The sequence below is a fragment of the Leptodactylus fuscus genome, chromosome 2 (genome assembly GCF_031893055.1).
Source record: "Leptodactylus fuscus isolate aLepFus1 chromosome 2, aLepFus1.hap2, whole genome shotgun sequence".
NCBI lineage: Eukaryota > Metazoa > Chordata > Amphibia > Anura > Leptodactylidae > Leptodactylus > Leptodactylus fuscus.
Genome location: NC_134266.1, coordinates 26,848,640 through 26,992,818, shown reverse-complemented (window position 1 = coordinate 26,992,818; position 144,179 = coordinate 26,848,640). Strand labels below are relative to the sequence as shown.

The following is a 144,179-nucleotide window of genomic DNA, read 5'->3' as shown; positions in this document are numbered from 1 at the left end:
GATATTCAGGTCTGGGGACTGGGATGGCCATTCCAGAACATTGTAATTGTTCCTCTGCATGAATGCCTGAGTCGATATGGAGCGGTGTTTTGGATCATTGTCTTGCTGAAATATCCATCCCCGGCGTAACTTCAACTTCGTCACTGATTCTTGAACATTATTCTCAAGAATCTGCTGATACTGAGTGGAATCCATGCGACTCTCAACTTTAACAAGATTCCCGATGCCGGCATTGGCCACACAGCCCCAAAGCATGATGGAACCTCCACCAAATTTTACAGTGGGTAGCATGTGTTTTTCTTGGAATGCTGTTTCTTTTTGGACGCCATGCATAACGCCTTTTTTTATAACCAAACAACTCAATCTTTGTTTCCAAAATGAAGCTGCCTTGTCCAAATGTGCTTTTTCATACCTCAGGCAACTCTATTTGTGGCGTACGTGCAGAAACGGCTTCTTTCTCATCCCTCTCCCATACAGCTTCTATTTGTGCAAAGTGCGCTGTATAGTTGACCGATGCACAGTGACACCATCTGCAGCAAGATGATGCTGCAGCTCTTTGGAGGTGGTCTGTGGATTGTCCTTGACTGTTCTCACCATTCTTCTTCTCTGCCTTTCTGATATTTTTCTTGGCCTGCCACTTCTGGGCTTAACAAGAACTGTCCCTGTGGTCTTCCATTTCCTTACTATGTTCCTCACAGTGGAAACTGACAGGTTAAATCTCTGAGACAGCTTTTTGTATCCTTCCGCTGAACAACTATGTTGAACAATCTTTGTTTTCAGATCATTTGAGAGTTGTTTTGAGTAGCCCATGATGCCACTCTTCAGAGGAGATTCAAATAGGAGATCAACTTGCAATTGGCCACCTTAAATACCTTTTCTTATGATTGGATACATCTGGCTATGAAGTTCAAAGCTCACTGAGGTTACAAAACCAATTTTGTGCTTCAGTAAGTCAGTAAAAAGTAGTTAGGGGAATTCAAATCAATAAAATGATAAGGGTGCCCATACTTTTGCACCGGTCAAATTTTGGTTTAATGCATATTGCACATTTTCTGTTAGTACAATAAACCTCATTTCAATCCTGAAATATTACTGTGTCCATCAGTTATTAGATATATCAAACTGAAATGGCTGTTGCAAACACCAAAATATTTAGAACAAAAAATGATTAAGATTAATAGGGGTGCCCAAACTTTTTCATAGGACTGTATATCTGTCTAGACACACACATACACACAAGTGAGAACGTAATGGACATCGTTGACCAGCGTGCTGTTCCAAGTAATAAAATGGAAAAAAGAGGGTAGCTGTTGGGGAGCATTTATTTAAATAAAAAAAACTTCCTCCAATTATTACCCTGATACCCACCGTCTCCAGGAGTGCCGGGAAGAGCTGGGTTTGGTCCAGTAACTGACCATCTATTGATGACCAGGTACTGAGGTGGCTGCAGGCTGTTGTTATTAGGCTGGGAAAGACCAAAAACCATGGACTTTCCTACCCTGGTAATGCCAGGCTGCTGCTGCTGCTTTATCAGAGCTGGCTGGTTATGGAAAATAGGGGGGACCCCAGGTCTTTTAATTATAAAAAAAAAAAGTATATATATATTTTTTTATTTTAAATTGCTAGTAAAGAACAGTGTATAGTATATTTGTAATTTTCATATAAAAATGGATAAAACAAAAAAGATGGATTCTGCCAGAAAATTATTTTTCTTAAAACTTAAGTTTGTTAATAAACTTTTAAAAATTAACATTTTTTTTTTTTATCATTAAGAATTTTTATTGAAAAAAATGTTATGTGCAAAACATAAATAATATATATACATATATATTTTTTAAACACACTGGGGAGTCAACAACTGAAGGGGTGACACAGCCGTCACAAGTTGTAAGTACACAAAATCGATTTGACTTGGGGCATTGTGCTTGTCTAATTCTATATATGTTGTCTAGTATTATTGGGAGTCAATAATTATGTATTTACATGTCCTTTTTTTTTGTTTTTTTAATTGTTTCTTGTGTTAAGTTTTAAAATAGGTGATTTAATTTTTGAAATGCGCAAGTCTTATTAAAGTAACAAAATAATTTTATTTTTTTTTAGCCTGCATCCCAAGCAACTCGGGGTCAGGGTCGTTCATCACGTGGTCCTCAGGGGAGGAGAAGACTGTATAATTAACAAAATTATATGAATTTTAAGACTGTCTGGAAAATCATGCACCAAATTTGAACTATGAGTAGGGTTAGTGATTTGATTACTTATTCAAGTAACATGTCTGATTATTAATTATTTTTTTTTTAATTTTAATTACAGGAGTTGGACTCCAACTCCTTGCCAGTTTGGATCAGGAGCAGTTTATAACCACCATTGACAGTGAGCTCCTGATCCAGCTGGTGGAGGAACAACTCACCCTCTGGGACCATGCGAACCACCCGTACAAGGACCACGTGGCGTACACTAGGATGTGGGAGGAAATTACAGCCCACGTCATCTCTTCCTGGGGGGAATTTACGCCTGAACAGAAGGCAACGGCTGGTGAGTATTTAAAAAGAGTGCTATGAAGCTTATGTGATCTACAATTTCATGATTTTCCTCTTAAACTATTTAACAAATTGCTGCCCAAGTCTAGCACTGGTTCTTGAAGTAAAAGATGAGGAAAGACATCTACCTCCTTTGTGTTGTTTTCCACCCTGGGCTATGGGAGAGTAAGTATTTACACTGCGTACCTTATAGACTGCGTGGTTCAATACCATAACATAATTACCCCTTCCTTAATAATAAATAAAGACCAAGACAACAGGATTACCTTTTGTGTGGGTAAACGTCGGCCACAACTTGTTTATTAATATTTATGAAAACCGTAATTATGAAAAACAGCAGTTACATTGGTAACCATTGCCATGGCAACAATGTAATACATTAACATAAACAAACAATATCATATCTTATAGGATAACCCAGGCCCCATCCAGCAGGGGGCAGACGATTCCCCGTCTACCCTACTTCCTGTGAAGCACCGCCACAGAGGAGCCCGAGGGCATTACACTGGGCACCGACCCCCACCCAAAATGAAAAGCACTTGTTCAATTCCATCCTGAATACCGGATAGAAATATGTCCAGACCTATGTCGTTCAAATGAACGCCATCCGGCCTGAGCAATCTGCTATTGTCGCCCTCCAACTGCCGGTGATGGAAGACCACACCACCTCGGGACCTAACAAAACAGGCCATACTGCGTTCCACAGTCTCCGCATCCCTTGCCCTGTGTCACCTGGACCTAGGTATTATCTCCGACCACACTAAAATCATTTCAGGGAAAAATCCAGGGATATGTTCCAGATCTGACCGCATAACGGCCAATTGCTCCGGACGAAACAGGGGTCATTACCCCCCCGCATGTATAACAAGTATAACCGGACCCTCCGCATGACAACTGAGATCTACCACTTCAGACAGGATCTGAGACCATCGCAGGCCGCGCACACCCCGCCAATAAACCTGAATGTGATGAAAACCCAGACTGCTGCTCCCCGGTCTGCCCTCAAGGCCGCCCAGTAAACATAGGAATGTCCCAACACAAAAACCACAGGATCCCGTCGGTCTGGAAGAGAGGAAAACAAACAAATTACAGAACCAACTCAGGCCTAATATAGCAAGCATAACAACCAGATTTCCATCTACTGATCCGCATCACATCCACCTCCGATAAACCCGCATGCGCCGCCTCCGTAGCCGCCCCTATACGAAAACAGTGTGTCCCAAACTCCGCAACAGGCAGACCAATGAAAACCAAACCCCTCCTCAACAGAGACTCAAATTGAAAACGCGAGAAAGGGGAACTATCGGGGCGGGCCAGGAAAGTCACCGCAGCAGGTCTAATTGCCAAAAATTCAGAAACCAAGTGAACCGGGCAAACAGGACCTGGGACCACAACTGATCAGTCTTGGACCCACACCCTAATAGAATCCCCGGACAACAGTACATCCCCGTCTAAAAGCCCACCCACTCTAGCCCGTGACGGCGATACAAGCTCGCCAACCCGCAAAGCACCGAAAAAGGCCAGGCAACAAGCCGTGGCAAACAAAATTGACTCAAAAGGGGACTTACAAAACAAGGAGGAGGACGCCACCAACCTGGTCAGGGCGGCATAAGTAATGGGACGCCTACGATCTTTGCTAACTGACTCCCTCCGCCACCCCTTAAGGGCCTGACGAACACAAAAAGAGCTAGTTACATCCTCCAAACCCGCTAGCTTTAAGAAAAACCAAATCCCTGCCATGCGATGCTGAGCGACGCCAGCCGAAACCCCTGAGTTACGGAGGCTCAAAAGATAATCAATAGTAACTTGCAAGAGAAAACTACTGTCCCCCCAATGAAAATCTCCCACAACCAAGGAACACCATTCACGCCAAGCCTTACCATATACTTTCCAGGTCAGCAGGACGACGGAAGCTTGATAAAGAGGCATCAGACGGTCCCCACCAAATCCCACAAGTGGGGTGGGCAAGGAGCACCCTCCAAGGTAGCCCCCGGCAGAAACTCCTGGAACTCCTGCCAATGAAAACGCGACAAGGCATCAGCAACACCATTTTCGACACCTGGAATGTGATGAGCCCGGAACCAAATATTAAACTCCAGGCACTTCAGAACCAGATGCTGAAGCAAAGCTAATAAGGGAAGAGGAAGTCAAACGATTAATACAACGGACAGATTATCAGACCAAAAACGGACACGGCGGTCTTATAGCTGTGGGCCCCACACTTCAATAGCCATGACGATGTGAAAAAGTTCGAGAAGCAGAAGATTACAACACAAACCCGCATCGCACCAACTGACCGGCCACGGTTCGGCGCACCACTGAGTACCCAGGACAGCCCCAAAACCCACGCTCCCAGCCGCGTCAGTAAATAGGGAAACGTCAAAATTCGACACTTCCTCCGCCTGCCAACAAGTCCTGCCGTTATAATCCCACAAAAAAGACAACCAAATAGCAAGTTCCGCTTTCAGGGGCTTAGTAACGCAGATCCTGTGGGAGGGTACTGAAAAACCCCGAGAGGCTAGCGATAAACTCCGTGAAAAAAAACCCTCTCCATGGGCATAACCCTACAAGCGAAAACTAAAAGACCTAGCAACGACTGAATCTGCCGCAACGTGACCTTTCACACAGCCAGAAAACCCAGGATCATGTCTTTTAGCTTGTCCAATTTCTCCTCCAGCAAGCGGAAGACCATGTCAACGGTATCGAACTCAATACCCAGGAAGGACAAGCGCGTACATGGGCCCTCGGTCTTTTCGGCCGACAAGGGAACCCCAAAACGTTCCATGAGAGAACGGAAAGTGTCGAGGAGGTGCTCGCAGAGCCCACCGCCCAGAGGAGCCACAAAAAGGAAATCGTCCAGGTAATGGGTTACAGAGGAAGACCCGGACTCGACACAAACCGTCCACTGAAGGAAAGTGCTGAACATTTTGAAGTAATGACACGAAATAGAACAGCCCATCGGTAAGCAAATATCATAGAAAGTATACACAACTAAATATAGGGCAAAAATTGGCAAAGCAATATAAATAGAACACTATGCTAAAAAAGCGCACTGCCACAGAAAATGTTTAGCAAAAAATATATAAAGCTTTATTTAAATACATTTTAAAACATATATAAGACAGAAATAATGAATGGGGTGATACAACCAAACAGAACAATGAAGGCCCAAGATGGAATACTAATGGTTGATGATGAATAAATGACACTTACATTACATATATATAAGGATATGTGAAACATCCATAGTTTCTAAAGTGCATATATAACATATAGTTTTTTAAGGTGCAAATATTCTGTGAAATAACATGATACCAAGTGGTAAATTACCTATGGGTGGACCTTCATGTAGTGAACGCGCCCCGACGCGCGTTTCGCCACTACCGTGGCTTCGTCAGGGGGAAAAAAAAAAAAAGATGATGTGGCCTTGAGGTTTGTATGGAGAATATATAGGGTCATACTTAATGAGCAAATTGAAGCAGCTGATAGTATTGGAAAAAGCTGGTGAAGACATGTGAAGTGTTGTAGCTAAGTTTACTGAAACACAGGCCTGGGTTGTTGTATCAAGCATATATGTATACAAATACTAAAAAAACGCTAAATGTGAATAGGTACGAAGAATCGAAGTGCACATATGGCAATAATAAAGTGATGTAGCTAAGATTACTGAAACACAGGCCTATATTATTGTGTTTCAAGCATATATGTATATATACATATAGTACTAGAGAAAATGCTAAGTGTGAATAGGTGCAAAGAATCAAAGTGCACGCTTTACTTTGTGACTTTTTGCTCCCAGTTATAGTATAATTGTTCTATGTGCATCTTGATCCTTTGTACTTATTCACATCTAGTTTTTTCTGGTATGTGTGTGTGTGTATATATGCATATATATGTGCTTGATATACGACAATACAGGCTTATGTTTCAGTAAGTTCAGCTACATCACTTTATTGTTTTTTGTACCTATTCACACTTGGCGTTTTTTCTAGTACTGTATGTGTGTGTATATGTATATGTGTATGTGTGTGTATATATATGTGTATATGTATGTATATATATATATATATATATATATATATATATATATATATATGTGTGCTTGAGACACGATAATATAGGACTGTGTTCCAGTAAGCTTAGCTACATCACTTTATTATAGCTCTGTGCACCTTGACTCTTTGTACCTATTCACACTTAGTGTTTTTCTAGTACTTGTATACATATATACCTGAGATACAACAATCCAGGCTTATGTTTCAGCAAGCTCAGCTACATCACTTTATCATTACTCTATGTGCACTTTGATTCTTTGCACCTATTCACACTTAGCATTTTCTCTAGTACTATATGTATATATACATATATGCTTGAAACACAATAATATAGGCCTGTGTTTCAGTAATCTTAGCTACATCACTTTATTATTGCCATATGTGCACTTCGATTCTTCGTACCTATTCACATTTAGCGTTTTTTTAGTATTTGTATACATATATGCTTGATACAACAACCCAGGCCTGTGTTTCAGTAAACTTAGCTACAACACTTCACATGTCTTCACCAGCTTTTTCCAATACTATCAGCTGCTTCAATTTGCTCATTAAGTATGACCCTATATATTCTCCATACAAACCTCAAGGCCACATCATCTTTTTTTTTCCCCCTGACGAAGCCACGGTAGTGGCAAAACGCGTGTCGGGGCACGTTCACTACATGAAGGTCCACCCATAGGTAATTTACCACTTGGTATCATGTTATTTCACAGAATATTTGCACCTTAAAAAACTATATGTTATATATGCACTTTAGAAACTATGGATGTTTCACATATCCTTATATATATGTAATGTAAGTGTCATTTATTCATCATCAACCATTAGTATTCCATCTTGGGCCTTCATTGTTCTGTTTGGTTGTATCACCCCATTCATTATTTCTGTCTTATATATGTTTTAAAATGTATTTAAATAAAGCTTTATATTTTTTGCTAAACATTTTCTGTGGCAAATATCATAGAAATACTTCCCGTCCACAACGCAACCCAGCAAATGATGGCAGAGGAATAGGGCAGGACGGCGCTCACAGGTCCAATAGATTTTATTAATAAGAAGAATTGCACTGATGCAATAGCAAATGATGGCAGTCTGGGTGAACAGGTAATAGGCAGAAAGCCGACTCAATATCAGACTTCACCATGAGGGCACCCCGACCAGCGCAGCAAACTAAATCCACCGCGCGGTCGAAGGACACGTAAGAAACTGAGGACTCTTCTTTGGGAATGCCATCATTAACTGAATCGCCTTTGGGGAAGGAAAGATGTTGTATGAGCCTGTACTTACCAGGTTCCTTTTTGGGGACAACCCCCAAAGGGGAAACTCTCAAGTTCCTAAAAGGAGGAGACTCAAAAGGCCCTTCCATACGACCTAAAACCACCTCCTTAAAAACTTTTTCCCTAAGGACTTCCGGGTTATCCCTAGCGGACTTCAGGTTGCTAGACATGACAGGGAATTTGGATGAACAAAATGGAATGGAAAAACCGAAACGTAGATGCGAGGCGATCCCCGCACGGCCACCGCACTCGAGAATGGAGCCCCAGGCGCGGTGGCCGGGGACTGAAAGGGCACAGCAGATCTCTGCGCCATCAGTCGAATCCAAACATCCGTTGCCTGAACGGCCCAACCCAAACTGGGCTGCAGGGACAAGCGACACCGGAAGTCTTCATCATAACGCCACCAGGCGCTACCACCATGAGACTTGTAGGCACAATAAATAGAATCCATATATATAAAAAGCTCAGCGCAGCGTTCAGGGTGTCGCTGTCCCATAATACAGCCCAGCACATGAAAAGCCTGAATCCAGTTATTTATCGTTTTGGCTACACGAGAGCGTCTATCTACAAAATGATCAGTAACTACCTGCCTCTTCTTATCAACCATATGCTGATCGACAGGCAGGAGAGACCAAATATCAATATACTGGTTGTTATAAATCAAACCGCAGAAAAAGGAATCCTTATACAGACTGGCAGCAGGAGGGGACTCACACATCCCTTGACCCTGCTCACATTGAGAAACCAAGGCCTTTAAGGCCAGAAGCAAATCACCCTTCCCCCCAAGCCCCGGCAACAGCAGACTCACCACTCGGAGGCACAGCAGGAGGTTCGACTGGCGCAACCGGACGTGGTGCCGTGCTGGCCCCACGTGAAGACCGCTCCAGCGGTAAAGCAGGTCCCTGCCTCTTCCTGTGACGACGAGCTGTCCTAACCAACTCGCGGGGGCTCGAGGAAACATCACTGGATGAAGAAGGGGACCGACGTCTCAGACGGCTGCTGCTCTTAGGGGATCTAGATCGCTTGCGACCGCTGCTCCGTTTCTTTGCCACACGCCTACAGCGGCTGCGCCGGGAACGGTCAGGGGACGAGCTGGAAATGTCAGAGGATAAGGAAGATCTATCCCTTCTGCGGGACCTGCGCACTGGAGGACCAGCCACAGGGAGGCGCTCCCACAGCTGCTGTGAGGCTAGGGCGGGCACAGAAGGAGAAGGCTGAGGGGAGACAGGCCTGCACCGCACGGGTATCACCAGTTACAGGCCCCGCAGCGACAACAGGCCTGCTATCCCGTGGGGGGGGGTCGGAATCACATCCTGGGTGTCCGGGCGGGTCAGTGAGGGAGCTGGCTGGGCAGGCACGGACTCTCTAGAGCCCATAATGGCGGAGGGTGGCATGGATGTGGAGGAGTGGAGTCCCAAAATGGCCGCCGCTACCGTCGGGCCGGAAGGGTCGTGGTCAACAAACGCACCTCCTGCGAGGGGGGTAGACACTAGGGCTCAGGCGCTCCGGAGGCCTGGAGTGCCTGGCCGTCCGACGCTGAGCAGCGGTGCTCGTCGCCGCTAAAGGGGCTGAGTCTTCCCTTGCGCCGGCAACCAGCCGGGCAAGGAAAGATTCCCCTTCAGTCCTAAAGCCCTCCCAAAGGGCTTCCAGCAGACTGCCTTCATCATGCCTACCTCGGGCCGCCATGGGTGCAGGACGAGCCACACAGCAGCAGAGGGGGAGCCGGAGGCAGAGCACACCACAGGACAGACATAGAGAGACGACCACAGAAGGGGGGCAGCACACAGGTGAGTACACATAACACCCACCACACAGTCTAAGCATTGCTCCTGCCGTCCGCATCCCATCAGCCAAAACTATTTATTATTATTTATTTATATAGCACCATTAATTCCATGGTGCCTTACATTTGGGGGTTACATACAATACACAAAATATACAGGTAGATATAATACTAACAGTGACCGACTGGCACAGTGGGGTAGAGGGCCCTGCCCACGAGGGCTTACAATCTGTGAGGGAAGGGGGGTAGAGACAGAAGGAGAGGGGGAGACTGTACAGATGGCAGTGTGGTATGTAATAGATTGTTACATTTTGTGCCATTGTACCTCTATATATTAAACAGCATGTTAAGCTTCAGCAAGCTACATTCCCCCTCACATCTTTAAACTCTTCTAAACAAATTTTTAAGTAAACTTCTGAGTACATTTAATCATAACTGAGAAACCCCACAACACTCCGATACTATCTGTCTAAATATTTGTTGTGGATCTAAGATAAAAGATTTTACTATTTCTCAGTGCAGAGGGGACAGTAAAGCTTTTTTCTTGACACTAGTTTGTCGTCTCTCTTTAGGTTGACACACATGAAGTGAACCCATGATTTACACTTCGAACACTCCACCATACGGCCATCTGCTGTATAAATGTGGCAAATGCAGTAAGTTGTAAGAGTGAGTGGTTTTTGGAAGATTTTCTTAGACCGCTTAATTTCATGAGGAAATATTTCTAAATGTCCCTTATCTAGGCCCGACAGCAGATGACGGCACATGTCAGATTGGACAAACTGGACAGTCTTTAAATCCAGACCTTCTGCTAGAGTAATTGCATTTGCTATTGATAAAAGGCCACAGTCATTTGGGCCTTTTTGTTTTTGGCAGCATATAAACTTGACTATAAGTGTCTGATTTGCACCTTCAAAAAGATGTTTGTACAGTTTTATAAGTTGTTTTTTAAGTGTGTCAGAAATAGAAGAAAAACGCATAGAGTCAAAACCAGTCACTGTATTATTAATATATCCAGACACTACCCAATGTGCGCCAACTTGGTGGACCTGGATGATCCGGCTGTCAGTTACAGTTGGATTGTTAGAATGGGCCAAGTGGACAGTGTCAATCAATCCGGAAATAGAAGGGTTCTCTTTCTTAATAAAGTGCTGGAAAACATTAATGACATTATCATCCAGCCACTCATTGCCATCAATTAAAGCTCAATCTTTAAACTTGAGCTTGATATGATCTAATGTCTGCCGCTCCTGCTCAAGGTCTTCTCCTGGCAATACCGGTGTGCTTTCCTGTTCTTCTAAATCAGTTGTTTCCCATACATCAACTTCTGCAGTCCGGCTCTGTATCCCACTCTTTGAGCATCCGTTTGTTTAGGTTTGCCATATTTTTTTTCAGGAAGTTCTTGTATAGCTTTTGAAACGGTCATTTTTGGTGAAGGTAGTGGAGCTAAGCCACCATCTTGTGGAATTTGTTCCCTGACTAATATATTCAAGTTAGTGATTTTGATTATCAAGTTCTGAAGAAAATCTTCTTTATCTAAAAGATAAGCAGAGTCTATTAATCTTTCTAAGCCTTTGATGCACTGATGAGTCAAGTTGGTGAGGCGATACCTCCTACGAGGAGGTAGTTCTTGGATGGTTGGAATAGTCTGATCTTGGGCAATACTCCCTTGCTGCCTAATCTCATCTTTTTGGGAACCTTGGTCAACCTTTGTTTTCTTTGAGTCTTTGAAACATTCAGTGTCAAGGGAAAAAATTGGGTTTCGGGAATGTGTTGGCTTGAGATTGTCCCACCTCCATTTTTCCACACGAAAAACTAAACACATGTTTACAGGGTAGCAAAAGATTTTCCCGTCACCCCATGTGCATGTCGGTCCCTGCTTTCCCTCTCTGACGCACTTTTCACTTCAAAAAGGCCTTTACCCGAGCCGATGCATTTTATATGGGATGAATCAAGGCCACTTTAGTATCTTACTATCACGTGATGTGAACTGATCAGAAATGGCGGATCTTCTACATTATATTACCTATAATATTCTGAGCTTCTCAAATTCATCTGCACATATCTGTGAATATAACATCTTAAAATTAGAATACACTTACACCATTCATATTTGACATTTTCAGAAGTCTTTTTGCCCTTTTTTGTTTAAAAAAAACCATTACATTTTTTTCAAATATTTAGCTAAATGGCCCAGATTGCTTTTATTAAAGTCTTAGAAAAACTGAATTTAAACTGGAAAAAAAAATTACAATTTCAAGTACACGTGACCGTTTCTTGAAAAGAGAAAAAAAAAATCATGATGAATATCATCTTGCCGTGTCTCCAAAATAAACTACCAATTTTGCCATAAATTCACTTGAGTTAATAAGGCTGCTTTCACACCATGTTTTGGTAACTCAGGCAGACATTCAGTTTTTAATAAAGACAAAAAACAAAACAAAAAAAGAAACATTTTGAAGTCTGTAATGGAGCTCAGCCAAAAATGTATTCAGTTCATCAGTTTTCATTGATTAGATATTTGTGCCAAGTATATTATTGTAAACCTAAAAAAAAAAAAAAAGGGAGGCACATCATAATAATAATAATAATATATTTTATTTATATAGCGCCAACATATTCCGCAGCGCTGTACAATTTGTAGGGTTGAAAGACAGACAGATACATAACAAAGAACGTCATTTCACACAATGGGACTGAGGGCCCTGCTCGCAAGAGCTTACAATCTATGAGGTAGAGGGGGTGACACAAGAGGTAGCAGGGGCGGCATTGCTTATACAGAGGTCAGACAATGTTGTAATAGAGGTGACTGTCATTACACAAACATAAAACTGTATGAGCCGTCACCAGTCGTGTCCTGTAACATGTGAATGGAGCTTGAACAGATAAAGTTAGCCTGAATAGACATCATATCATGTAGGGTAATGTGGGAGCAGGGACAGAGGAGGGTTAGACAGTGGCGGATCCAGGGTTTGCGGGGCCCTGGGCAATTGACTTTGGCGGGGCCCTACGCGCATCGCGCCGCAGCAAATTAGGCCCCGCCCACTTTTATGTTGACTCCGCCCATTCTCATTCATTTTTCATGTGATTCCACACAGTATAATCCTCCAACAGTCACCCATAAATTATATGTCCCCCCCTCCATCTCTCCCCATTTTCATATACACCCTTCATCTACCCCTAGTTTCATGTCCCCCCTCTCTATCTCTGTCCCCAGTTTCATGCCATTCTCCCCCTTTATCTGCCCACAGTTTCATGTCCCCCCCCGTCTCTGCCCCAGTGTCATGCCGTTCTCCCCCTTTCATCTGCCCCAGTGTCATGCTGTTCTCCCCCCTCTATCTGCCCCAGTGTCATGCTGTTCTCCCCCCCGCTATCTGCCCCAGTGTCATGCCGTTCTCCCTCCGTTCATCTGCCCCAGCGTCATACTGTTCTCACACACACTCACCTTCCCTCGTTCCCCCGCAGCTCTCTCCCTCATACACATATTGTAGGCACGATGTGACATCATCACATCGCGACTACAAATGCCGGAGCTCAGCGTTAAAACAGGAGCTGAGCTGTGACACCTCCTGCTTTAAATGCCTATGTATTCAGTCGGGACATGCTGACCCAGGGCCGGCTCCAGGTTTTTATGGGCCCTTGGGCGACAGAGCCTCAGTGGGTCCCCTTGTAAAGGAGGCGGGGGAGTTGAGACACTGTGCGTCGCAGATGAAGCGAGTGACGTCATGCAGGAGTGTGGCGTCACCAACGCCATACCTCCTAGAGTAGAAAGAGGGGTAAAATGTGCGGCGCGCTCTGCGTGCCGCGACAAATTTGGCTCCACCCACTTTTATGTTGATTCCACCCATTCTCATTCATTTATCATGTGCTCCCACACAGTATGATCCTCCTACAGTCACCTGTAAATTATATGCCCCCCCCTCCATCTCTCCCCCAGTTTCATATACACCCTTCCTCTGTCCCCAGTTTCATGTCCCCCCCCTCCATCTCTGTCCCCAGTTTCATCACGTTCTCACCCTTCATCTGCCCACAGTTTAATGTCCCCCATCTCTGCCCCAGTGTCATGCTGTTCCCCCCTCCCCTTCATTTGCCCCCCAGTTTCATTGGGCCCCCTCCATCTCTGTCCCCAGTTTCATGCCGTTCTCTCCCCACCCCCTTCATCTTCCCCAGTGTCATGCCGTTCCCCCCTCCCCTTCATTTGCCCCCCAATTTCATGGGCCCCCTTCATTATGTTCCACCTTAATATTTAATACAAAACAAACACTTACACTCACCTTCTATCACTCACCTTCCATCGTTCCCCCGACGCTCCTCTCTCCTCTCTCTCACTCCAGTCATATACGCGATTAAAGCAGGAGCTGTGACCTCAGCTCCTGCTTAGCTACGGCCTGGCTTGCGTGTGTAGGCGCGATGTGATGACGTCATCGCGCCTACACACGCAAGCCAGGCCGGAGCTTTAAAGCAGGAGCTGAGGTTACAGCTCCTGCTTTAATCGCGTACAGTGGTGTAACTAGGAATGGCGGGGCTCCGTGGCGAACTTTTGACATGGGGCCCCCCCCCTTCCTGACCGACACCGAAGATCTCGACCGACTACCCCCCCCCCCGCCGCATTCCTGCACGCTCAATTATGTCCCATATTGGCTCCTGCACATAGTATTATACCCCATTGTGGCCCCTGCACACAATATTACACCCCATTGTGGCCCCTGCACACGGGATTATGCCCGATAATGAACACCCACAAACAATTATTATACTCTGGGGTATTTTCAGACCCCAGAGTATAATAATCGGAGACCGAGGGGAGATACACACATAAAAAAAAAAGTTACTTACCTGTCTCCGGCTCCGCTGAAGTCTTTGGTGGTGTTGGCCATCTTTAATAACACACTGATGTCACATGACATTTCATACCCTTCCTCCATCTGCCCCCAGTTTCATGCACCCCTCATCTCTACCCACATTTTCATGTCCTCTCCTCCATCTCTGCCCCTAGGTTACTGTTGCTCCTCACCACACATATACACACACTCACACACACTTACACACACATATACACACACTCACACACACTTACACACACATATACACACACTCACACACACTTACACACAGACAGACACTCTCCATCCTGCATCTCCCTCCCCCTCCCCTTCATTACCTCGCAGCAGATCTCTCCTTCTCTTTCCAGGACTGTACGGGCTATAGACACGCCCACCCAGTCATGTGACGGATGACATCACACAAGGTCCTTTCAGCTTTCCCCCGCTCTTAGCACAGTTAAAACAGTTTGTCTGTGATAACAGCGGGGGTAGCAGAGGTAGCTGTCGCCGGGCCCCTTATGTCACGGTGACAGGCAAGTGCCGGGGGGCCCCCAGAGGCTCTGTGGGCCCCGGCACTTGCCCGACTGCCGAGCTGACCGGGTCCATTTTGTTAGGGCCGGGCCGCGGGGCGGTTGCCCGGCTCGCCCGGCCCTGGATCCGCCCCTGGGGTTAGATTTTGGGGATTCTAATTATAGTACGGAAGGGTTTACATTAGGAATTGTGATAGGCCTGTCTGATAAGATGTGTCTTTAGTTTGCGTTTGAAACTGTAGAAATTGGGAGTTAATCTGATTGTCCGGGGTAGAGCATTCCAGAGAAGTGGTGCAGCTCGGGAGAAGTCTTGTATACGAGCGTGGGAGGTTCTGATAATAGAGGATGTAAGTGTTAGGTCACTGAGTGAACGGAGAGCACGGGTTGGGCGGTAGACGGAGATGAGGGAGGAAATGTAGGGAGGTGCAGCATTATGGAGAGCCTTGTGGAGGAGGGGGATAACTTTATATTTTATTCTATAATGAATAGGCAGCCAATGTAGCGACTGGCACAGACCAGAGGCATCGCTGTAGTGTCTAGCCTGATAGATGAGCCTGGCCGCTGCATTCAGAATAGATTGTAAAGGGGAGAGTTTAGTGAGGGAAAGGCCGATTAGTAAGGAGTTACAGTAGTCAAGGCCAGAATGAATCAGAGAGACAATAAGTGTCTTTAGTGTATCTCTGGTAAGGAAAGGGTGTATTCTGGAAATGTTTTTGAGGTGGAGGTGACATGAACGTGCGAGTGATTCAATATGAGGGGTCCATCCATTACTGTCTGCTCACTTGCAAGTGGGATAAACACCACATAATTCCCCATGTTATTCTGATGGCCATAGGCTCAGCATATATACCTTCCCCGTCTTATATTCTGACGCTCCTATTGTATCAGCTTATACTAGTCATCTGCATTATTTCAGATATGTATATTCTGTATATTATAAAAAGCACCAACTAAGTATCAATGTATAAATAACACAAAAAAATTCTTTTGATTTTAAATCTAAATTTATTGTTACAAAAATGTTTTTAATTGTAAAAATTATTGGTATCAGGAAAACAAACACATAAAAACATTTAAAAACACACAACAAGAGTGGAGGTCGCACTGGACTGAGCAGCTCCAGCAGGTGTATAATCTGCTAGTGGTGTGGGGGATGAGAACAGCCACAATAAAGGTGTGTATAGAGAGGCCCAGTATTTTGTATATATAAATGTAAATAGGCTCCTATTGCCCACAATATCACAAGATTAGGGCACTTAATTGAAAAATATCTGTAGCATTGCAAAGATCATACCCCCATCACCACTATATAGTAAAAGCATATCAGGTAACAGAACCAATGTAAAGTTACACACACATGCCAATATTACATAAGCCAACCTACATAGGACAAAATGTGAAGCATATATATAAACCACTGCTCACCAGCTGCGACCTCCACTCTGAGCCCCGACGGACCGTTTCGCCCCTGCTTCTTCAGGGGGCCTGAATATATATATATATATATATATATATATATATATATATATATATATATGTATATGTATATTATAGCCTGCACGATGAAATGCCCAATCGGAATAGTTATCGGAGGCTTAATTGGCAGATATGTGGTGTTTTCCTTGTTGCGGGTGATTGGCGTTTGGCCACACATGCCTGTATAGCTGGAATACATCTATACTATGCAGTAAGACACAGGCGAAGCGGCTACGGGATAGTCTGAGAGCCGGCAGTAATTCTATGCATGTGTGGGGCAGGGTCTAATGCGGTGCCTTGATTGGAGCCAACTGGAGAGATAGGAGGAGCTTGGCCTTTAAAGGGATTCTACCATTAAAGCAACTTTTTTTCTAATTACTACGTCGGAATAGCCTTAAGAAAGGCTATTCGTCTCCTACCTTTAGATGTGGTCTCCATCGCACTGTTCCTTAGAAATACCGGTACTTACCGGTATGCTAATGAGGTCTTGGCAGCAATGGAGGCATCCTTCTTCTTCATCTGCCTCCTCCCATTGTCTGTCGTCTTCTTCCTTCGTCATGTCTGACGCCTGCGCAGTCAGAAACGCGTAGGAAAGTCATTTCTGACCCAAGTAAGGGGTTCATGAAGCACTGAGTCTTGTTGGTTTGGCGTTAGGCCAGTGACCTCAGGATAAGTGTTTTTGTGAAATCCCTGGTGTTAATCTTGGAGGTTAGTCATTACAATACTTACTTCCCCAGATTGAGCTATGACATGTCTTTTTGGTTAAGGGAGGTAGAGGCCAGTTTTCAGAGGGAACCTTGTTTAGTTCAAGGGTGATAGTGAATATACTCTGGGCTCTCTAATACTCCCTGATCTGGAGTCAATTACCTTACCCCTTATCTTGAGAAGTGTGGTTTAAGGCAAGTGCAGGATGGGAAGGAGACAGTGATTACCTTTGCCAGCCCGTCTTTGAAGGGAGCTGAGAGAAATGACCAGAATTACATTTCCTTCAAGCTGTTGTTCCTCTCCCTGGTGTGGGCTGTTATTGAGAAGTTCAAGGACTGTCTGGCAACTACTCCCTTTGAAGTCTACACAGACAACAACCCACGACCCGCTCTTGAGCAAAGATGAGCATCACATCTGGCCAACTACATCTTCATGGTCAAGTACAAGCCCGGCAAAGCCAACATTGGAACTGATGCCTTGTTCTGGCCACCAACAGAGACCAGACCTTGGGAGGATGCTGATGTGTGGGAAGAGATGGAGATGCCAGCCTTCTATGCCCCGTATGCCAAGCAAGCAGTTCACACCTTTAAAGGCCCATCCCCCTCTGCTACTCCTACACAGTCACTGGTGAAGTCAACTCCTGAGACAAAATTGTAGGTCCAATTGCAATCTGAAAGTAAAGTTCTGCATGAGATACAAGACTTTCTAAGCCAAGGGATGATGCCAACCGGACTCTGTGGAGTTCGTGCCAACCCAGAACTGTGTAAGCTGTGGAGGCAGAGGAGGAAGCTGTTCCTAAGAGGAGGATTTGTTTACAGACTATCCACTGATCCTGACTCTAACACCGTCCTTCATCAGATTATCGTACTTCGGTGCAATGTGGGCACAGTCTTGGAGGCCAACCGTGACAAGTATGGACACTTCGGGGTTCAGAAAACAGAGGCTACCATCATTGGTTCTACTGGGTTGATCTGAGGGAGGATGTCGATAAGTGGTGCAGAGAGTGTACTGCCTGTACCCTTACCAGAGGGGAGAAAGCTGACCAGAAGGCTCCACTACATCCCATTGAGAGTCATCACCCTGTGGAGATTGTGGCTCTGGACCACCTGAAGATAAAACCCAGCCACTCTGGATACACCTACGTCTTGACTATAATTGACCACTATACCAAGTTCACAGTGGCTGACCTCATACATGATCTATCAGCTAAGACAACTGCTAAGAACTTCTGGAAGCCTCTTTCCCTAAGGCTGTCCTGAGAAGATCCTCACAGACTGGGGTTCAGCCTTTAAGTATCAGCTATTCCTGGAACACTGCACCCTGTATGACTGCAAGAAGCTGCACATACTTACCACCCACAGGGCAATGGTCTTTGTGAGAAGATGAATCAGACTCTTCTTGGGCTTCTCAGGACTTTGTCACCCTCCAGCCGAGCAGATTGGCCATTGCAGTTACCTGAGCTACCAGTAGAACAACCAGAAGAAGCCGCAGTTGGTCCACAGGAATCACTTGAAGGTGTGTCTGCAGGTGGACCCTACACCCTGTGCTGTCTCCTTCACCTGAGGGTAGTTTGGATGAGGAGGTCCTCATTTCAGAGATAGGTCAAAGAAGTTCGTTAAGAATCACCCCTTAAATTTACTTAAAATAGTGTATATCATTGTCAGGGCTCCTGGGAACCTTCCATTACCTCTTTTAGGCCTCCTCACAGAGACAATGAGATGAGGCAGCCAGGGTCAGGCCTCAGCGGTGACATGGGCATCTTGATTGTCACGACAGTTGGCTTTCCCATGTTACAACTGATGGTCGGACGCTGCGAAGAGGCATAAAACAGTGTATTGCGCACCATATTATGTGAATCTATGGGATCATCGCACATGGTAAGTCCAGAAATTGGAGGTTTTCTATTTCCTAGAAATGTATTTCTATGTTCATGTGCAAATACACACTTGTGTATTCTGTTACGATGCAATAGTCTAGTTTGATTAAACACAAACCCACTGTCCAGTATGCATATGGAGTAATGTTACAAAGGTTTGTTGTTATCCTATATTTCTATGCATAAGTTATGGAATATTGATCCTAATAATAAGAAGGGGATGTGTTTTCGTTGTTGGATATAACGCAGACAAGTGAGAACATAGTTCAAGTTAAATGTCTAGTGAGTAGAAAAATCAAAGTAATGTTAAAACAAAGTGATAATAGGAATATGATTTGTAAATGTTTGAGGGAAACAAAGGGAAATAGAGTTGTAGGTTTGTATTACTTGTCTCCATTTATGTAAAGGATATTTTCACCTGTTTTCAACATCACCTGTATGTGCAATCTGTTAATGAATTCAAACTGTGATTGGGAGGAAGTGAAAGAAGAGTATTTAAGGGAACTGAAATCACCATAATGGATGCCTTTTAAAAGGGACTCATTGTTCCGAAACGCGTTGGAGTTTTTTTAGGGTTTTTTTTGTTTAATTTGGTTTGTTTATTTGTTTAATGGATTTATATTAAAAGTTATATTTTATATTCGTCTTCGGAAGAGTAGCCGGTGTTTTTTTGGTATTTTGCAAATTGTATAAAAGAGGTAAGGGGAAATAAGAATGTATGAAATACCTCAGCCTCCATCTATTATACTCTGACTCATCTGACCTGAGTCTCCATTTATTCGGTTTTGTATAAAACCAAACATTTTTAAATATAAAGGCTGAACCCAGTTCACTACTTGTCAGGTCGCCCATCTCGGCTCCTCATAGAATTAAATGTAAAGACTGATATAGAGACTTGTATATATCTCCTGCTTCAGAGACTAATGTCACATGTGCTGCAGTCATAATAGTGCTATTAGTATTAGAAACACCGATAGGAGCTCATGTATGAAAGCTTATACAGCCATAGGTCAGACCGCCCAGCAAGACCCTGCACAGCAACTGGTGATAAACACTCAGGTACCTTTAACATTTTATTAATATAGGTCATCGATCAGCCCCTTTAATTGACTGTTTATAACTATTTTACATGGCGTTTATTATATGAGATATTTTGTTCCATCTCCATATATTTGGTGGTTGTAATAAATAATAAGTTCTGTATACGGGATTTTTATTTTTGCCAAATCCAACACGTTTATTTGTTATTTAGGCACAGCACAGGATGCTTTCTTCTGGCACTGGTCTATGGCTGGTGTGAGATGGCACAGGACTTCCAGTAGTCAGTGGCCGATACCATCAGGCACAGGACACTGCCTTCCAGAAGCCCATAGCCGGTAGGAGAAGCCACAAGACTAGAGATGAGCGAACACTAAAATGTTCGAGGTTCGAAATTCGATTCGAACAGCCGCTCAATGTTCGTGTGTTCGAATGGGTTTCGAACCCCATTATAGTCTATGGGGAACAGATACTCGTTAAGGGGGAAACCCAAATCCGTGTCTGGAGGGTCACCAAGTCCACTATGACACCCCAGGAAATGATGCCAACACCTCTGGAATGACACTGGGACAGCAGGGGAAGCATGTCTGGGGGCATCTAACACACCAAAGACCCTCTATTACCCCAACATCACAGCCTAACAACTACACACTTTACACACTCAATACCACCTCTCTGACAGTAGGAAAACACCTTGAAACATGTGTATTTGGCACTTGCAGTGAGGAGAGCTTGTCACCAGCAGTGAATTTGGCCCTTGTAGTAAGTTGAGGTTGGCACCAACATTTGTTTTGAAAATCAGGGTGGATTGAGCCTCTAACCAGCAGAGTTTGGGCAAATTCATGGTGGAGGGAGCCTCTAAACACCCCAGTTTGGGCAAATTCATGGTGGAGGGAGCCTCTAAAAACCCCAGTTTGGACCAATTCATGGTGGAGGGAGCCTCTAACCAGCCCAGTGTGGGCAAATTCATGGTGGAGGGAGCCTCTAAAAAACCCAGTTTGGACCAATTCATGGTGGAGGGAGCCTCTAACCAGCCCAGTTTGGGCAAATTCATGGTGGAGGGAGCCTCTAAAAAACCCAGTTTGGACCAATTCATGGTGGAGGGAGCCTCTAACCAGCCCAGTTTGGGCAAATTCATGGTGGAGGGAGCCTCTAAAAAAACCAGTTTGGACCAATTCATGGTGGAGGGAGCCTCTAACCAGCCCAGTTTGGGCAAATTCATGGTGGAGGGAGCCTCTAAACAGCCCAGTTTGGGCAAATTCATGGTGGAGGGAGCCTCTAAACAGCCCAGTTTGGGCAAATTCATGGTGGAGGGAGCCTCTAACCAGCCCAGTTTGGACCAATTAATGGTGGAGGGAGCCTCTAACCAGCCCAGTTTGGGCAAATTCATGGTGGAGGGAGCCTCTAAACAGCCCAGTTTGGACCAATTCATGGTGGAGGGAGCCTCTAAAAAACCCAGTTTGGACCAATTCATGGTGGAGGGAGCCTCTAAACATCCCAGTTTGGGCAAATTCATGTTGGAGGGAGCCTCTAACCAGCCCAGTTTGGACCAATTCATGGTGGAGGGAGCCTCTAACCAGCCCAGTTTGGGCAAATTCATGGTGGAGGGAGCCTCTAAACAGCCCAGTTTGGACCAATTCATGGTGGAGGGAGCCTCTAAAAAACCCAGTTTGGACCAATTCATGGTGGAGGGAGCCTCTAAACAGCCCAGTTTGGGCAAATTCATGGTGGAGGGAGCCTCTAACCAGCCCAGTTTGGACCAATTAATGGTGGAGGGAGCCTCTAAACAGCCAAGTTTTGGGAAATTCATGGTGGAGGGAGCCTCTAACCAGCCCAGTTTGGACCAATTCATGGTGGAGGGAGCCTCTAAACAGCCCAGTTTGGGCAAATTCATGGTGGAGGGAGCCTCTAAAAAACCCAGTTTGGACCAATTCATGGTGGAGGGAGCCTCTAACCAGCCCAGTTTGGACCAATTAATGGTGGAGGGAGCCTCTAAACAGCCAAGTTTGGACCAATTCATGGTGGAGGGAGCCTCTAAAAACCCCAGTTTGGACCAATTCATGGTGGAGGGAGCCTCTAACCAGCCCAGTTTGGGCAAATTCATGGTGGAGGGAGCCTCTAAACAGCCCAGTTTGGGCAAATTCATGGTGGAGGGAGCCTCTAACCAGCCCAGTTTGGACCAATTAATGGTGGAGGGAGCCACTAAACAGCCCAGTTTGGACCAATTCATGGTGGAGGGAGCCTCTAAAAACCCCAGTTTGGACCAATTCATGGTGGAGGGAGCCTCTAAAAAACCCAGTTTGGACCAATTCATGGTGGAGGGAGCCTCTAACCAGCCCAGTTTGGACCAATTAATGGTGGAGGGAGCCTCTAAACAGCCAAGTTTGGACCAATTCATGGTGGAGGGAGCCTCTAAAAACCCCAGTTTGGACCAATTCATGGTGGAGGGAGCCTCTAACCAGCCCAGTTTGGGCAAATTCATGGTGGAGGGAGCCTCTAAACAGCCCAGTTTGGGCAAATTCATGGTGGAGGGAGCCTCTAACCAGCCCAGTTTGGACCAATTAATGGTGGAGGGAGCCGCTAAACAGCCCAGTTTGGACCAATTCATGGTGGAGGGAGCCTCTAAAAACCCCAGTTTGGACCAATTCATGGTGGAGGGAGCCTCTAAAAAACCCAGTTTGGACCAATTCATGGTGGAGGGAGCCTCTAACCAGCCCAGTTTGGACCAATTAATGGTGGAGGGAGCCTCTAAACAGCCAAGTTTGGACCAATTCATGGTGGAGGGAGCCTCTAAAAACCCCAGTTTGGACCAATTCATGGTGGAGGGAGCCTCTAACCAGCCCAGTTTGGGCAAATTCATGGTGGAGGGAGCCTCTAAACAGCCCAGTTTGGGCAAATTCATGGTGGAGGGAGCCTCTAACCAGCCCAGTTTGGACCAATTAATGGTGGAGGGAGCCGCTAAACAGCCCAGTTTGGACCAATTCATGGTGGAGGGAGCCTCTAAAAAACCCAGTTTGGACCAATTCATGGTGGAGGGAGCCTCTAAACAGCCCAGTTTGGGCAAATTCATGGTGGAGGGAGCCTCTAACCAGCCCAGTTTGGACCAATTCATGGTGGAGGGAGCCTCTAACCAGCCCAGTTTGGGCAAATTCATGGTGGAGGGAGCCTCTAAACAGCCCAGTTTGGACCAATTCATGGTGGAGGGAGCCTCTAAAAAACCCAGTTTGGACCAATTCATGGTGGAGGGAGCCTCTAAACAGCCCAGTTTGGGCAAATTCATGGTGGAGGGAGCCTCTAACCAGCCCAGTTTGGACCAATTAATGGTGGAGGGAGCCTCTAAACAGCCAAGTTTTGGGAAATTCATGGTGGAGGGAGCCTCTAACCTGCCCAGTTTGGACCAATTCATGGTGGAGGGAGCCTCTAAACAGCCCAGTTTGGGCAAATTCATGGTGGAGGGAGCCTCTAAAAAACCCAGTTTGGACCAATTCATGGTGGAGGGAGCCTCTAACCAGCCCAGTTTGGACCAATTAATGGTGGAGGGAGCCTCTAAACAGCCAAGTTTGGACCAATTCATGGTGGAGGGAGCCTCTAAAAACCCCAGTTTGGACCAATTCATGGTGGAGGGAGCCTCTAACCAGCCCAGTTTGGGCAAATTCATGGTGGAGGGAGCCTCTAACCAGCCCAGTTTGGACCAATTAATGGTGGAGGGAGCCGCTAAACAGCCCAGTTTGGACCAATTCATGGTGGAGGGAGCCTCTAAAAACCCTAGTTTGGACCAATTCATGGTGGAGGGAGCCTCTAAACAGCCCAGTTTGGGCAAATTCATGGTGGAGGGAGCCTCTAACCAGCAGAGTTGGGGGAAATCAGGGTGGAGGGAGCCTCTAACCAGCAGAGTTGGGGGAAATCAGGGTGGAGGGAGCCTAGTATTAGCAGAATTGTGCAACGCTTATGGTGGATGAGTATGAGGATGCGGAGGAATTGGAGAGGTTGAGTACAGACATGGAGTTTCATGTTGGGGTGCTTTACACAGGTGGGCACAAAAATGACGGCTCTACCCAGCGGTGGTTCATTTTTATCAAAGTGAGCCGGTCGGCACTCTCAGCTGACAGACGGGTGCGCTTGTCAGTGATGATGCCACCGGCTGCACTGAACACCCTCTCAGATAGGACGCTGGCGGCAGGACAGGACAGCACCTCCAAGGCATATAGGGCAAGTTCAAGCCACAGGTCCAACTTCGACACCCAATACGTGTAGGGCGCAGAGGGATCGGAGAGGACAGGGCTGTGGTCGGAAAGGTATTCCCGCAACATGCGCCTATACTTCTCACGCCTGGTGACACTAGGACCCTCCGTGGCGGCACTTTGGCGAGGGGGTGCCATCAAGGTGTCCCAGACCTTAGACAGTGTGCCCCTCGTTTGTGTGGACCGGTGAGAACTTGGTTGCCTACTGGAGGAACTGCCCTCCCTGCCGCCAACGTCACATGCTGGAAACATCTCCATCATATTCTGCACCAATTGCCTGTGGCAAGCATTGATGCGATTGGCCCTCCCCTCTACCGGAATAAAAGACGAGATGTTGTTTTTATACCGGGGGTCAAGGATAGCAAAGATCCAGTACTGGTTGTCCTCCATGATTTTGACAATACGCTTGTCGGTTGTAAAGCACCCCAACATGAACTCAGCCATGTCTGCCACAGTGTTAGTTGGCATGACTCCTCTGGCCCCACCGGAAAGTTCAGTCTCCATTTCCTCCTCATCCTCCATGTCTACCCATCCGCGCTGCAACAATGGGACGATTCGAAGTTGCCCGGAAGCCTCCTGTATCACCATCACATCATCGGACAACTCTTCTTCCTCCTCCTCCTCCTCCTCCTCCATTAAACGCAGTGAAGCGGACAGATGTGTGGACCTACTCTCCAGCTGTGACGGATCGGATGCTATCCCTAACTCCTCTGTGTGATCTGAGTTATCCCTGATGTCAATCAGGGATTCTCTCAGAACACACAAGAGCGGGATTGTAAGGCTCACCATCGCATCCTCAGAGCTCACCCTCCTTGTGGACTCCTCAAAGACCCGTAGGATGTCACAAAGGTCTCTCATCCATGGCCACTCATGGATGTGAAACTGAGGCAGCTGACTTTGTGGCACCCTAGGGTTTTGTAGCTGGTATTCCATCAAAGGTCTCTGCTGCTCAACCACTCTATTCAACATCTGAAACGTTGAGTTCCAGCGTGTGGGGACGTCGCACAAAAGCCGGTGTTGTGGCACATGCAGGCGTTGCTGGAGAGATTTTAAGCTAGCAGCGGCTACTGTCGACTTGCGAAAGTGGGCGCACATGCGCCGCACTTTCACCAGTAGCTCTGGAACATTGGGGTAGCTCTTTAGGAAACGTTGCACCACTAGGTTGAAGACGTGGGCCAGGCATGGAACATGTTGGAGTCCGGCAAGCTCCAGAGCTGCTACCAGGTTCTGGCCGTTATCACAAACGACCATGCCTGGGCCCAGGTGCAGCGGCTCAAACCATATTGCCGTCTCATCGAGGAGAGCATCCCTCACCTCGGAGGCAGTGTGCTGTCTGTCCCCCAAGCTGATCAGCTTCAGCACAGCCTGCTGACGTCTACCAACGCCAGTGCTGCAACGTTTCCAACTCGTAGCTGGGGTCAATCTAACAGCGGAGGAGGAGGCGGTGGCGGAGGAGGAGGCGGTGGCGGAGGAGGAGGCGGTAGAGGAGGAGGAGGAGGGGGGTGTTCTTCTCGTGTCCCTGCCAGGAATGTTAGGCGGGGAGACGAGGTACACCGGGCCAGTTTGGGAAGCAGTCCCAGCCTCAACTACATTCACCCAGTGTGCCGTCAGTGAAATGTAGCGTCCCTGTCCGCATGCACTTGTCCACGCGTCGGTGGTCAAGTGGACCTTTGTGCAAAGCGCGGAACTAAGGGCCCGCCTGATGTTGAGTGACACGTGCTGGTGCAAGGCGGGGACGGCACACCGGGAGAAGTAGTGACGGCTAGGGACGGCATAGCGAGGTGCCGCAGTTGCCATCAGGTCCAGGAAGGCGGGAGTTTCAACAAGCCGGAACGCCAACCTCTCCTGGGCCAGCAGTTTAGCGATGTTGGCGTTCAAGGCTTGCGCGTGTGGGTGGTTAGCAGTGTATTTCTGCCGCCGCTCCAATGTCTGAGAGATGGTGGGTTGTTGTAAAGAAACGCCTGATGGTGCCTTTGATGGTGCAGGAGAAGGAGATAAGACAGGACCAGGGGAGGATGAGGTAGAAGTCAACAAAGTGGCGGAGGCAGATGAAGTGGTGTCCTGGCTCGTCCTCTGGAGTGCATCGCCAGCACAGTCAGCAGTGGCAGTGGCAGAGGCAGAGACAGTGGCAGAGGCAGTGGCAGTGGCGTGAACGGCAGGCGGCCTTTGTCCTGCCGTTGCTGCCTGCCACTGATTCCAGTGCTTGGATTCCAAATGACGGCGCATTGAAGTGGTGGACAGGTTGCTCTTCTCAGAGCCCCTAATCAATTTCGAGAGGCAAATTGTGCAGACAACACTATATCTGTCCTCGGCGCATTCCTTGAAAAAACTCCACACCTTCGAGAAACGTGCCCTCGAGGTGGGAGTTTTTCGGGGCTGGGTACGAACTGGAACATCTTGGGAGATTCCGGGTGTGGCCTGGCTTCGCCTAAGCTGCTGACCTCTGCCTCTGCCTCTAGCTACCCTTTTTGGTGCTGCACCTGCCTCAACATCCACACTACTTTCCCCGCTTGACATCCCCCCTGTCCAGGTCGGGTCAGTGTCCTCATCATCCACCACTTCCTCTTCCAACTCCTGTCTCATCTCCTCCTCCCGCACAATGTGCCGGTCAACTGGATGCCCTGACGGCAACTGCGTCACATCATCGTCGATGAGGGTGGGTTGCTGGTCATCCACCACCAAATCGAACGGAGATGGAGGAGACTCTAGTGTTTGAGCATCTGGACACAGATGCTCCTCTGTTAGGTTCGTGGAATCGTGACGTGGAGAGGCAGGTTGAGGGACAATGAAAGGAGCGGAGAACAGCTCTGGGGAGCAGGGACAGTTTGGGTTATTGTTCTGTAAAGCTTCGGAATTTTGGGAGGAAGGAAGACAAGACTGTTGGGTAATAGGAGGAGAGGAGGCAGAGTCTGACTGGCTGCTGGACAATGTGCTGTAAGCGTTCTCTGACAGCCATTGCAAGACCTGTTCCTGGTTCTCGGGCCTACTAAGGTTTGTACCCTGCAGTTTAGTTAATGTGGCAAGCAACCCTGGCACTGTGGAGTGGCGCAATGCTTGCTGCCCCACAGGAGTAGGCACGGGACGCCCTGTGGCTTCACTGCTACCTTGCTCCCCAGAACCATTCCCCCGACCTCGCCCACGGCCTCGTCCACATCCCTTTCCGGGAGCCTTGCGCATTTTGAATTCCTAGTTAGAAATTGGCACTGTATACCAGTAGTAAAAATTGTGGGTGCACGTAACCCCAATATATTCTTTGAATTACCAGTCAGAAACTGGCACTATATGGCAGTAGCAAGAAATGAGGGTATTTGTATTCCCAATATATTCTTTGAATTCCCAGTCAGACAATGGCACTGTATACCAGTAGTAAAAATTGTGGGTGCACGTAACCCCAATATATTCTTTGAATTACCAGTCAGAAACTGGCACTATATGGCAGTAGCAAGAAATGAGGGTATTTGTATTCCCAATATATTCTTTGAATTCCCAGTCAGACAATGGCACTGTATACCAGTAGTAAAAATTGTGGGTGCACGTAACCCCAATATATTCTTTGAATTCCCAGTCAGACACTGGCACTATATGGCAGTAACAAGAAATGAGGGTATTTGTATTCCCAATATATTCTTTGAATTCCCAGTCAGACAATGGCACTGTATACCAGTTGTAAAAATTGTGGGTGCACGTAACCACAATATATTCTTTGAATTACCAGTCAGAAACTGGCACTATATGGCAGTAGCAAGAAATGAGGGTATTTATAACCCCAATATATTCTTTGAATTCCCAGTCAGACAATGGCACTGTATACCAGTAGTAAAAATTGTGGGTGCACGTAACCCCAATATATTCTTTGAATTCCCAGTCAGACACTGGCACTATATGGCAGTAGCAAGAAATGAGGGTATTTATAACCCCAATATATTCTTTGAATTCCCAGTCAGACAATGGCACTGTATACCAGTAGTAAAAATTGTGGGTGCACGTAACCCCAATATATTCTTTGAATTCCCAGTCAGACACTGGCACTATATGGCAGTAGCAAGAAATGAGGGTATTTGTATTCCCAATATATTCTTTGAATTCCCAGTCAGACAATGGCACTGTATACCAGTAGTAAAAATTGTGGGTGCCCGTAACCCCAATATATTCTTTGAATTACCAGTCAGACACTGGCACTATATGGCAGTAGCAAGAAATGAGGGTATTTGTATTCCCAATATATTCTTTGAATTCCCAGTCAGACAATGGCACTGTATACCAGTAGTAAAAATTGTGGGTGCACGTAACCCCAATATATTCTTTGAATTCCCAGTCAGACACTGGCACTATATGGCAGTAGCAAGAAATGAGGGTATTTATAACCCCAATATATTCTTTGAATTCCCAGTCAGACAATGGCACTGTATACCAGTAGTAAAAATTGTGGGTGCACGTAACCACAATATATTCTTTGAATTACCAGTCAGAAACTGGCACTATATGGCAGTAGCAAGAAATGAGGGTATTTATAACCCCAATATATTCTTTGAATTCCCAGTCAGACAATGGCACTGTATACCAGTAGTAAAAATTGTGGGTGCACGTAACCCCAATATATTCTTTGAATTCCCAGTCAGACACTGGCACTATATGGCAGTAGCAAGAAATGAGGGTATTTGTATTCCCAATATATTCTTTGAATTCCCAGTCAGACAATGGCACTGTATACCAGTAGTAAAAATTGTGGGTGCACGTAACCCCAATATATTCTTTGAATTCCCAGTCAGACACTGGCACTATATGGCAGTAGCAAGAAATGAGGGTATTTGTATTCCCAATATATTCTTTGAATTCCCAGTCAGACAATGGCACTGTATACCAGTAGTAAAAATTGTGGGTGCACGTAACCCCAATATATTCTTTGAATTACCAGTCAGAAACTGGCACTATATGGCAGTAGCAAGAAATGAGGGTATTTATAACCCCAATATATTCTTTGAATTCCCAGTCAGACAATGGCACTGTATACCAGTAGTAAAAATTGTGGGTGTATATAGCCCCAATTCTATTGCTAGGGGACTTGCAGGGTATTTCTGGGGTGAAGGTGGGGGGGCACACCGTTGGAACGGGTATCGGGGTATATATCGGGTATACGGGAATACACTGACAGTGTATTCCATTCAGGATTCTGGGAAAGCTGGGTTGCGGCGATTGAGCCCGTCAGTGCCACGTTACACTGACAAGCTTCTCCCTGGAATTTAGCTCTTACAAGAGCTGTTGGTTGTCTTCTCCTTCCTATCCTAGCCTGTCCCTGCCTACCCAGAATCTAAGCCCTAGCTAGCTGGACGGAAACCTCCGTCCCCGGTGAATTGCAAGCTCAGAATGACGCGAACCTGGGCGGCGCTGTTCTTTTAAATTAGAGGTCACATGTTTTCGGCAGCCAATGGGTTTTGCCTACTTTTCTCAACGTCACCGGTGTCGTAGTTCCTGTCCCACCTACCCTGCGCTGTTATTGGAGCAAAAAAGGCGCCAGGGAAGGTGGGAGGGGAATCGAGTAATGGCGCACTTTACCACGCGGTGTTCGATTCGATTCGAACATGCCGAACAGCCTAATATCCGATCGAACATGAGTTCGATAGAACACTGTTCGCTCATCTCTACACAAGACGCTAACCTCTCGAAGTCCACATCCACAGCTGCTTCAGTCTTTGTCCAGTAGTATTTCTTATTGGCACCATATTGTAAATGACATGTCCAAATGGTTACATAGCAAGTATGGGTGAAATAAGGATTTCATTTTCAACCTAATAATGACTTGCTATGGTTATCCAGAGGAAGGCGAAAAAACCCCTGAGGAACAAGTATTGGTTTGTCCTCAGTTTAGGGGGAAAAAAATTCCTTTCTGACCCCAAATATGGCGATCGGAATGAATCCCTGGATAGTCGGTGCTGGAATCTACATGGACATTCAGTGCAGGTTTGGCAGGTTTAATGCACGAAGGAGAAGGTCTGCAACACTCTTCTTTAGGTAAAACTTAAATGCTTTAATCCAGAGGTTCTCAAACTTATTTTGTCTACCGCCCACTTCGAGAATTAATTATTTTCTAGCGCCCCCCCAAATTTTTTCACTTTACTACATCTTAAGAATCACAATCGCAGTCATTATGTTAATAATTAAATTATGTGTGTCATGTGAAAATAAGACTTTCTGATGAGGGTAATGTAAAACACCATTTTGTAATATTAGGAAAACTTTTATTCATGTTATTAAAACAAACATTTCATTTTTAATTTTAAAACTCATCTAATGTGAAGGATGAATTTGATGATTTTTAACAAGTTTGTTAATATCAGGCTCGAATTTACTCAAAAACAGCCGTAAGTCACCGCGTTCGGTAATCTGCAACCGATTTCTCTTTTTAGTTAGCAACGTTGCCACAGTCCACGTTCACACAAATACGATGATGGGAATGCTATCAAAAATCGTTGAACGATGGACCACAATCCAGGGTACAATTGCGGGATTGGCTTTTGTAGCCAAAATTCTTGGTATCCATTTTTGAACTTTATTTTTATTTCCTCGTTCGTTATCAGTTCTATGAGTTCTTCTTCCAGCTGGGGTAATCCTGCTGTGTTGATATTTGAAAAAGGATCCAACACCCAGTCCGGTATTTCCAATTTTAAAATGTGCTGGAATGATCTGCCTTCTAAGCTGCCTAAAAATCTTCTTTCTTCCTGTTTGCTCGCATCAATTAGCCCCGCCCCCAAATTAGCGTGTAGCTCCGCCCACCAAATAGCGTGATCCTATGGGATGACTGAAGGGCCTGTGATGTCATCAAAAGGTCCTGTAGACTTGGATTTACCTTGTACGGAGTTTCCTAAAGGACCTGGCTCCTCTGCCCACTAGCAGCCTGCTCTATATAATAAAGCTTTATCCTAGTGAACAGAGAGACCGGGTCCTTTAGCCCAGTAGGATTTCGACTGCTTTATATAAGAAAGCAGCACTTATTCCACACACACACACACACCCCACACCCCCTCTATCTCACAGCAGGGAGCTAGGTGATGTGTATGTGATGTGTATGTGTGGTGCAGACACAGGCTGGCTCCGTACACTCAGACCCCACACAGCAGGGAGCTACGTCATGTGGCTCCCTCAGCAATGAGCAGGGGGCCAGGTGCTAGTGTCCATAATGAATTGAATAAAGTAAGATAGTGGACAAACAAAGCAGTTTTGCTGAAGCAGTGTATTTAGGAAAAGTCTTAAATCCACATTAACCAGCAGTATAGATAGAATGATTGTTATGATACCACCCCTTTAAATTAGCCATCGCCCCCCCTAAACTGCTTCAACGCCCCACCAATCTTCTCTGTGCCCTTTACTGCCCCCCTATAGGCCTCCAGCGCCCACAAGGGGGCGTTATCGCCCACTTTGAGAAAGACTGCTTTAACCCATCGTTTAAAACCAGAAAGTAGACACACAGCAGTGATAACAGAAAAACATAAAGGTGCGTTAAAAAGGTTTAATGCACATCAGTGGAGAAAGGATTGTCCTAGATTCTGCGAAGAAAGACTTATCGGCCGATTACTCCTATAAGAAGACAAATACACATGTGTAAGAAGCGGCTCATAACATACATACATATATACTATACAACTGTGGGGTGGCGGATATAAAAATAATGATAATGTATATAGTGCGTGTTCCCAGAAAAGAAGGAGATTCTTTGTAATCTCATTGCACCTTTTTACTCTTTTAACACAGATGCAGCCAATTTTAGGACGTGTCAGCACCTCTATGTGGTATAATGTACAGGGACCGTCCACACTCCTATATAGTATACTATAGAGCTGGGCTCAGTAACCTCTGGGCTTGTGAAGATGGGAAGTATAGTTTCACAACAGCTGGATGCTCAAAGGTTTCTGATCCCAGCTATGGAGGACCTATCAGATCCCTGCTATGGAGGACCTATCAGATCCCAGCTATAGAGGACCTATCAGATCCCTGCTATGGAGAACCTATCAGATCCCTGCTATGGAGGACCTATCAGATCCCAGCTATAGAGGACCTATCAGATCCCTGCTATGGAGGATCTATCAGATCCCTGCTATGGAGGACCTATCAGATCCCAGCTATAGAGGACCTATCCGATCCCTGCTATAGAGGACCTATCAGATCCCTGCTATGGAGGACCTATCAAATCCCTGCTATAGAGGACCTATCAGATCCCTGCTAAAGAGGACCTATCAGATCCCTGCGATAGAGAACCTATCAGATCCCTGCTATAGAGGACCTATCAGATCTCTGCGATAGAGGACCTATCAGATCCCTGCTATAGAGGACCTATCAGATCCCTGCTATAGAGGACCTATCAGCTGTCCGGTGTGGTGTAGTACAGAGGGCCTTCCAGCTCTCCAGTATTGTGCAGTTGTCCAATGTGTGTCCTCCTGAAGTATATATCCCCCCAGTATAGACCTACATACAGGTCAATGGTTGTGATAAATAGACTCACCAGCTCGATGTCTTTTGCAGGAATACATTGCAGTGATTTCCTTTATCTTACCCCGGAGTCTTATTAGGGGTTTTCAGGGTCCTGGGCTGGTTCTCTCAGGCTGATGGAGACACCTTCTCGGGACAACCTTAAAGATAAATGCTGAGAGGAAAAAAAGAAAATATTTCACATCAGAAACGCTCTTATGAATATAGATCTAATTTATACGTGAAGTGGGCATTTCTGTTTTAGGGAGAAATTGTCATCTTCTACATATGTGGAGCACATGAGACACGTCACACATCTACTCACCTGGAAATCTGTATAATTGGTCAGTTGTTGAATTACGAGGCAGAACATCTGAACCCACTCGACCACCATGCCTGCATCAGAGATGACCTACAGAAGAGAAGGAGAGAATAGCAGATATTAGTGCCCGGATTTACTCACCATTGTCTGCTGTGGATTGAGATAGAAGGAAATCTTATCCACCAAGAGATTCCATTTTACTGTTAAGGGGATCCTATCATTGGGAAACCCTATTTTCACAGGCTATTCTTCTCCTGCCTTTATTTTTCTGCTCTACGCTGTCGTTTTGGAGACTTTTCTTATTTCTTCTTTATTCAAACGAGTCTTCAGAAAGCACTGAGGGCGTCCCCTGTTCCTTAAGGCACACGCTCTTCCGAAGATCCAGCGTCGCTTCTCCGCAGCATTAGCACCTGCCGATTCTGTGTTCAGGATTCAAATTCCGCACATGCTCAGTCAGCTCTGCCATTTCACATTGGACAGAGGCAACTGAGCATGTGCAGGATTTGAATCGGCGGGTGCTGATGATGCGGAGAGGCATCAGCACAAGAAGAGAGAGGCGGCGCTGGATATTCGGAGGAGCGTGTGCCTTGAGCAGAGGGGACACCCCAGCACTTTCTGAGCACAGGAGGAACGCCATCTGTGCTTTCTGAAGACTCATTTGTATAAAGAAAAAATAAGAAAATTATCCAAAACGGCGGCGCGGAGCAGAAAAATAAAGGTAGGAGAAGAATAGTCTTTCTAATCAGTGGCAATTCAGACCCAAGAGTATAATAATCAGAGAACCAGGGGAAGAAAAACATAAAAAAGACTCTGTTACTCACCTATCTCCCGGCTCCTACACTGTCAGCCTCCGAAGTAGTCCATCTTCAATGACGTCAGACGTCACATGACCCAGGACACAGGCCGGGGTCATGAGACGTCAGATGACTAGGCCGAAGCCTGCCCGGATCGTGGAGAGGTAAGTAACAGTGCTTTTTATGTTTCTTACCTCTCCCAGGCCGTCAATCATTATACTCGGGGGTCCGAAAAGACCCCCGAGTATAATGATAGCAACGGTAGCGGCTGTAACCAGGCCCCTAATGTCCCGGGCCCTGTGGCAGCTGCCTCTGCTGCTACGGCAGTAGTTACACCACCGTTTCTAAAGGTTATTCCGATGTGCGGTTAGTGAAAATAGGGTTTCCCAATGATAGAATCCCCTTAAACATGATGTATATGGATAATACAAGATGGTGGAAAGTGAAATAAACTCACCTGCTTATGGTTGTCAGGGATTAGATGGAGGTAAAAACTGGACATGACTCCACTGACTGGAAGGACAAGTTAAGGAAAAGTAACAGAATTCTAATATTATAGTATTTCCTATATTCACTGCCTAAATTGGGAAAAAAATTTAGGGGGAACTCTGGAATAATTATATACAAAAACCGGGGACGTCACCAAGTAGGCCTGAAGCCTTCTGGAGCCAGAAGAAGTAAGTAACAGTGATTTTATGTTCCCTCACCTCTCCTAGCCCTACGATCCTTATACTATTGAGGGCTGAAAAGACCCCGGGTACAATGATAGTGGTATTTGTGTGGTTCCTTATACTGTTCCGGTATAAACTGGGCGTTCGGGACCAATTTACGCACTGCCTATATTGTTATATCAGATCTATGCTACAATAGAATCACAAGGGAGGACTTTACAGTTGGGGAATAAGCTTCAAATACCAGCCAGAATCCCCTCCCCCATTGTTTACAAAGCAGGAAGGAATGGCGGACACAGCGCCACACCTCCCATGAGGCGACCTGAAGCGACCGCTTCAGGCGGCGCTTTGCCAGGGCCTCGGGGAGGGCGGCATTTTTGCTGACCTAAGCCAGTCCAGGACAAGCTGTGAACCCATGGTTCCCCCCTGGGCGGACACCTCTTATTTTTTAAGGTCACTGATAAAAGAAACGCTTTGCTTGATGTTTTGCGGATTCTGCAGCTGATCCAGACACAAGAACCCACAGAACAAAACTACTGCTGTTTAGCCCCTTTGTTTCTGAGGCTAAACTCTGAGCAAAGCTGTGGCAGAAATCCGAAGCTCTGCCACCGGTTATACAGCGCTGGAATTTGGGGAGGAATCTAAGGCAGAAGACCACCTCAAGTTCCTCTCCAAATTCTGTCATGTGAATAAGGCCATAATCTCCTCCCCTCAGTATCACTTACTACCAGTTATATATAAAAGGATACAGAATAGCATTAGTACAGATGTCACCAAGGTCAGAGCCAGTCTAATATGGCACATTCGCCGACTGCTGAAGGACCTCTTATACAGGAGAATCGCTTGACATAAGTTGAAAATGTCAGCACATCCAAAACCGAGTCCTGAGCCAATATCGTGAGCTGTAAGGTTGACATTCACCTAGAATGGAAATACAGATATATGTTATCAATGAGGCTGACAAGGGTTAATTATGATTTGTATTTATAGACACCAGGGGGCGCCACTGTAACTGTGATTTCTATGGGAGAGACTAAAAAAATCCAAAAACTACAGATATATAACACAGTATAAACTATACTAAATATAAATAAATATATATATATATATATATATATATATATATATGTACTGACTGTCAGACAATGTTCACTTTCTATATTACATGACATATGATTGAATATTTCCAATAAAACAAGATAACTAACCGGAAATACAGCATTCAGGGCGGACCCAATACAGGATATCCATCCTATGGCGAGTAGTATTCGCTGGCCTATGAGATGTCGCTTCTCCGATGGTTCAGTCCGAATTATCATGAACTTGTATTGGAGGAGAACGATGCCAGCTCCTGTAATAGACAATACATGTTATCAGTCAGAGATTTCTATAGGTCACTTCTATAGACACCTGTACAATCTCCAGTCATGGCCGCCGGTCAGTGCTGATGTTTTCACCCTATTAGAAGCTCCACTTACCCAGAATGGAAGACACCATGAAGACCACCGTGTAGATCACGGACTCGGGCAGCCGAGCTGCTGTCGCACTGTGAAAGAGAGTAAAATATTGGGTGTTAGTAGGACACAAGCGGTGGAATTGTCACATCTCATCCCTATCTATAACTCTCCCCTCCCCCATACTATCCACTGACTATCCTTTAACTCAATCACTGCCACTTTTTTTTAGCAGATGTGATGGCTGCAGGTTATGAATAACCTCCGACCCTTTACCTGCCCCTACATATACTCTACACCCAATGATAGATTCCCTTTCTCAGATATAGAGGTGCAGTACATGAAAAAGGGAGTCAAATAAAATGATTATTTCTGACATTTACAATAATAGATACAAATATTAATCTGATAATAACAAGAATCAGGAATCTCGCCCCATCCCCTCTTACCTGATGTACGGATGTGTTTCATGCCCTAATATTACCGTTACGGCAAACAGGGTACTGAGACCCAATAGCATCCATATGGACCACAGGATAGGCAGGAACGCCAAACCCCGGATTTCCATGACGCAAAGTAGGTAGATTCGCTAAATAAATCGCTGCTTTATAGCACACTATCTCTTTCTCTGTAGCTACAGATAAGAAGACTGTGGGAATGGCAGGCAGAGGATTTTATAGGCTCAGAACTCGATGAGGTCACAAGAATTTTGTGATGTCATAGGTTCTCTTGCCATTGTTCCATCATTCCACATGCAGCCTGAAGCTGATTGGTGCTCAGTATTGTAGATCTTGTCACATCTATCCTAATATGCATATTGTATAAGAGAATCTCCTGCACATTGTAGTGTAATAGCTGCTATATCTATATTCATTTACAGGATTGTATAATACCCTGAGCCCCGCTGACCCTAAAAGACAGAAAAACCCACAACTCCTTGTATGTGGATATCGTCATATTTCTCTATAATCTCTAATCCAACATGTGGTTATTGGGCAAAGGAAACTGATTAATAAAAAGCTGTGAAACCGCCCCTGACACGCTGCGTATAGAGCTGTCTATAGAAGAACATATAGTGACTACGAGGCTCAGCCCAGAATAATCCCACAATAAGACACAAGAATAAACCACAGAAATCCCTCATCTGTATTATGTGTATTCCAGGGAGCGCAGATGGTGAATACATGTACAGGGAGCCGCGCGGTCACCTCTATGGGGGCAGATTCTATAGATGGTGATAAATCCATAATCCATTACCATTTATCACAAAGGTTTTATTGATGTTCAATATTGGAATCTGATCTTTTGATGGTGTTCAATTGGCTCGACCAACCAACCGGCCACGTAGTCACTTCCCAGTTGTTCCCTTCCAAAAATACTGCTCTCAGACTACTGTTTCTTTTAAGGAATTGTACTAATATAAGAATAGCATGTACCTTCTGTAAAAACAGCACCACTGTCCATCATGTATATTTTGTTTGTCCAGTCTGCACCATTACTATTACCTGCACGATACCCTAAGGGCCCCTGCACACGGAGTATACGCTGGCTGATTTTGAACGTGTAAACATTCCGAATCAGCAGCGTTTAAAACATGTTCCATTGCTTTCTATGGGACCCGGCATACGCGTGCTCCCCATAGAAATGAATGGGAAAAAGCAGCCCATTAATTTCTATGGGGAGCGCACGTATGCTACCTCCCATAGAAAGCAATGGGATCTGTTTTAAACGCCGCTGATTCGGAACGTTTACATGTTCAAAATCAGTCAGCGTATCCTCCGTGTGAAGGGGCCCTAAGGGAAAAAAGATAATATTGTAAAACATTCTCTGTGCTAAGTTTTTAGCAGGACTTCTTCTCTTTGACCTTCCATAACCATAGCTTTTTTTTTTACTTATTACAAGGTAAGAGTGTTGCCGTAGTTAGACAATGCCTCCTTCTCCCTCCTGTACTGACCTCTGACATTCAAGCTCATTGTAGCTAGCGGGAAAAACTACTGTCAGCGAAGCTAAAAGGCAAAAGAATATGATTTTAAATTGATGGTGTTGTGTTATAGGCACTGGTGTAACCAGAAACGGTGGGGACCCGTGGCGAACTTTTGACAACCGACCCCCTCCTATGCATTCCTGCGCGCTCTATTATAGACCATAGTGGCCCCTGCACACAGTATTATCCCCCACAGTGGCCTCTGCACACAGTATTATCCCCATAGTGGCCCCTGCACACAGTATTATCCCCCACAGTGGCCTCTGCACACAGTATTATTCCCCACAGTGGCCTCTGCACACAGTATTATGCCCCATAGTGGCCCCTGCACACAGTATTATCCCCCATAGTGGCCCCTGCACACAGTATTATCCCCCACAGTGGCCTCTGCACACAGTATTATCCCCCACAGTGGCCTCTGCACACAGTATTATGCCCCATAGTGGCCCCTGCACACAGTATTATCGCCCATAGTGGCCCCTGCACACAGTATTATGCCCTATAGTGGCCCCTGCACACAATATCCCCCATAGTGACCCCTGCACACAGTATTATCCTCCACAGTGGCCTCTGCACACAGTATTATCCCCCACAGTGGCCTCTGCACACAGTATTATGCCCCATAGTGGCCCCTGCACACAGTATTATGCCCCATAGTGGCCCCTGCACACAGTATAATGTCCCACTCTTGACTCCCATAAACAATTATTATACTCTGGGGTCTTTTCAGACTCCAGAGTATAATAATCAGAGATCCAGGGGAATAAAAACCTAAAAAACTGTTTCTTACCTGTCCCCCGGCTCCTACACTGTCAGCCTCCGCTGCTGTCCTTCTTCAATGACGTCGGACGTCACATGACCTGGGAAGCAGGCCGGGTTCATGTGACGTCAGACAACTAGGAAGGAGGCCTGGCAGGATCGTGGATAGGTAAGTAACAGTGTTTTTTATGTTTCTTACCTCTCCCGGTCTGCTAATCATTATACTCGGGGGTCCGAAGAGACCCCCGAGTATAATGATAGCTGCGGTAGCGGCTGTCACTGGGCCCCTCATGTCCCGGGCCCTGTAGCAGCTTCCTCTGCTGCTATGGCGGTAGTTACACCACTGGTTATAGGAAGACTAAACCTAAAGTGAAAAATTACTATTCAGGATAAAGTAAACTGATATCCAAGTTTTTCTGAAGGTTTTTAGAATTTTTCTCTTACTGACTCTAATGTCGGAGACCTATACATGTAAACTGTCCCAATCATGTGATAATCCCAGGAATGGGGTTGTGGAAAGGATGATGCTTACTTAATCCCTGCCCCAAAGTGGACGTTTTGGGGGTGTTTAGTGATTATTCTAGGGGCAGAGCTTAATGTGCAGATATGTATGGCCAGGTTTACTCCTGCACCCGGTCTCCAGTTTAGCCAATCCGGCGGGTCTCCGTCTTCTGCCCCGAGGAACGGGACAGGAGACGGAAACCCAGCAGACTGTTTTCAAACCCATTCACTTGAATGGGTTTGCAAAATGACCGCCCATGTTCATCGTGTGCCTGTCCACGGTTTTTTAACTGGACACAAAGTCCTGCATGTCTGACTTTATGTCCGGTTAAAAAAAAAACGACTTTGCTGCGGACAAGCAAAAGACGCACACGGGTGGTCACTTTGCAAACCAATTCAAGTGAATGGGTTTGAAAACTGACTGCTGGTTTCCGTCTCTTGTCCAGTTTCTCGGGGCAGAAGATGGAAACCTGCCAGATTGGCTAAAGTGGAGACTGGGCGCAGGTATGAACCGACTAAAGTTTGATGCCGACATAAAGCAGAGATCTGGGACATGAGATTTATGATATAATTTTGGCAGTCTGACTATCTGTATGCAATGTACATCATTTCAAACTTTATAAAATGCATATTTTTCAAAATTTCCACCAAATTTCCTATTTTTTCATAATTAAACACAAAACATATCAACCAAAATTTACCACTAACATGTAAGTACAATGTGTTACGAAAAAACGATCTCAAAATCACTTTGGTAAGTTAAAGCATTCCAAAGTTATTGCCACATAAAGTGACACACGTCAATTTTAAAAAATCGAGCTTGGTCAGGAAGTCAAAAAGTGCCATCGGCGGGAAGGGATTAAGTTCAAAGACCTTTTTTATGTAGAAAGTGATAAGTACCTGGCCTTATAGAGTGAAGTTAGATTGAAAGTGAAGCCTTGAGAGCTTTTGGGGATCTGAGAAGAAGGCAAACCATGCGTCTTGTTTTTATCGGCATGTTTCTTGCTGATCTGTATTTTGGAGGGGCCGATCAGATGCTCTCACTGGATCTCTCTCTAAGGGGGTCTCACCAAGAATATAGAACTTTTTGATAGACTCATCCAGCTCGTTCTGCCAAGTATTGAAGAATTTCTGAACTTTGACAAACAGCTTGGGGTCTTGGTAAGTGACACATACTCTTCGCCTTGGGTAACGTGGACAATGTCCAGGTTAAATTTCTGAATTTTCTGTCACGGTATAAAATAACACATATACGTAAAGTCAATACTGAAGAACAAGTGTATGTGTAGTCCTCCAGTCTACCAGGAGAACTTTACAGAAGATTGCTATTGGAGACCATTGGCGTCAGAAAAAAAAAATCAAAGTTCTGATATAACTTTATGGAGTAGCAATGGATGGGTAAATAAACAATAAAATTAAGACAAAAAAAAAAAATTAAAAAAGGAACATCACTACCACATCCACCTCACAGGTTCTAATCCCACCCTCAGCGACAAAAAAATATTTGCCACTTACATGAAAATTTCTGTAAAAAAAAATAAAAAAATTAGTAACAGATGTTTCCCCTCCCTTTTTATTTGACATTTTCTCAGATATTTAAAAAAAAAAATGCAAAAGGAAAAAAAAATATAGAAACAAATCCCAATGTATCACCAAAAATACACAGAAATTATTTGGATAACCAGAAAGAAAATTTTTTTTTAGAGTTCTTAAAAATACATGAACAAAAACATAGAATCAATGGCAGAAAAATCCTGCCAACAGGGAGAATGGGTTGGTCCTAACGTGGTTAAGCCAATTGCATTAAAAAGTGGTCTTCTAGAGAGGTGGGCTTCTCAGAGAAGACGGCACGGAAAATTTAGTTTGTGGGGCAACACGGTGGCTCGGTGGTTAGCACGGCAGCCTTGCAGCACTGTAGTCCTGGGTTGGAATCCTGCCAGGAACATGTACAAGGAGTTTGTATGTTCTCCCCGTGTTTGTGTGGATTTCCTCTCATTCTAAGGGTGCATTCACACGGAGTTTTTTGGCGCGTCATTTTACGCGCGTTTTTTTTTTTTACGCGCGTGTTTATTGAACGCATCGCGCTACATAGGCGTTTTCTGGCGCGTCTTCAACTCGCGCTTACGGAAGCATAAAAACACCTACAACTCATTAAAAACAAGAGCCAGCCCACTGGGCAGGGCCAGAAAGGACAACCCATTATTTAATCACCATACACCTGTCATGATGGACACGAGAGAGTTTGAGCTCTGATGAGAAGGCCATTACCTTTACCTTTACAGAAGACTGAAAAATGTCGCAGAGTGCAAGGAGAACAGCTATTGTTAAAAAGGCCAATTTGCACTTTCTAGAATGTTTTTCAAGACAGTCTTTCAGGCTGGCCTTCTATTTAGTAGGCAGCATGTATAGCACTGTACTGAGTTTGCAGGGTGTAGGAATGCAGCCTCCTTGTTGGGCTAGGTGACATCATGTTGATTTTCACATGAGTCTATTTTGAGTGGTTCTGAATGTATACTGTACAGTGCTGTAGGTGCTGCCTTGCAGAAGTATCTTCCTGACAGACTAGCTGTGCGGAGCAATGCTCTGAAATCTGCGCACTGTTGGCTTTGCAGAAGTATATTGAGCAGCCTGTGGGCCAAACCATGAAAACTTCTCCCTTATAAAGAGGACCTTTCATCATATCCAGCCACATGCAGTGTTATATACTGCTGGAAAGCTGACAGTGCACTGAATTCAGCGCACTGTCAGCTTTCCAGCACTATATAAAACACTGCATGTGGCCGGATATGATGAAAGGTCCTCTTTAAAGATGCCTATGGTGAAAGGCAGGAAAATCTGCAGTATATTGCAAGCTAATGTATTGAAAAGAAGAAAACACAAAACAATGTATAAACTTTTTAACCAAAAAAAAAAAAATATTTATTACAATATGTACAACGTAGAATCCCCCCCCCCCCAAAAAAAAAAAAAAAAAAAAAGGGAGAAAAGAGCATGGGGAAGGAAATTAAGAAGAGGGATAATCATCCGGATTCAAAAGTGCACAGTGTATTGGGCTGGGAAGCGGAGAGTCCGCAACATGGGGAGCAGGAGATGGCACAAATGTGGGCCCGGGACTGGGAAGTAGGGGCTGTGTTGGGGTGGAGGATAAGTTTGGGGATTGTTGTTGGGCTGGAGGACAAGTGGCTGGGCCACGGCAACACAGCTGCCGGAACTGGGATATGAGATATACTGGAAGTCTGCCGCCACAGCATGGACATACGCCTTGAAATCTTGCTGTCTCTCATGTGGCAACTGATGGCAGATAGCTGCCACATCATTCCCAAAGTAACTGGCGTGGTCCTGGCTGTTCACCCTCCGGATAAAGGACACAGCTTCCCGCTCAACATCCAACTGTCTGTCCTCTATCCGGGGGGTCCTTCCAGTCTGCTCGTGGGTGGAAGGTGTGCGGCGTTGAGGGGCACGACGTCCATGCCTCCTCCTCTGGGTGAGTGACACCGGCTCCTGGGCTGACTCTTCTTCCGTGAGAAGTTGGCCAGCCGGAGAAGAAGCAGGTGACATTGGCTCTGAACCCACTCGGAAGGAGGTGTCGTCGTCACTGGTTTCTTGTCGTCCCCTCACCGGTTCATACGAGCAAAAGGCAGGCGGGCTTTGTGGGTGGCTGGCCTCTATAGTCTGCAGTTCCTGTGGTGGTGGTGCAGGGGAGTCTGACAGTGTCTGTGTGACATTGCCTGAAGATCTGGATGGTGAACAAAAATAAAGCAAAAACATTACTTAAAAGGCCGTCGATTTTAACCATTAAACACAAAAAGAGATTATTAAAAAAACACTTATGACTTTTCTCCCATGCTGCTGAGCAGGAACTGCAGATCTTCATAGAAGGTAATTTTCTGCCGCTTGGCAGGAGAGGCCCCACTCCGCTCCGCCTTCCGGATCTCCCGTATGAAGCGGTCCCGCACACTCTTCCACCGTGTGCGAACATCGTTTTCTGTGAAAAAAATATAGAAAAAAAACAGTGAGCCAAAAAAAAAACCAACACTAATGCTTTTTCAATTCAGTGTTAAACATACACAATTGCAACAAAACAAAAAAAGGTGAATGAAAAAAAATATTCACCAATTCGAATTTCTCACTTTGCCGAAAGCTGGACCACTGTGGCTCAAATAAGTCCTCGCAGATGCTGATCCATGTGGCCTCTGGAGCATGGCGATCAGCATACAATGGATCCGCTTTAGCCCAAAGATTGGGTTTCAAATGAACCTGCATAGTTGTGAAGGGAAACATAACAGAGAAATTAATATACCAAAACGACCCACCACAAGGAGGCGCTACTATATCTATATGTTTGCATTTTTAACACATTTTCCTAACAAACAGTGGCGTCGAAGTCCCAAACTCAACACATGAGTGTTTTTTTGTTGGGGTGTAAATGTTTGCCCTCCCTGTGAAAAGGCTAGTCCAGCTTTCTAAAACACATATGGCCCACATGTCAGAAGACTGGATATAAAACAACAACAACTGTATGTTGGGCCATAATGTGGCCACACTTTGGACATGACATACTAAAGTGCATATTTTCATGCTATTTATTTCCAGAAACATAATATGGTTCCTGCCATCTGGACCAGACACTTACTAATTCGATGAGGCGTGTCACGTTAATGTCCATTCGATGATAAGTGGACTTTTTGGGGGTTGTAGCTTTGGCCCCACGTGCAGACATGCTGTTTCTACAGATTGAAAAAATAAAAACATGTTTTCACACCAAAACGTCGTAATGTCATTGCCCACAAATTGTGTGAAAATCACCCAAAAAAAACAAACAAAAAAAAACCATAGACAAAGAGTGAGAACATCACTAAACACAGTATTGTGTGTGTTGTGATGCAAAACCCATACAGTATTAAGGCCAATACAGGCTGCTCCCTTAACACAGCCATAATACACACTTTTCAGTCAAAAGGCCAGTGTTAACTGCCCAAAATGTTAACTTTACAAAAAAGTGCACCCGTCAAACAAATAGTACATAAACACAACTTACGTTTATGATGTTTTGAATGTGTTTATAAATTTTCGGATGTATAGTTTGCAGCTTGAATGGCCGTCTTTGTGCCTTTGGAGACCAAAATTGTGAGCTAGGTATTCAGCTGTATTTAGAAACAAATGAAAAAAAAACCTCCGTTGGTTAACATGTACAAAATAGTGGGTTTGGTCAAAATTTACATGTAAGCAAAGTACATTAAAGGCCAATACTTACATAGAGAATGTTTCCAGGCTCCCTGCTCCATGCACCAACTGAAATGGAGTGGGGATGCTGATGATGCTGAATGTGTTTTAAAATGGCCGCTGGCCCAGCCCTTGTGGGCCGTGGCCTTGAATATGGGCTGGAATACGCCTGCGCGTGCTTTACGTGCGTCTTCTGCGAAAGACACACCGTATACGCGCACCGTTAACGCGACCGTATACGCGCTGCCAAAACGGTCCGTTCCACCATAGAACTACGTCGGATTTGTTTAACGCACGTAGAATAAACACGCGCGTTCCAAAACACACGCGAAAAAAAGACACGTGTAGAAATGACGTGCGTAAACAACGCGCGTCATTCCACACGGACGTAAAACACCATTGAAGTCAATGGCAGCCACAAAAAAACGCGCGTAAAATGACGCGCCAAATTACATGCCAAAAAACTCTGTGTGAATGCTCCCTTAGTCATCTTCTATTATCATCTATTGTAGGATAGAATGGTCTTGTGATCCTCATATTTGATTTTCCTTCCATTGTTTGCTAATGTCTTTATAGAATGTAATAGAAATGGAATAGGATGGCACCGACACGAATCATAAGGTCCACATGGGCTGTCACACTTGAATGTCCCTATGATCACAAACTCACCTAATGTTCTCTCTCCACTTGTATCCACCTCTCGTGCCATCTCAAGGGCTTCACTTGTGGCAAATCCTGTACCTAATTGGTCTCAGCGATCACAGGACTCCCAGTAAGGAGGCGCCAGCACAAGACTGGCACGGACACTGGCGGTGGACAACAGAGACAGGTGAGTATGCTTTTTTCTTTGTTTTTTATTTTACACCTCCCCCCTGGCACATGAGTTGTTCCAATTCCTGGACAACCACTTTAAAGGATTTATCCATGTTTCGAATATTGATGGTCTGTCCTTAGGATAGACATCAATATTACATCTGTGATGATACAACAGCCAAGACCTCTGCAGATCAGCTCTTCCAGGACAGCGTGGCTACAGGTAATGGTAACATTTCTAGGAGCCGCACTCTTCACTTGCCATACAAGGTGTAGCAGCAGGTTTAGGTAGTGCACATGGTATAGTGGGTGAGCAGAATGGCTCCGGACATGTTATTACATTTAGCCGTCGTGCGTCGGTATAGGTGATCTGCAGGGTCCTGGCGGTGGGCCCCTAGAAACAATTCCACTGGTGGGCCCTAGACACTCCAGTCTGACCCTAGGTGACTCCAAATCCAGGCCTCCATTGGTTAATAAATTTGATTTCCATTTATGAATTTTGTGTGATTTTGTTGTCATCGCAGTTAACTTTGTATAGAACAAAGTCTTCAATGAGAATATTTCATTCATTCAGATCTAGGATGTTATTTGAGGGTTCCCTTTATTTTTTTGAGCAGTGTATGTTACATCATATAATGCAGCCGGTCTCATTACTGTGGCATATACTATATGATGGGATATTTCTCAGTGGGGTCCTATATATAACAGTATAATAGTGTACCCACTGACAGCTGTAAATATATATATATATATATATATAGTAAGCCAATGGCCAGTCAGATAATAGAGGGGGTGTACATCTCGCCCAGACTACTCAGGTGGGCGAGATGAGAAAAGTCCAGGAATGATTTTTGGATTTTTGTTCTCAGCTGAGCATTTTGATAAAGGGGCTCTATCAGCAAAATTTTGCTGTATGAGCCCCACGTGAATGGCCTTTGAAAAGCCTATTCAGGCACCGCTAATGTTATTTTAACCCCCCCGTTTTAAAATAAAACCTTAAAAACATATATGCAAATCGTACCTTAGCGTGCACACTGGGCAGTGATCCGCGGTCCAACGTCATCTTTTGGCACGCCTACCTCTTCTTTCTTCTTCTTTTGGTGGCGCCCTCCGGTCCTGGCTCTTCCCCGGCTTCATCGTCGTCTTCTTCTGGCGGTTTAAATCTGATTGGTTCAAATCCGGCGCGTGCACACTGCCATTGAGAAAAATGGCACCAGAGCGTGCGCAATAGCTCCGGAGGGAGCGCTCTGTGCACGCGCCGGATTTGAACCAATCAGATTTGAACCACTGGAAGAAGAAAACAATGAAGCCGAGGAAGAGCCAGGACTGGAGGGCGTCGCTGAAAGAAGAAGAAAGAAGATGTAGGCGTGCCAGAAGATGATGTGGGACCGTGGAGGACCGCCCAGTGTGCACAATAGGTATGATTTACATATATGTTTTTATAGTTTTACTTTAAAACGGGGGGGGGGGGGGGGGTAAAATAAGATTAGCAGTGCCTGAATAGTCTTTTTAGAGGCTATTCACGGATATGTAGGGCTCATACTGCAAAATTTTGCTGTTAGAGCCCCTTTAAATGCTCAGTATCTGGCTGGAGTTTTAGGAATGGCAAGTAGGTTGTCAGTGGGACCTGTCATTCCACCCCCCTCTAGTCCACACATTGTGGAGGTTTCTGCAGTGTGTCAGCTGCTTTGAGTTCTCCTCATCAAGGAGGCTTAAAATGTTGCTCCAGCAGCAGTTCTTGGTCAGAGCTTGGCTGGAGAGCCAGCAGGAAGGTCACACCATTGGAGCTGTGCTGTATCATTCAAATTGTTATTGATTCTGTTATTCTAGGTGAGGTAACCTATTATATGTTCATTTAGAGCCTAGCTGGGCAGGGATTTATTTTTGTATTGTTTTCTTTTGTTGCTGCACTGTTTTGGAGTGAAAATAAAACTCTACCTTTTTTTTTTGACTAATAATCTGTACTTGTGTGTCTATGCCACCCCACCTAGCAACCCCAGACCCTGACATATACACATATATAGTACCAACATAAGTACAATACATACATAAAGTCCAAAAAAGAAAAAGTTTGGAGCTCACCGTGTGTGTTCTGATATTCCAACCGGGGTGCACGATCAGCTTTCCGGGCAGAAAGGCAAGTGAAATGGGTAATCAACAAGAGATGAAGATCAGCATCACTCCGTGGAAAATGTAGAAAAAGTTCTTTAATCCATATTAAACGTAAAAAACATACAACAATAAAGAAAAGGTAATGACAAAAAAAAACACATTAAAAAACGCCGACGCGTTTCAGAACACGCAGTTCCTTAATAATGGCTTTTTTTAATGTGTTTTTTTGTCATTACCTTTTCTTTATTGTTGTATGTTTTTTACGTTTAATATGGATTAAAGAACTTTTTCTACACTTTCCACGGAGTGATGCTGATCTTCATCTCTTGTTGATTACACAATACATACATGTCTAACTAGCTGAGTGATCTAGTGCAAGTGCAAGAGACGACCCTGCCTGCCTGGACCTCCAATCTTTAGGCCAGTGATTTACTGTGTTACTGTCAGAGACCGTTCCTTATTATGTATCTCTAAAGGGCATGGTTGTTTGGGATTGGGAAGTGTACAAGTGCTTCCCGGCCATTATGTAACTGTGGGGAATTTCGGATACATTAACAAGCTGTTTTAGCCATTTCTTGACCGAACAGTCTTCTCCTGGCTTGTAAGTATATACCATATTTTGCAGACTATAAGGTGCACTGGACTATAAGGCGCATTACCCATGAGCGCCTTATAGTCCTGTCTAGGTTCATATATAAGGCGCACCGGACTATAAGGCGTAGCGCTGTCCAGTGCGCCTTATATGTGATTGAAAGCAGCACGCAGACTTTGCCGGCGGCCGCTGCTTAACTCCTCGCGTGCCGCCGCGTTCATCCATATATAAGGCGTACCGGACTATAAGGCGCAATTCGCCCTACAAGGTGCTGTCATTAGTTTGATACCCATCTTCCTGCTGACTCCCTTTCACATAATGGGGGGAATCAGGGTCCTTAGGGATAAAATAAACACAAAGGGTCAATTAATATGTGGAATAGGGGAACATTCTAGGGGACAGGAGGGGGGGGGGGGAGGTTGCCTTTCCTTGTGTCACCAAAAAGGGAAGGGGTCTGTTTTAAAGTGGGTCTGGTCATCCTGAAAAATGTCGCAGCATCCACAATAGCCCCTGGCCCTATCTGGAACCCCCGGCCCTGGCAAGCTGTGATATTCTGCAATTCCTATACAAGTGAATTGGATTTATTGATACAGCGATCCGCAGCAAGTTATGTTGTTTTCGCAGCTCACATTCATTTCTGATGGACGGTACAACATGACGCCATGACCAACTGAGGTCGAAATAAATACCCCATTAGAGGATGGAATTGCCCCGTCACATATTGTTATCATAATAGTAATAAATCAGAGTGACAGGTATAATACATCAGCCGTTGTGTTAAATATATATAAACATTTTATTAAAGGGAATGTATCACCAAAAAAATAACATTCTAGATTTATTAATATATATAATATTATATGTGGCCATTCTGAATTATTGCGGTTTTCACACCAAGACTATTTTAAAGTGAATCTGTCACCAGGAAAGAGATTACAGAAATCACAATATATTGTAGGGGACATTACACTGATCACCATCGTACCATTAGATGTGCAATAGATGCTCCATTTCCTTCAGCCTCATTTGCACTCTTTGGAAATAGGAAAATGAGGCTTAAGTGCAATGGGGGTGTGCCACATCCTCCAAAGGCTCCAGGGGGGGGGGGGGGGGTACACACAGATACTAAAGATGGGCAAACCAGGAGACTAAAGTAGGATGGAAGGCGCAAGGGAGCCCAGGAGAGGTGAGTATCTCCTCCATCACCGCTTATCATACCCTGGGTTCCAAAAAACCCCCAGAGTATAATAATGATTTTTGCATGGTGACACCCAAAAATGAATGCTTTGGACAAATCTAAAATTTTTGGAAAATCTGTAACAAATCCTGCTAGTTACGATCCGGTTTGTTCACCTGTACCAGGCACATGTATAAGAATTCAACAAGAATCGTCCTAGCTGTAGGACAGAAAGAGGATGTCAGTCTAGGACTGGGACAACAATTTATACCTAGAGACGGAGCCCTTGGAGGCACTGACAGACTCCAGTGCACTTGAGCCTCATTTGCATATTCCTAATATGATTTTTCAAGGTAATGGTGCATTTATAGGGACATAATGTCCCCTGCAATGGACTGTAACTGACACTTTGATATTGAGTTTCCTGCTGATAGATTCCATTCAAACTTTACTGTGTAGACTATGACACAGTCTGCAGAGCCATCTCCTGATCACTGGAGGGTGCAGCAAAGAAAAACAGGTCTGCTCGAATGCTGGAGGTCCAGATAAGACATAGAAATAACACAATACACTTCATACATAGGTCTCTGTTTGTGTCAGACTTCGGGTCCTTGAGCCCATTAATAAAATAATTCTGAAGGCCGAATTTCCAGCAATCCCCTATGGAAATACACCAGAGTACCCTTCACATTTTGGTGTCTTCTGCTGGACCATAATTGTATTAAAGCAATGGCCCAACGGAGCATCCTCTGACTCACTAGGCTGACCTGGTCTGTGTATGCGGCCCTGAGGAAGGGGCTTGTACCCCATCATTTTTTCGTGACTGTATGAGTCTATAGACAAGTTTATAACCATTATCTCCCATTCATTGCAGCTGCCATAAGTCATACACACCCTGCCACCAGGTTTGTGCGGACAAGGATGTGTCTATCTCTAATAAGGGAAGTTTTGAAAACCAAAAAGGAACAAAATAAAAAAAAAATTATATTAACACGAGTTCTCTTCTACAGATAATTTATAAAACTAACATTGCACGACCATAACAGGGAAATAGTAATAAATAGACCGTGTATAAGCACAAAGGGTTTAGGACAAGGGTTTTCCAGCGTTTATGAAAATTGCACCTTTTCTCTTATTGGGTACTGCGAGGGTCACATATAAAGGTGATAAAAAAAATCATGTTTTGTTTTATTTTCCCCCTGTGGGTCACAGACCCTGAAAGCGACATCCTTGGGGGGGGGAAATACAGAACCCTTTGGGCCTGATATTTATCCAGATTCCGAGTTGTTTAAAAAAAAAAAAAAAAAAAAAGTTCAAAAATTAAATTTTTGGGGATATTTTATCAACACATTTCCTGCAGTTTGTCTATGTCATAAAAATCTTTCCAGTGTCAGTCCAATCCAGGAATACTTGTGAGCCGGCAAGTCTTTAGAAGTCTCTGTCTTAAAGGTTCCTGAATTTTTTATTTATTTTTTCTTAAAAACATTTGTCGGACATTTTATACTTTCTTATATTTCGGGAGACATCCGTCAATCTGAATTTCCGCCGGCCAGCCATTATATCGGTTATTGCCATCGGAGTGGATGACCTGACAAAAGAAAAGCAAGTATTAAGATCAGAGAACCATCAGACACCTTGTCTATAACAGTAATGTTAGGGAGATACAATGGAAACCCAACAGACTCCATTATGGACCATGTCAAGTCCTTTGGGATCCATTGTAGGCCATCTTTAGATGGACCACTTTGGTCCATTCATCTGGTCCTATGATGGACGAGAACAGATCAAAGGATGCAAATATGATGGCATACTTAGGCTAGGATTACATTTGCACCAGGTTCTTCATCGTTCGGGTCCATCGGGGGACCCAAATAGAAAACCAGACTGCTAAAATAACAGTTACCCATGAAATTCTAGAGAGAATCCTGCTGTAGGCAAGAGAACTGCAACTTGGGGGAAGACTTATTTGTGAGCAAGATAACGACCTCCAATCCCAGCCGGACAAGGTCTCTTCATGTTGAGGGCAGAGATATGTGAGGGCACTCTTCTCCCAAACCTGATTGATGGTTTATTAATGCAAAATTGTGCCCACCGCCATCAACGTGGCCTATTGTGCTTATCCCCAAATAAGCTACTGAAGAATGTCCTCAAGTGGCTGAATCCAGACCTCAATCCAACCGAGAATTGTACTTACAAATGCAATGACAAAAGTCAAACCACCTGCACGCATGGCTGTAATGGAGTTGGGCGAACCTCATGACATCCATTTGTCAGTTTCGTTTTGGGTCGGAATGGTTTGGTCTGAGCTGGAACGGCTATTAACGCAGTCTGGGGCTGAAGAGAGGCTTAAAGGCATGACATGAAGTTAGGATCTCCATAGGACCAATGAGGCCCAATCACAGGCCCCGGATGCTGCTGACATCATTAAGGAGACCATTAGAACCCACCCCAGATACCAGAGCCCAGGAGAGGTGAGTAAGACTGTTGTGCTTACGTACCTCCCAATGACCTCTGAAGAGACCCAGAGTATAATAGAAGTCTGCAGGTGACGAATCCCAAAAATTTTAGATTCAGCTGAACCTGAAAGGTTTGTAAAATTCATAACAAAACCAATTTGTTATGAACCAGTTTGGTCATCCCTAGACCACAATTTCCACCAAAGGGGCGGGTATTGAATTTAAATAACTATACCAATCTGTAAGGGGGTGAATACTTTTGCAATACATCATTTTGTGTCCCCTAATAATTCGGGTCCTGCTTTCAAGCGCATGAAAAGAGAAAATCCCAGAACAGCGAGGGGGTAGGTCATGTGACTCCTCTCGGCTGAATGGTTAAAAGGGGGGGGGGGTCATATGCAAGTTACGTGGAAACAAGTGCGCCCTCTAGTGTGTATGTGGACGATACACCTTACACAAGGGCTATGCAGCAACCGCGTTGTCCTGCAAGATCAAAACTAATATCGGTAAATGATGACTACAAGGTTGTAGAAATTGCAACAAAAAAAAAATGGATCAATCCTTGTGCCCCCCCCCCCCATGTATATTCTGCACTACAGTGAAATTATTCTCTTTTCTTATTTTACCTTCTCTCTTTCGATATCATTAGGGATTGTGTTTTGTTTTATAGCCAAGAACACCCACTGCGAGCGGAATCTTAGGTTTCGTACTTCTTTACTGCCGAGTTCTTCAAAAGTCTTCTTGGCAGCTTCGCTTAATCTGCAAATATAAAATTACGATTAAAATTATCAATGTGGATTATTACAGAATTGGAAAAATTACATCAATCATCTTCAACGCATAACCTGCTATAATCTGCAATTGTGTAACCCCCTGTTCACACCAGTGTTCGGTTCTGTGTCGTTCGGGCCTGCATGGGTACCTGAGAGACAGAGACCCCGTCTGCTTAAAAAGTGGTTACCCGCGGTCCCCAAAGAATATAATGGGTCCCCAGGGTGTCCTCATTGCAGGACTTTTCTCTCTGCCGACTTTTAGGTGGAATCTGCAGTGGAGTCTCCTATTCAGGTGTGAATCAGCCTAAAGAACTTGTGGGGACCAATGTGATTGAAGGTGCAGGCATCGGTGGAGTAACTAGGAATGGCGGGGCCCCGTGGCGAACTTTTGACAGTCCTCAGTGGTGTCGGCCATCTTCCTTGACGTTCGGACATCACATGACCCAGGCCCCGGCCATGTGACGTCAGGGACCTCACAGTAGTAGGCCCGGAGCCTGCCAGGAGCGTGGAAGGGTAAGTAACACTATTTTTTATGTTCGCCTACCTCTCCTGGACCTCCGATCATTATACTCGGGGGGTCTAAAAAGACCCTTCCCCCGGGTATAATAGTGTTTGTGGGGCCCATGGCGTCACTTACCGATCCCGGCCCCTACAAGGATCGGTAAGTAAATAAGGCCCATTAACGGCTGGAGTAACTCCAGTCGGTAACAGCCTATTAAGAAAAAAAACAAAAACGCAGCGGTAGCGTCTGTCGCCGGGCCCCTAATGTCTCGGGCTCTGTGGCAGCTGCTAACCCGGTAGTTACGCCACTGGCAGGCATGTTTAGAACATCACACACCATCAAAGCTTCATACTGACTATGAAGAATGTTTTGGGGCTGCTTTGCTGCCTTAGGTCTCAGGGTCTGGACATCCCCTCCCCCCACTGTATTTCTCGCATACAATACTGGTCTTTCTTACTTTGTATATGCGTCATCGAAACTGGCGACCAGGATGATGAAGCCGCTGGGTATTTTGTTGATAAAGTCAACCATTGGTCCAGAGAAGTCTGAAATGACGAAGAACATGTAAGCGGCAGCCATAGGCACTACTATTATATACATGTAGAGATGAGCGAACACTGTTCGGAACAGCACGCTCCCATAGAAATGAATGGAAGCGGCCGGCAAGCGGGGGGGGTTAAGCGACCGGCCACCGGCAAAGCGTACGTGCCAAGTGCTTTCATTCATTTCTATGGGAGTGTGCTCTTCGGATCGGCTGATCCGAACAGTGTTCGCTCATCTCTATATACATGTCACCTGGGGTCCCCCCGTATAGTAACCATTATATACAGTATTGATGTAAATCATTGTACTTCTGCTGTAAAATTCTTCCTGTACCCTGCAGCTTCTCCTGCTGATCTTTGGGGTCCTTTGGATAGGTCATCAGAAGTTACAGGGAATCCCCAGGATTTACCTATTAGAACAGGTCACCAATATCTGATTGCTGGAGGTCTAATAACTGGGACCACCACCCATCAGGTGATCGCTGCAGCCTCTTCGCTGAACACCAAGCACAGCGCCATATGGTGCCTGGGCCTGATATTGCAGATCAGCCCCATTCAACTGAATGGACAGAGTTGCAAACAGACCACGTGATGGATGAATGTGACATCACTGGCCTGTAAAGTGCAAGCAACGCTCACCTGAGCACTGCTGTCACTGCAAATTGCTTATCTGTGGGGGTCCCGGGTGTCAGCCACCTCACATGAGATATTGATGACCTATTCTAAGGAGAGACCATCAGTATTTAACTCCCAGAAAACACCTTTATTATAAAGCAGGTAGCCAAAGTGGCCAAAAACTTTACGAATGGTTGTAGTAATGTGCTTTGTCCAGCAGGTGTCACTTCTTACACACATATATAACGTCTTATAACTTACATGAAATTGTGTCCGATCTGCCGGAGCACTCGGGGGTACAGACACCAATGTGGCTATATCCATGCGGATGAAACCCCCACCTCCACCCTGTGGTAACCTATAGCTGCATGACCTCAAAATCCTCCGGCCATCGGCCACTGTGTTGGGTCATGTGTTATTGGCCTCAATATGCGCATATATCCTAATACTCATACTTTTTATAACCGATAGCATAATACTGGGCGTAGCAGTGAAATACACCCAGATCACACGGTCGCTGACGTTCATACCTCCCTCGTACATGTCAAACGATTTGGTCTCTGTGAGCTTCATGGTCTCATCTAGAAAACAAAAGGAACATAAGACACAGGAAGAAAGAAGAATATCAGAAGAACAACATGTTATGTAATATGTATGGATATACGAGTCCTACTAGAGGTATTAAATAAGGCACCTGCAAGGGGCGGTTACTATACCGGGTATAAGAAAGAGGGTAACTGGGCATAAAACACCAAAGACGGCGGCGGGCACAGACTAAAGAGGCAGTAGACAAAGGGGGACATCTGGGGCGGAAGTACAGGGGTAGTTACCTGGTGGGTGGGTAGTAAGGGGCTCATGGGGCGAGGCACTGAAAAAGGATTCTGGTGCAGGTAACTGGACTTAAGGCACCAAAGTAGGCACCTGGGACAGAGACTAAAGAGGGCCCCGGGATAAGTAGTAAAGGGAACATCTGGGGCAGAAATACACTTAAAGGGTCACCTAGTAGATGGGTACTAAGGGGCACATGGGGCAGAAGAACTAAAAAGAAATTCTGGTATAGGCAATTGGTCTTAAGGCACCTGGGGCGGGAACTACAGGGGACACCTAAAAGGTAACTAAAGGGGACATCTGGGAAAGAAGCCCTAATGTTGGTTATTGGGGCACAGACAATGGTGAGAACCCAATGAAGGGACTAAACAGGGTAGACACCCTCTGGAGCAGTACGAAGGGTTGCAGCAGAAACTATAGAGGGAATATGGGGCAGAAGCACTAAAAAGGGCACTTAAAGCAAGCAATATAGGGGGTAAATGTGGGGTCTGTACTACAGGAGACCACTGGGGCAGGCATTAAAGGGTCATCCAAGGCGTTATTTGGTAGAAATGGTAGTAAAGATTTCTGAAGCCGAGGCAGCTAGGTGCATATATAGAGAGCAGGGGTCACATGACTGCCACCATTGTTTACCCTGGGGTAGGAAGGGGGGGTTGTTCAGTGAATTGCCCATGTTGTGGCCTTCCTGGAGGGCAGTAACTTACGGTTGATAACAGCGATGTTTATCCCCCTGTTCCCATTCTTCTTTATTCCACCTAATAATCTGAAAGATAAGAAACGTTATTAGGTCACATGTATGAATACGTGATGTCACTTGGTGCCACGTGTCGTATTTACGTCACCCACAGCCCCTTCCTGACAGGGGGAAGGGTCATCTGTCCAGTAAGACTTGGAAATCTCTGGCCTTGATAAGTCTCCCCCTTACAATCCTAAATCCCAGTCTTACTGGTGCCAGATATATGTAAAAAATTTTTATAAATTGCAAAATTCTGTTCTTATCATTGAACCCATGATGGACCCCAAAAAAGAGACTGTGCCCAGGATAATAAAGTAAGGGTGACAAGACAGGATCTTATAGGACTCATATAACCTTAAAGCAGAGGGAAGCGCGTGAGGATTAGGAGAGAGGTCGTTCTGCTCCAGGACTAGCAGGATAGCGACAATCTACTTTCTCTTTGTTTTTAGATGGGCCCTTTTTGGCCACACTGTAGTATGTATGGGGTATGTAGGGGGGTCATTGGAAATGGTTGAGGGAAAGCGTCATCATAAATATGTATGGTGTCCTGATGCTCCATCAGGGTGGTGTCCTTAGAAGTCATTGTAATTGGGTGCGGTGTCCCCACCGGCAATGGCTCGGTGCCATATTTTTGTGCTTTACCTCCTTTCACCTTATTTTTGCTATGCGGAGTTGGGTGTAATGTTATGTAGCGCTATAATGAGACATCTATAGCAATAAAGCTGGTCTGCAGTCTTCCAGGCTCGATAAAATTTAACTTTTAATGGTTCATTATAAACAATTTAGATTCCATAAAGAAAAAACGTACAGCAGACCCATAAAGTGCGAAGTTAGAAAAAACAAAGTGCGCATAGTAATTAAAAACCGCCGACGCATTTCGAGGTCATATGGCCTCTTAGTCATGGCATGTTTTAAGTTCACAATCTACTTCCTTATAACCACCTACGGTAATCCGGACACCGGTGATCTCATTCGCGTAATAACACTGACAATCGTATTTGCATTTTAAACAATTCATAAAATAACAATCCTATATTAACACTACATAAACCTTAGATTAAAGAGCAATTTAGGTAAAGAACAACATATACATAGCTTAGCCCTTGATTAATTGTATCGTTCTCGTAATGCACGTATTCTGGGACCTCACTTAAGCCTCAATCACATGATCCAATACTGCCTAACCCAAGGTAAGGAGGAGATCAACCTTTCCATAGGAATACCCGAAACACAAAGCCTATTATCCCACACCAGACGGAGCGTGAGAGCAGGAGACAGCGGCGTTCTGTGGCCGCCCAGGGATCCCCGGTGTCTGCTTGTTCACAGCGCAAGCTGAGCGTTATCTCTGGACACTGGCAGGCTGGAGCTGCCGCAGCCCCGCCTGCCAGTGTCCGGAGATGACTCTCAGCCTGCACTGTGAACAAGCAGACACCAGGGATCCCTGGCTGCTTCCCACGATCGACCCATATGTCCTTTGCTATCAACCGATAGATCAAGATCAACGTATTGGGGACCCTTGGTCTAGAAGCACCGGACATCTGTTCAGTTTCCCCCTTCGCACTGTCTCTTATATGTTCCTGAATTCTGACATTTAATTTCCTACTGGTACAGCCTATATACCGTATTTTTCGGACTATAAGGGAGGGTTCACACGATGTAACGTGCCGCGTGATGTGGCACGTCTATGCCGCGGGAGCTTTTGCAGGCCGTACACGCTCCCATTGATTTCAATGGGAGCGGGGATCGTATGCACCGCGCTATTTTGCGGCCGTGATTTTGTGGCCGCAAAATAGTGTATTGCCGTCTATGGGACATTCTGTATATTACAATTATGGCTGGTCATGGACCAGCCGCAATAGTAATATAGCAATGACAGGCCTGGGAGCCTTCAGTTGGCTCCTGGCTGTCACCAGAACAGGTCGGCTCCTGTGATATCGCCGCGCAGGAGCTGGCCCAACTTTACAGGTATGGTGCTGGTGGGGACCGGCCCTGGGGGGTTAGTTTACACTTTGGGGGGAAGGGGCCACCAATACAGACCCGACATCTGCTGAAATAGAAAGGCGGATGCCGGGGAGGGTTAGACGCCAGCACAGATGCCGGGGCCTGAGACATCGTTACGCTCCTGCGGCAGGAGCGACGCTGCTATTCCGGGGGGGGGACGGAGAAGCGGAATAGCAGCATCGCTTTTGCCGCTGCTGGCTTCCTGCAGGGCAGGAGCAAAGCGATGTCTCAGGCCCCGGCACCTGTGCCAACGTCTAACCCTCCCCGGCATCCGCCTTTCTATTACAGTGGATGCCGGGTCTGTATTGCGGCCACATTCGGACTATAAGACGCACCCTTCTTTTCCCAAAAAAATTTTGGGAGAAAAAGTGCGTCTTATAGTCCAAAAAATACGGTAATCCAGGTTGCATGTAATGCACCGGATACAATAAATGACCGAAGTGGAATTACAGTCCAAATAATCCTCAATGTGCGTATGAAAACTAGAGGCATTGCTAAGAACGTTACCGGTGTTATAAGCTTTATCGCAGGTCCTACATTGTAATGCACCACACTTATAGAAACCCTTTCTCGATCTAATATTACTGTTTCTTTTTGAGCAGGAAGATAACTTGGGGACAACAGACGGCCAAGCGTTCTACATTTTCTTTCTAAAAATTGTACGCCATTTTTTAACAGTTCCTCTGTGGCAGCATCCAGCTCAAGGATAGGCAAGTTCTTTTTTATCAATTTTTAATCCTGTTGAATTGGGGACTATAAGATGTACTGAGAACTATTTTGTTCTGAGTCACCTCCATCTTTTTTTTATTTGCCAAAATCTGTGGTCAGTCTCTCAGGTGCGGAGCCAAGTGAATCCCAAATGAGTGTTTTGGAAAAAGGCTTGAACTTTGCTCCTAGAAGAGACTTTGACCTATTGGAAACCATAAGATAATCCTTTAATAGTCCCACCTTGGGGAAATTTCAGCGTGTTACAGCAGCATAGTAATACAGATACAGGATAATACAGAGTAATATGTTACAGACGTAGACACAGATAAGCTGAGAAGAGAAGATATACTAGGAGTCCATGGCAGCTAAGGAAAAACAGAAGAGAAAGAGGAAGACCTCATGGTCATCGTCATAATCATTAGTTCTCTGTGCGGAGAGCTCTTCGTTTGGTCTGATGTAGATTATACAGCCTGGTCGCGGTTGGAAGGAAGGACCTGCGATAGTGCTCCTTCTCACACTTGGGGTGAAGCAGACGGTCGCTTACAGTGCTGCCAAGTCCCATCAGGGTCCCATACATGGGGTGGGATTTGTTCTCCCGCATGGAGGTCACCACAGACAGTATCCTTCTGTCACCCGCCACCTGTACTGGGTCCAAGGGGCTCCCCAGGACAGAGCTGGCCCTCCTGATCAGCCTGTCAAGTCTATTTCTGTCCCTGGTTGATATACTGCTTCCCCAGCAGGCCACACCGAAAAAGATGGCTGAGGCAACCACAGAGTTGAAGAAGGCCCTAAGAAGTGTCCCCCGGACTCCGAAGGCCCTCAGCCTCCTGAGCAGGTAGAGTCTGCTGTGGCCCTTTCTGTGCAGCGCCTCCAGGTGATCAGCCCAGTCTAGTTTATTATTGAGGAGCACGCCCAGGTACTTATAGGTCCTGACTATCTCAATACATGTTCCTTGGATCTCCACCGGGGTCGGAGCACCTCTCCGTTTACTAAAGTCCACCACCATCTCCTTGGTCTTCCCAGCATTAATCCTGAGCTGGTTCTGCTGGCACCATTCAACAAAATCCCGGTTTAAGTCTCTGTAATAATGGATGTGAACAAATTTGTACGAACTATTACTATCAGGAAACATTTTTTTGATGGAACTGATATTAAAGTTGATCAATTAGAACATTAGAAAAGAGGATGTCACTGCAATAATGACAGATAGTCATCAATATGTCAATAAATCATGTTTCTGTAAAAATGGTGTGTGTATATATATATATATATATATATATATATATATATATATATATGTATATACATACATATATATATATATAATACCAGTCTTCCGGGAAGAAGGCCAGCGCCGAAACGTGCGTAGGGGATTCCTGGAGTTCCGTCTCTCTGGTAATACTTTTACTTGGTTATTATGCCACCATGGGTTTGTTCTAAATGAGTGAGTGGGCAACTTTCTGTTCCTTACTCCTTTATTAATATTCATGTATATTTGCAATCATGCATTTTGGTCTCTTTATATCTCTTTGCACTTTGCCTACTGTATCTACTAGATGTATATTGACTGGTATTATATATACACCATTTTTACATATACATGATTTATGAACATATTGATGAATATCTGTATGTTACGGTTCTGTATATATATATATATATATATATATATATATATATATATATATATATATATATATATATATATATATATAAAAAAATTTAAACCACAGAACCTCTTAGCTGTAGAACACTACAGCGAGGTCCACAGGCCCAGTGGTGGGTGGCTGTATGTCTGAACTCAATGTGAAATACTGCGAAGACTCTCCAGTGTTAAAATCAATGTGAACTACTGCAAGACACTGCAGCCTGAACTAAATGTGAACTACTGCAAGACACTGCAGCCTGAACTCAATGTGAACAGTGTGTACTGTGCGACACTCTATGTGAACAAGGTGCAAGTAAAATCCTGCCAGTTTAGCTCACTGGCCAGGTGCACCAGTACAAGTGAAACACACGCGGCCAAGGGTTAACACTCACCCCAGGCCAGCAAACACACACACTTACCCCTGCGACAGCTAGGGGCCACCAAGGAAGTTTAGAGCATTCTCCTGCACACAGCTTGGAGTTACCAGGGGAGTTTGATGTTGTGCATTTATATTGCAGCCAGACATGGAGTTTATATGCTATGCTCTGTTATTGGTCACGTATAACCACGCGACCGGGGCTTTTAAATTGTGAATGGAAATCTGGTTCATACAGAGAACCGAATCTCCGCCTTATTTTGTGATTGGTCGTATGTAATCACGTGACCAGGGCCTAAATTGTGTATGGAGGTTCAAGGTGTGGGATCATAGGCTTTGTGTTTCGGGTATTCCTATGGAAAGGTTGATCTCCGCCTTACCTTGGGTTAGGCAGTATTGGATCATGTGATTGGGGTTAAAGGCTTAAGTGAGGTCCCAGAATACATGCATTACGAGAACGATACAATTAATCAAGGGCTAAGCTATGTATATGTTGTTCTTTACCTAAATTGCTCTTTAATCTAAGGTTTATGTAGTGTTACTATAGGATTGTTATTTTATGTGTCGTTTAAAATGCAAATACGATTGTCGGCATTATTATGCGAATGACATCACCGGTGTCGGGATTACCGTATTTGGTGGTTATAAGGAAGTAGATTGTGAACTTAAAACATGCCATGACTAAGAGGCCATATGACCTCGAAACGCGTCAATGGTTTTTAATTACTATGCGCACTTTCTGTTTTTTCTAACTTCACACATTATGGGTCTGCTGTACGTTTTTTCTTTATGGAAACTAAATTGTTTATAATGAACCATTAAAAGTTAAATTTTATCGAGCCTGGAAGACTGCGGACCTGCTTTATTTCTATACATTTCTGCTGGGAAAACGCCTCTATAGGTCCGGAGGAGTACAAGGTCGTGCACCCTTTCGGGACTCGTGTATTTATGGTGAGTTGCAGTGTCATTTTTCCCATATACGTTATAGTGCTATAATGAGGTGACAAAGTGACACTTTAATGGGGAAAATAGTCAGAGGGTACAAAGTCCTAGTAGTTAAAGGGCAACATACTAAAAGTCACCAGTAAGGGGGAATAATATATTGAGACACACACATGCAATTAACATAGAGGAAAACATATCTTTGTGGTACCGCCATGGGCACGACAACCATACCTAAAGAGCAAAGAACAGGAGATTTCCAAAGACCAGACAGTAATAAGGTAACATTTACTTACAATTCATCTTCCAGGCATATGTCAGGTTGAATAGAGTTTCCTCCTCCGCTCCGTATCTTGAACACAACCTCCGAGGACGAGCAGGTTCTCCATGATGCACACTTCTGTCGCTTGGGAAGTGGAGCTGTCATAAAACATATACAACACTGCTGTAAGTATACTATCACCTGCGAATAATATGACTATAGACCTTACTGGAATTGGGTAGCTGCTGGTCAAATGCTAAGTCCAAGCTCAGCTTAAAGGAATTTTCCATCATTATGACAATCCTGCACAGTGCAGGTCAATGGCAGAATCACTATGAGGTGAAAGTACATAAACCTACAAAACAAAGTGCGCAGTTTCCCACAAATGCCTGTTTTGCACCATTTTATTAAACTATCATATATGGGTTATGTAATCCAAATCTCTGGAGTCTGCCAAGTCCAACAAGACAGAGACCAGAAACAACAAAAACCCCATAGAGCATTGATTGGCTAAGGTGAGGACAGCTCGCAAGGATTTCCTGCTCGACAACCTCAGGAGTCAGCGCTTTATTACAACACAACAGAGTCATTATATGAGATCTTTGATAATTTGCCTAATATATCTTTATAGTATTAAGGATATATATCCCGAAAAATAAACCTTTCACAACACAATGCCGCTATAGAGAATCTATCCCATATCCAGCTCACGATTATGTTACTGCAGAAGAAATAGATGAGGAGATGATACATATAATCCTCATAGCAACTATTAGTGTATAGGTAGCAATATACGTATCCATACACACATCACAGTCCGATAGTATAATGGGATTCAGATATATACTGTATGTCCCTGTGCTTATAAAACAGGCTCCTAAAGTGTAAAGGTGTTGATGTGCACATATACAGTCACAGCGTAGGGGGATACATAAGTAAGCCCCTACTACCTAGATGGCATCTTGTGCATAGGTGTTGATACACGCACCCATACACTACCAAACAGGAGTACTGGCACCGGGAAATGTAGTTTTTCAACAATTTTTTTTTTGTTTGTTTATTTGAAGGGTTAAAGTTCTCTTGTGTTTAGCAATAACCCCACAAGAACGCCATTGACCTACAGGGGTGACTCTCCCGGAGGGACTTGTTTGCAGGATATGAGACTTACCTGGTCCATAATACCAGTGTATTTCCATCTGCTCTTACAGTACAGACCCCCATAGTGTGACCGCTCTTACAGTACAGACCCCATAGTGTGACCGCTCTTACAGTACAGACCCCCATAGTGTGACCGCTCTTACAGTACAGACCCCCATAGTGTGACCGCTCTTACAGTACAGACCCCCATAGTGTGACCGCTCTTACAGTACAGACCCCCATAGTGTGACCGCTCTTACAGTACAGACCCCCATAGTGTGACCGCTCTTACAGTACAGACCCCTATAGTGTGACCGCTCTTACAGTACAGACCCCCATAGTGTGACCGCTCTTACAGTACAGACCTCCATAGTGTGACCGCTCTTACAGTACAGACCTCCATAGTGTGACCGCTCTTACAGTACAGACCCCCATAGTGTGACCGCTCTTACAGTACAGACCTCCAGAGTGTGACCGCTCTTACAGTACAGACCCCCGTAGTGTGACCGCTCTTACAGTACAGACCTCCATAGTGTGACCGCTCTTACAGTACAGACCCCCATAGTGTGACCGCTCTTACAGTACAGACCTCCATAGTGTGACCGCTCTTACAGTACAGACCCCCATAGTGTGACCGCTCTTACAGTACAGACCCCATAGTGTGACCGCTCTTACAGTACAGACCCCCATAGTGTGACCGCTCTTACAGTACAGACCCCCATAGTGTGACCGCTCTTACAGTACAGACCCCATAGTGTGACCGCTCTTACAGTACAGACCCCATAGTGTGACCGCTCTTACAGTATACAGCTCTCTAGTGTGACCGCTCTTACAGTATACAGCTCTATAGTGTGACCGCTCTTACAGTACAGACCCCCATAGTGTGACCGCTCTTACAGTACAGACCCCCATAGTGTGACCGCTCTTACAGTATACAGCTCTCTAGTGTGACCGCTCTTACAGTATACAGCTCTCTAGTGTGACCGCTCTTACAGTATACAGCTCTCTAGTGTGACCGCTCTTACAGTATACAGCTCTCTAGTGTGACCGCTCTTACAGTATACAGCTCTATAGTGTGACCGCTCTTACAGTATACAGCTCTATAGTGTGACCGCTCTTACAGTATACAGCTCTATAGTGTGACCGCTCTTACAGTACAGACCCCCATAGTGTGACCGCTCTTACAGTATACAGCTCTCTAGTGTGACCGCCCTTCCTTCCGCCTGTCACTTGACACTACGACAACCTGACAGCACAGGACTGACATGTGACTGCAGCTCCGCAGTATAAGACAATGAAATGAGGAAACTAATAGCTGTCAGTTCACACCTGCACCCAAGCAGAACTTTACCCCATACATGTAGGAATAGTTTCGCTTCTTCCCACAGCTACAGGAATCGGGTTCTTTAACTAAATACCTACAACATATTTTCTAATATTACAATATTGCCCCAATTTTTGTTCCTGACTTTGCCCATATCAGGGTAGATATCATTCAGTTCCTTAAGGTGTCTGGCTATACCCCTGAGAAGGGCAAATGACTGAGGTGCTGCACAGTTGGGCGTCCTCCATACAAATTTGATAATCCCCTGATCGATCCCACTGAAATCACATTTACCTAATGCCTTTGAGCTACTTGAAGTCATTTTTCAGGACCATACAGAAATTTATCGTTGTTGCTTCTGTGTATTCTCTTTTTACCTTTAGGGCATGTTCACACAATACAAATACACATTGTAACTTCCGACATGTATTTGCAATGGAACCTGAGGCAACAAATTGCACCTGGTTTTGCAGCTCACATATCTTGCCTTCTCTCCATCTTGTATTCTGCCTTTTACCAGGTTTCCTCATCTGTAGGCTATATTTATTATATTTATAGGTGCGGTGCCCTGAGCTGTGGGGAGTACACTAGTTACCGCACACTGTACACAGTCAGGGCCGCCGATAGGCCAGTACTACTGCTACTGGCGTCAGGGGCCCGGCCAAATTTTAAAATGGGGGGGGCCCGGGCCCCCTGGCGCCGGCAGCAGTCATTGTATGTCCTGTTTCAACTCAGATCTGCGTCCAGAGGACGCAGATCTGAGTTGAGCACATACGCGGCTGAAGCGAGGAGCTGACACAGGTCAGCTCCTCGCTTCGCCACTGCCGCCTGTCTCGCTGACACATATGCGGCTGAAGCGAGGAGCTGACCTGTGTCAGCTCCTCACTTCGCCGCTGCCGCCTCTCTCGGTGACACATATGCGGCTGAGCCGGAACCCGGCTTAGCCGCATATGTGTCAGCAAGAGAGCCGGCAGCGGCGAAGTGAGGAGCTGACACAGGTCAGCTCCTCGCTTCAGCCGCATACATGTCAGCGTCAGCGAGAGAGACACCCAGCGGCGAAGCGTGGAGCTGACCTGTGTCAGCTCCTTCCTTCAGCCGCATGTGTCAGCGAGAGAGAAGCGCAGAGAGCGGCGAGGGAGCGGAGGAGAAGGTAAGTTTAATGTGGAGGTGGAACGTGAATCTGGGGGCAGATGAAAGAGAGGACGGAATGACACTGGGGCAGATGAAGGAGGGGACGGCATGACACTGTGGGGACATGAATCTGGGGGGACATGAATCTGGGGGCAGAGATGTGGGGACATGAATCTAGGGGCAGAGATGGAAGGGGGACATGAAACTGGGGGCAAATGAAGGGTGTATATGAAACTGGGGGAGAGATAGAGGGGGGACATATAATTTACGGGTGACTGTAGGAGGATTATACTGTGTGCGGGCACATGAAAAATTAACAAGTGGGCGGAGTCAACACAAAAGTGGGAGGGGCTAAATTTGCTGCGGCGCGCTAAGTGCGCCACACATTTTGTCCCTCTTTTAGTTCTTCAAATGTTGGGAGGTATGGAGATGGGGGGGACATGAATCTGGGGGCAGAGATGGAGGGGACATGAATCTGGGGGCAGAGATGGAGGGGACATGAATCTGGGGGCAGAGATGGAGGGGACATGAATCTGGGGGCAGATGAAGGGTGTATATGAAGCTAGGGGAGAGACGGAGGGGGACATATAATTTACGGGTGACTGTAGGAGGATTATACAGTGTGCGGGCAAATGGAAAATTAATGAGTGGGCGGAGTCAACATAACAGTGGGTGGGGCTAAATTTCCCGCGGTGCGCAAAGCAAAAATGGCGGGGGGGGGGGGCCCAGACACTTAGGCTGTATGGGGCCCCAAAATTCCTGATGGCGGCCCTGTACACAGTAAACAGAGGAGAATCTGCTCCACATGAACAGCCCCAGTATCATGCAGGACATACGTAGAGAAACACTGACATGGGCTGGAAAGTGCTTTGGTTGTTATAGAAAGCTCATATTTAGATCCAACTTCAGCTTAAACCCATGTTTCCCTCACTGCTCCCAATTACTCCCTCCCCATCCTCTCCTTAGACTTCTCCAGATTTGTAATCTGAATCATGTGACCTGAGGAGCATCTTGAGACGCATATGGCAAAGGAAGGAAAAGAAGAGAACCTGATAGTAGGAGATAGAAGCATTATAATACAACATTTCTTAGAACTGCCTGTATTTATTTATGAAAAGGTTATTAAAAATGTACTGGCAATATGACCCCAGAGTATAATGAGCAGAGGGCCAGGGGAAGGGATAAAAAATAAAAAAAAACAGTCTTACTCACCTCTCCCTGGCTCCGCTGCAGGTCTTCCATTGTCTTCTGGATGTCAGCATTCACATCAGAGACTACTGAGGCCTGTGATTTGGCTGAGGCTCATGAAGTCTCTAGGCCAGAAGAGGCCTGAAGTCTGACACCGGAGCTCGGGAAAGATGAGTAAGATTGTTTATGTCTAATCACTTTCTCTGGTCTTTGGTTTATTATACTAAAGAGACCCCAGAGACACACCATGGCCATTGGATTCCTGCACACCCTCATAATTTGCACCTCCAGAATTACCGCTAGATCCTAGAATGTCTTCCTCCTCTACTTGCAAATAATGCTTACTGTTCTTATCCAGTTCATCAAAAAGAGGAGGAAGACTACTCTGACTAGAAGAACTGAATTTCTCAGCAGGTGCCGCATGACCATCACAGATCTGTGTCTAAGAAGATAAAGGAGTTATGGTTGGCAGTCCAAAATAGCTTTGCGATAAATGACTTGTTATGGAGGAGGAACACACAGAAACCTGACTCAAGATCACATCACATTGGATGTAATTTCTCCTGTGAGATGAGACAGCTAAGTAATCAAAATCTTCATCTTCATTCTCAGGAAGTACAACAATCCTGCAACTACTGGCGATGCCACCAAGATCAGAAGCAATGTTGCTGTTGCCACCCATATTCTTATTATTAGTAATTACATGAGTGTTTCCACTTCCCCCCTCCTTTTGCCTGTTCCCTGACCTGTTTTTTTTTAAAATTGGTGCAGGCTGTAAGACTTTATATACCAACAACAACAAAAAGATTCTTAAAGGAATAATTTTTCAGACTAGCACACTGCATCACACTGTGTATTGGATAAGAGCAGAAAAAAAAAAAAAGGATACATAACGGGGTTTTTTCAGATTAGTAGAAGCTGAATCAGTGTTTTGCTGTTAGAACAGCAGTTTCTATGTATTAAAGGGATCCTATCATACAAACGCTTTTTTTTCTGACTAACACGTCAGAATAGCCTTAACGCTGGGTTCACACCTGCGTTCAATGTGTCCGTACTATGGTTTCCGTCTTCTGCATGGCAGAAGACGGAAACCATAGATCGGGTCCGGCCGTGCGCGGCGGAGAGCGCAAAACGCTCACTGCCGCACACGGCCGGACAGCTTTCTCACCCATTCAAATGAATGGGTGAGAAAGTCTCCTGCAGGCTTCCGTCTCCTGCATCTGTTTTATGCAGGAAACGGAAACCTGCAATAAGGAAAGAAGAACGCAGATGTGAACGAGCCCTGAGAAAGACTATTCTTCTCCTACTTTTCGTTGTCTTCTCCGCGCCGCCGTTCTCCTGAAATCTTGGTTTTTGTCGGTATGTATATTACTTCTCTCGCAGCATTTTCTCGTGGCCTCTGGGCATGCGCAGTCTGCTCTGCCCGAGGCCTGAGATCTAGAAGTCTGAAACCTGTGCCGGAAGAAGAGGTTGAAGAGGACGTTGCTGACGAATATGGAGGCGGTGCTGGAGAGAGTTCTCTCGCAGCATTGGGAACGCCCCCAGTGCTGTTTGTGCACTGTGGCCCACCCCCAGTGCTGCGAAAGAGCTCATTTGCATAACGACAAGAACCGGGATTACAGGGGAACGTCGGCGCGGAGAAGACAACGAAAGGTAGGAAAAGAATAGCGTTTCTTAAGGCTATTCCTATGTGTTACTCTGAAAAAAAAGCGTTTGTATGATAGGATCCCTTTAAAAAAAAAAAAAAGTAAACTCTTACCCAAAGAAACCCTGAACAAAAGATTTTTCAATAACAGGACTGACGGTCACACAGCAGAGATTCTCCCTCACTTTTAGCTACAATTTCTATCACTAATCTAATTCATCCAAAGCAAATTGGCATATTTGGGTTGAATCCGGCTCATAACAAGTCGGTTCACCCATCTCTACTTCAGAGTAAGAGAGAGTAATGGAGCAGAATCTCCAATCTTCTACATATTGTGTCTATTGTTGACCTCCTAGTAGCGAGTCTCCACCCACCAGCTCAGGGATGATTGAGGATTAGGGATAATCCTTATGTAATGACTCATGGTAGGTTTCCTATAAAAGTCATGTAAAAGAGTGGTACGCAGTAAGAAGGCAGCTTGTATTTTAAACAAGGTGTAGCCTTGACCCATATATCAGACTTACCTATAACAACTGGTTTGACACCTATTTTATTCATAGTTCCAATGGCAGTCTGTAAGGAATCTTCCGGTAATATCTCCGCAAAGAGGTACCCCATATACCAGGCACCCACCGAGGCACATATCAGGCCCACCACCTTCACTGTATCTGTACAACAAAGAAGACAACAAGGTTAGGGTCATGCATCTTATCCAGGGGTCCACATCACATAGCAGCATATCAAGGTCAATGTTTGGGGGCCCTTGGAGAGAGGGCCCCACCTGTGGCTGGTCTCATGCTCTAGTGGCTGGCTACGATCTATATAGGACTCTCATCTTCAAAGGTCATCACAGTAGTGGAGGGGGAAAAAGTTCTTATGACACGGTTGCAAAGCTACGGCCACAAAACAGTCAGAGCAAGATTCCTAGCCATGTGTACACTTGCAATTATTCTTATGCAGTCTTCTTGCAACTTTTTCTCGTCTTTTTGTCCCCAATTTTTTAGTGGTAATGGACTGGTAAAAGTTGTACATGTCTGACAGACGACTAATGGCATTTTTTAGGAATTTTTTAAATTTTCTATGTCACCATCTATAAAAAAAAAAAAAAGTTCTATATGATGAAATTTTCACTCGGACCACTAAGCTTAATAATAAACTGATACTTATCAATTCTGTAGGGGTTTTCTTTACAGTAGTCCCCTCATTTACATTACAGACAGGATTACTATGGAAGATAACACCTCTATAGATAACACCACTGACCCATGATTACATCCACTACTGACTATAGATGATATCACAGCTATCTCCTCTCCTCCTTGCACAGAGTATGTCTAGAAAACTCTCCCATAGATCTCAATGAGTCGGCTCCAGACTACTGCTGCCTATGGCCATGATTGAGCTCTAAGGCAGATCGCTAAATGCTGTTAACAGAGTAGAGGGGAAGCTCAGACAAGATGGCCGCCCCCGTAATCATGGACAGAATATAGCATAAAAAACCTACAATCAGAAAATAAAAACACATTAGAAAAAAAAAGTGATATAAATGATACCACACAAAAGAAAAAAGTAACAACCAGCGGCACCACTGTTCCCAGAATATATCCTTGGTTTATAACCTCAGAAAACAGGGCAAGACAATGGTAATATGAACAGCAAAAATCGCTGTTCACGAGCACTATTAGGAGGGGAGGGGGTGTTCCTCCTCGCTCACACTGTACAGCGCGATAGGTGCTGTTGTGCAGAAGGACGTTCCTGACAGACTGTCAGAAACGCTCTTCTGACTGTGAAGAGCTATCACAATTTGCAGTATACGCAATCCTATGTCCGTGTGAGCGGTTTTACATAGGGAGAACTATTAGACCCCTTTATATTAGATTTAGAGAGCATTTTACGTCCATTTCTACTGGAAAGGCTTCTCCACGTTTAGTGGGGCATATTAGAGCGGCACATGGAGGTAGAGCAGAATGTTTGTCATTTATGGGGTTACTGCAGATTAAGCCGTTACCCCATGGGGGTGATAGAGGTCGTAAGCTTTTACAGGAGGAGGCCAAAATTATTATACAAACTGCAGCTACTGGAGCAATAGGTCTCAATGATAAGGTAGATTGGAGTATTTTTTTTGTAAAATCAAGATATACTGTATTAGAACATGTTCACATTACAAGGGAGTGTTATTTAGGTGCGGTCATCAAATAAGCTGATGTGACAAAAAAATGAATTAAGAAGCTTGTGCTGCTTTCCGTTTATTCTTAGGTAAAAATTCTTAGCCGTACTATAGGGATGGTGGAAAAAAATCTAGTTCCATGTAGCTCAATGTCTGGTTAGAAATGAGTTTCCATTCAGGTCCGCGCTGTAAGAGCGCCACTCCAACAGGATATGAACATTGGAATAAGCCTGGAGAAGGTTTCCATTCAGGTTCGCCTGTAGGGGCGTGGCCTAAAAGGATTCGGCTGGATCCTCCCCTTCTCTCTCGTCTTCCTCCTGCGTCACCGCCGACACCTTTGCAGTTGACTCTGCCAGTGAGACACTAGTAGAGCCAACTGCGCATGCTGGCTCTTGAAGTTCAATGCAGGAGTGGCCTCCCAAAAATGGCCGCCAGCCGGCATTCGCACTCGGCGTCGGAGGAAGACGACAGAGCCAAGGGGAGGATCCAGCCGAAGATACAGTCCTATGAAAAAGTTTGGGCACCCCTATTAATCTTAATCATTTTTAGTTCTAAATATTTTGGTGTTTATAACAGCCATTTCAGTTTGATATATCTAATAACTGATGGACACAGTAATATTTCAGGATTGAAATGAGGTTTATTGTACTAACAGAAAATGTGCAATATGCATTAAACCAAAATTTGACCGGTGCAAAAGTATGGGCACCTCAACAGAAAAGTGACATTAATATTTAGTAGATCCTCCTTTTGCAAAGATAACAGCCTCTAGTCGCTTCCTGTAGCTTTTAATCAGTTCCTGGATCCTGGATAAAGGTATTTTGGACAAACAATTCAAGTTCAGTTAAGTTAGATGGTCGCCGAGCATGGACAGCCCGCTTCAAATCATCCCACAGATGTTCAATGATATTCAGGTCTGGGGACTGGGATGGCCATTCCAGAACATTGTAATTGTTCCTCTGCATGAATGCCTGAGGATTTGGAGCGGTGTTTTGGATCATTGTCTTGCTGAAATATCCATCCCCGGCGTAACTTCAACTTCGTCACTGATTCTTGAACATTATTCTCAAGAATCTGCTGATACTGAGTGGAATCCATGCGACCCTCAACTTTAACAAGATTCCCGATGCCGGCATTGGCCACACAGCCCCAAAGCATGATGGAACCTCCACCAAATTTTACAGTGGGTAGCATGTGTTTTTCTTGGAATGCTGTTTCTTTTTGGACGCCATGCATAACGCCTTTTTTTTTTTTATAACCAAACAACTCAATTTTTGTTTCCAAAATGAAGCTGCCTTGTCCAAATGTGCTTTTGCATACCTCAGGCAACTCTATTTGTGGCGTACGTGCAGAAACGGCTTCTTTCTCATCACTCTCCCATACAGCTTCTATTTGTGCAAAGTGCGCTGTATAGTTGACCGATGCACAGTGACACCATCTGCAGCAAGATGATGCTGCAGCTCTTTGGAGGTGGTCTGTGGATTGTCCTTGACTGTTCTCACCATTCTTCTTCTCTGCCTTTCTGATATTTTTCTTGGCCTGCCACTTCTGGGCTTAACAAGAACTGTCCCTGTGGTCTTCCATTTCCTTACTATGTTCCTCACAGTGGAAACTGACAGGTTAAATCTCTGAGACAACGTTTTGTATCCTTCCCCTGAACAACTATGTTGAACAATCTTTGTTTTCAGATCATTTGAGAGCGGGCTGTCCATGTTCGGCGACCATCAAACTTAACTGAACTTGAATTGTTTTGTAGAAAGAAATGGTCCAAAATACCTTCATCCAGGATCCAGGAACTGATTAAAAAGCTACAGGAAGCGACTAGAGGCTGTTATCTTTGCAAAAGGAGGATCTACTAAATATTAATGTCACTTTTCTGTTGAGGTGCCCATATTTTTGCACCGGTCAAATTTTGGTTTAATGCATATTGCACATTTTCTGTTAGTACAATAAACCTCATTTCAATCCTGAAATATTACTGTGTCCATCAGTTATTAGATATATCAAACTGAAATGGCTGTTGCAAACACCAAAATATTTAGAACTAAAAATGATTAAGATTAATAGGGGTGCCCAAACTTTTTCATAGGACTGTAGAGGTGTCACAGGATCATGTTCTCGAGGAGCAGTGGGCCCGCCCCCATCGCTGTGAGAGAACTAATTTGCATACCGATAAAAACCGGTATTTCTAAGGAACGGCGCGGCGGAGATCACATCTAAAGGTAAGAGACGAATAACCTTTCTAAAGACTATTCTGATGTATGTTCCATAAAAAATAGGTTTTAATGGTAGAATCCCTTTAAAGCTCCAAAATAAAATACCGATAAGAATCCTGTTATGGTGAAACTAAAGAAAATAGAACAATTATATGTAAAACTGTGTTGCCTTGTCCTCTGTCGTATATAAAACATGATGTTTTTAACCTTTGTGATGCTGTAACGGATATGAGGTGTGTGTGACATTAATTAGTTGTCGGCACAATGGTGATTGGACTACACGGGTTTATAAACCCGAAGGATGTTTAATGTAGTTGTAGCAGCCTGAAGAAGTGCAGCATGCACAAAACGGACGTTGCTTCGCTTTATTGATAAATGTTACCAATCTTCCTGTCATGTGCATACAGTTTTAAAGAAATGGAATAAAGAGCTGTGTTTTTTAAGAAATGGCTATGGTGAGTGCCCTGTTTTTCAATCTTTTGTACTTTTGATATAAGTGATAGATTTCACTACCTGGTTTTAATAAATATGTTTTAAAAAAATAGAGCTACATTGCCTTTAAGAATGTCTAGAGAAGGAGCGTGGCTACGAGGAGTCAGACTATTCACCAGACTTATAAAAGTCATGTATATGAGGTTGTAAGCCCTCGGCCTGTTGGCACGCTGTAACCATAAATCCGTCTTTCAACAGGAAGTGTGTGCACAAGAGCCAAATAGAAGGCTTGTGAACTTCCATAAAGAAGGTCTCCAAGGTTGGCCGTCTATACATAGCATGGTGAATGGTTGGGTGACTCTGTACACAAGGTCTGCAGCATATAAATCTGTTATGTACACAGACACGGCCAGATCTTTCAGAATATTATAACAATAGTAATCCATGACGTACGCAGCTCTGTACACTACAGCTGGAGGCTGAGATATGGCGCTCCTCATTCAGAACACATGCTCTATATGGGGTTGTAGGATGGGCGCCATTACGACACTCCAAACCTTACAATACAGATGTATTACCTCCCCCTATCATGGCACTCACGGGGTAATGAAAGCTGAGATATGAGGTGCTGTATGGTGGGATCCTAATACTGTAGAGCTTGCAACATGAAAGGAACATTGTGGTGATCCCCAAGTACCAAAATGGCAGTTCTGCAAGGAGAAGGGAAGGCTTTAGGGCTCGTTCAAATGGGGAAAAATGGTCAGGATTTTGATGCGGTATCTGCGTCAAAATCCTGCTAAAAAAAAAAACAAAAAAAAACGCCTCCCATTGAAATCAATGGGAGCCGGTTATCTCCTTTTTCCAGAGCCTAATCCGGAGAGGAAAGCCGCGACTGTCAATGGTTGCAGCTAGCCTCAGCAGGCGCCTTTTGGTCAGGATTCTGTTGCGGCTTCCTGTGTCAAAATCCAGACCAAAAAAACTCATGTGTGAACTAGCCCTTAGAGGTATATATGTTGTGCTATAGACATATACATTATCTCTCTTGGGTGTCATGTCACAAGTTGTCAGACTCAGATCATCGGGGCTGTGGAGGTCTGGCACTGCACCAATCCTACAAGTCCTTGAAGTCACTAGTGACCAAGACGTGCCCTCTGTTTTACAAGTAGGACAACCATGGTGGAAGTTGGACACTTACCGGTATGTTTTTAAGTTTTGAACAGGGTCGGCGTTGCTTGTAGTTCTGCTTTTACTGTTTCTGTACCCTCTTTTAGATTTTTTATGTAATTCCAAGTAGGTAGTCAAAGGGGCAAGATTTATCCAAATTTGCATTACTATGCAGGGGCGGGGATTAAACGGGACCATGACTGGGATCATAATGTTGCAAAGTATGAAAGCAGATTACGAGACAAAAAAATTATACAACAGTGACCCCCAACATAAGGCTCAACTCCGAATGGACCACCCACTAAGGTAACAACTGCAGAAAAGTAACAAAAAACTATAGAGAATGGGGGAGATTGGTCAGATGGTAAAAATGTGAAGTTTATATTGCCTTGACATAATCCGGGGCAGTGATATACCAAATTTCCTGACACAAACTAAAGATATTGTAAGCGTATGGCCGGCAAAATAATGGAGGGGATGTACATCTCGCCCAGACTACTCAGGTGGGCAAGATGAGAGAAAGTCCAGGGATGACTTCTTCTCAGCAGACAGCTTTTGTCTGCTCAGCATTTTGTTACATGCTCAGTATTGGGCTGGATTTTTTAGGAATGGCAGGTAGGATTGGCAGTGGGACCTGTCATTCCACACCCCTCCAGTCCACACATTGGGGATGTTTCTGCAGCGTGTCAGCTACTGTGGATTGTCCTCATCAGTGAGGTTTAAAAGGTCAGCTCCAGCAGCAAGACTTTGGACAGAGCTGGACTGCAGGGCCAGCTGGAAGGTCACACTGTGGGAGCTGTGTCTTGTATCCTTCAATTTTGCTATTGAATCTGCTATTCTAGGTGAGGTAACCTATTTATGTGTTTAGTTAGAGTCTACCCGGGCAGGTATTTATTTTGTATTGTTTTTTTTTTCCTTTTTTTGTTGCTGCACTGTTTCTTGTGGAGTAAAAATAAAACTACCTTTTTGGACTAAAAATCTGTATTGTGTGTCTATCTATGCCACCCCACCCAGCAACCTCAGACCCTGACAATATATAATGACCTTTATAACATAGAGAGACATTGACTACTTTACCAACAGACTCATTGACTATTTAGCCTTGATATTTGCAGGATACAGTAGGTGGAAACAAAAACAGCAAAGAGTCTGCGGCACCTATAGAATGGGGTGACTCTCGGAGTCACACAGATGTCTAGACCTCTTCTTCCTCTGCTCCTCTCCGTCTCATATTGGATTATTGAAAAGTAAGTGGGAAACTGCAGCTGCATCTCCCTCCTCCTCCCTATTTTTTATTTTTTTATTTACAATTTTACACTAGAAGGGTATTTTGTGGACTAGGGAGGTTTATGAGCATGCAGAACAAAAGCAAAACTAGGGCCTTCCTTCTAACTCTTCATGACGATCCCCATACCTATCGTCTTCAAGATTGGTGGGTGCGCTCCAGTGTGGGCCCAAATTAATGGGCCTAGTCCGGAGGGATTGTCTTGATGCGGACACGCCACGGCAATTTCCGCCGCGGCGTCTGCCTCAAGAAAGGGCAACTCGCTTCTGTTTTCCATGAGCGGGTAAAAAAAACCTCGCGGATAAAAGATCGCTAGTAGAGATGAGCGAGTAGTATTCAATTGAGTAGGTATTCGATCGAATATTACGATATTTGAAATACTCGTACTCGATCGAGTACTACTCGCTATTCGAATGGAAAAGTTTGATGCAGAACCAGCATTGATTGGCTGAATGCTATACAGTCGGCCAATCAACGCTGGTTCTTCTCCTACCTTTAGAAGTCTTCTCCGTGCAGCTTCCCCGCGGCGTCTTCCGGCTCTGAATTCACTCCGCCAGGCATCGGCCTGGGCAGAGCCGACTGCGCATGCCCGTACTACATTTTCTTGTAGTTCGGGCATGCACAGTCGGCTCTACCCAGGCCCGATGCCTGGCAGAGTGAATTCAGAGCCGGAAGATGCCGCGGGGACGCTGCACGGAGAAGACTTCTCGGAGGATCCAGCCCCACCCTCACTCGTGGACTTGGCAAGTATAATTTGATCGAATGTTGCCTACCCCTGAAACGAGCACTTTCCCCCCATAGACTATAATAGGATTCGATATTCAATTCGAGTAGTCGAATATTGAACGGCTACTCAAAACGAATATTGAACATTTTACTGTTCGCTCATCTCTAATCGCTAGTGGTCTACATAGACCTTTATTGTGGATTTTGAGGTGGATTCCGCGCCAAAATCCACCCCCTCTTGCCCCATGTGAACTAGCCACAAGTTAAACCCCAAATATCACCTACTGAAAACAATGGACCTGTGCCCCATAGTGCAAATTATTTTCTATCTATATTTTTGTAAGTCATTGTAGCAAATAAAAAAAAATTGGGTTCATCAGTGGACTAGAAAAGAACCAGAAGGAACTTTTTACAGTCTACGGGAAAATCTATATAATAACTTAAACCCTAATTTATTTTAGTCACTCGAGCAAAGGTGAACACTTTTACAATGGATATTTCCATCGATGACAAAGTCAGCAGATTCCAAAGTCTGCCCTCACATCTTATAATTATCTAACCAGTTTTTCAAGAGTGAAAATTAAGTCTGATCCCGATCGCGCCCAACATTTTCTAGATTTTTTGTTTTTGTTTTACCAGACAGAGTAAGTGCATTGTGTACTTTGGATTACTAGGCGTGTACATACCATTGTACTGGCTATGAGGCTGCAATGGGGCCCTCGGGAAGTGAAGACCACCCATGATTGGTTGCATCTCCTTTGTGACCGGGAGGCCAGTGGTCTTGCAGGACACATTCCTCTTAAATCCCAGAATACCCCTTTAAGGGTTTGGTCCTGCCATGACTCTGAATTGTTTGAGGACTGAGTAGGCAAAAAGGGAACTAATGTAGAGCGTTTCATGTACCAGGTGCTACTGGTTTATGTTGGCTTTACACGCTGGCACTCGGCCTATGCCTAAGACTATTAGGCATAGGTGGAGAGTGGAAGGGTAAATAAATTATGTACAGCCAAGGTGTCGTCTGTCTCAGCTTATTTTCAATAAACCGGATTAACCGTGCATAAAAGATGTCTTCAATATAAAGTAGGATCAAACATTCATTAACATAAGGAAGCAAGCAGGTAGGCTTTATAGTCTTAGGTACAAGACTACAGATGGGACACCTACCCGGAAACCCTCAGCCTGGGACATCACACTATGCCCTCATAGGGCTCAATTCTAGGAAACAGGTAACATCCATGAATTTACACTGAGTGTGGACTGTCGTGAATTTAAAGGGTCCCGTCACCTAAAATATTTTTACAGAAATCTGCTGAACCTCCCTACCTTTATCTGCCCTCTGCAAAATGTGAATTAAAGGTGTTGTAAAGGATCATGTCTTCAATGGTGCCACAATTATTTGTTGGTTGAGTCTGGTATTGCAGTCCACGTTTTTCTGAATCTGTACGACCCCTTTAAGGGCCATGTTTATTTTCATAAACATTTTTTTTTTGCTCAAAAAATCTCCTACTGTTTTGTATCTAAATTTCCTGGGCAGTTCTAAGTGTCTCCATGAGAAAAGACTACAGTAGCTCATTTGTGGTCTGTTACCGTGATGATATGAAAATCTATAGGAGCTGTAGACATTTTTTAAGTTTATTTACAAATTCTGTGTAGTAAGCTGCCCAGTACTTCCATAGTGATAATGGGTCCCTATATGAAGTCCTGTGCCCAAAAAATAGCGGCAGTCACAGTACCCCTATAACAGTGACCATCACGGTACTCCAAAAGAAGTGACTACAGTGACAACCACAAGGGCACTACAAAAGCCACCTCCTCCATGTTACTGTACCCTTTTCAGAGCTAGATGAGGGTTCCTCTTCCAGTCCCTGTTCTCGTTAAGTTTTATTACTAGAGATGAGCGAGTAGTGAAATATTCAAGATTCAATATTTGTTTCGAGAAGAGCCCCAATATTCGACTACTCGATCGAATATCGAATCCCATTATAGTCTATGGGAAAAAATACTTGTTTCAGGGGAAACCACTATTCGACTAAAGGAGAGTCACCAAGTCCACGAGTAGCAGGAGGAGAGTGTTTAGGAGGAGCGCTGTGCAGCTAAAGTGCATGGACCCCATAGACTATAACGGTCCGTGTGCTTGCAGTGCAGGGCCCTTACTCGTCCTGCAGAACCAGCATTGATTGGCCGAATGCTATAGCATTCAGCCAATCAACGCTGGTTCTGCAGCAGGCTCGTCCTTGCTAGTCGGGAATGCTGGCAGCTTGCGATTATGCAGGATCTGACTTTTTGAGCATTGATTGGCCGAATGCTGTACACTGTATAGCATTCTGCCAATCAACGCTAGTCAACGCATTCCTATGAGAAAAAGTCAGCTCCCACATAACCGCAAGCTGCCAGATCTCCCGACTAGCAAAGATGAGCCTGCTGCAGAACCAGCGTTGATTTGCCAAATGCTGTACACTGTATAGCATTCGGCCAATCAACGCTGGTTCTGAATCGAATCTTTACTGCGAATAGCGAGTAGTATTCGAACGAGTACGAGTATTTCGAATACCGTTATATTCTATCGAATACCTACTCGATCAAATACTACTCCCTCATCTCTATTTATTACTAATATCCACCTCGGTCCCTTGAAGCCCCATTTATTACTTTTGCAAAGGACATCAAGGGAGGCCGCAGTTCTCATTCCCTGCAGCTGCTCTCCGATCCCCCCTACTCGGGCCACAGCCCCATTGAAAACAGTGGAGTCGGTCATTTGACCAAAAGTCAGAAAGGCAAAAGGATAAGAGTTATGGCCCCCCAACTGCCTTTTGGGCAACCGGGTGCATATTAGTAATAAAGCTTACCCGATAACCCCTTTAAGCTGACCATACTCATTAGATGTATGTCGGCCAAACCTGCAATTGCAGGCGAACCAGCCCACCACATGTATACGTGGTCCTCCTGACTCTCTCTGACAGCTGATACCACAGGTGCCCCCTTACAGGTCTCCAGTACTTATGGTGGAAAAATAGAACAAAATAAAACCGTGTTGTTCCCTTCAATCGTCACAAGAATAATTACAGCTAAAACAAACAGAGGGATCAGTCAGATGGGAAAATAATAGTAAAGGGAGGTGCGAGGAGCCGCCCATAGACAGGATACAGGGCGGACCTCACAATGTAATATTAATAAAACTGGATTTTCAGGTTCTGCGGCATACCTTGCCCTATACATGATAGATAGATAGATAGATAGATAGATAGATAGATAGATAGATGTAACACCCTGATTATGTGATCCCATAGTACCTGTTTCATACCTACAGATCCAGTAACTCCATACACCTGCAATATGGAATATACAAGCTAGGGAACACAACTGCAAAAATATTCATACCCTAGAAAGGGCAAAAGCAAAGTTGTAAAAGTGGGTATGAATGACAGGGCCGTGTCTACGGTATGTACGGTGCTGAGAATAGTGTTGTGCATCATTCCTTGTATTGTGCTATGTACGGTGCTATGTACGGTGCTATGTATGGTTCTGTGTACAGTGTAAGTATGGTGTTGTGTACTGTTCCTTGTATTGTTGCTATGTACAGTACTACGAATAGTGCTGAGTATGGTTCTCTGTACTGTGCCATGTATGGTACCATGTACAGTTCTGAGTATGGTATTGTGTACAGTGCTTGGTATGGAGCTGTGTATGGTACCATGTACAGTGCTGAGTATGGTGTTGTGTTCCATTCCTTGTACGGTGCTATGTACAGTACTATGAATGGTGCTGTGTATGGTTCTCTGTACGATGCTATGTATGGTGCCTTGTACAGTCCTATGTAGGGTGCTATGTACAGTGCTGAGTATGCTGTTGTGTCCCATGTCTTGTACAATACTATGTACGGTGTTGTGTATAGTGCTTGGTATGGAGCTGTGTATGGTACTATGCACAGTGCTGAGTATGGTGTTGTGTACCGTTCTTTGTATGGTCTTATGTACAGTACTATGAATGGTGCTGTGTACCATTCCTTGTGCGTTGCTATGTACGGTGTTATGTACAATACTATGTACGGTGCTGTGTATGGTGCCTTGTACGGTCCTATATACAGTGCTATGTACGGTGCTGAGTATGGTGATGTGTACCATTCCTTGTATGGTCTTATGTACAGTACTATATACGGTGCTATGTACGGTGTTGTGTACCGTTCCTTGTACGATCCTATGTACAGTGCTATGTATGGTGCTATGTACGGTGCTGAGTATGGCGTTGTGTACCGTTCCTTGTACAGTACTATGCACAGTGCTATGTATGGTCCTATTTACAATACTATGTAGAGTGCTGAGTATGGTGTGTACCATTCCTTGTACGGTCCCATTTACAGTACTATGTACGGTGCAGTGTATGGTGTTATGTATGGTGCTGTGTACGGTACTATGTACAGTGCTGAGTATGGTGTCGTATACTGTTCCTTTTAAGGGCCTATGTACGGTCCTATGTATGGTCCTATGTACGGTGCTGTGTACGGTCCTATGTACAGTCCTGTGTACGGTGCCTTGTACGGTCCTATGTACGGTCCTATGTACGTTGCTGTGTACGGTGCCTTGTACGGTCCTATGTACGGTCCTATGTACGTTGCTGTGTACGGTGCCTTGTACGGTCCTATGTACAGTCCTGTGTACGGTGCTGTGTACAGTCCTATGTACGTTGCTGTGTACGGTGCCTTGTACGGTCCTATGTACAGTCCTGTGTACTGTGCTGTGTACAGTCCTATGTACGGTGCTGTGTACAGTTCTATGTACGGTCCTATGTACGGTGCCTTGTACGGTCCTATGTACGTTGCTGTGTACGGTGCCTTGTACGGTCCTATGTACGGTGCTGTGTAAGGTCCTGTGTACGGTGCTGTGTAAGGTCCTATGTACGGTCCTATGTACGGTGCTGTGTAGGCCAATCCACTGACTAACTCCCGCCCTGCCTTTGACTCCTTCAGAGCTGACAGCCATGGTCAGACAGACGCAGTAAAGCTCCTCTAAGACTACGTTCACTTGGCAGAATTTGACTCTGATTCTGAGTTGGATTCGCCCTGAATTTGCCTCCCATTGTTTTCCAATATAAAACAACTAAACGTCCTGCTCGATAAGCACAAAGATACAGAACACCGATAGCGGAGTCTGGAGAGATTTCTACAAACTTCTAAGACTACCGGCACTTCAAAGAAAAGGCTGGAACCGTCCCGTCTGATCAGGTTAGTATGGCGACAATGGCTGGCCCCCTAGGAGTTAACAGGATCCGCAGGAGTGACATGGGGCAGCTGTAATTCCTGCTTATGTGTCTCCTCACCCCGGGGCACAAGGTTTCCACACCCTGTACGTGTGAATAGGCCTCAATTCTGGATGCTCTGGTTTCCTGTCACTAAACAAACAAAACCCCTTTGTATTGGGGTCAGCGCGTCGTTCCGGCAATGTCTCACAAAGTTCTTAAATGGTGGAAAAACGTTTCCAGAGAGTCCAAAGAATTATTAGATTATGTTCTTCAACATGCCAAAGTTGCCTCTTATTAGCGGAAAAGGGGACATTTCACCCCAAAATCTAGTCTTTCTTGGTGTGTAGAAAAAGTTAGGTTACAACTAGAGATGAGCGAACACTATTCGAAACAGCCGTTCCGAATAGCACGCTCCCATAGAAATGAATGGAAGCGGCCGGCACGCAGACTTTGCCGCTTAACCCCCCACGTGCTGGCTACGTCCATTCATTTCTATGGGAGCGTGCTATTCGAAACGGCTGTTTCGAATAGTGTTCGCTCATCTCTAGTTACAACTAATATGGCCGCCATTATGGGGTAGTCAAATAGCTGTATTTAGAGCACGTGCCAACTCTTACTAACAGTTCTGAAGACTTCCTGAAAATGGAGAGGCGTTAAAAACACCCAGCAGAGTCTTCTGGAGACCAAATACACTTATAATACACTTTCTTTATTTAGGACAGTCTGTTTTGGGTTCTCTACATTAGAGGGGTCTGGTCTGAGGTCTATTAAAAGGGCGTCTGGTCTGGGATCTGAGGTTCGTATTAACGGAGAGTCTGGTCTACATTCTTTATTTGGATGAATCTGTCTTGGTCTCCATATTTAGGAAGGGTCTGGGGTCTTTATTTTGAGAGTCTGTTTTGGGTTCTATACTAAGGAGGGGTCTCATCTGGGACCCGTATTAATAAGAAGTCTGATGTGCGGTATTTATTTTGAGGGAATCTGAGCTTGGATATGGATTAATGGGGAGTCTGGTCTCCGTTCTTTATTTGGAGGAGTCTGTCTTGTTTTCTATACTTAGGAGGGGTCTGGGGGTCTTTATTTTGAGGGAGTCTTGGCAGGGGACTGTATTAATGGGGAGTTTGATATGGGGTCTTTATTTTGCATGTGGCTCAACATGACCTGCACATTTGCACTTGAGAAAGAGCCTGGGTTGGCCCAAAACGCGTCGTGCTGCTTTATCTTCTTCAATAAAAATACTCCACATTGGATATTCCGGTTCTTGTATCATTTCATCACCAGGGAGCGCAGATCTTCATCTGGTTCTTGTTCTCTACTTATTTTGAGTCTGGGCTGGGTCCATATTCAGGGGAAATCTGGTCAAAGTGTATTGTTTGGATGAGTCTGTCTTGGGTTCCACACTTAAGAGAGGTCTGGGGTCTCTTTTAAGAGGCAATCTCTCCATTCACCTCTATGGGACTTCTGAGAATGGGGGAGCAGGGAGGTTTGGCTATTCCTGACTAGTTCGGTAGAAGTTATATCCATCTTGGCACAGTGTCAAGATTAGACTAACTGCTGCTAAGTCCCGGTCCCTACGGTGGGACTTCTGGAAACAGAGAGGCGATACTGCTCTTAGCCGTTTCCGAAAGCCCCATAAAAGTTCTGAGAAAGGTTGCTGCTATTCACTGTTTCCGTAAATCCCATAGTGGTCATTCTGAGACCCTCCATCACCAAGCGTCCAACCAATTCGCTGATTGTAGAGGCCACGACCTCCAATATATACCAGGCACGTGTAGTGGCTGTGTCATGACATCATAGAGAAGGGGTCACAACGTTCCCCTGAGCCCTGAGGCCTGTTCAGTCAGCAGGGGTGCCATGAGTCTGACTATTTCATCTTAATTTAGGTCCTTAAAGGGGTTATCCTTCATACCGATGACCTATCCACAAGGCTATACACTAGCAGCATGCGGCACCCGGAGACTGCTAGGACAGATGATGCGTGCGGGGTCTGGGTGTCAGACATTGGCAGATCCCTTAAAGACGGTCCTGTTAGGGTTGAGCCGATCTTGAGATTTCAGGATCGATTTTAAAATCTGATTTCCGATCATTTTCCAGCCGATCTCAATCGTGAAATTTACTCGATCGCCGATCGGGATCCGATCTTTCCCGAGCGCTCAAACCCTAGATCCTATCCATCGTAAGAAAGTTTGATTTTGGGGCTGGACAACCCTTCTAATTGTCATGACTTGTCTATGCAGAGGATCTGGATCTCTGTATCAGGAAAACTGAACTATAGCCACTAGAAAGAAACAATATGCAATGAATCGCCGCAGATTGTTGAATGAAGAAGAAATACAATGGTGTTCAAGAGTGACCGTTGGCTGTTAAGTGAAAACTGAGCTGCAGACCTGGCACAGTATCAGCGGGCGTCTGATTGTACATGTGGTGCGCCCTCGGCCCATCTGATAACCTCTGGGTGAATAAGCAGCTCCACTGCCTTTATTGCTCCACAGACTGACGCAGATCTTACAGTATAAGGAAGCCGCGCCAAGGAAAATGCCTGGACACCTGTTTTCCTCATTTTTCTTCCATTACTCTCTCTTTGAGCCATGAACGTACTTCTATACAGAAATGACCTGGATCCAGAGTCAGCTGTGGACATACAGGATCCATTAATAATTGTATAACCATGCTTTGCACTGCAGCCTTGCTTGTTCACATAAGCTTCTGTGTAAGTAGAAGATTCAGTTTAGTTGGACTTTATATCTCTTTGTAATTATTAGGATTATAGTGATAGTTATATGTATAGGGTCAGAGGAGTCCTAAAGCGTCATGGTCCTTAATTCTGGAACAATCGCTGCAGCATCGTGGATTGATCCTCCATCTGATAGACACGTTCCACCGCACTCCAGAACAAGGATGTGTCAAGGCAGCGGGAACATCAAGAGAAGAATCGACGGCTCATTGGAAGGATTCCAAGGCCCAACAGCTGAGGGGGCACTTACTTCTGTTGTGAGCGTGTGCCTGAAGATATCACTAACGCTAGACCTACTGATATTACTACTGCAAGATTCACCGAGATCACTACCTGTATATACCCTGATACCACTGCCTCTATATACACTGATACCACTACCTGTATATACACTGATACCACTACCTGTGTATACACTGATACCACTACCTGTATATACACTGATACCACTACCTGTATATACCCTGATACCACTACCTGTATACACCCTGATACCACTACCTGTATATACACTGATACCACTGCCGCTATATACACTGATACCACTACCTGTATATACACTGATACCACTACCTGTATATACACTGATACCACTACCTGTATGTACCCTGATACCACTACCTGTATATACACTGATACCACTACCTGTATATACTGTACCCTGATACCACTACCTGTATATACACTGATACCACTACCTCTATATACACTATGACTACTGTTAGATGATGACCACTGACACACAGATATGACTACTCCTAGTCTGCGGCCACTATCAGGATCATTCTTGTCTCTCTGGGGTGAACTTCATTCATGGTCTTGTAATTATATCATACATGGTAGAGTATGTACAGTCTATATATCACACACGATGTAATGTATGTACAGTTTATATATCATACGTGATATATAGTATGTACAGTACATATGATGTATAATATGTACAGTCCATACATCACATGATTTATAGTAGTACAGTCCAAATATCACACATGATGTACAGTATATACAGTCCATAGCTCATACATGATCAAACGTGGTGTATATAGTAGTACAGTATATAGAGCATTCATTATGTCCATTATGTCCAACATGTTATGTTCATTATGTACAGTCCATATATCACACATGATGTATAATATATACGGTCCATATATCACACATGGTATATGTCTATTTCACAGTACACACAAGTTACACTATATTCAGTACATACAGCGCAGTCATTGTGCATAGAACATTCCCGCAGGATTATTCCTAGGGGGTCACTTACTTGTGGACAGGAACCTGTAGTTGACCATGGCTGTGGCCTCAGGTGAGCAGTCAGTGAGTGCAGGATTGCTGGGTGCACATGCTCAGTAGGTGCTGTCAGCTTTTCTTCCTCCACACCCTGGAGTGACAGGTCTGACCGGCGATACAGGTGTCACCTCCGCCCCAGTGTCCTACCTGCTGAGGGAGAGGGCGGTACTACATAGTGGTGACTGATGTAGCAGAGCTGAATGTGTATCGTATCACCATGTAACACACTGGATTCTGCTACATGTGTATGACAATGTGGTGAAGCAGGAAGCAGACTAGTAGCACTCACCAAGATGTAGCAGAGCTGAATGTATGACAATGTGGTGCAGCAGGAAGCAGACTAGTAGCACTCACCTAGATGTAGCAGAGCTGAATGTAGGACAATGTGGTGCAGCAGGAAGCAGACTAGTAGCACTCATCAAGATGTAGCAGAGCTGAATGTAGGACAATGTGGTGCAGCAGGAAGCAGACTAGTAGCACTCACCTAGATGTAGCAGAGCTGAATGTAGGACAATGTGGTGCAGCAGGAAGCAGACTAGTAGCACTCATCAAGATGTAGCAGAGCTGAATGTAGGACAATGTGGTGCAGCAGGAAGCAGACTAGTAGCACTCATCAAGATGTAGCAGAGCTGAATGTAGGACAATGTGGTGCAGCAGGAAGCAGACTAGTAGCACCGACCAAGATGTAGCAGAGCTGAATGTAGGACAATGTGGTGCAGCAGGAAGCAGACTAGTAGCACTCACCAAGATGTAGCAGAGCTGAATGTAGGACAATGTGGTGCAGCAGGAAGCAGACTAGTAGCACCGACCAAGATGTAGCAGAGCTGAATGTAGGACAATGTGGTGCAGCAGGAAGCAGACTAGTAGCACCGACCAAGATGTAGCAGAGCTGAATGTAGGACAATGTGGTGCAGCAGGAAGCAGACTAGTAGCACTCACCTAGATGTAGCAGAGCTGAATGTAGGACAATGTGGTGCAGCAGGAAGCAGACTAGTAGCACCGACCAAGATGTAGCAGAGCTGAATGTAGGACAATGTGGTGCAGCAGGAAGCAGACTAGTAGCACCGACCAAGATGTAGCAGAGCTGAATGTAGGACAATGTGGTGCAGCAGGAAGCAGACTAGTAGCACTCACCTAGATGTAGCAGAGCTGAGTGTAGGACAATGTGGTGCAGCAGGAAGCAGACTAGTAGCACTCACCTAGATGTAGCAGAGCTGAGTGTGCTGACTGGGTATGATCTGTGATGTAGCAGTGCCGGAAACAGCTACAACAATGGTTCAGGGTAATCGGCGCCCTACAGCATTATTCAGACAGTCAGGATGGGAGAAGCTCTGATGCAGTTTATGGTATTATTTTATTAGTGTATACAGCATACATTTTTCCAATGCAGTTTTTATGCTGTTTTTCGGTGCATCCAACCTGTCTGAATTTACCCTTAGGAAAACAGATTTCCCCAGAACCAGATTCATGTAGCAGAGGTGACACGGGGATATTAAAGGGATAGTCTGGTAAATTAAAGGGGTATTCCCATGTACATAATCATATCTATATTTGTAGATAATTAAAAGTTAAACATTTTTGCAAATATAAGTAATTAAAAATTCTGCAGTTTTAAAGATTTTCTCTAACTTTCTTAGTGGTGACTACTAGTGGTGAAACTTTCTGTGGTCTGGGACTTGTCAGGAACCCAGCTATGATTTTCTTATTGTACCTGGGTTATCAGGCAGGGACACTACATGTATCAGAAGATATCCCGGCCTCAATAAAGAAATCATGGCTGATTTTCTGACCTTAGAAAGTTTCTCCATTGGTGGTCGTATCCATTGGCATCCGATCAAGATAACAGACTGTCACCACTAAGAAAGTTACAGAAAATCTTTAAAACTCTGCAGAATTTTTAATTACTTATATTTGCAAAAATGTTTAACTTTGAATCATCTACAAATTAAAAAATAATTATGTAGATGGGAATATCCCTTTAAATTTTCCCTTATCCACTGATCATGAGGACGAGGTACTTTGTACCCAATACGAATTGTTGCGTATTTAGGCTTAGGCATGGCGACATATTGCACAACAAAAATGTAATCGCATCCCTAATTGGAGAGAATCCCAATGAGTTGGATTTTGGTCACAGGTTGCTCTTCACTCACCGCAGGCGATCGCTTTAAATAACCGCTGTTTCCCCCTTATAACCCAGTTCACACATTGTACCGTACTTTACCGCGGGATTTCAGCGTGGTTATATAGTAGGACACGTGTCCTCAGACACGACTGTCATTTATTTCAGACTTTATGGTTCTACCTGTAACTCATTAATCTTAAATAGTAGCCAACACTTCCTTGTATTTTCCCGAGTCACATAGTGCCGCCATATAATGCACAGTATATGAGGGCCGGGTCTACTAGGATAGGCTGGTTCACTGCAGGACACAGATCAACAACGCAGGTGTGAGATACTGACGTATACACACTCACACTATTACCAGCCGTGACGGGGTGGATGCTTATATATACCCAGAGGAACAAACGAGGGACGAAATGTACAGCAAATTTATATATTAATAGCCGTGTGGACCCAAATAGTATATATAATGCCCCATTGTTGTGGCCCCCACACAGTAAAATGGGCAAAAAGGGAATTAATTAATATTCATCTTGTTCCGCTCCCCGCAGCCCACTTCAGTCCCTGTTACTTGGATGGGAAACGTAGTGACATCACTGTAATGCTCCCTGGATCCTCAGATACCTGTGGATGCCTAAACACATTGCTTCCTTCTATAGGCCAAAGTAGGTCCATGCCACAAATAAATGGGGGTCTCTAATAAAGTGGCCATTCAGTGTATACCCCCCTCTCTCCAAAATCTAAAGGGGTTTTTACCTATAGCTGTGTATGGCACATCCAAATGCCAGCCCCAGAGGACCTGATGACTTTTCTGTTTTAGTAAATTCTTTGAAAAATATCAATTTTGAGGCAACTATTTTTTAACTCTATGTTCCTCTGTTATTCCTCCTGATAACTCTTGATTGATAACGTAAGTGTTAGCGGTTGGGGGTGTGACCCTATATAGACCGGTACTATCAAATCACTGCTGACTGTCTCTGACTGTGTACGGACGCATGCTTTTGAAAAAGAGACTGTCAGTTTATTCTTAGATTTCCAGGAGGTATAACAGAGGGACATCCAAATAAAGCTGATCAGAAAAGATTATCTAAATCATTGTTTTACAAGTATTTATACTCTCGGGCTGACTGTTATGGGGCCACACACCAGTTGGCACTGTCATGGGTTCACTATACATGACTCTGCTATTGGTTGGCTCAGTTAGGGGAACACTGGTTGGTACTGCTATGGGGTCACCATGGTTGGCACAATTATGGGAGTATTATGGGAGGACTGTGGTGGGCACATAAGCTGAAGCTATTATGACTGTGATATATCTGGTACTGTTATGGGGTTCCTGTAGTCAGCTCTGTGGTTGGCACTGCAATGGGACACTACCAATATGGGGTCATTATTGTTGGCACAGTTAGGGGACTATGAAGCAAGGACTGTGATGGCGACTGAGGCTATTATACAGGCATTATATCTGGCACAGTTATGGGGATCCTGTAGTCAGCTCTATTATGGCCCCACAATGGTTGGCACAGTTATGGGAACACAGGTCAGTACTACTGTGGGGTCACCATGTCTGGGACAGTTATGGGACGATTAAGGGAGGACTGTGGTAGGAACTGAAACTATTATGGCGGTGATATGTCTGGTACTGTTTATGAGGTTCCTGTAGCCAGTTCTGTGGATGGCACTACAATGGGACACTACCGCTATGGGGTCACTATGATGGGCACAGTTATGGGACTATTGAGCAAGGACTGTTATGGCGACTGAGGCTATTATGCAGGCACTATATCTGGCAGTGTTATGGGGTCCTGTAGTCAGCTCTGTTATGGCCCTCGATGGTTGGCACAGTTTCGGGAACAATGACTAGTACAGCTTTGAGGTCACGAGGGCACAGTTATGGGACTATTAAGGGAGGACTGTGGTAGGCACATGGCGGTGATAAATCTGGTACTGTTATGGGGTTCCTGTAGTCAGCACTGTGTTGGCAATGCTATAGGTCCGCTATGGATGGCCGTAATATGGGACACTATTATTGTCAGTTATAGGGCACTGTGACTGGCACTGGTCATCCTAAAGTCTAACACAACACAGACAGCATGGCGTATATGTCCTCACTCCATCTCCAAAACCTAGAAGTATGTACAGTCTTATTACCATATATCATGTCAGCCGAGGCACCTTGTATGAGGTTCCTGGAGAGCGGGCCCAGCCCAGGTAGGCCTCAGGTCTTATCTCATCTCCCCATAAGCAAACAATGATGCAAAAGGGATTAGCGCCTTGTATGTATTTGACTAAATAAAAACTGAACAAACAGGTAAATCCGGTCTTCTATGTGTACAAGGAACTGGTAACGCAGGGTTAATAGCAAAGCGATAACACGGAGGGCCCCTCAAGCCTGTGTACATGGCCCCTTCTGACAGATACTTGCTGACGGCTGTGTATTATAATGACATCATGGCAACCGCCTACACAGACTTATGGGAGTGTAATGCTTATCACATACTTGCCAATATATTGGGCACACCCTGCACGCTGTGAAGATGTTCAGCAGGGGCCACATCCATTACCGGCCATCTTGTGGGCTTTTTGGTGACGTAGGTCTATTATGCGCTGGCCATGCCCCTTCTTCCCAACATGTCACATATAAGGGCCCTTTAAAGGAGTGCAGGTTGACTTGAGATCATCAATACAGTGTTGGCCAAAAGTATTGGCACCCCTGCAATTCTGTCAGATAATACTCGGTGTCTTCCAGAAAATGATTGCAAGCACAAACTCTTTGGTAATATCTTCATTTATTTTGCTTGCAATGAAAAAACACAAAAGAGAATGAAAAAAAAGTCAAATCATTGATCATTTTACACAAAACTCCAAAAATGGGCCGGACAGAAGTATTGGCCCCCTCAGCCTAATACTTGGTAGCACAACCTTTAGACACAATAACTGCACACAACCGCTTCCAGTAACCAGCAATGAGTTTCTTACAAGGCTCTGCTGGAATTTTAGACCATTCTTCTCATTCTTCTTTGGCAAACTGCTCCAGGTCCCCCCTGAGATGTGAAGGGGGCCTTCTCCAAACTGCCACCAAGAGATCTCTCCTCCCCCACAGGTCTTCTATGGGATTCAGGTCTGGACTCATTGCTGCCACTTTACAAGTCTCCAGGGCTTTCTCTCACCACCATTTTCTAGTGCTGACCTGAAGTGTGTTTTGGGTCATTGTCCTGCTGGAAGACCCCTGACCTCTGAGGGAGACCCAGCTTTCTCACACTGGGCCCTACATGATGCTGCACAATGTGTTGGTAGTCTTCAGACTTCATAATGCCATGCACACGGTCAAGCAGTCCAGTGCCAGAGGCAGCAAAGCTACCCCAAAACATCAGGGAACCTCCGCCATGTCTGACTGTAGGGACCGTGTTCTTTTCTTTGAAGGCCTCTTTTTTTTCCTGTAAACTCTATGTTGATGCCTTTTCCTACTTTTGTCTCATCTGACCAGAGAACATTCTTCCAAAACGTTTTGGCTTTCTCAGGTAAGTTTTGGCAAACTCCAGCCTGGCTTTTTTATGTCTCTGGGTAAGAAGTGGGGTCTTCCTGGGTCTCCTACCATATAGTCCCTTTTCATTCAGACGCCGACGGATAGTACGGGGTGACACTGTTGTACCCTCGGACTGCAGGGCAGCTTGAACTTGTTTGGATGTTAGTCGAGGTTCTTTATCCACCATCCGCACAATCTTGCGTTGAAATCTCTCGTCAATTTTTCTTTTCCATCCACATCTAGGGAGGTTAGCCACAGTGTCATGGGCTTTACACTTCTTGATGACACTGCGCACGGTAGACACAGGCAGGGTCGGCTCCAGGTTTTTATGGGCCCTTGGGCGACAGAGCCTCAGTGGGCCCCCTTGTAAAGGAGGCGGGGGAGTCGAGACACTGTGCATCGCAGATGAAGCGAGTGACGTCATGCAGGAGTGTGGCGTCACCAACGCCATACCTCCCAATTTTTAAAGAGAAGAAAGAGGAGCAAAATGTGCGGCGCGCTCTGCGCGCCACGGCAAATTTGGCTCCACCCACTTTTGTTGATTCCACCCATTCTCATTCATTTATCATGTGCTCCCACACAGTACAATCCTCCTACAGTCACCCGTAAATTATATGCCCCCCCTCCATCTCTCCCCCAGTTTCATATACACCCTTCCTTTGCCCCCAGTTACATGTCCCCCCCTCCATCTCTGTCCCCAGTTTCATCACGTTCTCCCCCTTCATCTGCCCAGTTTCATGTCCCCCGTCTCTGCCCCAGTGTCATGCTGTTCTCCTCCCCTTCATCTGCCCCAGTGTCATGCCATTCCCCCCTCCCCTTCATTTGCCCCCCAGTTTCATTGGGCCCCCTCCATCTTTGTCCCCAGTTTCATGCCGTTCTCTCCCCACAACCTTCATGTTCTCCAGTGTCATGCCGTTCCCCCCCTCCCCTTCATTTGCCCCCCAGTTTCATGGGCCCCCTTCATTATGTTCCACCTTTATATTTAATACAAAACAAACACACTCATCTTCCATCACTCACCTTCCATCGATCCCCCGACGCTCCTCTCTCCAGTCACATACGCGATTAAAGCAGGAGCTGTGAGTTCAGCTCCTGCTTAGCTGCGGCCCGGCTTGCGTGTGTAGGCATGATGACGTCATCGCGCCTACACACGCAAGCCGGGCCGGAGCTTTAAAGTAGGAGCTGAACTCACAGCTCCTGCTTTAATCGCGTATGTATTCCAGCTCATCGGCGGACGGACGCCGATGAGCTGAAATCGTGACAGGCAAGTGCTGGGGGGCCCTCAGAGGCTCTGTGGGCCCCGGCACTTGCCCGACTATGCCGTGCGCTGACGCCGGCCCTGGACACAGGAACATTCAGGTCTTTGGAGATGGACTTGTAGCCTTGAGATTGCTCATGCTTCCTCACAATTTTGCTTTTCAAGTCCTCAGACAGTTCTTTGGTCTTCTTTCTTTTCTCCATGCTCAATGTGGTCACACAAGGACACAGGACAGAGGTTGAGTCAACTTTAATCCATTTTAACTGGCTGCAAGTGTGATTTAGTTATTGTCACCACCTGTTAAGGTGCCTCAGGTAAGTAACAGGTGCTGTTAATTACACAAATTAGAGAAGCATCACATGATTTTTCAAACAGTGCCAATACTTTTGGCCACCCCCTTTTTTATGTTTGGTGTGGAATTATATCCAATTTGGCTTTTTGACTATTTTTTTTGTGGTTTTCCATTGAAGACAAATTAAATGAAGATAATAATACCAAAGAATTTGTGATTGCAATCATTTTCTGGAAGAAAATGAGTATTATCTGACAGAATTGCAGGGGTGCCAATACTTTTGGCCAACACTGTATCTAATCCTTTGGTGTGTGGTACTGTGTGCAGACGCGTGTATCTAACCTTCCCTGTGTGGTATTGTGCGCAATAGCATGTATCTAATCCTTTGGCGTGTGGTATTGTGTGCAGTGGCGCATATCTAATCCTCCATTGTGTGGTATTGTGTAAAGACATGCATATCTAATCCTCCAGTGTGTGGAACTGCCTGCAGATGGGTGTATCTAATCCTGCGGCATGCGGAACTGTGTGCAGACATGTGTATCAAATCCAGCAGCATGTGGTATTGTGTAAAGACGTGTGTATCTAATCCTGCAGCATGTATAACTGTGTATAGACGTACGTATCTAATCCTCTGGCGTTTAAAACTGTGTGAAGATGTGTGTATCTAATCCTTTGGCATGTGGTACAATGTGTTGAGGTGCGTATCTAATCCTCTGGCGTGTGCAGACTTGCGTATCTAATCCTCCAGCATGTGGAATTGTGTGTAGATGCGTGTATCTAATACTGCGGCGTGTGTAACTGTGTGCATTGGCGCGTATCCAATCCTCCGGCGTGTGGTATTGTGTGCAGTAGCGCATATCTAATCCTGTGGCATGTGTAACTGTGTGCAGATGTGCGTATGTAATCCTCCTGCATGTGGTATTGAGTGCAGTGGTGCGTATCTTATCCTCTGGCATATGGTATTGTGTAAAGACTTGCGTATCTAATTCTCCAATCCTTCTGCATGTGGTATTGTGTGCAGTGGTGCGTTTCTAATCCTCTGGCATGTGGTATTGTGTAAAGACGTGCATATCTAATTCTCCAGCGTGTGGTGCTGTGTGCAGACGTACATATCTAATCCTCTGATCAGCATGTGGTACTGTGTGCAGACGTGCGTATCTAATTCTCCAGCATATGGTATTGTGTGCAGTGGCGCATATCTAATCCTCCGGCGTATGGTATTGTGTGCAGTGGCGCGTATCCAATCCTCCAGCGTGTGGTATTGTGTGCAGTGGCGCGTATCTAATCCTCTGGCGTGTGGTATTGTGTGTAGATGCGCGTATCTAATCCTCTGGCCGGCGTGTGGTACTGTGTACTGTGTAATCCTCTCCTGTGTGATATTATTTGCTGACTTGTGTATCTAATCCTCTGGCGTGTGGTTCTTTGTACAGACGCGTGTATCTAATCCTCTGGTGTGTAGAACTGTGTGCAGACACGCGTGTCTAATCCTTTGGCATGTGACATATCTAATCCTCTGGCATGTGATACTGTGTGCTGACCTGTGTATCTAATCCTCCAGCGTGTGGTACTTTGTGCAGACACGTGTATCTAATCCTCTAGTGTGTAATGTGTGCAGATGCATGTATCTAATCCTTTGCCATGTAATACTGTGTGCTGACCTGTGTATCTAATCCTCCAGTGTGTGGTATTTTGTGTAAATGCATGTATATAATGCTCTGGCATGTGGAACTGTGTGCAGACGTGCGTATCTAATCCTTCGGCTTGTGGTACTTTGTGCAGACGCACGTATCTAATCCTCTGACATATGATATTGTGTGCTGACCTGTGTATCTAATCCTCTGATGCATGTATCTCAGCTTGGTTATCAGTGTTGGATTGTACATGTGCAGTGACTGTGTGTATTGCAGTTCGAATATGAGTGAAAGACTTGCAGGTTTGTTTTGGCTAATGGGGGGTCAGGGTGTTGGGAAAGCTGTATCTCCGGAACGGTACGTCCAAGTGAGTTGGATTCTTGTCTTAAACCTTCCCGGACACCTGAAGTATCTGTGTGCCAAATTTGGTGAAGATCGGTCCAGTCATTTGGTCGTGCATAAAGAACAGACAGAAATTCATTTTTATAAGATAGAGCTATGTCAGGACATGGATTCTGAATGTTATTTGATGGCTGCTGCCACCTAGTGGAAAATGTAAGAACACTTTACCTGCATATGCTTGCTGTGGCTTATAGAAGGTCTACTGTGTTTGTCTTTATTTTAATAAACCGATCCTGATTAGAGATGAGCGAACAGTAAAATATTCGATATTAGCCGAATCCTGTACTCTGTATGGCATTCGGCCAATCAACGCTGGTCAATGCATTCCTATGCCGAGATGTAGCAGTGCTGGCTGTGCGCTCAGCTCAGCTACTCTGGAGATGCAGCCAAGCTGAGCGCACGGCCAGCACTGCTACACCGGAGAACTGCTGAACCCGGCTACACACTCAGCTCTGCTGCATCAGAGATATGCTGTACCCTGCTGCACACTCAGCTCTGCTGCATCAGAGATGTAGCAGAGCTGAGTGTGCGCTGAACCCTGCTGCACACTCAGCTCTGCTGCATCAGAGATACGCTGAACCCTGCTGCACACTCAGCTCTGCTGCATCAGAGATGCCCTGAACCCTGCTGCACACCCAGCTCTGCTGCATCAGAGATGCAGCAGAGCTGAGTGTGCAGCAGGGTTGAGTGTGCAGCAGGGTTCAGCAGTTCTCCGGTGTAGCAGTGCTGGCCGTACGCTCAGCTCAGCTTCAACTCCGGAGTAGTTGAGCTGAGCGCACGGCCAGCACTGCTACATCTCGGCATAGGAATGCATTGATCAGCGTTGATTGGCCAAATGCCATACAGAGTACAGGATTCGGCCAATCAACGCTGGTTCTGCCGGAGGAGGCGGAGTCTAAGATCGGTACACAGCAGTCTCCATTCTGGTCCGATCTTAGACTCCGCCTCCTCACAGATGAGCCTCCGGCAGAACCAGCGCTGATTGGCCGAATGCTGTAGTCTGTATGGCATTCGGCCAATCAACGCTGGTCAATGCATTCCTATGGGAAAAAGTCAGCTTGCGCATATCGCAAGCTGACAGGGATCCCAGCCAGATAGAGCCCAAAGAGCTGGGTAAGTGACATTCCCACCTAAATAAAGGTAATCCCTAGCTAGCCCTGCCTGTACATCTATCCGTCTCACAGTCACATAGTTCACAGTCTCAAGTTAACCGAATGTTAAATCCACTATTCGTATAAATTGGAGGTCACCTGATTTAGCCAGCCAATTACTTCTTGCGATTTTTTTTCGATGCCTCCCTTGTCGTAGTTCCTGTCCCACCTCCCCTGCGCAGTTATTGGTGCAAAAAAAGCGACAGGGAAAGTGGGAGGGGATACGAATTTTTAGTGCGTTTTCCTCCTGGTATTCGATTGGAATCGAACACCTCGAACGGCCTGATATTCAATCAAATATCTATTCGATCGAACGGTGTTCGCTCATCTCCAATCCTGATGTGACAAAGGGATTCTGTTCACACTGTTGCAGTTTCTTTGGATCCATTTTGTTTTGAGTAATCAGGACATCTAATTGTAGGTTCCCATTAATGTCACCGGGTGTGCAGCAACCAATTTATATATATTTATTTTACATGCAATAGTTAACAATTAACACATTTCTCAAAATATTCCTGACTATTTGCAGGGTAGCAGGCACATTATCCTCTCGATAGCGGTCACTGCCATTAGGGGGCACCACTTCCATGCAGGGGGCAGGTGAAAGGTGTCACAGTAACATCCACGTGCCAGCATTCAAGGTTTCCCAGCAGAGCATTGTCCAGTCCATAGCAGTGTCCCCACCGTCTTCCATTGCTCTATGGTCCAGTGATATTCGCATGTCCACTGTAGGTGCTTTGGTGATGAACAAGGGTCAGTATGGCCGCTCTGACCAGTCTGTGGCTACTCAACCCCATACACAGCAAGATGTCATGCCCTGTGTGTATTATCCCCTCTCAATTAGTCAACAGGAGCGTTTCCAGAAATGAATGCTCCAGTAGCTCTTAGAGTCAGACCACACCGGTCCTTACATACATCAGTGAGCCTTGGACTCCCACGACTGGTTGTCCCTTCCTGAACCACTTTTGAAAGGTACTAACCAGGGGCGTAACTACCGGGGAAGCAGGAGAGGCGGCTGCCACAAGGCCTGGGACATTAGGGGTCCGGCGACAGCCGCTACCGCTGCGTTTTTTTGTTTGTTTGTTTTAATAGGCCATTACCGGCTGGAGTAACTCCAGCCAGTAACGGGTCCAATATACTAACCGATCCTGGCAGGGTCCGGGATGGGTAAGTGATGGCGCAGGCCCCACAAGCACTATTATACTCGGGGGTCGTTTTTCAGACCATGTCAAAAGTTCGCCATGGGGCCCTGCCATTCCTAGTTATGCCACTTGCACTAACCCCTGTATACTGGGAACACCCCACAAGTCCTGCAGTTTTGGAGCTGCTCTGACTCACCCGTTGTCAATTTTCCTGTTTCTAACACATCAACACTTAACTCTTCACGTTCTTCCACCCCATAGCAGTTGTCACCTGAATCACAGTTTTCCTCATGCGTTCACACTTCCCTTTTTGGAGCAATGACAGCACCATTGTTGCTCCAAAATGGTAATATGCATATTGAAAAAAACAGCGATCTCAGTAAGGGCGGGGTCACATCTGCGCCCGGTCTCCACTTTGTGGATTTCCGTCTTCTGCCGACAGGAGATGGAAACCCAGCATTCAGTGTCCGCCCGTGAGAGTCTTCTGATTTCCGTGGCAAAAGCGTTTTTTTTGCATGTCCGACTTTGTGTCCAGTTAAAAAAAAAAACTGGTTTGATTTGAATGGGTTTGAAAACTGACTGCCGGTTTCAGTCTCCTGTCCAGTTTCTCGGGCAGAAGACGGAAACCTGAAAGCAGAGACCGGGCGCAGGTGTGAACTCGCCCTAACAGAGGCAGCGATTCACAAGGGTAAAACTGATTCAAAATAGAAATGGGAATTAGCACATAAAAATTAACTTTTATTATTACGTTTAAAATTGGCACAAATGATTAAAATACACGATTCCTGCTGATAGGGAAGGACCATAAAGAGGTTATCCATTACCCCTATATTAAGTTGAATGTGGTAACGTGGATTTGGCTTTATTCGCAGGAATAAAACTAATAACATTACTAGTGAGGCATAAACATTAGAGTAGCCTCAGAGCCCCCAGTAGTTAATTTGCTGGGGCTCGCTACACAAAGCCTTATCTCTCACAGGTTAGGCATAGATATTGGAGTAGCTACAGAGACCCCAATGATAAATTTGTTGGGGCTCGCTACAAATGGCGTTTCATAAATTTCATCAGGAGAGTGATAGCATACGACAAGCCTAAGCGATGAAGATTGCGGTGAAAACTGCAGTTCCTGGCGCCCTGCTGTTGGATGCCAGTACTGTCATCCATAATTACTTTTGTTTTGGTGACTGCATCTATGTAGCGCCGACTGGCACCGCAATGAGGAGCAAAATGGCGCCACAGTACGCTAATCTTTTCATGGCCAAGCTTGAGAATGACTTCCTATCCACCTGCACCACCAGGCCTCGGGCCTACTACCGCTTCATTGACGATATCCTAATCCTTTAGACTGGGTCTGAACAACAGCTGGAAACCTTCCATGAACAATTCAACCAGTTCCATCCCACCATCAACCCGACGCTCAATCACTCCTTCACTGAAAAACTTCTTGGATGCAGTCATCAAGATACAGGACAACCAAGTTTAGACATCGCTGTATCGGAAGCAGATTGACCACCCTACCTACCTAAGATGGGATAGCTTTCATCCCAAACACATAAAGAACTCCATTGTCTACAGCCAGGCTATCAGATACCATTGCATATGTACAGACGCTGTAGATATGGACAAACACTTGGATGACCTCAAAAATACATTCTTGAGGCAGGGTTACCATCCAAGAACAGATGAAAACCAAATCACCAGGGCCAGCAGAATACCAAGATCGGAGTTATTAAAATACAATACCAAACAGGAAAATAATTGGGTGCCCCTTGTTGTCACATATAACCCACACCTGGAGACGCTGAGAGGTATCACACGCAAATTACATCCACTACTACAAAAAGACAACTGTCTAAAATCCATATTTCCAGACCCCCCTCTCCTGTGCTACAGACAGCCACCAAACCTCAGGAATATGGTTATTAGCAGCTCACTGTCACCTCCAATTAACGCTAGGTTCACACCTGCGTTCATCTGTCCGTTCTGAGCTTTCCGTCTTCTACATGCAAGAAGACGGAAAGCACAGACCGGGTCTGGCCGTGAGTGGCGGTATTTTATGCTCTCCGCCGCGAAACAGTTTTTTTAAATCCGGACACAGAGTACTGCATGTCCGACTGTGTCTGGATTAAAAAACCCGGTTTCGCGGCGGAGAGCGTAAAACACTCACCACCGCTGACGGCCGGACAGCTTTCTCACCAATTCAAAAGAATGGGTGAGAGTCCTGCAGGATTCAGTCTCCTGCTCTGTTTTATGCAGGAAACGGAAACCTGCACAACGGAGAGGGCAACGCAGATGTGAACGAGCCCTGACACAGGAACAGACAGGCCAGACACTTAGGATGAGGATGAACTCACACAGACATACGATTAGAGAGCAGAGAATGGACCTCCCTGTGCCAAAACACTTCTGCAATCAAAATCATAATATCAATGATATGAAGATCCTGGTACTAAGAGGTAATTTCAGAAACAAAAAAGATCGGCGTGTGTGTGTGTGAATACAAGCTTAAAGGGGGTTAAACCAGTCACAGGGTTTTATGTCGTTTTACAACAAGTAGACCCCGAGTCACTGACAGTGAAGCGCAAATGGGTTAATAAGACTCCACACACCAATATGGTGGTCTCTCCCTAAGGAGTGATGATATCCCCTTAACCCTATCTAGAACCCTCTCACCTCTGTCAAGTCAGTCTTTTCTGCGCCGGGCTGAAGAGATCCAATCAGATAGAAACAGCCGTCCTCAGCTGAGACACTGTACTTGGTAAAATCCCATATCATTGCAGCAAAGGTATGCTGTTACAGCAGGGGTATTGCTGAAGTAATGATTCTTGTTCATATTGTATCATTCATTCTTGGTTGTTTGACTTTCATACAGTGTTTTTACATATATTGTGCAATGCTGGTGCATAGACATTGATATTGTGTGCAGGGCTCTTTAAGTAGTTTTCTCCCATAATTCTCTGTTTCTGTTACTCCTCCCTTCTTGTTGCATCTTCTTCCTGGATATGTGTTATTCAGTCTGTAACCACTGAGCAACCATCTTGTAGAACTGAGAAAGGAATTGTGTTTTGACCGTATGGCATATCATCTCTCAAGGTAAAGACAAATAAACTACCTGAAGCAACTCCATTGCATCTCTCCACATGCAACCTGGGAACGCAGGGAATGAAATGTCAGCGCGTTCTGCTATCTGCCATTAGCTTACATACGGGAATTACAATCTCACATCTTCAGAGATTTCTCTAACATGCATCTGTGGCAGAATAAAAGGCCTCTGGGAAGGTCGGGCATGATGTTAAAGGGAGCGCCCTCTATTGGGCTGCATGACTGAGGCACGGTCTTCCCAATTATATCATGGAAGACAGATTTGCATATTCTTCCCATGTTCCTTTGCACAGTGGAGCGCTCATGGCTTAATAAGCCTCTACACACCTAAATGGTGGTCTCTCCCTAAGGAGTGACAATATCCCCTTAACCGAGTCACTGATCAAGGGAATCATAAAACTCAGAGAGCCTTCCTGTTAACGGACATTTCTTTGGACTTACGGGTTTATTTACGTGTACGGTTTTCTATCAATGGTACATCTAACACTGTATTCCTGTATAAAGTGCTTGCCTTCAGATATTGTGTTATACCAGCCCGATGAAGGAATCAAGTTATTCCGAAAGCTCACAATATGTCATTTTTTGTTAGCCATTAAAAAGGTATCAACTACTGAGAACTCTCAATCTTTATATTTCATATTCTCTGGCTAATACGGTACAAAGATAAATGTTTCTTATGCCTAACTAGTAATGTGATTAGCTTTATTCCTGCAAAAGTGAAGGAGCATATTTTGATTAAGGGGAGATACTTTCTGAGCGGCTAACATATACTGCCTTTGTTCACTCACCTATATACATTAATAGGGGACTATTCAGACTTACTGACTAGAGGAGACAGACTCTTGCATGTCAGTTAACCCCTGAGGGTGTGGTCAATTACTTATACCCCAAGTATGTTTGTAAGACCTGTGTTCTCTGCAATTAGAGACCTAGTCTAGGGATTTTAGCCAAAGTATCTACGGGCCTAGGAATCCAAATCCACATTACCACATTCAACTTAAAGGGGTATTCCCACGTCGCATACTCACCAGTCTTCGTTGCTGTAAATTCTTCTTTCTTCCGGCTTTGTTGCGTCATTGGTGGGCGGGGTTACATATGCAAAGCCAGCGGCGAGATGCCGCTGGCCCTGCGTGCACGCTCATAGATCAGTCTAGCCTTCACAATGCGAATACAGACCCGGCATCCACCTCTCTATTACAGCGGATGTCGGATCTGTATTCGCATTGTGAAGGCTAGACTGGTCTATGAGCGGGCACGCAGGGCATCTCGCCGCTTAGCTTTGCATATGTGAATACAGACCCGGCATCTGCTGTAATAGAGAGGCGGATGCCGGGGAGTGTAGACGCCGGCACAGATGCCTGCAACATGGCTATGCTCCTGTCCTGCATGAAGCCAGCAGCGGCAGGAGCGATGCTGTTATTCCACCTCCACCCCCCCAACCCCCTGGGGTGATATGCTGGTTCTGGTGACACTAACCTTTAACACTATGGCCGATTATAGGCATTTTATTGATGATGATGATAATGAAGAATAAAACTTGTTCTAGATATAAATTTTGGTTTAATGGTGTCCAGTCTCATTTACAGTCTTATAAATACAACATTGCGGTAAACAACCAGGTGTCAGAATGTGGTGATAACGCTAAAAAACAAACAAACAAAAAAAAAAAAAACAGCACAGGTGGAAAAAAATTAATAGGAAATTAAAAATATATATATATTGGATCATGACCACCAGGGGGAGCAGACCAAAAAAAAAAATTTCACTAGAGCTGCAAGAAAACAGACCATCTGTCTGCACACCTAATGCTGAGCGATACCTGATAGGTACAAGTCAGCACCAGCAGGGGCGAGGGGCGGAGGACAACACCCGGCTCATACCACGTAAAGGTGTGAATATGCCACGGAGATTTGTTACCAGTTACATAGACAGTGGGTTTGTTTGTAGGGGAATAAAACATATTAAAATGGTTTATAACACATGTTCCCAAAAATTTTGGGTTGTACTGAACCTGTCATTTTTGGGGTTCGTCTAGCAAGATTTCATAAAAGTTATTATAATCCGGGGTGTCTCCAGGTTACTGAATAGAATAACCAGAGGCCGAGGACGGTGGAAACAAAAAAAAAAAAAACCCACATCCCCTAAAAACTTACTCACATTTCTTGAACTCCCCTCTGGGTCATGCGCCTTGTCTTCTGGCCCCTGGGGGACAGCATTGACAAGATCTCACTTTGACATTACAGTGCATGTGATGAGGCCTATGGCCCCCACTTGACCACTGAGGCCCAATTAAAGGCACCTTCCTTGGCCCCTGGTTATTATATCCTGGGGTCTATAGGGTCCCCCAGTTTTGCCCTGCACTTCGGGGTCAGACCAAACTACGATGTTTCCAGGTGAACCTCACAAATATCATGAAACACCTCTCTTAAGGTTCACCCATCACTTCCAAGTAGTAAATCTACAATCCATCATATTAGATCCACCCCTTTAAGACTTGCTGAGTGTAGGCAAACAAAATGGCGTCCTCCATATTCTCTTAAAGGCGGCTTTTTTGGCGAATTTTTGCAGATTTTTTTTTTTTAATCTACTGATAAGACTGCCGACAATCTTCAGGTCCTAGGATCATGTTAGGATTTCAATCACAACTTTATTATATCAAGGAATAATCTGGATTATACCGCAAAGTTACAGTCCGATGAACAAAAATCCCCGAGCGGAGGCCAAGAAAAACTATTTCAGTGAAGTCCTGTGGAATGTAGAGCGGAGGTGCATGGGACAGGGTCAGAAAGGAAGTGACCCTTAAAGGGATTTTTTTTTAAAGGGGAAATGCACATTAATATTCAGTATTGCAAGTAGTAAAGTGGTCATGGCCTATGGTTTTTAAGAAAACCAAAAAAAAAAAAATCAAAAGGTGATGGACCCAGTGCATCAGTCAGAGTAGTAGTAAGACTTTGCCAATACTGGCATACTTTGGACTTTGCAAGGAAAGGAAAGGCAATAAGTTACGCAGACGGCGTCCGGTCTCACACACAGCTTTGGTAGTGATGAGTTTGTAAACCAAAAAAAGTTCCCAGCAGCAAGTAGAGAATCCTGGGAAGTATCACCAGGTCGGCCACGCTGTCCCGGAGAGAAGACTCCGCCTGAGGATTATTTCCAACGATGGCGCACCAGCGAGGACTCGTCGTTCACCACCTCGGGGTCATTGATGTGACGTCTATTGGGAATCAGCAGCAGAACTACAAGGACCAGCAGAATGATGCCGCAGAAGGTCATGAGAGCGTACGAGATGATCCACATGATCGGCTCCCTGAGGGGGTTGCTGGCGATGCAGTTACTGGATACGTCCACAGTACTGAACGGGCCGGAGATCTCAGAGACGGTCACTCCACTGACGTCTGGGGGGGGGGGGGGGGGGGGGACAAAACAAAAAAAACATTGCAACTTAGAATATTTTTTCCTAGTGAATAATAACATGCATGCGGCCACTAGATGGCACCAGTTATCCTCAGATCACATTGGGGACGGACTCTCCATTTATACATTATTTATACATCAGATTTACTCACATGCAACAGATTTGCTGCAGAAATTTTAGTCCACGACAAAAGGATTTCTACAAGCCCCATTCGCATGAATCGGACAGTTGCGGCCCTGTCTGCAACAAACTTGCCCCTGTAAATACTCGCTTAAGGGACCCATACACTTAAAGGGAATGTATCGCTATTTATTTTAAACCAGTAAAATCTATCAAACAATAATACTTTTTATTATTAAAAAATTATTATGGATTATTTTTATTATTTTTTATTCTATGTTCTGTCCATGATTATGGAGGCAGCCATCTTGCCTGAGCTTCTCCACCGCTCTGTGCACAGCATTTAGTGATCTGCTTTACAGCACAGTCATGGCCATAGACAGCAATAGTCAGGAGCCAATGCCTTGACGCTATGGGAGAGTTTTCTACACACTGTGCAAGGAGAGGGAGGAGATGATCTGTGACATCATCTGCTGTCAGTAGTGATGTAATGATGGCTCTGTGGTCTTATCTACAGAGGTGTTATCTTATATTGTAATCCTGTCTGTGATAGAAATGAGAACTGCTGGAAAGAAATCTTCTAAAAAAAAAAAAAAAAATTAGCAAGTATCTGTATTAGTGGTCAGAGTGAAAAGTGTATGATATGGTAGCAGCGGCTTCTCTCTCCGGAACCAGAAGGATCGGGCAAGTTGAAATCCAACAGCCTGATCCTCATCTCCCACGACATACAGTGTTGGGGATAGTGAAATGGTTAAGACCAGGTTTTATTTTTGACAACGACACTTATACCAAGCACTCACACCCGTTCTCTAGGAGTGAAGGGGTTAAATTAGGACGCCATTGCGAAACCTCGTCACCAGCCAAATAACCTGGGTATGTAGTTCCTGGAGAAGTGAACTTGATACGAGTTAACGCCAAAGCAAACACAAAGCTAGCGAGTAATGAAGTAACCACTTATAGGCCCCATAAAAGAAAACTTACAATAATATTTATGCCCTTTCATTTAAAAGGGGTGACCCATGGTGCTTTATTCCCTAAATAGCGCCACAACTGGTAGTGTGTGGTATTGCAGCCCTATTTACTTTATTGGGCCTGAGCCGCAATACCAGACACAACCTGCGGAGAGGTGTGGCGCTATTTCTAAAGGAAAACATATGTATTTGAAATTTGGTGTAGTCCCATGAAGTAAAGGTCATAGTGAATAATTTATGAGGGGACACCAATTTTGGGGGATTTTGAGGGCATATATGGTGTTCACAGCATCCATCACTTTGCTATACAGAGGCCAGCCATTGTGGCTCAAACACAAAACATGCAGTTGCCCCTAGTGACCAATCAGATCGAGTCTTTCATTGTTAAACCTCTGCTGTAAAAATGAAAGCCGGAATCTGATTGGTGTTCATTGAAAGAGACCAAATATTCCTGATAGTCATGGTCTCGAACCGGAGGACCGGCGGAAGGGACAACACGGCGACCACCGGCGGAAGGGACCAGTGACTACTAGCAAGAGGGAACACATTGAGGGGTTAGGCCAGTTGGAGGGGTTACCCTAGGCCAATGCAAGGGGTTGTCCCCGTTGCCACATTGTCAGTCTCACCTGCACAATTACTGACGGCGAAACCAATCCTCTTCTCCTCCCTGTCAAAGATGACGTAAAATCCCTCCATGACTGTGGCCCCGATCACCAGAGCATTGGACGAGGGTGAGATCCCGAAACGGTAACAATTCAGATCCAAACGGAGTGTCACAACAGACTGGATGTATAACTGGAAAAAAAAAAATTGCATAGACATTTTTTATTAAAAATTTTAACTTATTTTTTCCACGCCCCAGCAGTACTAGAGAATAACCATTTGCAGCCTATAGCTAATTTTTTCAGCCACCAATGGACAATCCCTTTAAGGAACACCAAACAAGAGAACAAGGAAAAGGCAAATAAGTGTACCTGAGGTTTGATGGTGAGACGGAAGGACATGCTCGAGTTCACGTCCCGCAGATAGATGGACAGGTCAGGAAAATAGGACCACGGCTCTTCAGTCTTCTCCCAGCACGCCAGCTGCAGGCCCGTCCAAAACTCATTATTGAAATTCTCGATCTGCAAAAATCAATGGCAGCGGAGGGAGCGAGAATAAACTTTATGTAGAAACTTCTGCTGACGACAGAGACTTAGAGAGTTCCTCAATGAGTATCACAAAAAAAAAAAAAAAAAAAAAGGGTTAAAGAGGCTTTTCAATGATTACTTGTCTTTTCACTCAAAAACAGTGCCCCACAAGTCTACAGGTTGTGTGTGGTATTGCAGTCCTGCTTGATTCGTTACAATGGGGATGCAGTACCACACCCAACCTGAAGATGACTGTGGCGCTGTTTTTTTTTTTGAGGAAAGCAGCCTTTTTCCCCCCAATCACAAAGAACTCCTTTAATAGTGGAATGGCGAGGTTGGACATGTCAGGAATTTTATAAATATAGAAATGATTCACCCGGGCCGATAAGAGGGCGGAGCTGCCGTTTCCTTCTATGGGACTCTGTATTTTCCAGTTACGTGTTCTGTTTGGTAAAGGAGAGAAGGTAACACGCTGCTATTGCCGGACAGAAGAGCAAACACAAGCGTTACACAAGGTCTGACCAAACAAACTGATCAAACTTTCCATCACCCAGTCCGGAGTACAAAAATGTAACCCCTTAAAGACCTGTTTGGTCTGGCCCATCATGACAAACCAAGAGCCAAAACTTTTTCACTTTTCTGTCACTGTATGAGGGCTTGTAACTCTATAGGAGGGCTTGTTTTTTGCAGGACAAGTTGTATTGACACCATTTTGGGGTACTTGACTCTGGCCTAAAGGCATTATCTCTAGACAACCTGGATCTTCGCGGTTGTGTTCACAGGGGTGCCGATGTCCTACACAGGAAACCCCTCCAAAACCATTTAAATGCTGCGATCGCTGGTTAGTACACAGCCAAGCACCGGCTCCACCTGGCACAGAGATCCATGTCGGGCTCGGATACATAAGATGTATAACAGAATTACGCCGGCCGTCACTAAGGGGTCAACTTGTAGATTAACAACGGACAAAGCAAAAATTTTAAGAAATCCAAAAATTTAAATGATTAAGTTCTTTACAAAGGGTTAAAATAACACATAGGGCTCATATTTTCAGCAGAAGACTCACCAAAGATGTCTGAATTATTCCTTCTACCACTGCATTGAAAACTTTGTCGGGAAGACGCAGGAGGGTCGTGCCGCTGTCCACAATGGCTTTATCTGAATTGTACTACAACGAAAAAAATAAATAAATTACAAACTATAATTTTAAAATGTAGAAATTAGCAGGAATGTTCAGGTCAGAATGGGTTAAAGCAGGGGTAGGGAACGTACAGCTCTCCAGCTGTTGCAAAACTACAACTCCCAGCATGTATACTGGCTCTGCTGTTCTGGGAACTTCCATGGAAGTGAATGGAGCATGCTGGGAGTTGTAGTTTCACAGAAGCTGGAGAGCCAAAGGTTCCCTACCCCTGGGTTAAAGGGAAAAAAAAAAACCTCCCCTCACCGCCCCTCGTCACTCCTGTCCCAATGCTGCCCAGTTCCCCATTGGTGTCTACTTCCTGGTGCCTCTTGACAAACAGGAAGTGGTACTTAGCCAATCACTGTCTGAGGCGGGGCAGAGTAGGGGCCGATGGGTGACCCATTGTAAGCACATTGTAAAGTTGAAGCTTGAAATTTCAGACAGAATACTAAATATAGAAGAGGAGCAGTACGAGATTCATAAAAAGGGTCTGCTTGTTTTCCAGAAATAGCGCCACTCCTGTTTTAAGGCCATGAGCGGTATTGCAGATCTCAACTGAAGCCAAAAGACTTGAAAATTCTGACAACCGGTTGGTAGTTGGTGACTTGGTCAGAAAATAATAAGACATAGGAGGAATATAAGATTGGCATTTCATGTGGCAAATTTCTTAAAGGGGTTACCAAGGATTAGAAAACATGTCACTTCCTGAGAGAAACAAAGCAGCCATCACGTTCCAATTCCAATGAACGGGAAAGATCTTCAGAATGGCCATGTGACCAACAGATAGGCTGTCACTTCCTGAGATGAAGAAAGCAGCCATGTTTTGTTTTGTTTTTTTAAATCGTGATAATCCCTTTAAGAGGCATGCCATTGTGCAACGACAAAGTTGCTATAGATGTGAGCTATAATTTACACCACTCTGAACTCGTCAGGCTCAGATTGGCCGACGGTTCTGATCCCACCTCCCAAAAAAAGTGACAAAAGCATCAGAAGAAAATAAATAAATAATATCACATTAAACTGTTAAATTCCCTTCTAACATTTTCCATTTACCTCTGTGCAGTCCAGGTTTAGGTTTAGGCCCCCAACCTCAAACTTCAGAACCTCCACTTGATAATACCACTCCTCAGTGATCGGCGTGTACCAGATATCACCGGTGTATAAACTCGGCTCAATACCACCCATCACCTGTAGGGGGAGACCATAGGGGGAGAAAAAAAACAAAAAACAAAAACAGTTCAGACGAATGTGTGTGCAGATCATTTTTATTTTTTACTATTGGATATGCGTGACATATGGTGGATGCTTTTCCTGGTAGGTTTCCCCACTAGAAAAACAGGATAGGGGAGTAAATATCTGATCGCTGGAGGTCTGAACAGCGGCGGAGCTATAAGGGGTGCAGAAGTAGCAATCGCTGCCGGGCCCTGTTGTCTCAGGGGTCCAATGGCCTTTCTACAACACAAGGAGACATCAGTATTATAGACACCCCATCCCCAGTGATCAGATATTTATCCCCTATCCACAGGACAACAGGTAAGGGAATGTTTATTGTTATATATTTTTTATTTTTCTATATTTAAAAACTATCCTATATCCTATTTCACTCTACCAAGCCTAATAATAGACTGACACTTGCCAATTCTGTAGGGGTTTCCTTTACAGCAGTTGCCTCATTTACCTCCCAGAAAGTATTACTATAGAAGATAACACCTCTGTAGATAACACCACTATCATTACATCCACTACTGACAATAGATGATGTCACGGCTTATCTATATATCATATCATATAAGAGGTGCACCTTCCGCCGGGTTCGGGAAGACTGGCGTAGCATCAATTTTCATAAATGTGCCCCTATATTTCTATTCTTCACCTCTGTTAAGATCTCTGCCGCCTGTCGGTGAATGAGATCAGTCCAGTCTAGACAATACTCTGCGAGCTAAATAGCTCGGACCCCAGACTGATACACTGTAGCAAACCATCAGCACGCACCATGTATGACTAGTTACGCAGGTACTTACCAGACTGCCACCATTGTTGCCCGTGCCAGTAGTGGGCAGGCCCGCGCCACACATTTGCATGGAGAAGATATTCGGAATCTTCTGCTGGTCAACAAGGGAGTCGAAGAAAGTTTCTACAGAACTGGACGGCTGGGAGAAAATAAATGTGAGACTAGCATCACTTAATACGACATACGGTACTAGGGATGGTCACCCAGCTTTCCCAGAGGCCAGGATGGCATTCTGGCCAGCTATAGGACTAGGAGAGAGGTGTCTGAACTATCTACAGGGTGCAGGAGGTAGGTGGTTAAACATTCCCTAAAGGTCCATGTGCACAGTGGAATCCAGGAGGGACAATAAAGTCCATACATGGGCCAGGCTTCTGGGCCCACACACAGCTGGAGACGTAGACTCCAAAGTAAGCTTGCCAGTTCACATCTGCGTTGGTATCCCGTTCGGGGAAGTCCGCATGGAGACCCCCCAAACGGAATAACGAACACAACTGCAAGTGGTGTGCCAATGAAAGCACGGAGACCCCATAGACTATAATGGGGTCCGTGTGCTTGTCGCCAGATCTCCGCAGGGATCATGCGGACAGGAAAGTAGTTGACAATCTAATTTCCTGCTCGCATGATTCGTGCTGGCAGTGCGCGGGCAGCACACGGACCCCATTATAGTCTATGGGGTCCGTGTGCTTTTACTGCAAAGCGTTTGCAATTGTGTTTGGTATTCCGGTCGGGGGAAGGGGGCCATGTGGACTCCTCTGGACAGAATACCAACACAGATGTGAACGAGGGGTAAACCTGATGTACGGATTAGGTTTTCCAGACATGTGCCTGAGGCCTAAGGTAGTTGGACTGGTGATTATATTGGTAGCCACCCAACTTTTCTGAACTCCTAAAATGTTATGTCCATCTAGTTATGAAGACCACATCTCCTTCTGCATAACTAATAATTATGCTATTCAGGTATCGGAAAAGGCTGTGTCCACCTCCGTGTAATATGTACGGCCATATTAGTCAACCCACTTTCCCAGACACAGGGACTTTGACAGTCAGGACCCCACAGATCAGCTGCACTAGTAAGCGTTGTTCCAGCTCCATAGGACAGAGATGACATGTTAATTTGTCACATGACCTATTTACAACTCAGTACCTTTCAAGTGACTGGGATTGAACTGCAGTACTAAGCACAGCCACTATACAATGTAGGGCGCTGTACTTGCTATTCAATGAAGAGGTCGCAGTACTCATTCAAATGCTACAGTCTCTTAAAACAGCTGATCAGTGGGGGTCCTAGATTCTGGGCCCCCTACTGATCTAATACTGCTAAGCTTTCCTAAGGAAAGGTCGTCAATATTTAACTCCAAGAAAAACCCTTAAAGGGGTTGTCTGGCCCCAAATCGAATTTTCATTCTAATGATCTACTCCGAGTACAAATCATCTCTATGTGATCTGTAGGAGTCTAACATCTGAATAGGTCATCAGTATGAAAATTCGATTTGAGGACGGAAAACCCCTTTAAATGTCTAGGTGGAGGAGGGAAATACATGTATACGACACACGTACACGTTCCCCACCTAACTAATGAGAGGTGATTATAAGTTATTGCTCCCTGTTATCAGCCATATCTGCCAGGGAAGGGACTAATTACTCGCCATATATAAGCGTACATGACAAGTTACCTTGGCCAAGGTCCTGTAGGCCAGTCCCAGAATGCCTTGCCAGTTGATCTGGGGCATAAAGAAGCTCTCCGACTGCAGGATCGAGGCGATGTTCACTGTAAAGCTGCCATTTATTCCCTTGGGAAGATTAATGACATCTCGTCCAAGAACTCCGCTCCAACTCCCCTGAGTGTACCGCACCGCCACATCCTGTTCCAGCGACACGTAGGTTTTAGACCTACAAGTATTTAAGAAAAAAAATCAATCGTGTTTTTTTTTTTTTTAGGTTTTGCTTAATACATTCAATTTCAGTAAAAGTGACGTTCACACAGTTTGTTTTGGGGGTTTTTAACAGGAATTTTGAGGCGGAATTTGCCTCTAAAAACGCTTCCCATTCATGTCAATGAGAGTCAACCATCTTTTTTTTTTTTTTTTTTTTTTAATTGTAGATTGTGAGCCCCACATGGAGCTCACAATGTACATTTTTCCCTATCAGTATGTCTTTTTTGGAATATGGGATGGAAATCCACGCAAACACGGGGAGAACATACAAACTCCTTGCAGATGGTTTTATGCCCTTGGTGGGATTTGAACACCAGGACTCCAGCGCTGCAAGGCTGCAGTGCTAACCACTGAGCCACCGTGTGGCCTGAGTCAACCATCTTCTGGCGGATTCCACCTTGAAATCAATGATGGCCGAAAAAACCACGGTGCGGTTTTTTGACACTTTCTGAAATTCCTGATACACCCCACAGCCACAGGACCTGCTAAAAACCTGACCCAACCCCTGACAATGACAATACCGCCACCAGCCCCACCGTACACGTAACAAGATACGTGACAGAGCAGTGAGGACGACATTACGTGACCGGTGTAACCTGTATTGTCACATTCCAGTTTTACAGATTCTGAGGAAACACTTTTCACCTTCATATAAGAAACTAAAGTTGACAACACAAGTCAGACACAAGCTTCCCGTGACCAAACCTCGAGGCAAAAACGACCACATGAGCCTTTGTGACACGCATGTTACCTCAGTGATGCGTGTTACATGAAGGCTCCATAAACGTGGCTTATCCCAGTATATAGGCTGTATAGAGACACTAGGCCTCAGTTATGAAAATGGGCCTTGTTGCCCATAGCAACCATTGTTAACTCTGCTTTTATTTCCTTCGGATCGGTCACAATATCTGATCTGTGAGGGTCTGACATGTGGGACCCTCCCATAGATTAGCGACTTACGCCGCACAGGCCAATGACGTCACTTATTGGTCACATGGTCTATACGCAGCTCAGTCCCATTCAAGGAAATGGGCATGTGCTGCAATACCAAGCACAGCCACTATACAATGTACGGTGCAGGGTATTCAGTGAAGAGGCCATAGCGCACACCTGAATGCTATGTGGGTATCAGACCCCCACCCATCTGATACTGGTATCCTATCCCAAGGACAGGTCAGCCATATTTAACTCTCAGAAAACCCCTTTAAAACATCATTGTGGATATGTCACCACTTAGCAGCCATTCTTTGGCTTAGTCGGGTATAGGAAGAGGAGAGTGGGGTCCTCTGTAGCTCTCTTCATGCATCAGCAGGCTCAGGATGAGCTCAGTCCCACATGGATTACTTGGTGGTGCAGTCACAGAAACCTCTCTCAAAACCATGTGTCACTGCATAGTGTATGTCACTGCTGGTGTGTAAGGATCTCCGCAGCTCGTGTCACATCGTGCAGGGGATTAGAGGTCCGTACACCCGAGCAGAGACCGATCCCTCGGTGTAATGTACAATCCTGCGATCTTATCACCTTCACATACCGCCTCTAAGTGTCCTTATAGATACCACACCTTACAGGGCAAGCCACCATGTGTGTATATATATATATATATATATATATATATATATATATATATATATATATATATATATATATATCTGAAGGTCCTGCTTTATAGAGGGGAGTGCACGTATATATACACTTGTAAGGGGGTGTGTGGGCAATGTATATCTGGAGGACTCGCAGAAACAATAGATGTGCATGTGCATGTATATCTACAGTATATGAGTTTCTGCAGCATCAAGAGAAACCTACAGTATACACACAGCCTAGATGCTGCAGAACCTCTTTGTAAGATAATACGTATCTTCTTGCACATTCACACACAGCCCTATATAGCCAGATCTGTATCAGACGCTGAATGAGAGCTCTGAAGTGCTAACATTGGGGCAGCCACCTCCTCCTCAGGAGATACAACTACCCCCATCCTCTCACTGACCCAAAGATAATGAGAGTAGTAATGATGACAAACAACCATACTGATCAGAACATGTCATGTGATGCAGGTACTCACTTGTCTGACTGGTAATACTTCGTAACATCAGGATTTGGGGCTCCGGCAACCGCAAAATTACTGCTCCCCGTGTCCACCAATATATTTAACTGTAAAAAAACAAAAAAAACAAACATAAAATTATAGGATAACCTAAAATATCACATTGTAATATTTCACCCACCAGCTCTCTTTAATATACACCTGTGTGTCAGTCTTCACTGTGGCTCTCACATTCTGTTTATAAACATAATCTATCTAGTTATTTGGAGATTCATCTCCCTCATATCTGTTGTTACACAACTTGACAGATTTACCGTCAGGATTCTGGGAATATTCGTTACACTATGTCAGTGCAGGTTAAAATTATAGTGTCCAAGAAGCCAAAAGATGTTGAAAGGGTTAAGAATTCTAGGGGGAAAAAAATGCCCAAAAAGCAACATGTGGTAAAGGGGAGGTTGTCAGAGAGCCAAGTGCTTAATAGATGTCAGAAGAGATTAATAGAGTGCTGAGTAAGGGAGATGTTACTATAATACCATAGGGGGCGCTCTGTGGCTACAGGGAGGTGACAGATCCTCGCATGTTACTGTGAAATGTGCCAAGGTCTTGTGTGTAGCTGTGGAATGTAACAGCCAGCGGTGCCCCCTCCTCAGCACAGCAATGGCCATTCATAGTCACCCACAGAGACCCAGCCACCCCAACAAGGCAACTCAGACACACTGAACGCATTGTATAGAGCAGGGCGACCCCAGAGACATTACATGTACCACATTGTATCAAGACCCCGACCCACGTGTGCCTATATATGTATCCATATATGAGTACAGTATAGTGGGTACTGCTCATCTCTGCAGCACAGAGGAATAAGATGTAGTGTTCCCTGTTATCAGCCAGTTCACACTGGGGAGAGGCCAACTGTGGGTGTTCAAGGAAATTGCTGGCAGATGTCCAAACAAATCCCTGCCCGCAGGATCACAGCTTTATCTTCCATATCTGCAGTGCGGAGAACATTTACATCTATATATATGGCTGAAAGCTGAAGGTTCTAATATATACTGCACAACTATGTGCCGCAATGTGCTATTATATCATGTGTTATATTCTTGTACATAGGCGGTAGTATTATAGTAGTCATATTCTTGTACATAGGAGGTAGTATTATAGTAGTTATAGTCTTGTACATAGGAGTAGTATTATAGTAGTTATATTCTTGTACATAGGAGGAGTATTAGGGCTAGTTCACACGTGAACTGCCCGCGCGGGTTTTGACACAGAGAGAGACGCGGCGAGCCGCGTCTCTCTCTTGTCAAAACCCGCCCGCCGCGACCATCGCTGTCGCGGCTTAACCCTCTGCTGTCGGCTCAAATGAATGAGCCGACATAGGAGGGAGCTGCCGGGGGCGGAAGCCGCGCGACTGAGACAGCGCGGCTTCCGCCTGAAGAAAGGACATGTCCTTTCTTTTCTCCGCTAGCAGCAGCTCGCCGCTAGCGGAGAACAGAAGCCCAGCGGTCTCCATAGACCACCATTATAAGGGGAGGTTTTGGACGCGAAATCCGCTGTCAAAAACCTCCCCTTATACTCACGTGTGAACTAGCCCTTATAGTAGTTATATTCTTGTACATAGGAGCAGTATTATAGTAGTTATATTCTTGTACATAGGAGCAGTATTATAGTAGTTATATTCTTGTACATAGGAGGTAGTATTATAGTAGTTATATTCTTGTACATGAGGTAGTATTATAGTAGTTATATTCTTGTACATAGGAGGTAGTATTATAGTAGTTATATTCTTGTACAGAGGAGTAGTATTATAGTAGTTATATTCTTGTACATAGGAGCAGTATTATAGTAGTTATATGTAAGTCTCCGTCTCCCTTCACTCATTAGGCAGAGTCTTCAGGATTACTCACAAGTGACAATTCCCAGTGGAAACAATCTGTTATCCTGCCTTAGAGCATAAGTCAGCTCTCACAGCTGGACGCCTTTTAAGTATCCGATCATAAGATGTAGCGCTCTCTGCCGCAGTCAAGGACTAGTAGAAAATCAATCCACTAGAAGCCAATACTGAGCCACAACGCACCTCGCGCCTCCATAACAGCACAATTTTGTAAGTCACAGTAAATGTTCCATGTATAACTGCATTGAATGCTCTAACACCGGACCAAATATGACCCAAGGTATAGCAGCCCCGTATATCCTTCAATAAACTTTATTTCACAAAATGAACAACACCCCCACTCCGAAAAAAAAAACATGGTCATGTGAATGAAGTCACAGAGGATTGTCCAAAGTGGATAAAACTAACAAATCCTCAGCTAAGAGAAGTATAAAGGGATTTTACAACCTCTGCAGGGAACAAGAATGGTTTCAAGATCGCCGTTTGCTGCCGGTGAATGGAAAGTAAGGATATAGAAGGAAGTTCTAAGACGTCTTATATACATAGAATCCCACCAAACTATAAGCCACCAAGCTGTCAAAAAATCAACTTAGACATTCCTCAGTTCTGTCTTTCCGGAGAAAGCCACGTGATTTATATCGGTGCTATTACGTGAACTATAAGACGCACAACCCAGCTTTTTCAAACTCCATCTCATACAGCGAATCATGCCATTCAGTATGCTAGTAAAGCTGGATGACTACCAAGCCTGAAACTGGCCTAGTGAGCGTTGTAGCTTCACGTACTATAGGCCCTGGATGTACATTGGGCATACTGTTATACCGCCATCTCCGCCTCAGTCATTGGCATCCATCTCTACCCGACTGGAATAAAAACTAAATATTTCTTTATTGCTCAAGAACCAGAAAAAAAAACCCTTAAAAATGTGCGTTTGCGGCTTTTCTATTCTTCAGCGGGTTAATAGATGTGAAAATTAGCAGCCAATTTATATAATGCCTCATTTAACAGAAAGATTCCTAATTACATTACAGGCCCATCTGCTGCAGCTCCTTGCAAGCGCGGCATAGTAAATGGCTTCCTGGCCGGGCTCTGCTGGGTTTGCATGCGATTATTACATGTTATTATTGGCGCTCATTTTGTTAATCATGTTCCTTTGGCACTTTATAACAAGCAAAGCATCTCATCTGTTAAAGCATATGTTTCGTGAGAGGAGCTGGCGCCGACAAGAGTCATGCATCACGTCTCCAGCACACAAACCGCCGTCTGCTGCAGGAATCCTCCATACTTAAAGGGCTTTTCCAGGTTTAGGCGCACACTTTATTAGTAAATGATAGACCTTGAGGTTAGACAGAGGACAGATACAAAGATATAACAAGCCAAAATTTGGAAAAAGTTCTGGAAGAGGACATACACTGTGCGAAATGTTTGGCTTTATGGCCAGCCTATTGACAAAAGGACATAGCCCTAAATTATGGAATCTGGATCGAAAATAGAGGGTATGGACCACTTCTCCATAGCCAAAGATGAATACAGACCCCAGATAATATCCCCCGTTAATAATAGTCCCCTGGTCCAGGCCGCCTCCACGATGGTCGTCCCCGGGTCCAAGCTGCCTCCTCAACAGCCGCCCCCTGGTTCCAAGCCGCCTCCACAATGGTTGCCCCCTGGGTCAAAGCCCCCTGGGTCCAGGTCACCAGACCAGATGTGCAGATACTCCCTTTTCCCCTTCCCATAGTTCTCTTCGCCTTAAAGCTTCTACACTCCGGAGCGTTTAGGGCTAGTTCACATGGGAGGCGTATTGGTGGATTTCCAACAGTTGTGGCACTCAGCTCCGGAGTAGGCCAAAATGAATGGGCCTAGTCCGGAGCGTGCTGCCGCCTGAAGAAAGGGCAGCTCGCTTCTTTTTTCCATAAGCGGCAACATGCCGCAAGTTAGCGATCTAGATAGACTGCTATTGTGAGGGGACGGATTATGACGTGGATTCAGCGCCAAAATCCGCTCTCTCTTGCTCTGTGTGAACGGGGCCTTATTTATTTATTGTAGTTTTTTTTTTTTTTTATTCTATTTTCTGTCCATGATTATGGGGGCAGATATTGTGCAGATATTTCTTGCCTGAGCTTCTCTTCTGCTCTGTTAACAGTATTTAGTGTTCTGCTTTACTGCACAGTCACGGCCATAGGTAACAATAGACTGGAAAACCTCTAAAGTATTGGCAAGTGTCTATCTATTATTGGGCTTAGTAGCCAGAGTGGGAATTGCAGGATATACTTTTTTTTTTTTTTACTATAGATGGTGACATGAAAATTACTTAAAAAAAAACAAAAAAAAAACAATTTAAATATGTTTAACAAGAAAACCTGGTTTATAATTTAGGCCTTTTTCTGGTGACACATTCCCTTAAAATTTTTGACTCCTCTGACCCTATGGAGCCATATAAAGTGTCAGGATTAGCTCATGATCTGGAGAAGATTTTTGGGTTAAGGGAAAGTTTCCTTAGCCAGGATGGTGTGGTGATGGTGTGAATACCCCCTGCGAACCCGTTAAAAATGTCCCATTTTAAAGGGGGAAGTTTTCTACTTTTTCACCCCATACTAGTAGGAGCGTGACAGATCCATCTGATCCTGATATTATGTAGGTCTGCCATGACTATCGCGGTTTCCAACAGTCGTGGCACTCCGCTCCGGAGTAGGCCCAAATGAATGGGCCTAGTCTGGAGCGTGCTGCCGCCTGAAGAAAGTAAGCTAGTGGTCTACATAGACCACTATTGTGAGGGGGGGCGGATTATGACGTGGATTCAGCGCCAAAATCCGCCCCCTCTTGCCCTGTGTGAACGGGGCCTTACAGCACCAGGGAGATTTTTGTCTCCATCCAGGAAAGTTGACAAACATGCGTACGCAGTCCTAAGACCACCTGTTGCCCATGATACTTTTCAGTCCCCCCACCCCATTACCAGTATCCATCCATCCAATATAGTGACCATGTTGTCCATGCGCAGTTATCAACGATTCTGAATTACTGATCAAAAAATTTAAAAAACTAACAATTTACAAAAAAAGAAGGGAAAAAGTAATGTGTACAGTTAGTCCAATATCACTGCCATATATGGAGTCAGAATATTCTCGTTTGAGGTGAAATTGGCAAATTTTCCTCAGACATTATTGCTGTATCTCCCCCTGGATCAAAACTTCTGGAACGTTCTGATCAGTGGCCGGAACGTGCGTCATTTACTTATTTATCCTGTAACAAAAAGGAATTTAAAAAATTGTGTCCTGATGGACCATCAAAGAACTAGAAGTAATTGTGAGATATCAACAGTGTGAACAAGACCTAACTTTAACCCTCTCCGCTCCTGAATTTAGCTCAAAATAGTTCAATTCACTGACAGCTAGCACAGATTTTAAATTCGTATCGTAAATTGTTGATCGTTGGGGGTCTGACCGCTGACACCCCTCTGATCCTAATAAAGGGGTTGCTTTACTTCCATTTGGAATGTATCGGTGGACGCAGAATGCTCGCCCCATCCCATACTTTACAATGGGTGCACTGGAGATTTCGATAGTTTCGCTCCCATTGAAATGAATGGATCCTTCGCCCACCACTACATTGTGAATGGGAGTAAAATAACCCAGATATCAGGAATAGATGGGGTCGCGGCAGTCAGACCCCATGATCAACAATTAACCCCCTACCATATACAGTACATAGGGGATAAATAAATTTTACAGTAAAAGGGTGCATTCACACGGAGTAACGTGCCGCATGACCTGGCACGTATATGCCGTGTGATATTTTGAGCGCCGTATACGCTCCATTGATTTCAATGGGAGCCTGGATCGTATACGCCACATTATTTTGCGGCCGCAAAATAACGCAGCGTATACGAGACTAACTCCCATTGAAATCAATGGGAGCGTATGCGGCGCTCAAAATCTCACGCGGCGCATACGTGCCAGGTCACGCGGCGCATACGTGCCAGGTCACGCGGCGCATACGTGCCAGGTCACGCGGCACGTTTCTCCGTGTGAGTGCACCCTAACCCTTCTAAGACAAAAAGCTATGTGTGTGTGTGTATGTATATATATATATATATATGGGCCTTATGTACATTATATCGTATAGCTTGACAACCTTGACATAGGATTCCAGTTCCAGTAGACTGCCATTGTTTTGTTTCACCTCATAAAAAAAACCTTATAAATCACCATGAGCAGGCGCTCTCCTCCGCCCCAGTGCTGTAAACTGGAGCAGACTGGGATAAACTGGTAAACTTATATCACATTCCTCTCCCCCACATTCACTAGTTGGGCTGACAAGACCGGAGCGCTGTCTACGCTGGTACAGATATAGTAATCGTAACCTCCATCACTATGACTAACACAACAATAGCACGCGTGGGCAAAATGGCCGACAGCGCTGCACTAGTGAATGCTGGGAAGTACCGAGATACAGGGCGGTGCAATATAATACATCATCATTACATTATGGTCTGGTACGGTCAGGATTCTGACCAGATCGAAGACTTCGGCACCAAATATGAGGCTTTGCTTTGGGCACCAAACAACATGAGGCAGATAAAACTTACACTATGAAACTATAGCGCAATTTGCACAAAAACACAGATATACAAGCTTTATACCTGATTTAATAAAAACGGACCCATAAATCTGCCCCATATTTCAGTGGGAGTGGATGAGGCCTAAGGGCTCGTTGACACAACAGAAATTGGGCCGGGCTTTCACCTCACACTCCACAACCCCGTGAATCACCTTGAGGCTCGTGTCATGGGTTCTGCAACGGATTCCAGATAGAATTTGGAGCAGATATTGAAGTGGAATCCACCTCAAAATCGGATCCAAATTCCTCAGTGTGAACATATCCCTAAGAGTCCAAATTAAGATTTTGGCATGTTGTGTTAGAGGAATAATTTCTAGGTTGCCCAGTAAGCCATCACATGACACCTCGCCCGGTCAGGTGGTGCAGATGTTTAGGCCTACAGAACCACAATCCCTGCCGCCGGGCATGTGTCATAGGACCTCTGCAAACGCCTCCAACTCATCAGCTGAGAAATTCCTAAACTTCGCGTCTCCATCACATGGCATCACATGACGCCAGATTTTACAGTTCACAGACTACAAGCAATCGGCCCACTAAGACCGGACATGTGACTTAAACGGGTCATAAGCGAAGATCAAAGAAGAAAAATAAAAATCTAAGACAGTTTCAACTTATAATATCCAAGGCTTATGTGACTGTAAGATCGGACTTATATAATACAGGGCAGGATAAATCCTACAGACATGGCGCTAATATGTTACAGAACTGCATCATCTATACAACCTTATAGTATCCTGGTGTAGGATACTGAAAAAAAGGTTTAATGGGGTGGCCCAGGAAAACACGGTCGCCTTTTCCCAAAAATCAGCACCTTATGTGTCTATTCATTGAGGGGGCAATTCATTAAGGTGGATTTTACGCAAATTATTTAGAGGTAGACAAGCACAGGGTGGGCCGCCTAGGTAACCCATGGGCCATCGTACCCTATATTAACACAAATGTCATAGTCAGCCGTGTGATGGCTAGTAAATGCCCACATTGTCGTAACAGACCATCAAAATATAGGTCAGATTCTATTTTTGTCCATTTTTACGGATCTCTCCATACACTCAAATGAATAAAGGGAACCAGGAGAATGGATGTGCTCGGTTGCAAGAGGTTTTCCACAAGGTCCCTGTGAATACAGCACCCCGGACGATACAGTCAGCAACTGTAATACCAAAGCAGTTAGATGGCGGCTCATTCCTTCACTTGATATTGGTGCCGCAAGTTGGCGTAACAGTTGTCATGGAAAGCCATTGAACGCTCTCAGACCGCCAGTCAGTAAGTCTATTACACCCTGACATTTTTATTAAAAAATAAATAAATCAATCAGCATCATCACACCTGTAAAACACCAGTAAATGGCACAGAGGGTCACCTTGCCTCCAATGAAAAAAACAAAACAAAACCAATAGATACCAATAAAAATTACAGCTCATCCCATAAAAAACAAGCCCACAAACAAGAGAAAAATCAAGTTTTGAATGTCGTACTATAAGGACGGAAGGTAACACACCAAAAATAATGGCGGAATTGGGAATTGCCTATCTTATCACACAAATTACTACAATAATTTAACCAGTTCACAATCCATCACACTGTACCACTAAAAATACACCCCCCCCCCAAACCCCGACAACTATGTCAACAGAAAATGTAAAAACATTAAACTAAAAATGGGTTTGGTCCTTAAAGGGGTTAAGGGCTAGGTAACTTATTTCAGACAATGACTTGGATCCTTCTCCTCTCAATGTTCTGGCAATCCTTTGAACAATATTTCTATAAGACACAGTACAGATCGCCACGTCCCTCCGCAGATCTAGGAGTCAACGTAGTTCAATATTTGCTCAGTGAAATATCTGTACTTGCTTTCTTAAGACTATCAGGATCATGTAAATCCATGGACGACACCTACACGACAAGGACTGTGCCCCTCCATGATATGGAGTCCACCTACGGCAGTAATCTACAATCTGCGGCACTCATGACATGTTGCGAGTTGCAGTTGTAGGATCCTAGGTTGGGGACCACTAATATATAGTAATATAAACCATCTGTGGTATAGGGGGTTTCTTGTGGCTATATACTGAAAATTTTTGAAAAAACAAAAAATTCAATATACAGCAGAGATTATTGCAGGTTAGGGTCAGACAGTTGTCCTACACACGTCACCAGCTGAACCAGTCCCACACCCCGCAGGCCCAGATTTTCTACATACTTGCTCTTGCTGGCGGAGACCTACACAATAGCAGGATCAGACAGATCTGTCACGCTCCTACTAGTATGGGGTGCAAAAGTAGAAAACTTCCCCCTTTAAAATGGGACATTCAAAACGGGTTTGCAGGGAGTAGTCACACCAAATTAATTTACACAGAAGGAGACCCATCCTAGCTAAGGAAACTTTCCCTTAACCCAAAAAATCTTCTCCAGATCATGAGCTAATCCTTACACTTTATAGGGCTCCATAGGGTCAGAGGGGACAAAACTTTAAAGGGAATGTGTCACCAGAAAAAGAACTAAATTATAAACCAGGTTTTCATGTTAAACATATTTAAATTGGGGGGGGTTTAAGTAATTTTTATGTCACCATAGATAGTAAAAAGGATATCCTGCAATTCCCACTCTGGCTACTAAGCCCAATAATAGATAGACACTTGCCAATACTTTAGAGGTTTTCCAGTCTATTGCTACCTATGGCCGTGCCTGTGCAGTAAAGCAGAACACTAAATGCTGTTAGAGCAGAAGAGAAGCTCAGGCAAGATGGCTGCCCCCATAATTAGGGACAGAAAATAGAATAAAAAAAAAAAAAAATACAATAAATAGGGACCCATTCACACAGGGCAAGAGGGGGTGAATTTTGGCGCTGAATCCACGTCATAATCTGCCCCCTCACAATAGCGGTCTATGCAGACCGCTAGTTTACTTTTTACATGCCGCTCACGGAAAAAAGAAGCAGCAGCCCTTTCTTCAGCCGGATTCCGTGGCTTATTCAGCCCCGCGTCCGCCTCGCGGCAGCACCAGCCGGACTAGGCCCATTCATTTGGGAAGCCGTGACAGGCGCATTTTGGCCCTATTCTGATGTGTCTTCCTGCGTCAGAATCAGGACCAAAATCCGCCAATACGTCCCCAGTGTGAACTAGCCCTAATGCAGACACATTCCCCTGAATTCATTGAAAAGTCAGAGGTTATGATTGGGTCCGATATTTGGGTCACAGCTTTCGGCCAACCTTAGCTTTAGGCCACCATAAGGAGCAGAGGCCTTGTAGATTGCTGCAGAGCGGAGACGGGAGGGGGAAGATTTAGAGGAACTTGTCATCACCACCTGATCATTCAGTTTCTCTATCAGGGGACACCATCTTAATCTCCTCATTATCCTGAACCAGAGGAGACTTCCTGAGTGTCCAGCCTGGAGGGGCTGTCACCACCTCAATCCTGAGCGGATAAGACGCTCTGATAACACCTTGGAAGGCCCCATTATGGCGGGATTAGAAGAAACCCCAGAAGATTACAGACACAAGTTCTATAGGACTGGAGTTAGGCTGGACATGTGAGGTTGGTCAGCACGGTTGGCCAAACATCTACTGAAGAAGTGGGGTTTAATTTTAAAGGGAACCTGTCAAGTCAATTTGGGACACTAAACCAGCTACTGCTCCTTATATGATAATCCTTTAATAGTCCTACTATGGGACTATGGTTTAATGTCCCAAATAACCTGCTTATAACAGTGTCCCCCCCCTGGCACCTGTGCAGTTGTTCATTGAAGTCTAGGACGAGCACACCGACTTCACTGTGCATGTCCATGAGATTTGGCGCATGCGCACAGGAGCAGAGGTGTACTCCTCCGACTTCACTAAAGAACCGCGCAGGCGCCAGGAATACAGGGGCCGGCAAGTATAAAGGTTAATATATATTGAATACAGGCACATACGGCATTACAATAGGGCTAGGGACACTAAATCCCGGGTCCATAAGATTCTGTAAGTGGTTTAGAGTCTCAACTCAATAGGTTCCCTTTAAGGCTGAGGTCATACATTGCAGAAAAGCTGGATTTTTTGCTGCGTTACTTTGAGCCAAAGCCAAGATTGGCTTTGAAAGGAATGTGAAATATCAAGTAAACCCTTATAGTTCTCCCTTCTACTAAACCCACTCCCGGCTTTGGCCCAAAAAACTGCAGCAAAATCTGCAACAGATAACTCAGCTTTACGGCCAAGGATATGCAGCATTTATTTGCGCATTGTGTTTCCGCAAAGGAACATTAGCCTAAGGGTGTCGGACCCTGCAGATCTAATACTGATGTCCTATCCTGAGGCACCCCCTTCTGAACACCCCTTTAAATGGGCCGCAGCGTGATAGTTGATCCGTTTTACACGTGATTTTGCATTTTTGTATTTCATTGATGTTAAAATACCAAAAAAACAAAAAACAAATCAAACACTTCAGGGCAGGGCACAATGTTCTTTGCAGCAGTAACACAGCATGCCATAGCACGTCTCTGTGCCAGGGCAGGAACTGCAACATTTTGGAAACCCCACTCACTGCAAAGTACAGAAAAATACGACAAACGCGTCCAGAACATGTAACCTACTGAACGGATAGAAAGGAAGGTCAAAAAGAGTCTCTGAGTGCGATGTGTACACCCTATGTTTAGAGTATATAATGCAAGAGGGGGCTGGGGTTACCCAGTTATAATCAGGAGACATCTGTCAGGTTTCACCACCCAAAAGTGTAACAATTCCCACCATTTAGAAGACTTCTGGTCACTTCCAGGGCTTACATATTTATGGTCTATCATTTGGCCCTCACAGATCAGATATTTGAATGCCATGCACAGCACTGTACACTGTATAGTGGTTGTGCTTCGTATTGCAGCTCAAACCCATTCCCTTGAATGGGACTGAGCTGCTTCCGTACCATGTGATCAACAAATGAGACGTCATTTGCCCATAGTAAAGCACCATGGCCTCTTCAGACAGATGGTCAGCATGGCCCTGGGACCTGGTGCCAATGGTATCTCATTCACTGCTGATTTGGTACAGCAGCAGCTCAGTCCCATTCAAGTGAACGAGCTGCAAAACAAAGCACCACCACTATACAATGTATGACGCTCTGCTTGGTATGGAGTGAAAAGGCTGCAGTGTTTACCCAAATGCGGTTTCCCCTTCAACCATTGGATATGTGGGGACCCAAGTGTCGGACCCCCACCGATCACATATTGATGACCTGTCCTAAGGAAGTGATTACGTCTCAGAAACTCTTAAGATCTGTCATCTGTTCTTATTGTCAATCACAGGACTAGAAGGATGGAAAACGGGTCCAGCGAATGAAGGACATCAGAGAAACCCCACTGACTATAACGGGGTCCTTCAAACATCCCTGGACAAAAAAAAAAAAAAAAAAGTGTCGCTTACAGGACTGTTCTGTCCAGGATTCTGATACAGGTGTGAACGCAGCCCAAGCCAATCATGTTTACATCCTGATGCTGAGCATTCACTTCACAGCGGAGTCTGGACCGTGACGTGAGAGTATCATCAGAACTGGATGCAAATGTAACAACCCTTCAGCTGTGACCAGGCTCTGACTGTAAATAAGGTCTCCAGTCACTGACAGCAAGCAGAGGCTTTGGTGAAGAATTGTAACAAAGTCTTAGAAACAGCAGAACTCGTTACATGAGGTTTTACAGTCTCACGTAATATGTAACAATGTATCAAATTATTACAAAGATATAAGAATGAAACAATGCAAACTGCAGGCGAGACCTTTCATAACCGCTCAGTGCGTGTCTGCCGTATTGTGTACGCAGCCCTCATACCATGTACTGGACGTCTGTCATCAGGGATTGTGAAAGACTAGCAATCAGATAGCGATACAAGCCAATGGTGGGGAAACAGGGGCCGGCAGGAAGATCCTACACCCTGGGGCTTGTCCGACCCTGGTTTACAAGTCCAGTAAATGGATTAGTGCCCAGATTAACAAAATAGAATGAACATTGTAACACGGGCCAGCGTGTATCCAAGCCCCCCGGCCAGCGTGTATCCAAGCCCCCCGGCCAGCGTGTATCCAAACCTGTAACCATCACAAAGATGAGTTTATGCAGCAGATTTTCCTTTTTTTTTTTTTTTTCTAAAGGGCCGGGGTCTAGATGGCAACTTTGGCCACAACTCCGAACAGGTACAACTCCTTGTGCGCCACACAAAAAAGTCGAGCAATGTCCAACTTGAAGCCATGGCATGAGGAATTGCAATGCGACTTTATTTACTAACATTATTGAAGGAGTCGCAGGGGGACTAGACAACCCCTTTAAGTGTCACTTTCAGCAGGGAGGGGGAGTCATCTCAAAGACAAGGCTAGCAGCCATAACAATACACAGAGTTGCTGAGGATCTGTCCCCGGAGGTCTGCTCTGGATGGAGGGTGTTCTGGAGAGGTCAGCCCTTTGATATTGGGGAAGGGTACCTAGAGCTCCAGTTACAGACCCCATGTCACCAGCTAACCATAGGGGGCAGGAAATCTGGAAGATCTGTACAAGGGTCTCTGCAGAATTCCTTCACATAGAATAGACGCCAATATGTCTCCGGCTATTGCACAACTACAACCCCCACCAGGCACTGACCTGCCCAGACCCCATCGCCCCCCGGGTTGGGAGATTGCAATCCGCCAATACAGAAGGTTCCCTAGACTCAACCTCCTCTGTTATGTAGAATAAGCCATAAGTATGTGCCCCCCCCCCCCCCCCTGTGACTCACCGCCTGGGCTGGGGTCCCTATCAGCACCTCCAGGTAGTAGCCCCTGCCAGAGTCCCCCTCCAGATTGTCCACCATGGCCATGAAGTTGATTTTGCCGCTGGGGTCTGAGGCCAGGGACAGCCCCACTATGTCCTTCGGAGTGGCCGGAGACACGAGCCGGGGCTGGCTGACCAGGGCTGGAGAGATCTTCAGAGGGAAGGTGAAGGTGTGCGAGGCGCAGGCTGCCCCAAACAACAGCAGCAGCCCCAGGGCCAGGCTCAGCGCTGCCCGGCGCCCCCTCCCCGCCGACCACACAGCCATATCGTCGTCGTCAGCAGTGCGCCCTCATACTGCTCCTCCGGTCACTGTCCCAGGCTCCTGTCCTACACATGCAGCCCCCAAACCCAACTCTGCCCTGGGGCTACACAAACGGATATAGCGGGGAGGAGCGAAGGGGAAGTTCTGCAAACTTTTACTAAGTCCTGGGAGGAGCCTGTGCGCCCCCTGCTGGTCACACTGGGGTACTGCTCAGGGCTCCTCTGCTCTGCACAGATTACAGTACAGTGCAATGTATCGGAGGGAGGGGGGAATTAGGGTATTGTGCCCCAAATGTGCCCTGCCTTATCAACATGTCAGGGAGGGGGGTACCCTCCAAATTCTGGAAGTCAAAACTCTTTATCCCCCACAAGTACCCTGTGCCAATAATACAGCAGGGAGAGGAGCTGCCCCAGTCCCTACACCCCTTCCCTATATTTACCTGGCAGCCACAGTTCCCCCCAAAATGCCAGGATCTGTAACCATATAAGAATCAAACCTATAAGTACAAGACACAGCACCTAAATAAGCGTGACCCTATAAGTGCCCGGCAAAGAAGCCCTGTAAATACCAGCAACACCTTCCTAAATGCCAGTCATAGCGACCCCATAAGTGCCAGGACAGCAGCACCATCTAAAGGGTCAGCCATAGTGACCCCATAAGTGCCATCTACAATGACCCCATAAGTGCCAGTCATAGTGACCCCATAAGTGCCATCTACAATGACCCCATAAGTGCCAGTCATAGCGACCCCATAAGTGCCAGGACAGCAGCACCATCTAAAGGGTCAGCCATAGTGACCCCATAAGTGCCATCTACAATGACCCCATAAGTGCCAGTCATAGTGACCCCATAAGTGCCATCTACAATGACCCCATAAGTGCCAGTCATAGTGACCCCATAAGTGCCAGTCATAGTGACCCCATAAGTGCCATCTACAATGACCCCATAAGTGCCAGGCCAGCAGAAGCATCTTAAGGGTCAACCATAGTGACCCCGTAAGTGCCATCTACAATGACCCCATAAGTGCCAGACAAAGTATTCCTTCATAATGGTCAGCCACGGTGACTCTATAAGTGTCAGCCCCATTAACTCAATGAATGCCAACCACCATGACCCCATCGGAGCAGGAGCATTATTTCCCCAGCTTCTTCCAGACCCCTGCACTATGTGACGTGTATTGTCTGAAGGCTTTCGTGCTGTGTGTGTGACTGTGTCATATGACTACACGTGTGATCTGTCTTATGTGATTAGGGGTGGGGTGGGGTCAGCTGGTACCAGAAGGAGGATGTGTTGCCCCCCTTATACACACCCCTGGCCACTAGATGCCAGCACACAACTAACACCAGATCACCCCGCCTGGTATTACATCTCAGCCCTATTCACTTCAGTGGGTCAGACCTGCAGTACCAGACCCCTTCCCTATACAAGGGTGGCGCTGTTTCTGGATGTCGTTCTAATCTTGCACTTCCCATTTATTTGTCCCATTCTTACACTTCCTGAATTCTGTTTTACTTGTTCCCCGGCGGTGATCCAGGCGTCGCCAATAGGAAGGTGCGCGCCATTGTATCACTGGAGTCATCTGTTCTGCTGTCAATAGGAAGAGATCACAGCGACCGGAATCTGCCAATATGTTCACGCCGTTCCCATGCCGACTGCAACAGATTTTTCGGTTTGATATAATTTATTAACCCCCGTCATCACCGCTGGCTGGGGTAGGTTGGCCGACCTCCAGTTGGCAGGGATTACATAGGATGGCTGTGACAGAAAGCCTTGGGCTACAGCTGGAAAGATGTCAGCGCTGTGTAAACTGTTACATACTGACGGCTTGTTACACGGGACGGATGAGCGGATACGAGGAAGGAAATGGAGGAATCATGGGCAGAATACAGATCATAAATATACAGGAATTAACCTCGTCGTTTCGATTTCCGATTGTCATTCTTCTTCGATTGTCTCCTCCCAAACCCCATCACTTTTTATTTTTCCATTCACAAACCATATAAGGGCTTAATGTTTGCGGGACAAGTTGTACTTTGTAATGGCCCCATTTAATAATCTATATGATATACTGAGAAGCTGAAGACAAAATTCAGAATGGGGTGGAATTGGAGAAAAGTTGCGTTTGTGAAACGTTCTTGCAGGATTTGTTTTCATGGCACTCACTGTGCAGCCAAATTGACCTGTCACCTGTATTCTATGGGTCGATACAGTTCTGGGGATACCAAATTTCTATAATTTTTAGTTTTGACTCCTTAAAAAAATTCAAAACTTTGCAGAAAATTTTTTTAAATTTCTTGGTGTGCCCATATTCTGACACCTGCAACTTTTTCTTATATTTCTGCATACAGTGATGCACAAGGTGTCTCTCTTTGTTGGGCCAGTTGTACGTTTTAGTTATACACTTATGGGGATAGGCTGATGTTTTGTTCACTTTTTGTTAAAATTTTAATGGGAGGCAAAATGGTGTAGAAATGTCAGTTTGGCTAAATTTTGATCCTTGTAGATGTTTTTTCCTTGGCAGGATTTGAACCCAAGACTCCAGGGCTGCAGTGCTAACCACTGAGCCACCACGTTGCCCCACATCACTGAATTATCCAAAGCAATTGCTCCATTTTCTACTACTGCAATAGAAGTACAGAATAAGAGGAGGAGAAATAGAAGGACGTTTAGTTACATTTAAAGGGATCCTATCATTCAGACGACATTTTTTCTAAGTACCACGATGGAATAGCCTTAAGAAAGGGTATTCTTCTCTTACCTTTCGTTGTCTTCTCCGGGCCGCCGTTCGCCTACAATCCCGGTTCTTGTCGGTATGTAAATTAGCTCTCTCGAAGCACTGGGGGCGGGCCCCAGCGCTCAGACAGCAGTGGGGGCATCCCCAATGCTGCGAGAGAACGCTCTCCAACGCCGCCTCCTTTTCTTCAGCAGCGTCATCTTCAGCCTCTTCTTCCGGTGGTGGCTTGTAACTTCTAAGGCCTCCGGCCTTGGGCAGAGCAGACTGCACATGCCCATAGGCCAAGAGAAAATGCTATGCTATGCAAGCGGCCATTTTCTCGAGGCCTGTGGGCATGCGCAGTCTGCTCTGCCCGAGGCCTAGAAGTAAGAAGACGCCGCTGGAAGAAGAGAATGAAGAGGCTGTTCCTGACGAAGATGGAGGCAGCGCTGGAGAGAGTTCTCTCGCAGCATTGGGGCCGCCCCCAGTGCTGCGAGAGAACTAATTTACATACCGACAAGAACCGGGAATGTAGGCGAATGGCGGCACGGAGAAGACAATGGAAGGTAGGAGAAGAATAGCTTTTCTTAAAGGGGTTGGCCAGTTCCAGATCAATATTGACAAAAAAATGTACAATAAAAAGATATACAATTTTCCAATATACTCTCTGTATCTATTCCTCACAGTTTTCTAGATCTCTGCTTGTCGTCATTCATTCTCTTACTTCTAGTGGATAAAACTCTGACCATGGTCATGTGATTTACGGTCCATGGTCATGTGATTTACGGTCCATGGTCATGTGATGAGGACACAGGTGCCGCTCGTTATAGTCACAGCACAGTAATCAGACACCTGCCTGGTAATCAGCTGTGCACCTGTGTGCTCATCACATGACCATGGACCGTAAGTCACATGACCATGGTCAGAGTTTTATCCTCTAGAAGTAACAGAATGAAAGACAATAAGCCGAAATCTAGAAAACCGTGCGGAATTGATACAGAAAGTATATTGGAAAATTGTATATCTTTTTATTGTACATTTGTTTGTCAATATTGGTCTGGAAGTGGCCAACCCCTTTAAGGCTATTCCGACGTGGCACTTAGAAAAAATGTTGTCTAAATGATAGGATCCCTTTAATCAATTACAGGCAGATAGAGAAATCATAGGGGTGGAGGGAGGGACAATGTCTGCACTGTGCTGTGTGAGTCTGTGCCTGCAGTTTGCACATAATTCCAGTGTTGGCATCAATAAAATCAAAGTTATATTGAAAGACTGAACCACATGGACCCAATACAAATCTTCAGAGGTTTTCCCATCTCTAGTAAGGATTATACGTTAAGTGACAGCTTTCCCTTAATATTTTAGGCTGGTAGACCTCCCTCGATTTTCACATTGTGGATGTTGATGTCAGGAAGATCACCAGGATGGAGATATGACTGACAACATCAGGCAGTGATGGAGAGAAGAAGGCCAGAAACAACAACAGTAATATAACATGGTAGAGTCATCCATCACATGACATCATGTGATAACGGATATTATATTCATAACAACACCCAGAATCTAGAATTTCATGTCCCTGGAGATAAGAAAACTCATTACCCAATATCTACGCCAGCTGGAATGATGACAGATAGAAGGAGAAGTCCAGGAAGTGATGCTATGGCCCCCACAGATATAGCCCTGATCTCAACATCATCCAGTCTGTCTTGGATGACATGAAGACACAGATGGATTGGAGCAAGCAACATCCACAGAAGACTTGTACTTAGTTCTCCAAGATGGAGGGAACAACCTCCCTGCCGAGTTCCTTAAAAAACTTTATGCAAGTACCGAAAGAACTGATGGAAGGCAAAGGGCAAAGGTCACACCGAATATTGATGGGACTTACATTTCTCTTTTCTTCATTCAACTCATTTTGTAAATTGATAAAAACTAAACTATTAACCCTTCTATTTCTGAAAGCATTCTTACTTTGCAGCATTTTTTTTTTTTTTTGCACCCCTGCCTATAACTTTTGCACAGTACTATATAGGCTTCCATGTAACAAAAGTATGAGAACAGTCAGCTCGCCACACCTGCAGACTTCTCCCCGCAGGTGCACGGAAATGTGAGGCAGCGCTGATACAATGCAAACAGATGAAAATCCAGCACTCCGCCCTCATCAGGTGAAATCCTGCAACTATATAGCAGATGATCAGCGTGTAATGTCACCACCATAGGGTTCAGCTTACTACCGTGTTTCCCCGAAAATAAGACAGTGTCTTATATTAAATTGTCATCCTAAATATAGGACCTGTCTTATTTTCGGGAGACGTCTTATGACAACCGGCAGTTATGCCGACACTTTATTAGCAGAGCGTCAGCATGACTGCCGGTTGTAGGTAGTGTAGAGGAGTGGGGGAAGGTATCCTACTTACCTTTCCCATCTTCATAGTAGCGCTGGTGCTGCTGTTCGTCCCGGCAGTGGTGGGCGGGACTTAGCGAGCCTTCGGGGGGGCTTAGCGGGCCTTTCGTGGGCGGGGCTTAGCAATCCTCACTTCACTGACACAGCAGCCGGCTGGCGCTGCTACCTCTGCCTCTGGGATGAGCTGGGAGAGCTCATCCTACAGCAGCAGGGACAGTGGACACAACAGCAGAGGCAGCAGCCGGATTTCCTGTGCACACCGAGCACATCGCACAGTGTTCTGTCGGCTGCAAAGATTTTTTGGGCATGCCTTATTTTCGGGGGGTGCCTTATATTAGGCAACTCAACAGAACCGTCTGCAGCTTTGTAATGTAAGACACAGGCTGATGAAAACTATATTTCTTTTGACAATTCCTACACCAGGGGCCCTTTTAGTTGGATGTAAATTCAGCCAGTTCCAAAGTTACATCCTCTGTTGCTCACTTAGTCTTTACCTGGGGGCACTGCAGAGAGTACCTGGCGACCAATTCTCTCCACCAGGTATTTAGTTGTCAGAAGAGGAATATTCAGTAAATATTCAGGAAAATTCAGTGCACTGAGGGGGCCATTATACTGTGTGTGGGGGCACTGAGGGGGCCATTACACTGCGTGTGGGGGCACTGAGGGGGCCATTACACTGCGTGTGGGGGCACTGAGGGGGCCATTATACTGCGTGTGGGGGCACTGAGGGGGCCATTATACTGCGTGTGGGGGCACTGAGGGGGCCATTATACTGCGTGTGGGGGCACTGAGGGGGCCATTATACTGCGTGTGGGGGCACTGAGGGGGCCATTATACTGCGTGTGGGGGCACTGAGGGGGCCATTATACTGCGTGTGGGGGCACTGAGGGGGCCATTATATTGCGTGTGGGGGCACTGAGCGGGCCATTATACTGCGTGTGGGGGCACTGAGGGGGCCATTATACTTCGTGTGAGGGCACTGAGGGGGCCATTATACTGTGTGGGGGGGCACTGAGGGGGCCATTATACTGTGTGTGGGGGCACTGAAGGATCCATTAAACTGTATGTGGGATCACCAAGGGGGCCATTATACTTTATGTGGGGGCAACGAGGGGGCCATTATACTGTGTGTGGGGGCACCGAGAGGGCCATTATACTGTGTGTGGGGGCACCGAGGGGGCCATTATACTGCATGTGGGGGCATTGAAGGGGCCATTATACTGTGTGGGGGCACTGAAGGGGCCATTATACTGTGTGTGGGGGCACCGAGGGGGCCATTATACTGCATGTGGGGGCACTGAAGGGGCCATTATGCTGAGTGTGGGGACACTGAGGGGGCCATTATACTGTGTGTGGGGGCACTGAGGGGGCCATTATACTGTGTGTGGGGGCACCAAGGGGGCCATTACACTATGTGTGGGGACACCGAGGGGGCCATTATACTGTGTGGAGGCATTGAGGGGTGCTTTAAATTGAAAGTTGGGGTACTGAGGAGGCCAATATTCTGTTTGAGGGGGCATATATCATGTGGGGCACTAAGAGAGCATTATACTGTGCGAGGCACAAAGGGGCATTATGCTAAAGAGAAACTTTGTGGGGCAATAAGACGGCATTATTTATACTTATGACTTTCACAGAACATTCAGGAAGGTCCCAGAAAATAAACATGACCTCCCATAGTCCAGAAAGAGTGAGGAAATCTCCTGGGCCTGGCCAAATGCTCCCGAGTCTTCAAGGCTGTTGATCATTCTGTGGGTAACGTGGGCACGTTGAATGCCACCCATGTTATGAAAATAGGGCATGAGCGGAATTTTAAGTTCTGTGTCACAAAAAGAGGTGCGGTACAAGTAAAAGGGGGTTTGACTATATCAAAAGTTGGCATGGTCACTCTTAAAATTTGCAGGTGCTTCTGTTGCTGAGATATATGGCTATGGGGGAAGACAGGAGGGGGGGAACTGGGGACCTATCACATGATGTCCATAATTTTATGAATCCTGCTTCAATATTAAAGAGGATTAAAATTTGGCAACGATGAAGCCACACCCCTTTTTGCATGCACCTCTTTTTGTGGTGCAGAACACTACGTTCCGGTCATGCCCTTTATCCATGACACGGTTTGCACACAATGTACCACATTACAAATACAATGACCAAAAGCCCTGCAGATATAGGGGCATTTTACCAGGCATGAGAGCTCTGCCCACTTTCTTGGGACTCTGGAAGTTCATCCTTTTTTCTGGGACCCTCCTGAATGTTCTAAGAGAAACAGAAGTATAAATAACACCATCTTATTGCCACCAAAATGTTCCCTCCGCAGCATAATAGTCCTTTTGTGCCTTAGGGAACCGTCACATGATGTAACGCTGCGCTCATTCTAATCGTAAAAACACGTTCAGAATGAGCGCGTAAAAAGCAGCTCCCATTGACTTGAATGGGAGTCGGCATAAGTGGGAGTGGCCTCCCGGAAGTAAAGGTGCCGGGTCATCACCCCTTCTGTCCTCATGTTGGTTTAATTTCCGGTTCTGGTTAAGCAAATCACAAAGTTCAAAGGTTAAAGGTCAATAAAAGCTGTGGCCAACCTCCAGCCCACATAAAAGGTTATTGCGTGTCATGTGTAGTTATTTATAAGTTAAAGGTTTCTCTAAGTTGAGGGATATGTATGGTGTACGTTCCATCCTCGCAGTCGATGCCCTCTCACACCGTGTAATGTCCCCTTCAGTCCTTCCACACACATAAAGGCCCCCTTTTTATCCTCGCACACAGTATAATGACCCCCTCAGTGATCCCACACACAGTATAATGGCCCCCTCAGTGCCCTGACTTGCAGTATAATGACCCCCTGTGTGACCCCACACACAGTATAATGACCCCCTCAGTGCCCTGACTTGCAGTATAATGACCCCCTTAGTGCCCCACACACAGTATAATGAACCCCTAAGTGCCCTAACTTGCAGTATAATGACCCCCTGTGTGACCCCACACGCAGTATAATGACCCCCTCAGTGCCCCGACTTGCAGTATAATGACCCCCTGTGTGACCCCACACACAGTATAATGGCCCCCTTAGTGCCCTGACTTGCAGTATAATGACCCCCTCAGTGCCCCCACACACAGTATAATGGCCCGCTCAGTGCCCTGACTTGCAGTATAATGACCCCCTCAGTGCCCCCACACACAGTATAATGACCCCCTCAGTGCCTCAACTTGCAGTATAATGACCCCCTGTGTGACCCCACACACAGTATAATGGCCCCCTCAGTGCCCCCATACACAGTATAATGACCACCTCAGTGCCCCCACACACAGTATAATGGCCCCCTCAGTGCCCTGACTTGCAGTATAATGACCCCCTCAGTGCCCCCACACACAGTATAATGACCCCCTCAGTGCCTCGACTTGCAGTATAATGACCCCCTGTGTGACCCCACACACAGTATAATGGCCCCCTCAGTGCCCTGACTTGCAGTATAATGACCCCCTCAGTGCCCCCACGCACAGTATAATGGCCCCCTCAGTGCCCCCATACACAATATAATGACCCCATCAGTGCCCCCCACTTGCAGTATAATGACCCCCTCATTGCCCCCCACTTTCAGTATAATGACCCCCTCAGTGCCCCCCACTTTCAGTATTATGGCCCCCTAAGTGTCCCCACATACAGTATTATGTCCAGGGGGGCACTGGATTAATTTCTCACCATTGATCTCCTGCTTCTTTTTTGTTCCAGGGTCTGATGTGATATTGGGACCCGGTGACCAGAGCAGTGAGAGAATCCATCTCACCACTCGCTCCTCCAGGGGTCCATAATGCCCCCCAGCGCCTCCATCAGTGCTGTTTATTGCACTGCTAAAATTATGGGACACTTGGCTAAAGTAGGCAGGCTGTTAGTCATTAAAATAAGGCTAGCAGTGCCCATGACCCAGTGCGGATATTCATTCCTATGGAGTATTCCCCGGGACTGTGGAGTGTTCCCCCCTTGGTGTACAACCTCTCTCAGGTGCCTCACCCCTGAACATACTGCCCGGCCTGAACTAACTGCCCCCTCATCTTCCAGCCTTTGGTTAGAGCTCCCCCTACTGGCCCCTTACATAGTATGGAAGGTTCTTTAGCCATTGTGGATGCACCTTTACAAGCTGAGGGGACCTTTCCTGACATTGCCATAGGTCCCGATGAATTCTAGTTATGACCCTGTATGACCTCTAGATGTGGCACAGTCATGATGATGGTTTGTGCAGATTCTTTTTTTTTTTTTTTTTTTTTTTTTTTTTGCATAGTCGGATATTTTTCTTGCCCTTGTCAGAGCTCAGAGTCAGCGGTGACCTCTAGGAATCGGCACAACGCTTGTAATGAGCCTCCATCTTCAAAGAGACTCCTAGCTTTGTAGTCAGGATGACTCCAGGACTCCAGTGACTCTTCTTCTTCCCCGAACTGTCAGTCATGTCTTCATGTGTCCTTGCATCGTCCGATCCTGACAAGTGGGAAAGCTGGGTGACCATCAGCATGGCCACTAGATCCTGTAGGGGCTCTCTCCCAGCTTTCCCAGACTCTTGAATGTCACATCCACCTAGTTATGCAGTGATATTCTGCCTACTATTAAACTAAGCAGATTTACAAGTCCCGAGAAAGCTTTCCTAGGCTTCAGAAAACAAAACATGTTTAAATATAAATATACTTTATCTCCTGCATTGCTAGTCAGATTCAGCGGTCTGGGAAAGCTTGGTGACAAGCAAAAATGGTGAAACAGAGTCAGCAGGAGATGTACAGTAGTAGGGATGTGGGACTGTGACAGCAGAGGGCGCTATACAATCAGAATTACCACGCGTATAAATAACAGCAGTGGTCGCTTCTCTACACCACAAACTGCTTATACTGAGATAAAGAGAACCAAATATAGAAGACGTCATGTAAATAACAGTATGCCCCCCCCCCGGTTATATTAGATCAGGTTATATTACAGTATTATCTATACACAGGGATAGCATAAAGCTCCTGAGCCCCAATGCACCAATGCAAATCTGCAACCAGCCTGGGCACATGTACTAAAGTAGCCGGCATAACAGCAGCTATAGGGCCCTAACACTCAGGGAGGCACTGTGGGGCAATTACTAATAACTATTCATGGTGGAAGGAGATGTGGAAAGCTGACTGCACCTCTATTACCTTCCTGTGACATCATAATATTATCCCTGTACTGTGACATCACTGTGTGCATTATACCTGTACTGTGACATCACTGTGTGTATTATCTCTGTACTGTGACATCACTGTGTGTATTATCCTGTACTGTGACATCACTGTGTGCATTATACCTGTACTGTGACATCACTGTGTGTATTATCTCTGTACTGTGACATCACTGTGTGTATTATCTCTGTACTGTGACATCACTGTGTGTATTATCCTGTACTGTGACATCACTGTGTGTATTATCTCTGTACTGTGACATCACTGTGTGTATTATCCTTATACTGTGACATCATTGTGTGTATTATCCCTGTACTGTGACATCACTGTGTGTATTATCCCTGTACTGTGACATCACTGTGTGTATTATCTCTGTACTGTGACATCACTGTGTGTATTATCTTGTACTGTGACATCACTGTGTGTATTATCTCTGTACTGTGACATCACTGTGTGTATTATTCCTGTACTGTGACATCACTGTGTGTATTATCTCTGTACTGTGACATCACTGTGTGTATTATCTCTGTACTGTGACATCACTGTGTGTATTATCCTGTACTGTGACATCACTGTGTATATTATCCCTGTACTGTGACATCACTGTGTGTATTATCCTGTACTGTGACATCACTGTGTGTATTATCCCTGTACTGTGACATCACTGTGTGTATTATCCTGTACTGTGACATCACTGTGTGTATTATCTCTGTACTGTGACATCACTGTGTGTATTATCTCTGTACTGTGACATCACTGTGTGTATTATCCCTGTACTGTGACATCACTGTGTGTATTATCCTGTACTGTGACATCACTGTGTGTATTATCTCTGTACTGTGACATCACTGTGTGTATTATCTCTGTACTGTGACATCACTGTGTGTATTATCTCTGTACTGTGACATCACTGTGTGTATTATCTCTGTACTGTGACATCACTGTGTGTATTATTTCTATACTGTTTATATATAGGGCTAGTACTGTGCATTTATCATAGGGACTATATATATAGGGCTACTGCTGTCTATGTATAAGCATAGGGCCTATCTATAGGGCTATGACAGGCAGTATCCGCGGACGCCCGCTCACGGCTAATGACCCCCACACAGGGTCTTGGTATTCCTGTCAGCTGCTGGACCAGTCAGGGTTGCCCTGGCAACTGTGAGCCTGCGTGTGGTGCGGTCAGTGTGATGAGGATGGCGGTGTACAGCTATGGGAGGGGGGGGGGGATGCTGCAGACCCCTCGCTGCAGTCCTCCATATTACATGTTACATTAACCCATTCTCTCTCTTGGACCACCAGGGATGCTGACAATAAAGCCACGCTCCCACATCCCACAACCATTGTTATTCATTAGAATGAATTAGAAATGTATGTTATATAAATGTTTAGTGAAGCTAATCCTCATAGCTTTGTGAGTGATCCGCACCCTCATGGTCCTCAGCTGTGTCATGTGACCAGCAATAAGACTCTCCAAGTGACACAGGGGCTCCTCTGCAGACAGGAAGTCAGTCTCTCCATTCATTCCTATGAGAGCCTTCATGTAAGCCCCAGGCTTGTGGTCAGCAAGGCCCTATGCAGACATAGGTTTCTGTCCCCTCCACCCTACTCCAGCATATATTACAGTCCCCAGTGCCCCCTCCCACATAGTATAATGCTCCCCAGTGGTCTCCACACAGTATGATGTTCCCCAGTGGTCCCCACATAGTATAATGCTCCCCAGTGGTCCCCACACAGTATAATGCTCCCCAGTGGTCCCCACACAGTATGATGTTCCCCAGTGGTCCCCACATAGTATAATGCTCCCCAGTGGTCCCCACATAGTATAATGCTCCCCAGTGGTCCCCACATAGTATAATGCTCCCCAGTGGTCCCCACATAGTATAATGCTCCCCAGTGGACCCCACACAGTATAATACTCCCCAGTGGTCCCCACACAGTATAATGCTCCCCAGTGGCCCTCACTTAGTATAATGTTCCCCAGTGGTCCCCACATAGTACAATGCTCCCCAGTGGCCCTCACTTAGTATAATGTTCCCCAGTGGTCCCCACATAGTATAATGTTCCCCAGTGGTCCCCACACAGTATGATGCTCCCCAGTGGCCCTCACTTAGTATAATGTTCCCCAGTGGTCCCCACATAGTACAATGCTCCCCAGTGGCCCTCACTTAGTATAATGTTCCCCAGTGGTCCCCACATAGTATAATGTTCCCCAGTGGTCCCCACACAGTATAATGCTCCCCAGTGGCCCTCACTTAGTATAATGTTCCCCAGTGGTCCCCACATAGTACAATGCTCCCCAGTGGTCCCCACACAGTATAATGTTCCCCAGTGGTCCCCACATAGTATAATGTTCCCCAGTGGTCCCCACATAGTATAATGTTCCCCAGTGGTCCCCACACAGTATAATGCTCCCCAGTGGCCCTCACTTAGTATAATGTCCTCCTTGTGTCCCATACAGTACATACCCAGAATAATGCTCCCTCATTGTGGCATCCAAACAGTCTAATGCTCAGTCTTTGTGGCCAAATACACTATAATACCCCCCTCATTGTAGCCCTCACACTATAAGTTCTACTACTAGTTCACACGGGGGCCGGTGGGGCAGATTTTGGCACCGGGAGTGACGCGGGGAGCCGCATCACTCTCGGGTCAAAACCCGCTTGCCACGACCGTCGCGGTCACGGCTTCCCCCTCCGGAATCAGCTCAAATGAATGGGCTGATACCGGAGGTTGCTTCCGTCTGATGAAAGGGCAGCTCGCTTCTTTTTCCCCGCTATCCTCAACATGCCAATGGCGGAAAAAAGAACTCTAGTGGTCTCCATAGACCACCATTGTATGGAGGCGGATTTTGAGGCGAAATCCGCTGTCAAAATCCGCCTCCTTGCCCCCTTGTGAACAATTTACATCATGCCATTTAACAAAAAAAATTTGGAAGTGTTACTTTAACTCTGTCTTTGTCCTAGAAAACCCGGGATCCTGACAGATGGGTATATCCCTTTAAGAAATTTCAGGCTGGTTTATAAATACAGTATATATGGTGCACATATTTTTGCTGGGTCATGGTTATAGCAGTTTATATTTTGCAGGTAGGTGCGGTATAATAGCCCCTCACTCATCATTGACATAACATTCTGCAGCCTGTGACCTCCGCACCTGTTTTCCATTTCCGGGCTCCCAGGTCGGTGAAATCTGTTTTTTGACATTTGCGTGATCTTTGGAAATATGAATGGGTCCTGTGGTTACCAAGCAACAGAAAGCAGCAGATAAATACGCCATTACAGACAATCCTCCTGCAAGCAAAATAACCCAACCTGGAGCTGACAGCGGAGCCCTGGAGGATACAGAACCAGCAGTGTTATATCTGTGTTACTAATCCAGCATAGTCTGCACAACTGGGGGCGGCCATACTGGAAATGATAGGCAGGTACATCAACAGAGCGACACACAAGAACATTAACAAGCACAAAATTGGTGTGCCTGCTTATAATAGTGTGCCTGCCTATAATAATATGCCTGCCTATAATAGAGTGCCTGCCTATAATAAAGTGCCTGCCTATAATAGTGTGCCTGCCTATAATAATGTGCCTGCCTATAATAATGTGCCTGCCTACAATAATATGCCTGCCTATAATAGAGTGCCTGCCTATAATAGTGTGCCTGCCTATAATAATATGCCTGATTATAATAATGTGCCTGCCTATAATAGTGTGCTTACCTATAATAATGTGCCTGCCTATAATAATGTGCCTGCCTACAATAATATGCCTGCCTATAATAGAGTGCCTGCCTATAATAGTGTGCCTGCCTATAATAATATGCCTGATTATAATAATGTGCCTGCCTATAATAGTGTGCTTACCTATAATAATGTGCCTGCCTATAATAATGTGCCTGCCTATAATAGTGTGCCTGCCTATAATAATGTGCCTGCCTATAATAGTGTGCCTGCCTATAATAATGTGCCTGCCTATAATAGTGTGCCTGCCTATAATAATGTGCCTGCCTATAATAATGTGCCTGCCTGTAATAATATGCCTGCCTATAATAATGTGCCTGCCTATAATAATGTGCCTGCCTATAATAGTGTGCTTGCCTATAATAGTGTGCCTGCCTATAATAATGTGCCTGCCTATAATAGTTACCTGCCTATAATAGTGTGCCTGCCTATAATAATGTGTCTGCCTATAATAATATGCCTGCCTATAATAATGTGCCTGTCTATAATAATGTGCCTGCCTATAATAATGTGCCTGCCTATAATAGTTTGCTTGCCTATAATAATGTGCCTGCCTATAATAATGTGCCTGCCTATAATAGTTACCTGCCTTTAATAGTATGCCTGCCTATAATAGTATGCCTGCCTATAATAGTTGCCTGCCTTTAATAGTATGCCTGCCTATAATAATATGCCTGCCTATAATAATGTGCCTGCCTATAATAATGTGTCTGCCTATAATAATATGCCTGCCTATAATAGTGTGCCTGCCTATAATAATGTGCCTGCCTATAATAGTGTGCCTGCCTATAATAGTGTGCCTGCCTATAATAGTGTGCCTGCCTATAATAATGTGCCTGCCTATAATAGTGTGCCTGCCTATAATAGTGTGCCTGCCTATAATAGTGTGCCTGCCTATAATAATGTGCCTGCCTATAATAGTATGCCTGCCTATAATAGTGTGCCTGCCTATAATAGTATGCCTGCCTATAATAGTGTGCCTGCCTATAATAGTATGTCTGCCTATAATAGTGTGCCTGCCTATAATAGTGTGCCTGCTTATAATAATATGCCTGCCTATAATAGTATGCCTGCCTATAATAGTGTGCCTGCCTATAATAATATGCCTGCCTATAATAGTGTGCCTGCCTATAATAGTGTGCCTGCCTATAATAGAGTGCTTGCCTATAATAGTGTTCCTGCCTATAATAGTGTGCCTGCCTATAATAATGTGTCTGCCTATAATAATATGCCTGCCTATAATTATGTGTCTGCCTATAATAGTGTGCCTGCCTATAATAGAGTGCCTGCCTATAATAGTGTGCCTGCCTATAATAGTGTGCCTGCCTATAATAATGTGTCTGCCTATAATAATATGCCTGCCTATAATAGAATGCCTGCCTATAATAATGTGTCTGCCTATAATAGTGTGCCTGCCTATAATAATGTGCCTGCCTATAATAATGTGCCTGTCTATAATAATGTGTCTGCCTATAATAATATGCCTGCCTATAATAGAATGCCTGCCTATAATAATGTGTCTGCCTATAATAATGTGCCTGTCTATAATAATGTGCCTACCTATAATAGTGTGCCTGCCTATAATAGTATGCCTGCCTATAATAATGTGCCTGCCTATAATAATGTGCCTGCCTATAATAGTGTGCCTGCCTATAATAGTGTGCCTGCCTATAATAGAGTGCCTGCCTATAATAATATGCCTGCCTATAATAATGTGCCTGCCTATAATAATGTGTCTGCCTATAATAATATGCCTGCCTATAATAGAATGCCTGCCTATAATAATGTGTCTGCCTATAATAATATGTCTGCCTATAATAGTGTGCCTGCCTATAATAATGTGCCTGCCTATAATAATGTGCCTGCCTATAATAATGTGCCTGCCTATAATAGTGTGCCTGCCTATAATAATGTGCCTGCCTATAATAGTGTGCCTGCCTATAATAATGTGCCTGCCTATAATAATGTGCCTGCCTATAATAATGTGCCTGCCTATAATAGTGTGCCTGCCTATAATAATGTGCCTGCCTATAATAGTGTGCCTGCCTATAATAATGTGCCTGCCTATAATAATGTGTCTGCCTATAATAATATGCCTGCCTATAATAGTGTGCCTGCCTATAATAATGTGCCTGCCTATAATAATGTGCCTGTCTATAATAATGTGTCTGCCTATAATAATATGCCTGCCTATAATAGAATGCCTGCCTATAATAATGTGTCTGCCTATAATAATGTGCCTGTCTATAATAATGTGCCTACCTATAATAGTGTGCCTGCCTATAATAGTATGCCTGCCTATAATAATGTGCCTGCCTATAATAATGTGCCTGCCTATAATAGTATGCCTGCCTATAATAGTGTGCCTGCCTATAATAATGTGCCTGCCTATAATAGTGTGCCTGCCTATAATAATATGCCTGCCTATAATAATTTGCCTGCCATCCCCCATAGGATGGGACCTAGGATCAGAAGTTCAGAACTTCCTGTAGCGCCACCACAGGAGATATCAAGCATTACACATCTCTCATTAGAAACAATGGTCTGTCCATGTAAAGCAGGACATGACAAGTCCTCCGCAGCGAGGGACACTCTTTGCTCTGGCTAGAAGTTGAGGAGGGTCCTGTATAGGGGACATAGGGCACTTAATGGGGTATTGAGGAGGAGGATTATACAGAAATTCGCTTTATTCTACCTGAGATGATTTTAATTAGAAATTACAGAGATTTTTTTTCGCTTCCGCTGCCTCTCGCAGGTTCCTCGCTAATCTATTTGGTGTAACACATTAGGATAGCGCCCATAATAAGCAGCCACACCTAACACTACACCCCATAATAAGGAGCGTCCTCATAGACAGGTAAGGACGCTGCCGATTATTTCTGGATTGCTGAGCGCCCCCTAACGTCTTGTTAATTTAGATTTCTTTAGACACCGAGTCAACTTCCCATGATGCCCCTCTGGCTGCATGTTAACCCATTAATGCATAGAAATTATATACAGTTGTACTAAAAAGTTGACATACCCCGTCATTTTGACATACTGAAATTTCCCACTGTGGAACTATTAAATGATTATCTTATCTATTTGTGTGTGTGTCTCTGCCCGCAACTTCATCTGCGGGTTGTTGGAGTGGATGATCCGCCTATATTCAGGAAATTGCTGCTGTCGATGGTTTGCCTGCTCCGGCGTTTCAGCAGCTCTTAAGCTGTCCTGCTGCTGAACTTGTTCCTCACGCTGTGCCTGTGATTGTTCCGGTATCTCAGCAGCTGGCTGGGACGCCATATAATGAGCGTGTTGTGGCGTTGATGATAAGCCTGCTCCAGCGTTTCGGCACCTGTCAAGCTGGCCTGCTGCTGAATTCATTCCTCGCACTGTGCCCGTCATTGTTCCGGCATCTCAGCAGCTCGCTGGGACACCATATAATGAGCGTGTTGTTGGCTTTGATAATCCAATGCTCCAGCGTTTTGGCAGCTGTCATGCTGGCCTGCCGCTAAACTCGTTCATTGTGCTGTGCCAGTGATTGTTTCGGCATCTCAGCAGCTCACTGGAACGCCATGTAATTTACTTACTCCCTTTCTTCTTGTTCCTGTAAGTTCCCGGCCTGTCTTCCATGTCCTGCGTGCTTGAGATCTCCCCAGAGGGGCTCAGTGATATTGAGGTCAGACTGAGATGGCCACTCCAGAATCTTCACTTTCTTCTGCTGTAGCCAATGACAGGTCGACTTGGCCTTGTGTTCTGGATCGTTGTCATGTTGGAACGTCCCAGTCCGTCCCATGCGCAGCTTCCTGGCTGATGAGTCTCCAGTATTTGCTAATAACGTGCTGCATTCATCTTTCCTTCTGCTTTGATCAAGTTTCCTGCGCCTTTGAATGCTCCAAAATCTCCACATCCT

General features: G+C 45.2%; 3 protein-coding genes across 3 annotated transcripts; all 3 read right to left on the bottom strand.

Moving 5' to 3' along the window:
* Positions 1 to 32,898: 32,898 nt before the first annotated feature.
* Positions 32,899 to 36,610, bottom strand: LOC142194023 (DNA damage-regulated autophagy modulator protein 1-like). The gene is made up of 7 exons (XM_075263051.1): positions 36,492 to 36,610; positions 36,067 to 36,134; positions 35,797 to 35,939; positions 35,338 to 35,509; positions 34,375 to 34,430; positions 33,127 to 33,213; positions 32,899 to 32,976 (listed from the first exon to the last, which is right to left on the bottom strand). The coding sequence occupies exons 1-7, from the start codon at positions 36,608 to 36,610 to the stop codon at positions 32,899 to 32,901; spliced, it is 723 nt and encodes a 240-aa protein (XP_075119152.1).
* Positions 36,611 to 50,562: 13,952 nt separating this feature from the next.
* On the bottom strand, positions 50,563 to 85,355 carry FAM3B (FAM3 metabolism regulating signaling molecule B). The gene is made up of 8 exons (XM_075263545.1): positions 85,250 to 85,355; positions 68,542 to 68,685; positions 61,627 to 61,750; positions 55,624 to 55,682; positions 54,622 to 54,672; positions 53,392 to 53,479; positions 52,286 to 52,418; positions 50,563 to 50,791 (listed from the first exon to the last, which is right to left on the bottom strand). The coding sequence occupies exons 1-8, from the start codon at positions 85,275 to 85,277 to the stop codon at positions 50,702 to 50,704; spliced, it is 717 nt and encodes a 238-aa protein (XP_075119646.1). The 5' UTR covers positions 85,278 to 85,355; the 3' UTR covers positions 50,563 to 50,701.
* Positions 85,356 to 101,468: 16,113 nt separating this feature from the next.
* Positions 101,469 to 126,351, bottom strand: BACE2 (beta-secretase 2). Its single transcript, XM_075263531.1, has 9 exons — positions 125,945 to 126,351; positions 112,731 to 112,819; positions 110,405 to 110,621; positions 108,742 to 108,870; positions 107,774 to 107,908; positions 106,607 to 106,708; positions 105,385 to 105,534; positions 105,037 to 105,205; positions 101,469 to 103,299 (listed from the first exon to the last, which is right to left on the bottom strand). Exons 1-9 carry the CDS (start codon positions 126,242 to 126,244, stop codon positions 103,052 to 103,054), a joined length of 1,539 nt encoding a protein of 512 aa, XP_075119632.1. The 5' UTR covers positions 126,245 to 126,351; the 3' UTR covers positions 101,469 to 103,051.
* Positions 126,352 to 144,179: the final 17,828 nt, after the last annotated feature.

Bases quoted from the DNA above. Each gene is read 5' to 3' on its own strand.
- FAM3B (XM_075263545.1), bottom strand. From the start codon at position 85,277: ATGGTCAACTACAGGTTCCTGTCCACAA. The intron at 54,673-55,623 runs GTAAGTTACTGC...TTTGTTTTCTAG, and splicing joins AAACATCGCTGTTATCAACC to ATGAGACCATGAAGCTCACA. The intron at 52,419-53,391 runs GTAAGAAAGACC...TTATATTTGCAG, and splicing joins TTCGATGACGCATATACAAA to ATTAAGCGAAGCTGCCAAGA.
- LOC142194023 (XM_075263051.1), bottom strand. From the start codon at position 36,610: ATGGAAATCCGGGGTTTGGCGTTCCTGCCTATCCTGTGGTCCATATGG. The intron at 36,135-36,491 runs GTAAGAGGGGAT...TCTCTTTCACAG, and splicing joins GAAACACATCCGTACATCAG to TGCGACAGCAGCTCGGCTGC. The intron at 33,214-34,374 runs GTGAGTTTATTT...TCTCTTCTGTAG, and splicing joins TCCCTGACAACCATAAGCAG to GTCATCTCTGATGCAGGCAT.
- BACE2 (XM_075263531.1), bottom strand. From the start codon at position 126,244: ATGGCTGTGTGGTCGGCGGGGAGGGGGCGCCGGGCAGCGCTGAGCCTG. The intron at 108,871-110,404 runs GTAACTTGTCAT...ATTTTCTCCCAG, and splicing joins CCTACAGGACCTTGGCCAAG to CCGTCCAGTTCTGTAGAAAC. The intron at 107,909-108,741 runs GTAAGTACCTGC...CTCCCCCTACAG, and splicing joins GCAACAATGGTGGCAGTCTG to GTGATGGGTGGTATTGAGCC.